Genomic DNA, 121,896 nt, shown 5'->3' on the forward strand with positions numbered 1-121,896 from the left:
AGACCTGGGATTTTAGTCTGTGCACATACTCCTCTGTCAGGGTCATGTTACACCTCCTCTTTGCAAAGGTGTAGGAGGAGTACATGTGTGTGCGTGTGCATTCACACACGCTCTGCCTCTAAGGAGAACATAAAGGGCCAGGAAACAACAGCAACAAACAGCTTGGATATTAAAAAAAAAAAAATCTCTTTCAGGTAGCACTGAAAGCCAAGACCCAGTTTCCTGCCTCAGAGAAAGCAAAACTACTTCTCTCTCCACCTACCATCATCATCCCACTGCTGGTGTGGGAGGAGACAGCCTGACCATTTCAACATACATTTCAGGTCAGGAAACCAGGACTGTTACCCTGTGAGATAAGTTCTGCAGCCTCACGCTGCTACTGGAAAGCTACTGAGGTGTCCTCAAAGCAGTGGATGGGGAAGTTCTCCTGGCACAGGATAGGAAGTAAGCCCAGGAAAGCCAGTTCCTGGTAACTCCTATTTGGAAGGGGCAGTCGTCTTTCCATGCACATCTCTACTCAGTGGCCAGTCTCAGGACATGGGTCCTGAGTGTATCACCAGAAATATTCCTCACAACTTCACTGAGCTCGCCCAGTAGTAATCTTCACCTCATGCCATGCATTTATGCAACATCACATGAGCTGTCTCATTGCCTCAAGTCATTCACAGCTATGCCAAAAGGAAGGACCACAGGGGAAGGCAAGAGGTTGCATTGCCCATCAGGCTGGTTAGCTTGGTGCTGGAGGGTATTCTGAGGACATAGGAGCCACCAGCAACACACTTCTGGTCTTCCAGAGAATCCCCTTCTCTCCCCCACACCTGTATTCAGCAAGCCTGGTGCTGCTGGCTCTGGTCTGCTTCAGTGCCCAAGCACTGACTCTATTTCACCTCTGTTCAAACCCAACACTTGCCTGCAGGATTGCCCTGTACCTGCTCTGCACACCTCATTATTCACGGGTGCTGCTGGCAACCAACCTCATATCTCACATTGGAGCCTCTGCTCCCCGTTTTACCCATGCCTTCAGTAGATAGATAGATAGATGGATAGATAGATAGATAGATAGATAGATTGATTGATTGATTGATTGAACTTTTTGTAGTATATATATTTTTTAACTGTCTACCTGGATTTTGCTCCAAATGGTTAATCCTTCTCTGGTTGTCTGAAGTATAGTCCTCTCATGAGATAGATCATTTCTTGTGCCATGATGGTCACCTCTTGCAAGGTCTGCTACTTTCTGTTGCAACCTCTCTGTTCATAGGATTTTCAGATGTCTCTGCTCAGTGGTCCTAAACTGGCCACAGCTCCAGCTCAGAGATGACACTGTAATGCTCTCAAGATGCACAATCTACCACATATCTTAAGCATCCTCCTTGGCTTTCCAGTAGATACACAGAGATTTTCCTTGAGAGTGAAGTCCCGCATAATACTGTATGTGCTTAAAATAGTGTTAGTTCTAGATGATATTACCTAGCACCCTGTGACTGGTGGGGATGGCACGACTGAAGCTTCAGACTGCCAGAATTGTCTCTAACTACAGACCCAGTGGCAGGTCAGGCTGCAATTCTCTTTGGCAGTGCTCTGGAGCACCTGAAAAAGCATCAGTATCCAGGGCTGAGTGCGGTAGGTGTGATCTCCTGTGAAGAGAGGACTGAAAAAAATAAGACTTCGGTCAGAGATCAGTGTACATGTGGGAGCCAAGACATAGGCATGGTACCAATGACATTTATTTCTGCTGCCACAGTGTAGGCGATAGGAACATCCATAGAAGGAGAGTGGAATATTATAGTACAGTTACCAAGAAAACAGCTATAACCACGTTTAGGATGATTTATGTACTAGTTCTGGACAGGAAACAGATGCCTGTATGACAGAATCCCAGGAATCTCAGTGCAGAAATCTGTGAAGCACATACAGTTGCAGACAATGGCTCTATTACTGTATAGCTCTAGTCATGATTTCATGGCTTTTACATGTCTAGGAAGGGACTGTCTACTAGCTGCAGTATCTTGGAAATATCACTTAATGAAAGATGTGTCGTCCACTTCTTGATCTTCCATTCTGGGGAGAATCTAATGAATTGTTCTCATGCAGGGCACCTGTGAACACCCTTGGGTGCAGGGAAGCTGTTAGATGCCCATCGGTGCTGTGGCCATGCACTGAGAAGTCTGTAGACAGGGTGCTCACAGTGGTGCTTACAAACACTTTCAGCGAGATAGGACCATTCATTACCTCCAAAACAGAGGAGATTGCAGGGGTGTCCATGTTTAGCCTGAACCTATCAAAGTAGGTCCTGACCATGAGATTTAAGCAGCTGGAGTCTATGGTAGAAGGTGTTATCAGAATGATCATTAACTCAGCAGCTCCTGTAAGTGACAATTTCTGAAAGCGAACACCAGTACAAACGTCTGCTTGCTTGGAGGCGTATCTCATCCCTCTCACTCTTCCTTTCCTCCCCACACTCAGGCCCTATTAGACCCTTTCCTACTTAACTTTTCAGACTTTCTTGTCTTGTCCTTATCCCAGCACAAAATACTCAAGATCTACTGCTATCTCCCACTACTGCCTATCTAATCTACACTACCCAGGTACTACACACTAATCTAATCTGAAAAGTCCTGTAAGAAACCTGCTCTCAACTTAACGTGTCTTTCTCTCCACTTGTGCTCTCTAATGAAGAGCCGGGATGTTTGGGACTACGGCTCAGCGTCCTCCACTGCTCGTGCACCTCCAATCTGACACATCATGCTGGGCTGCAGGTGGTGAGAAAAGCGAGGGCCTTCAAGATGGCAAGGACAATGGAACTGCTGGGAAGCGAGTTGCTTCACAGTGTGCTGGGTGCAGGTTAGATGCCTAAACACAAGTTGTACATGCGTTAAAAAGGCATGCCCCTGGGCCCTGCTAGTACTTATTAAGGACCATGTAGGAAGAAGGTGGGTACCTAAAACATATTTAGTGTAATGAATTTCAGTCCTCCACTCTACCTGGCCAAGTGAATTTTGATGTCCACCATTTAGCCTCTAGAATGTCTATATTCTCAATATATCAACACATTCATTCAGCAAATTATAGTTTAAGATAGAGGCCCATAGTTGTGCCACCACTGACCCAGAATGGGCAGAACAGAACAAGTGAGTGCACCTCAGCCCCTGGACTGCAGCGCAGGCTAAACTCTGCCAACCTCAGCCATTTAAATTCAGCTGCAGACTTTGCACTGAAGTGGCTGAGATGCGCTCGGAGATGTCTGCACTAGCTCTCCTGTGGGGATGATACTCTTTAGCAAGGAGTGATAATAAACAGTAGGATGGTGCTAACACTTTAAGCTGCTGCAGCTGTCTGCTAAGTGAGTGTGTGTCAACACCTTCAGACTGGAAGGTGAGAAAGTGGAATTATAGCTTTCAGTTACCCTAATTCTGCTTTTGCAACCTCTTTTATTAAATCACTTTCAAGGGTGGTTAAGGGACTCTGAGGTTTTGCTTGTGTGTTATGAATATGAGATAACAAGGTTGTTTCTGAAAGCTTCCCTCCTTTTTCTGTTGTAACTATGACACCATATTCAGAATGAAAAATTACAGCAGCATACCCTTATACATGAAAGTCCTAAAAACACCCCAGTGTCCCAAACACGTGCCACAAAAAAACAGAACACTGTGATTAAGATGAGGAAGTACACAGTTTAATAAAGATTCACCAGCACAAACATTCTTTTGATAACTGCACAAATATAACCTCCCCAGACTTAATAATAAGGTCTATTTCATCAGCCTAGCTATGAAGAAGTAATTTGTGATTTTAGGATCACGTTTTCCTCTGTGGTATTTTCATCCCCCTATTATAGTTTGAAATCTAAAGCTAGAGAAATTGATTGACAATCAAAGAAAAGTAAAAATGTAAGATTTGTCACTCTACCGATGTAGCTGTGCTGATATAAATACAGATTTGATAGATATTAAATAATCGCTCTCAGTCTACTTGTGGTTTAATCTCTCTGAGACATTCTGTAAATCTGACAACTTTCTACATGCGTATTAGTTATGATACTAATTTAGATTTGGAGTCAGTGCTGTGGCTCCTACAGAAAAAGTGATTATTATGAATACTCAGAACTGATTTTATATACATCACATGTTTTTGATGATGTTCTGCAGATTGACATGATGACTACAGTAGAGAGAGCAGTATGCAGCCTTGGTTCTGTTTGCTAACAGCTTCTGAACAGGAAAAGTGCTCCAACTGTTCCCCTTCTCCACCCTTCAAAGATCTCAAGTGATTTTAATTCTGGTCTTTTCGACTTCTTGACAACCACTGACTGGATGATATTAAAACACTTTGCTCAGGGTCTGGATGGCAAATCTTTAAAACTCGTGTGACAGTGAGAAATGATTAGGGAGCTGGACAGAACCATCCTGTGGATTGCCAGCTGGACAGCAGTATGCCTATTTAAAATATGTATATATAATCTCTGGTCCCGGTCAGGTTCAGCCACAAAGTAGTCTTTAACATCAGAAATTTATGAAGAACTCGACTTCTTCAGAAACTACTACAGGTTTTTAACTGTATATCCACCTATTGAAATCCATGGCAGCACACAGAATTGTAGGTAAGCACCTGAATCAGTGCATCAGGCCTCAGTACTTGGACCTTGAGACTTTTCCTCCAGCTACTGGGTGTAAGCTGTTTCCTCAGTTCTCTGGATACCAATATTCATACCTGCAACTGATGCGAGTTGCCAATGGACAACCAGGCCAGTCACCTCTTTTTGGAGATCACTTTAGAGCAGCACAGTAAAAACCTCACCACAACCCACAACGTTATTATTGGTTTGAGACCACAAACAAGACATGACCTTTCACTTCACACAAGACCTTTACTATTTCTTACAAATGTTTTCCTTCATTCGCTCTCACAGAGAAATTACTTGTCCAGCATCTACGCTGGAAATCGCCATCCTAGAAAAGGAAAAAAAAATAAAAATCACACACTCCAATAACAATAGAAGAAGTATAGAAAATATTTGCGTCTAGCAGCTTCACGGAGATAATAAAACCAAGCTCCCCCCACCTCTCAGGCCGAGGGGCGGCCGCAGGACTCCAGCCTGGCCTCGTCCCAGAGCCCCCTGAGCGGCCGCTGTCCCGCCGGGGGAGCGCTCATGAAGCCAGGTGCAGGTCGGAGGTGACGACAGAAGCCCTAAATCTGAGTTACGGAGGAAAAACTGAGATTATACCTGCGTGAACCCCCGTGCGAAAACGCTCTTCGAGGGGAAAAGGAAACGCCGCCGCCTCCGGGCGCGCTGGCGGGCGGAGGCGCGGGCCCGGCGAGGCTCTGCGCTCCCCGGCCGCAGGGCGGGTGCCCTGGAAGGCGGCCGGGAGCGAGTTCCTGCCCTCGCGGTGTCGTCTGAGGAGGTGGGTGGATTTTTGGAGGGAACAGAAACCGCCAGCCTGGAGGCGGGGGAAGGGGACACGGTCAGGCTCCTCGCCGGCTCCAACGGCGGAGGCAGCGGGAGCCGCCAGTGCTGGGAACGCCTTTTCGCCGCCGGAGGGCCGGAGTCCCGCGGGCTGCAGAGTAAGAGGGGCCCGCGGGGCAGTGTCCCCTTTGGCGGGGTCGCGCTGCCGGCCCGGACTCCAAGGGCTGAGGGGATTGCCGCCCCTGCTCCTGTCAGGGCGGTGGCCGCCGTGAGGCGTTCGGACGACCGCAGGGCCTTCCCGGGACGGGGGAAAAGGGGGTCGTGTTCGGAGGCCGCAGACAACGAGGAGGTGTCACGCTGGCCCGGGCAGAAATCGCAGTGCCCGGCGCGGGGGAGGCGGTTGAGCCGCGCGAAAGCCGACGCCTTCGGCGGGGCACTAGCTGAAGCTCCCCGGCGAGCCCGCGGCTCCCCCTCCCGCCGAGCCCGGGCCGGAGCGCAGCGAGCGGCCCCCGCCCACAGCGCTGGGCGCGGCCGGTGCCCAGGTGGCCGCGGGAGCCCGGCGGGCGCAGCTGGCGCGGCTCGATGGCCCCCAGCGCCGAGACGCCCTAATTGGCGGCGGCGGAGCTGGCAGCGGGGGGCAGGGCTGGCCCGGAGCGGCCGCCTGCTGCCGGGGCGAAGCGGCGCGTCTGTGCGGAGAGAGGCGGGAGGCCCGAGGGAGGGGCGGCGGGCGGGGCGCGGTGGTCTGATCGCGGACGGCTCCAGCTACGTAGACGGGGGGGAGGGGGTCGCCTGCAAGAGGGGTAGGCTCGCGTTGGGAGACAAAAGCTCGGCTCTCTGAGCGAGGGGCTTGGCCTTACTGCTGCCGGGAGGGCTCTTTTTGTTGCCGTTTTCTAACCGGAGTTCGTGCGTTTCCCGCCGCCCCCCACCCGGTTACAGCGCTGGTTACGGCTGGGGCGAGGACCGCGAACAGGCGGCGGCTACCGCCCGGCCCGGTGAACGAGCGGCCTTTGGGCTCCCGCTCCGGCCTCCACCAGTTGATGAAAGTTCAGCTGGGCCTTAAGAGGTGACCGGTCCGCGGCCCCGCCAGCCGGGGCTCCCTCCCGCCTTGCCTCCCTCCTTCCCTCCGGGGCAGTGCGCCCCCGTCGCCGCTGCCTCCCGCGGCACGAACGCCTGTGTGTAGCGAAGTAGGAGGGAGTGGGCGCCTCCCTCCGCCTGCCTTCTCCTCCCCGCGGCTGGAGCTCTGGATAGGAGGAGCCGGAGGAAGAGGAAGATGACGAGTGGGTGCAATTAGCCTAACAGCGGACGGGTGGCGGAGGAGGCGGCAGCGGCCCCGCTCCGAGGACTGACACATCTGCTCTCTCTTCTTCTCCAGCCATGAAGGCAGAAGCCGGGCAGCGCTGCTGAAGCCCAGGGCCGACCCGGCGCTCTTACCTATGGCAGCTGCCTGAAGGGGCCGCCCCCGCTTCCCCGGCGGCGGGGCGGGGCTGGGCTGGCCTCGTCGCGCCGGGTGTGCGCGAGTGGCTCTGGCGCTGGTTCCCCCTTTCCCTGCCTCCCCTTCCCCGATGTGGGCTCCAGAGGATTTGCTCCTCCTTTGTAACCGGGAATGAAATAATGGCGACCCGGTGGGCAGCGGGGCCACCCGACGGAGATGGAGACAACGAGCCCCCTCCGGGCGGCGGCAACGGCGCCGGCGGCCAGGTAGGAGCGGCGGGGACGGGCGAGGCGCGGGCTGCGCGTACACGACGGCGGGCAGGGCTGGGCCGGGCCGGGCCGGGCGGCAGCCGCCTCCCGCCGCGGGGAACGGCTTGGCTGGAGCGGGCTTAATGGCCGCCCCCTCTATCCCTCCCTTCCTTCCTTCCTCCCTCCCTCTCTCTCTTCCTACTCGCCCGCCCCGGAGTTGTTGGGAGTTGGACGCTGGGACCGGTGCGGGCGTAGCTCCCCGGCGGCGGGAGGGGAGGCCGCCCCCGGCCGAGGGCTCGTTTCGCAGTCGGGGCGTCGCTCCTGGGCCGGGAGGCGGGGGTGCGTCCGCTCCCCCACGGGCCGGGTGGCGGCTCCGCTTCCCGCCCCGCGGAGCGGCCGCCGTCCTCGCCCTCGGGGCGGTGGTTTCCGTGGGGTACCCTTGTACTCCCTAGCCCCGCGGTCAGGCCTCGGCGGGTTCCTCTCTCGCTTGGCCCCTCCGCGTCGTCCCGAGGCCGGCCTGCCCCGTCCCCGAGGGACGGGAGCGGTTCGCTGGGCAGCACTGGTGTACGGCTTTGTCCTCCCCCGTCACACTTAGACTTTGGTGCTTTTCAGTAGAAGTACGACCCTGGCCACTGCCTTTTTGTAGGTAGTGCTTGCCACCCTCCTGCCTGTATGCAGCGATTTACGTTAAACGTATTTCTAACCATACCATTTGTTGCTGGACGGTCCTCTGCGTGTTTAGTTTAAAAACTTCATAGCATGCCCTATGGTGGCACCATTGCATGTTTGGACTCGCAACACAGTGTTGTTAATGCAGAACCGTGTCTGATGCTTCCTTCTGTGCTTCCACTGAACAGTAATAAATGTCTGCGAAACAACCGTAACTTCAGATCTGACAAAATATGTATAGCATCTTCAGTAGCATTATTCTAAGATGTGTCTTAAGCTTCACTTAGAAAGACAAACTTGCTTTTGTGTTTCTCAAAGTTAGGGCATGGTGTGCCAAAGACAGAAAACTGACAAGCCTGTGTAGGGCTGTGAAATGGAAGCTCTTCATGTAGATGTTCCCCTTCTGTTTGCTGAAATTGAAATAGAGTGGTTTAAAACCTACGAAGCTACCAGCAGAAGGGGCAGGTAGGGAATTTTTTTTAAGACACCAGGTTTTAGTTACTGGTGTCCTCAGTTCACCCTTTTGCCTTGGTTTAAAAGTGGCACATATGGTATTGTAAGATTTTCCTTACTGCCGTCACCTCAGTTAAGAGATTCACAGAGTCTCTTAAAGCAGGTGGGTTAGGTGAGGACAAAATGTGAGCCTTAAGTAAGAAAACAGAAGATGTTAGGATTTAAGACGTTGTGATAAATTAGGTTTCTGTGATTCTATATGTCTTCAATAATGAGTTATTCTTGCTGCTGACCTTTTTAAAAATGTAACTGAAAAGGCATTTTTTGGAGAATGTATGCCTTAATTATGTTCAGGTAGTGTGGGAAGGGGGGAAACCACAGGTCTAAGTGCAAAAATAAAATTCTGCTTTTTAGTTCTATTGTGTTGAGACTGCTGGTCTTCTGGCACTGGCACTTGTCATAATCCACCCATGCCTACTGTGGGAAGCCCTAACAAGGCCTGCGGCACTTTTGGGGCTCATCATGTTAAAGCTGTCTAATTGGAGACTACTAATAGAAATGGAATTGCAAGATAGACTGCTCTGCCTGTTGTTTTGTCTGATAGTTATATGTTGTAGTTACATTTTAAGTGCTAGAAAACATGCACTTACACTGATGATTGTCTTAATCACAGCAGACCTGATTTAATCTCTGCTTGAACATAGGCAGCCCTCATGAATGCCTGATCATAGTTGCAGTGCCTTCTCAGTTACTTTAGTATACGTACTGCTGCATGGCTTGAAGTTCTACTTGTTTTCTTGTAACTTCTTTGTAGACTGGTGTAAAATGCCAAGTGAGAGTGAGGATTTGTGGCTTGGGATCTGCTGTCTCAGTTCAGTTGGTGGAACAGTTACTGTGTACAAATCCTTTAACTGAAGTCTTACTTCTATTGAACAGTAGGATCTGCTTTTCTGCTGGAAAAAAACCCAACACCTTTAATGAAACACAGTTACTACAAAAAAGGAATTCTAAGTTTGCAAAGAAGTTGCTGCAGTTGCAAAGTTTTATGGTGTTCTAATACTAACATGCAAGGTATCAGTGTTTTTGGGAAGTGATTTATGGTTTGGGGACACTGTGTACCATATGGTGTTTGCATTGTAATGCAGTATTAATTCATTTACATTTAGTGTTTAGCTGTAGACCTATATGCACAGCACATTGTCATGAGGAAGACTCCAAGCATAGCCTGTGTTCATCATAGGCAAGAGAATTGCAACAGAACTTGGGATTTTCAACCAGTTTTGGAAATATACGGCTATAATCATCAAGGTTTAATCAAGAACTGAAAAGTATGTCTTCTGGCTTCAAGGTCAGTGGTCACACAAAGAAAAAAATCCTGAGAAGCCAGTGTTTCTGTGTCTCTTTGCATACAAAGGTGGGAGAATTGAGGACATGCAATTTGACTCCTTTAGGTAATGCTTGTGTTTGTCAATAACTGTTCTTTGTTTTGGATGCGTGTCTAGTCTGGTATTATGTTCCATTTGGTCATGCCTTGCCATGATTATCTATTTTGATTTTTGGTTCTGTTTTTTTTTCCCCTTTGACTCTGTACCCGGTGGTCTTCCTCACTTCAGAGCCCCTTTACCGAAATGACTGTTGAGAACAAAGATTGTGCGTTCAGGCTCCTGTCTGAACACCCAGTGCCTGTTCAAAGGGACAGATCACGTATTCTGGGCTCTCGGGGGAGCTGGCAGAGAGGGCCAGGGGCTCTCAGGGATGTTTGCCATTCTGTTTGAAATCTGACACATGTTTGCAAATGGGTGCAAGGATTGCTGAGTTTATGTTCATAAGGACAGATAAGTGAGAGCATGTTCTCTCTGGCTTTTACATTAATAGGCATATGCTATCTCCGTTTGGTCAGGTTGTTGCAGTGTTTTGCTGGAGGTACAGGCAGTACTACTTCAGTCACAACATCCCATCTACAGACCTGTCCAGATTTGAGGCTGGAACTGGCATCTTCATTAGTGTAAATTTTATCTCTCTCTGCCTAGAAAGGCACAACAAAAAGTGCTTTTTTGCCTTTCTACTGCCACCCTTCTGTGTTTACTTTAAAATAATTGCCCAATCTATTAGTGGTATCATTTTCTGTTAATCTATATTAAAATTCAATTAAAAATGTTAAATATAGTATAAAAAAAACTAAAGTGTGTGGCTTTAAAAGCCAAATTTTTATTGTAAACAATACTATTTTCTCAGTTTATGAATACTAAAAATACTTTATCAAATAATTTTATTAAATGTTTGATATTTTTCTGTTGGAATACACTACATACAGCACACATTTAGATATTTCTTGCAAATTTCTAATATTTTACCGTACATTTGCATTAAGACTGAGGGGTTTTGGATGATTTTGTTGTTTTTTTTTTTTTTGTGCTTAGCAGCTGAGCTGTTAGAAATAGTTGACTGTCTTTAGAGATTCCTGATTATTTGGCAGTAATTAGGAAATGTATTTCCAAAGACTTCTGTAAAAGAGAAGTCGGAGTTTATTTAGTTCCTGCTTTGTAACCACAGATATTCAATTTCAGAAGGGGAGAGAAAACCCCACAATATTGTCACTTGTACACTTCATCAGAGAGAGCACAACTGGGTAAACTGAAGCCTGTGCTGGAAGGGACAGGAACCAGAGAAGGGCAATGATGGCACTAAAAATAGAAAATGATTGGCATTCTCACTAACAATAATTAATAGATCGTTTACTATTTTAGTAATCCCATTGGGATGACGTTGGTAAACTTTGAGTGGTGACTTCCAAGTGTTGTGTTTCTCTACTATAGGGACGCAAACACCAAAGGGCTGTATTTTGCACCTGCATTTCAATCTCTATGTAGTTATGCCTGTGTTTAACACGTGAACTGTTGTGGGAGATCAGTGTTTTATCTATGCCTGATGCTTAGAGGCCGGAAGGTTTAACCATAATGTAAAAAATCAGAATTAGAGAAATGCATTTGTAGTATTTTTATATGTTGAATAATACGCAATACTAAAACTAGTAATTACATGTGTATGTTATGTATGGTGATAGAGAATTCTGTACAAACCTTGAACCCAGGGAGAATAAATTTAATATAAATACTAGCATGACTAGGAGTTGTGGTTGGAACTATTCAAAAAGCTTGAATCAAATCTTGTTTAATCATGCAAGTGCAAGACTGACTTCTGCTCTTGTTGTCGGAGTAAGCCTAAGATAATTTGACGAACTTGGACCTCTTGTATGGGCAAATGTTACATGTTTGATAAGCAACAATATAGAGCAGCAAATAGTTCCTTCAAGAAAAAGAAGGGGTCTGCTTTCAATTATAACTACATCTGATAGTTTTTAAGTGACTTTTTGCTTCCCAAAAATACACCTTTGTTGATTTTACCACTTCAATAATTGCAAGAGAAACCTGATGGACTGAAGAGTATCTTGAACTATCTCAGTGCAAGAATCGCATTTATTGCATGCACTATATGCATTATTAGAATGAACTTTTTTCTTTAACAGGTTTAACAGACATAAAAGCACTGAGTCGATGTTTTTCCTTGTGTAAGATACTTTTAATGAATTCTATTAAAATGTGAAAGTAACGTATCTGCTACTTCAGTCATATTATTTCTTGTCTGTTGTATTTACTTGCATACACAAAAAGCAATCGAGAGAACAGTTGGGGAAGAGAAGTTATCTCATCGTGCACAGCGTATGCATTCGTGATCTTGTCCTTCTTCAATGTAGGAAAGTGTTTTCCTGTAGGCGGATGATCCAATGGTAGCTCAGCAGAACAGTATGGACTCTGAAAGGAGTAAAAGCTGGTATTTTTTATTTTGTGAATATATACATATGTTGCTGTGTAGATGATGCTTAGAACATGAACATGTGCAACTTGTTGGCCATAGAGAAAGAAAAACTTTATCATTTCCCGAAGAAGTCTATGCAGCAGTGTTAGACTAACTTGTTAGGAATATAGTGGTGCTTTGTCGCTGATATTTTTTTTTTTCCTTGCAGTTGTTTATATATTAAACTGCATAAGATAGGAAGCAGATGTAAAAAATTAGGAAATGATGTTAAATGAAAACAGATTTATTTCCTGTTGTTAGCAGGGGTCATTGTTTTTTAAAAGCATGAGTTATCCCTAGGATAAATGGTAAGGCTTCTAAATTGGTGTTGAAACAGAGTGAATTGAGAGCACTCCAGAAAGTCAGTCTGATGAGCTGTTAGGTGTAACTCTACGGTTTTAGAAGGCGTCAGAGCCCATGATATCATCAGATCTTTGTATTTAAGGCCTTGCTACAGAAGAAGTGTTTGTCTGCCTACCATAACAGATAATGTATGCTAAATATACTAAATAATATGTTGTGTTAAGCATAGTAAGATAAACAATGGATGAGAGACGCTGTCTGGTCAGATTGGTGGATGTGGGATAATCGTTGTGCATTTCTCCTGTCCAAATGCTTCTCATGTCTTGCAATTTTTAATATTTTTGCACAGACGCTTCTGTGGTATTCCTTCCCCATCACCTAGTAGTAGGTACATACAGCAGAAGTGCAGCTGATAGTTGGGAACAGCGGCATCAAACAGGGCTTGACTGTGTTCATACCAGAGGCTTGGCTCGTCTTGGAAACCTGAAAGTGTCTAATCTTAGAGTTGCAAGTTGGGATGAGTTGTTTTATGTATACAGCTCTTAAATATGTAAAGATTACTAATGGGAGGGCTTCCTCTGTGTTTTCTTTTTGTAAACCGGGGTGAAATGCATTTTTCCTTCAGTTACATGGGAATTCTAGCCACTCCCTGAGTTGTTTACTGTCTTCTGTTAGTAATGGTGAAACAATTTTCTGAATTAACTCTTCTATGATTGCTGCTAGATTTGAAGATAACTCTCCTGGGGAGATGATACTAGAGTTTGGAGGTTGGATCACTTGGTAATAAGAAAGTAAAAACTAGGCACACTGACATGCTTTGTTCTCTATTTCTATTAGGAAGCTAGAGCTACTGCATCTTTCTGAATTGATTCACCCTATTGTCTTGTATGTTATCAGTGAATTGCATTCAGCAAGAAATGTTGCTGTTTTCAGTTCTTGATTTTTTTGCATTGAAAACTTGTAGTTCAGGAAGTATTTATGAGTGAAGCATTGGGAGCTGTTGCTGCAGCTCTCTGAACAGCATGGTGTTTGAGAGAGCCTGACACAAATCATGTTAGTAAATATTTGGTATTGGACATGAGAGGTTCTGTGTGGACATTCTGGAAAAACACAGACAGCTGTTCAGATTTTTAACTCTGGCTTGCAACCATGAGCATACACCTTTGGGACTGTAGGTAGTAGGCTTGTTTTTATTCTAAATTTCTTTTTTTCCACTTGCCAGCAGCTGCGGCTTTGAGAGTGAATGAGGTGCCTCCTCAGAGGACATGGCTAATTACAGATGGGCTGTTGGTGGAGGGGTGTACTTTGAGACAGACGTGTTCTTTTATGTGTGTGTCACTTGCATAATGTGTTAGGACACACAGTATGGTCTGCATTAAGCTCTAGCAAATAGGCTGTGCGGAATGATCTTGCACAGGCATCACTGGGCTGGCTGGGTGACACAGTATTGAGGAGAGAGATTTTTAAACGCTTCTGGGTAACAGTTGCTGTTGGTACAAATCAGTTGAAAAGAGAAACCTGAGCCTGTTTCTGAAGTGTTTTTTAAGCTAAGAGAAATAGGAGTGTGCCCTCCTACTTACATCTATGTATACTTCTTTATGCTTTAATGGAATACTATTTATTATTGAAACTTAATTTCAAATCACCCATCCTTTAACAGACAGTGTTTTATTCTATTTTAATTTTTCATCAAAGTATATGGGGCTTTTTATGTTACAGAGTTGATGAGAACATAAGAGAATGAACACTCCTGTAGTAAAAAAAAAAAAATCAAAGCTTCTTAAAGTGCCTTAATGTTAGTGTTGAATAAGAGCAGAAAAGGTTAAAATAGACATATTTTCTTGTGAACTAGCGCTGAGGTGAATAGGTGTCTTGGATTACTGCCTGTTCTGACCATGGGATGAGAGAAAAGAGAATCTTTAAATTCTCAGAAATACCTTCCCAATCATTTCTCTTGTGACGAATGGGCACAGTCTACCCGGTGATATGTTAATGACATTGAAGTGGATTCTCAATTTTGAGAACTGAAACTGAACTAAATCTATAACATATGTATTGGAAGACTATGTGGATGGACACTGCTGAAAAGCTAGTTTACAGAGCTAAAGTCAGGTGGATTTCAAAACCATTAGACAGTTCCATTTATTTTTGAGGAAAGCATATTTTAACTTGTTCAAGAACTGCCCTGTTGTCACAGAATATGGAAGTGGTTGATTTCCTAAGAAACTTGACTAATGCTTAAATACAATTCTTTAATTAAACTTGAAGTCTATTATAGTTTAGACTTGTTTGAACTCACGTACATCTTCAGTTTTATAATGTTTAGAACAGCCACAGTTCAGTTGGTGCTTGCAGGGGTATGCAAAATGTCCTTGTGATGCAAGAATGGAGGGCCAATATGTTTTGTTGTTTTTGTTTTGGCCGGCAAAAGCAGCAGCAGATCTAGTATGTGCATCTCAAGCAGGTGGCTCTTACTACCTGTAGGTTCTGACCTGTTTTCGTAAGATAAAGATCTGTTTAGGGTGATCTCCGGAAGGAATGCTGCTGTTTTTGTGTAACAAGCTGTCCCATTGCAGTTCATGCTTTGTTATTGTTGCTGTGCTTTTCTTCAGTTTTGATGCAACTTTAATAAGGAGCCTGTGACTCTGGTGAAAAGTATTCCCATGTGTAGCCACAAACATTTCTTATTCATCAATGGCTGTAAAATCTTACTTGTTCCTTCTTGCATACGTTTTAAAATTTTATTATCCGCAATCACCATGGTAAAAGGTGAGTAAGTAAACTTTGCCCGGAGTAATCAATTTTCATGGCAATTTTACAGGCCTTCTGCTTCATTTTGTGTACTTGTGCTGGTTTTGTATGGGTCTGTCTGAATACAGTCTAGCATTTTCTGTTCACTTTACTTATTTTTTGAAAGTTTGTTGAAGTGGTTTTGGAGCTGCCTATGAGGTGGGATTTGAGCATGATCTCCTTTCTCGTCTTAATTAAGGAAGGAAGAATGAATGGCTTGCTTACCGCTCTTGGGGTATTAGAGTATGACATCTTGTCAAGTTAACATTAATATAAAAGTTTGAAGAGTGAAACAAGTTTACATAGATAGTTTTCAATGTTTTTTGCAATCAAAGCATAAAAATCAGATGCTTCAGTAATTCAGTAGCTGTAAATAGTTTGGCAGGCTGTTGTTCTGATCTTGCTGTCATGGTGGTGATCTTACAAGCTCATTAATTGCGTCTCTCTCGTTAGTATTTTATTTTTTTTAAATAATGAGAAGTAGTATTACTGCTTTTTAAATATGCTGCACACCTGACCAAAATGGTCTTGGGAGCTGAGTTTCTGGAACAAAGGATTTTTCTGTATGCATGTGTTACAAAACATGACGTTGTGTGATGGATGCTGTCCAATTCTGGTAGCATTTCATTGCCTATGCCCTTTAGGTGTTGTTTTTCATGATTTCTTTATAGACAGTTTTGAGTAATTTTATCTCCGTTTACTGTGAATGAGAATATGGTTCAGCTCTTAGGTCTAAATAAGTCTGATAGCTTTCTGCTGTTTTCATGAGTTAAATGGCAGTGGAGAGGTAAAGTGCTTGTTTTTCTGTCTTCCTTTGTACAGAATTTTTGCTTGCTGATGCTGTTATTTGGGTTAGTAAAGATGAATTGTCTGTGGAAAAAATGCAGAAGGACCTTTTGGTGTTTAGCACTTGTTGATTAAAAAGAGAAAATGAAAACTCGGTGTGCATAAATGGCAAGCAATATGTCACATATAAATACTGAGAGATTTGAAATGATTAACTAGGAGTTCGTGGGTGAGGTCTTAGAGTTGTGATAGGTAACTTTAAAGATTAAACAGCAGCTAAATGCTCAGTGGTAGCCAAAAAAAGCAAATTGTCATTAATTTCCTAACAGTTTTGAACAATTAATGTTCTCCATCGTGCCTCGAGGTATAAATCCTTAGTGCACTTGGAGCTGGTGTATCTAGGTCTAGTTCTGTCCCTCCCCTCTTCGTTTTTCCCCATCTCAGTAACAATATAGTAGGGCCAGAAATGTCTTGGAGAAAGGGCAGCTATGATAATTGAATATATGGAGCTTCTTCCTTACCGGAAACAACTAAGGAAGCTAGGACTTGGCAGTTTGGGAAGGAGGAGACCGTGAAGATGGAAAGATGATTTTGAGATGTGGTAGCTTTCTCCCTATCTCTTGAATTTCTGTGGATCAGCTTTTTACTATCTCCTTCAAGAAATTGGGAGTGTTATATGAGCATGATGGAGTAAGAACAAGCAAAAGGAGGAGGCCCTTTGCATAAAAGTTAATTCAGCTGGTTACTCTGTACCATCATATTTTGGAATCTAAAAGTGTGTATGTAAGCTGAAAGATGACTCCGGATGTATTTTAGGAAAAGCAATACTTTTATAGTTGATAAATACCCTTGTAGTGAAATGAATTATGGACTTGTGAATAATTGAAGTTGGGAGGATATTCTAGCGATGCTTGTTCTTGTGTTCTTTCCTAATTATATGCAACAAACTGCCTTTGGTCACTGCTAGAGATGGGTTAGGTGGGCCTTTGATCTGTCTACAGGTGTTCTTATACGTTATGGTGCTGATTCCGTGATAGCTCTTCAGGATTCCTCCTGCTCTCAGTTGGTTCTGTACTGAGGCTGCTGGAACAAGGCAGCTGTTGGTGATCAGCAACAGGAAATGCCGGTTTTCAGATGTTCAGGACTAGGAGCTATTTTTGTTTCTTGAAGGCTCATGCTAGATATCAAACTTAGTCTTTGGTTTTGCTTGCTTTTGTAAAAGTTGGTTTTAATTCTAGTTATATCATATGGGTCTAAGGTTCTCCAGTTTTGATAAGTGAAAATGAAATACACAGTTACCTGCTTTTGTGTTCACCCCATCTCTTCTTCTGTTCCAGTTGAAGGCAAGGTGGTGTCGTATGCAGAACTTAAATATGCTGTTGTAGTTCTCATTTCTTCTTTGGTATCAGGCAAGTACTTTTTTGTTTGGATTGTTTTCTGTGCTGCTTTGTTAGTGGGCTGCATTACATTGCAAGACCTTATTCTTGATTTTGAGTCTTGCAAGTATTGCAGCTGCAAAACCAGTAAATCTCTAACAGCCATTGGAAAACTCTCTTTTGCTGTGATGAATCATGCTGCTGAGTCTTTTGTTTGCTGTAGGATACTTGGTTGGTTTCTCTTGTTCCTCTTGCACTCCAGCTCTGTGTTACCAGCTTGGGGAAAGGAAATGGCATTTTGAGGGGCTCACAGCAAGCTACATAGTCCCATGTAGCAGCCTTTGATGGTAAGTGGTGCACAAGTGGGTACAGTACTGGAGGGAGCAGCTCTCTCTGGGAAAAAGGAACTTTTCTTCCTCACCAGTCCTGAAAATCAGTTATCAAGAAGCTTTAAAAACCAAAAACAAAAAAACTCTAACCTAAAGTACTATGAAATTAAATGGCCATAGAATAGTTTTGCTGAGGTTTTTGTTTTTTTTTTTTTTTTTTTTTTTTTTTTGTGGGTGGGCAAACCAACAATCCCCTCCTCCCCCGCCCATGCTGCTTTGCACTATTTTTAAAGCTGGGTCTAAAATGTTAAAAGGCATCTGTGGTTAAGATGGTTTCTGCTCTTGTAATCACTGATTCATGACTCTGAGAAACTAAATTCCTTAAGGTGAGTGAGTAGAGACAGTGGTAATACTAGACAGTTACTCAGCAAGGCGTGTACAAGGTAAACAGTTCTCATGGGTAGGTTTGTATGTAGAGGATCATTTTTTCCTCATTTCATTTAAACTGGGGACTTGTATAAACTTATGGAAAAAATCTTGCATTCAGTTTAAGACTACTTTGGATTCCGTAGTGCCTGTTTTTTCACAGTTATCTGGTGGGCGTTTATTTAGGAAAATGGTTCTCCTCACCCAGCTCCCTCAACACGTTAACCTTTATCCATTTCATGGCCAGTTGTCAGTGGCTTAAATTGCGAATGATGCAATATCGGTCAGTGATGTAATGGTTGTCTGTAGGCTTCCTTGCAGCTCACAATGGGAACCTGAAGTTTGGAAACAGAATTTTATCTGTGTGTTATGTTCTGTGTCTGCTGTGAGGGAGGTGAAACACAGACACCACAATCATCTCTGTCTCCTTTTGGATAGTGCCAGAGGGATGAATCATAATGTTCTGGTGTTGGGGTTTTTCTTGTTTTTGGTTGTTGTGTTTTTATTTATTTTATTTTATTTATTTTTTTTTTTTAAATTCAAGCCAGTAATGCCACCAGATGACTTGAGGGGAAGGTATTATGTGTGAGATTAAGAACAGGATTTGTGGGAGTGATTTGACCTTAAGTTCAGTTAATACAGTGGTCACTTCCTCCATTTAGATAATCTGGCGTGGCAGATTTCTTTGCTTCTTAGGACCAAAGGTACCATGAGCTTTCATACATTGGAAGGGTCTTGTAGTCTTCCCTACTTTTGTAAGCGAGAAAGCAGGGATTACAAGAATATGTCCTCAACTGAGTATTCCTGGCCTTTTCAACCCATGAGGAGCAGTGGTGGTTGTTCCCCTGTGTTCTATATCCCATGGTACAGTTATTTTTTGAGGAACATATTTTCTTCCTTCTAGAGACTCTTGCTGTTTGGGAAAAGAATCTGACTAGTTGCATTTTAGAATGACTTGTTAGAAAAGGATCTTCCAGTTAATTCTTGCCCCTTAATAAATCCTTTCTGGGATAGTTGCACTTTATTTCACAAGCCTGTTTTTTCACTGTTACCTTCTTTTACATACTGTTATTACAAAGAGGTAGTAGAGGCTTTAGTGTTCCATTATACTGTTTTGTACTTTGTGTTCCCTTCAGTTTCATTGCTTAAAATTATTCTAGTCCAGACTACTTTTTTTTTTTTTAATTATTCTTAAATGCAGATTTAGGGTCGGCAATTTCAGAAATTGGTAAATAATATGTGTAGGAAAACATTTTGTGATGCTTTATGTTAATAAAAGGGTTTTTTTTATAATTGCAAAAAAAAAGTATTTGCAGTCAAATTTAAATAGAGCAAAATTGACATTTTTCCTATGTCATACAATAACCTTTTAAAGTCCTTTCAGCTGAAGATTCTCATGGACTTCAGCAGGCTCTGGATCAGCAGTTCTAATAAATGAGCTTTTGGAAAAAGCCTTTAAAGTCATGAAAAACAGTTGTGCCTATTTCATTGCTGTTCTTTAGTTAGAGCTGACTGCTTTTTCTATTATGTGCTAGGGTATAAGTAAGTAACTTGGCATCGCGTACTTCAAACCTTCTTTTGGAGGAATCAGTCCCAGGTTTAAGCACAGATACCTCAAGGAACTAACATTTTCTTCAAGTATTACAGTAAAAAGGCTGCAAATAAAAGTTCTGTTTCTTTTTTATAATGCAAAACTATGTATAATATCTAAAACCTGACATGCTCTTATATATGAAGTCACAAAATGAAAATGTGAAAAGGGTTGTAAAAATAACGGTATTTTGAAGTTAGTTAAACACACAGTGGAAGTAGATGTGTTTATTTCAGGAACAAAATGTTGATGCTTTTCTATAACTCCTATTCTTACCCAAATTTAGGGAGGGGAAAAAAGCTTGTTTCTTTAAATGAAGTCTGTGAAGAATACAGAGTGCTTTTCTGAATGCCTGCAATTTCAAAGAGTTGTAGATCTCCAAAACCAGGCAAATGAAGACTGCTTACTGTAAACATAGTACAAACTGTGACTTTATAAACTGTAAGTTCAATCTATCATGGACTGAAGTATAATTGTACTTCCCCTAGTGTCGCCTTCCAGCATTAACAAAGTCTGCCCGTTCGAAGAGAATTATCTCTTGTGGGTTATTTTTTTGCAACTTGATGAAATCAGGATTCTAATCTTGGCAAAGTAAAGCTTATAGAAGCTTTGTGTGTGAAGGGCAGAGGTATCTCATCTAGAAATAACAGAGCTAGATGTACTGCCTAAGCATGGAGCTGGAAGAGTAACAAGAACATGATAATGCTCTGTTAAGAAACGTTGCTCATTGCTCCTAGGTTTTTTTATTGCAATTGAATTTTATCTGTCCTCCTGTTACGTGATCTTTTTTCAGCCCTTTGTAGTTAGCTGTGAATATTTGAAGCTTTTTTTTTTTTCCTTGCCTCCTGTTGGGCTTTGGGTAATGAGGTGGATTCCTGTGAAAATACACCTTACTAAAGAATATGGTTATAAATTTGGTAAGTAGAGTTTTTTTATAGCCCAAACTTGAAGGTAGTCAGAAGACAGTGTCCACAGTAGCAAAGTACAGAGATCAGCTGATACGTGAGAACTAGCTGTGGTTCAGAGAAAAGGCTTTTCTGTAGTATTTACAAGATTTCACGTGGAGCCTGGAAACCACTGCTGTACCTGCTGCAAGTGGTATTTGGTGTTAGATCTTTTTATGACTCAAGAGTTTCTGGCTCTCTGAGATCAGTATCAAGGTGAATTTGTTCTTCTGTTTCCTCTTCTATTCCCCATACACTTTATTGTACATTGTGATTGTAGATCCCGTAAGTGATTGCTGAAGCCAGAAGTTTGAGAAAAGGATGACAGTTGTGTGGATAACATGGTTTCAGTAGTATTAGTTGGGGATGGCAGAGAAGGAATGGATACACCTTTACACTTACTTTCAAAGGCTTCGGAGCATGTTATCGGAGAGTACTGCCAGGCTATATTGGACACGAACAGTTAGGGAATGTTAAGAATTGGAGCTAGAGTGTAATACTGTGCCAAAAAACATTCTGACCCTGATTTGTCTGCAGCTACTATTTGTGTAGCTGTTGCATAATGCATTCTCACCATTGAAAATATGACATGAGGTCAAACCCAGTTTTCAGAGAATCTGAATTGTTGAGTTTGGAACGTGGTTCTGGAGATCATTAGTTCAGCCCTCCTGCTCAAAGCAAAGTCAGCTGGAGGAAGCTACCCAAGACTGTATCAAGGCTGGCTTTTGCTCCAAGGATGGAGACTCCACATCTTCTCTGGGCAATCTGTTCCAGTGTTTGATCATGCTTATAGTAAAAGGATTGCTTTTATATGTTTAAATGGGATTTCTTTGATTTCAGTTTGTGCCCACTGCCTCTTGCCGTTTCATTTTTGGTACCACTGAGTGAGTCTGGCAGCTTATTCTTCACCTCTACCCCTGCTTCTACCATCAGATATTAATACCTATGGATAAATTTCTGCCTCACCTCCCCAAGCCTCTCCAACATGAACAGTCCCAGCTCCCTCAGATTTCCCTCTAGACACATGTTCCAGTCCTTTAATCATCTTTGTGACCCCTCATTTGACTTGGTTCAGTATGTCCATTCCTGTCCTATACTGGGAACCAAAGAACTGGACACATCACTGCAGATGGGATCTCGCCAGTGCTGAGCAGAAGGGAAGGGTCCCCTCCCTAGCCTGCTGGCTGTACTCTGTTTAGTGGAGTCCGGCAGGCTGTTGGCTTTCCTTGCCCTAGGCCTTTTATGCGAAACTGCTTTCCTAATGGTTGGCCCAAATTCTGGTGCTTGGGGTTATTCCTCCTTGGGTGCAGGACTTGACATTTCCTGTTGAATTTCATGAGGTTCTCGTTTGTCTGTTTCTTTAGCCTGTCAACATCTGCCTGAATGGTAGCATGCCCATCTGGTGTATCAGCCATGCCTTCCAGTTTTGTATTGTTGTCAAACTTGCCATGGGTGTACTCAGTTGTATAGATTGTCAGAGAATATGTTATTCTTGGCTCCAGTATTGTCTTCTGGGGCAGACCACCAGTGACTGGCCTCCAACTGCACCTCTTTTTGTTGGTCACAATGTGTTCAGCCTGACAATTCAGCCAGACAATCCTTACAAATGACTATCAGGTTGGTTAAGCATATTTTCCTCTTTTTAAATCACCTTCTTGTACTTTATGTGTCTGGAAGCCTTTCTCGTTGCCCTTCGTTTTTGCCCAGATTGAAATCTAGGTGGGCTTTGGTTTTCCTAACCCCATTGCTGCATGCTCAGTGTCTTTGTATTCCTGGAGCCCCTGTGTCATGCTTGCAGTCCTTGTACACTTCCTTTTTACATTTGAATTCAGTCAGAAGCTTCTTGTTCATCCATGCAGGGCTCCTGCCACCTTTGCTTGATTTTCTGCACATTGGTATGGACCATTCTTGAGCTTGGAGGAGGAGATACATGAAAATCAACCAGTTCTTCTGGTTCCCTCTTCTCTCCAGGACAGTCTTGTGTGGGATTCTTCCAAGCTGATCCGTGAATAGCCCTGTTCTTCTCAAGTCCATTTGGCTTTTGTTCCCTGCTCTCAGGATCTTGAACTCTGCTGTTCATGGTCACTGCAGCCAAGGTTGCCCCTGACCTTCACACCCCCAACAGTTCTTCCTTGGCTGTAAGTATGAGAACCAGCAGATTGATTGCCTCTTCCTTTTTGGATCCTCAGTCACGTGTGCTAGGAAGTAACTGTCAGCACATTCCAGAAACCTACTGGAGTGCCTGTGTCCTGCTGTGATGTTAATAAAATTATTAAAAGCAATAATATTTTTATTGCATTTTTTGTGCATACTTTATGAATTGTTTTTGTGCAAGGTAAAATAAGAACTGCTCTCATAGGCTGTTGTCCAGGAACTTATACAGAGGGATTTAATCCTTTGAAACTTCCTCTTCTCTGTATTTATTTGTTTCATCATGCAACAAAGTTTAAATGCCATGATATAAAATTGGTAAGAAAACCAGTGAAGAGTTTTGATAGAGGACTATTAAATAAAGCTGAAACAAAAATTTACACTCCTATTATGAAGTAACTTCTAGTTATTGTTTTATGTCTGTTGCATATTCAAAATCTGGTTGAAAATAATTCAGTAAATTTTGCTGTCTTCATGTCTTGCTGCATGTTAGTGGTGTGCATGTCTCATATCATTGACGTACAATATTTTTTGCAAACACCTCATGTTGTTTTAGGTCTTGCAATATCTACCTTTTGAAGTTGCAGTGTGGTGATTTTATAAAACAATTTCTCACTTGAAAGACAAGGTTAGAAAATACATTGTCCTTTTACAGATGTAGTAAAAACTGAGAACAAAACCTTCCAGAAGAGAGCCACTTCTCTAGTACCAGGTATTTTTGGACAGTCCTATTACTGTCACTTATGTAACGAAGAGCTTGGCATGTGCGTAGCAGAGTTCCGTGACTGATAGGTCACAGTGTGCATATTCACACTTGGGACAAGTCTGGTAAAAGACGTTCCTAAGATATACCGTGAACTTAATGTGACACAGTGTCCTTTTGTTAAGGATCAATACCTGCCATTGACTGAAAGAAGGTTGTGGTAACACAAGGCAGACTTTCTGCTGAAATATAAGCAACTCTGAATTTAATTCACATGGCTTGTTGTTAGTTGTATAGTCAACGCTTAGCCTTCCACTAGTAAACCTCCTGCTTGTTTCTTGGTTTCTGCTGGTGTGATTTCCCCAACCCCGACGTGTTCCGCACATTCAGCTGTGCTTGGTTTTCTTTAATTTCATTTTGGATGTTGGAGTTTTCAATAACTTGTTTTGTAGGATATTTTGGCTGTAATATTAGTACTCCTCCGAGCACTGATGAAGTCTGATATCTGATTCATCATGATTGATTTAGAACTTGCTTGTTAAAATGGTACGTTTTTATTGAAAGTGTAATTTCATTCGGTTTCATTGACACTGCCTAGAACTGTTTGATAGCATTTTGCATGGTGTGTTCCTTCACATGCACAAAATTTGTTGGTGAGTGATCAGCTTTTTAGTTTGATGTATATTGGTTCAAGTGGTTTTATGTGCTGTTTCGTGAATTTGTGCACCTGGATTTCTGGATTAGAATGTTTGATTCAGTCTTTAATTACTAGGAATTCCTTTGAGATTTTAAGTGCTAGTGTATTTATTTCATATTTGCCAGGAATGTTTAAAGGTGAGTGGTTTTTTTTGTTTTTTTTTTTTTTTTTTTTTTTTTGTTGTTGTTGTTGTTGTTGCTGTTGTTTTTTTTTTAAATTTTGCATTGTAGCCCTGAACTTCTCAGTTAAAAAATAAAATAATAATAAGATCTTTGACCCGTGACTCTACCTAGCTTTTGCAGAAAAGGAGTCTGCTATTTGTGACATACTTTGTCTTTTGTATTCAGTACAGAGGGAAAGGTTTTAGCCTGTGACAAATATTATAGATCTGATCATTCATGTTCTGTTAAGTTTTTTATTGCCTTTGTACATTGTTGATCACTTCTACTGCACAGCCTAAAAGCGAGCACCACTTAATGTCCGCTCTTGCCCTGCTCATCCTGTCCTCTTCCTACTGAGCCACTCATTGCTTTCTCCATTGTTGGGGTCTCTTTCCATTATTTACTGTGTGGCAAAGACTTTAAGTCAAAGAACTGAGAAAGGCCATGTAATTATGTGTTGGTTTTGCAGCTCTGGAGGGGATAGTTCAAACAATTCAATGAAGAAAAAAATACTTATTACTATAATGAGTAATGCTGGTGGTGTAATTGTTGTTGCCATACCTGTATAGCATAGTTAAGTAGTTGGTCATATTTGCTGTCCACAACTTTTGCACTCTGCCATCTTCAAAACACGTTGATGGCATTCCCCATCCATTTGGTGCTATTGAGGTTCCTCCCAGAAGACTGAGCCCAGTTTTTGGCCCTCCCTGCAGGACAAGATGAGCTGGAGAGAGTGAAGATGTTTGGGGGCTGGAGTGCTTGGCTGAAAGGGAGACCAGTGACATGAGCTTTGCCCAGCCTGGAGCAGGGAAGGCTGAGGATGTGGCTGGCTGGGGTCTTCGGCTGCTTAAAGGTGAAAGGACAAGAGGGAACAATTGCAGTAAGGAAAACTCCAGCTGAATACAAGGAAAAAAAAAAAATCATTGAGGTTAAGCACTGGAACAGGTCGTGTGTGGGAGGTCTTGGAACCTTCCTCTTTGGAGACTTTCACGACCTGACTGGGCAAATACCTCAGCAGCCTTTTCATCAGTAGTATCCAGTGACAGTGATTAGAGATGTCTTGGTCTTTCTCTAAATAACCTTCTGTTTTGTTGCATTGTAAAATCCATATTGGCATCTACTTTCTAATAAAAACAATAGGTATTTCCTAACATATTTATGCCAGGAAAGGATGCCTATCTGAGCCTGTAGAGTCCTTTTAAAAAAATTTGACTACTCTTTTTTTTTCTCTCTCCTCCTGAGGTCTATCTGTATAGTACTTCATGAAGAAAAAGTTTTCACTATCATCTAAAGCTCAGCAGACTTGTACTGTTTTGGACCACTGGGGGCAGCATCTATTTTAGAGATGAACGTGTTTCAGGGATAAGAAAAAAATAACAGATGATTCATCTTGATCTTAAGTCTGTCTGGAGAACTTCTGTGTGATGACTGAAGAGGAGATGGCTTTTCATCATCCAGCATGAGTTTTGACTAGGGTGATCATTACGACAAATTCACAGTTCCTCTTCATCACCTGACTTTAGAGGATGAAGGTTTGGAAGGAAAATCAGAATCGGGTTGAGTTTGTCAGGAGCTGTCTTGCCTATATGGCTCCTCTGTTAACTACCTTTTTGCAGGATCAGCACTCAAGTAAACTAAAGGTACAAGTATGCTTTCTAGGGGTTTCTTTCTTAGTTTATTATTTTGTTGGGGAATTCCAGAAATTGTATTTTAAAATAAGTTATTGGAAGCCCTTTGTGTTTCTCTTGTTGTGCTTTAACTTTTTAGTTTAAGTCATTCTCTTCTCTCAAGATGTCAGGAATAAGGAGTAGGAAAGATGGATCTGAAATCAGCGTGCTTCTGAGAATAAATCTTGATGATGTTAATGGTGGAGTTATGATGTAGGCCATTGTACTACAGATTCCATGTTCGTCCTCCCTTTATTAATGAGAACTTCAATGAATGCTATTCCTAGTTTCAAAATAACATTAAAGCTACATGCATGTTTATGTGCAGGTTTGGAGATGGGCTTGTGAGTAGCTCTCGACTTGATGGGGTAGGAACACTCTTGCCCAGACTTTTGGTATGGCTCTTCTTGTACCATCTCATAATAGTGAGCACCCCAAAATATTTTTAAGCTAAAAAAGTGAGATTTTGCACAATGTTATCTTCTATAGGAAGCTCATAAGAAAACAAAATTACTAGATCGAGTTAGGAGTTCAGGAAATAGATCTCTCTTCCCTTTTGACTAGAACAGAGTAAATCCTTGCTTCTAGAATTAGTTTCAGATGAATCTTTTTGTTTATTCATTTTTATGAATTGAATGAAGATCACTGCCACCCAGAAATGACTTTCTTCTAGTCTCCAGGAGGTTTTTCTTCCATCTCTCGTAAGGCCAGGCTGCGCTTCTGGTGATGTTCTTAGCAGTCTCTAACTGCAGCGTGCTTTCTCTGCCAGCATGTGCTTGGATGTTTCTTCCCAGAGAGCCCTGTCTTTTGAAGAGCTCACTGAGGGGACAGGCAGCAAGCGGTCATGTTGCCCAAGGCCGTCACTTCTGGGATAAGTCATGTGGGCTTTTCATTTAGACTTGAGAATAATTTGGAAAGTGAAACAAGCAAACTTCTGGTTTTTAAGATGCTGCCTATTTTGGTATTTCCCACATTGAGGAAAGCTACAGCATTCTGTTTGTGTTACCCTTCAGAGGTTGTGCTGACTTTTAGAGTTTTGGAAGGATAAATTGTGCCACCAACGAAGTAAGGTTTAAAAGTATAATTCTAAGTGACACGTTATTAAGTTCTACTTAGATACTATCCCTGTGGAGCGAAGTGTGTTGAGTCTGTGGTTTTTTGCAATCAGTGCATTTCCTTTTAGTGGTAACCACTAAAAATTACCCTAGGTTCACAGTGTAATTGAAATTTTGAGGCCAGAGGGTGAAGCTACTGATTTCCTCTCTGAATGTAATGGGGCAGTGGTTCTAGTTGAGGAAAAACAGGTCTTTCCCAGTGCTACAGCAGTATTTTGCATACTGTTTGTTGTAAAACATTTCTTTTATCCTGTTGTTAATAAACAAAAGGGTTTTAAATTCCAGTATATGAAAGAATTAAGTATCACATCAAGTCTTTCATGCCACAGCTAGTTGCCTGTTATGGACAAATTCAGACACCTGGCTTCTCCGCTTTTGATCGTTTAGACACACATTACAGTAATGCTTAATTTTACATAGTGCTTTTCACATTCTGCCGAAAAATATGTTCAGTTGTCTGAATTCTAGAAATAAGTGAGTTTTGGGATGTACTCCTTCCTTCAACATAATATATTGCTGCTTTTATTATCTGTCTCGTCAGTACTTTGCCATTTTGAATTTCCTTACTAGATGTTTACATCTGTCCATTGCTGAGACAGGAACCTGAGCTCCTCAAGTTGTAGATGTTGCTTCAGGAGCTACACCCAGTGAAGTGATGTGCAGCACCACCTGTGCTGTGTTTTGTGAATTTGAGTGTTTGCTCTCTGTAAGAGCACGCTGCTTTCTTCCTTCAGCTCTTCTGTTGTTCTTCATTAGGGACATAGAGAAAATGGGAAAAGTAGAATATAAGCTATTGGAAAATGAATGTTGGTCAGAAAAGTATTTATTCTTCCACCTCTACACATATAATTTTTTAATGAGTATATGGCTGTAGACCCTTTGTCACTTAATCTTTTTTGTTTTTGTGTTGTTTGTTTGTTTGTTTTTTTTTCTTTCTTTCCTAAAGAGTTCACATGAGCATTATAGGATTAAAATGTACTAAAAGCACTAGCCTGTGGTTCTGCAAGTTTCTTTTCACTTTTGATGAGATCGTGATCTCTGCATGTTTTGTAGGACAATTTAAGAATGATAATACTATAAGATTGTGGAAAAAGTATGAATGGAGTGGAGAGTGGTTTATTGTCCAAAAAACCAAAAACCTATGGAATGTAGCTTGTGCAATAGTAACTGGAGGTTGAAGGAGTGGAAGGCAAAAGGTGCAGTAAGAAGCAAGTGATGCAAAGAGTGAAGAAGTAAAAATTCTTGAATCTGGTTTCTTTGGTGTATGCCATCAGTTTGCCCGTCTGTTAGTTCCTCTACAGTTGCTCTGGAGCTCATTGGCTGATTTTGACCAAATTTCAAGGCAGGAGAAAGGTCTCGGAGATAGTGAAGTGCCTGGAAGTCTGGAGGAGCTCAGAGGCTAAATGGTAAAGAAGCCTGGGTTAGTGCTTCACATTGGGGGTGAGGTGGGGGAGATCTGGTGGCCATTCAGCACGTATGACCGCTGCCTTGCCAAAAAACTCATTCTTCCCTTTATAGGGAATCTGGTGGGAGGAAAGACAATGAGGGGGTGATAGAAGGTGTATGAGGTCGAAGTCAGTTGTTCTACTCTTGTAGCAACTTGATGTGTTTAATTTGTTTCTAAAATAAACCTTAAGCCTTCTTAGAATTCTGAAGCTCACTGGAAAATATGTTAACTTCTTTTAAAGCATATTTTCTTTCAAGTCAATCCACCTTGGAATGAATGAAAGCTTTAGTAAAAGGGTGGAAACTTGCATAATGGCAGGGAAGAGCTTAGATCAATTGCACTTATTTCATACAACAAATAATACCGGAGGTGATGAAAATTAATTTCAGAATTATTCAATTATCTCAGACGACTGATCTGATAACAGCGTGCAAAACTGGGCTTGGTCTACATGGAAAAACTGATGGAGAAACTGAAGGAAAATTTGGATTTTTAAAAATTTCTTCCACTTGCCTAAATTGCCTGGAGAGATTACTAGATAGAGTTTATAGAGCTTAATCTTGAGTTCTTTTTAAAAAGTAAACACTAGTGTTTGAACCTTTGGAAACACAGCGTATGGAAGCAAGGTTATAGGTTCTAACTAAAATTTTAGTTGCAAGCTTTATTAAAATTTGGGGGCAATCAGAAGAAGCTAGACAGATGTAACAGTCACCAAGCTGTATTAGTTATTAAACTGTTTTTATTTAACTCTGCTGGGTTCTGTAGCTGGAGCGTGATAGTTCTCTGTGCTGCATTAGATTAACTGTAATCAATACAACAAATTGGCAGGTTTGAAAATCTAACTTGTAGTGCTTTACTTGGTAGCACATGTTAGCTGCTATATTTACACTTTATCCCCCTGCCCCTGAGGCTGTTGCTCATTAGGAATCTAATGTCTTACAGTCTATGTCCCATTTTCCTACATCTACAGCAGGAAAATGTGCTAACGAATGACTCTTTGTTTCCTTCTCAGCAAGCACCAAGTTTCAGTCAGTGGTGTTCTCTTAGGGATCTTCTTTTTATGTATTCCCCATTTATAAAGCGTGATAATTTTTAAATGTCATGTTTTTAAAATTTACTTGAAAGTAGGGGTGCTGCTGTAATATTTAACAGGAAATAGTATTTAAACCTGCAGTGCTAATAATGCTTCTAAGTGGCACCTTTCTGTGTATCGTTTGTATAAGACTAAAATGAGTGAGTTCTACTCAAGCCTTAAATTTATGAGCCCACAGGTGGGAAGAGGAGAAAGGCATTTGGAGGCGTTCCTGTAAGAGAACTTGGAGATCTCTTTTGGTGGGGTGTGGAGGTGGCCAAGGGGGGCCTGGCTCACCGTGCCCGGGCGCTGCTGGCTGGAGTGCGGCTGCCCCAGGGATTGGTGTGAGAGCTCTCGCTGCTGTGGGAAACCTCCAGTGAGGTACTGAGGAATGTACCTGCCCACTGCTTGTCACCTTCACTTACGGCTTTTTTCCCCTAGGGTTTTTAGGATGTGCACCATGACTCTGATCATTACTTGAATTTCAAGAGAGCTATTTTAAACCAGACATAAGGTTTCGTTCTGAAATCTTCACACTGAGAACTCGTTCTTCAAGGTGTTAAGTGGTGCACTCGTGTTTGAGTCTTTCTGACCCACGTGTTCTTGTTGGAAAGGAAGACGTGTAATGTCTCTTGTTTTCTGCCTTCTTTATTTTTGTTTCTACATGGCTACATTTGGAGCAACGAAGAACACTGTAAAGATACAGGGAAAGGTAAGCCTGTAGATAAATAATGCAAAAGTACATTGTAAACTAAGATAACATCGTTAAAAATAGTACTCTGATAGTATAGATCTGCAAGAGTAAGTTATCATTTCACATAAACCTGGTTTTGTTACTCCAGTACACTGCTGGAAAAATAAACCTGTATGTTTAGAATAAAGATGTTCCATGAAAAATAAGATTCATCATACTATGTAGTACATTTTCCAGCATGCCAAAACTCATTTTGGGGGTTTGTTTTCTTCACTTCAGTCAGTGATATTAGTTAAGTGAAAGAAATGTTGAGAAGTTCTTAATGGTGGTTAAGATTAGACTTGAGCTTTCTGTTGGCATTTACCTTTCTGACTGACAGCTCCATACCGTGCTTTTCTTGCTCCACCAGTTGATGGCCTTCCAGCTGAGGAAAGAGGAGGGCATGGGAAGCAAAGCAGGTGGTTCTCTCCCTAGCTGGGAAACTTGAGTTGCTTCATGCGTGCTTTGGTAATTTTATTTTCATGAAGATTTTATTTCCTCATTTTAGCTGCCTTCAGGAGGAGCTCAGATAGTCTGATAGCCTGTTAAGTGAGGTTTTCTTAACTTCAAGATCTGTACTTTGTGTTGAAGGACAGTTTGCTATTATTATTATGTAGCTGAAGTTAGTAAAAACTAAATTGTTATTTGGATACCTGAACGCTCTCTGAAAGAAAGGAAGAAATCTGTAACTGAATATGTCAGATAAAGGGGAAGAGAACATGCATTTTGTATCACATCCTAAACAGAAGCTGGTTTGAGTAAGGAAAGACCAAACTAGTCCACTGAAAATGACTGAGGCAAATACCCAGGGAAGTGAGTAGTACTTCAGCTTAACTGGTGAACTGGTAGCTCAAGAGAAAAGGAGATTTCGGTCTCTTATGACTCAAGCTCACTCTTCACAGATCAATATTGCTGTCCCATGTCCTTCTTGGAAGCAAAGAGGGAGACAGTGAAGTCATCTGAGAGTGGGTGCAAGAGGATTTTTGAAGAGTTAGGGAGCCAAACTGCAGAGTACCTCACTCTGCATGAATCTTTAAAACGTTACTTGAACAACTATTTTAGGTATTGTGAATTTGTGGGGAGTGGGGTGTTTACAAAATTAATCACAAAAATACATTATTTGGTTCATATCATGAGCTTATACATTGATTAAAAATACAGATTGCATTCATGCAGAAGAAAAATGGCAGTTATGCTAATTTCAATTGTTTTCTTTTGCCCTTAGTTTCTGGTGGAAGAGTGATATATCTTGTGTACTTCCTTGGTTTTTTGGTGCTTGGACTACTTGGAGAGTTGCCACAGACTGGCACGAATGTGTTAAATAGCCTGAAATGGTACTGTGCCAGCTGTCCTAAAGCTGCATGTTTTCCCCATAAGGATATCTGTTGTGTTTTTAGTTCTGTCAACTGTTTGTATCTTACGAAGAAATATGGTGGAAGGAAACACTCCAGATTGTGGGTTTTTTTTCATATTGAGAGAGATATTTGTTGTATTTACTGTTTTTTCCCTTTTTTGATGTTCATAGCTTTTTGTAACAATTTCAGTTATAGGAAAGAATTCATATTTCAGTGTCTTCCTGCTCTTGACTCGGTTTGTAGGAGCTTTTCTCATTCTCAGTCTTGTGAGCTGAGCAATGGAAATACTGTTTTTTTTCTCACACACGCTTTTTCTTTTTGTTCTTGCGCGCTTCTCAATTCATTTTAGCAAAGGGAGCCAGGTTTCATCTGGAGCTTCACCTTCATCGTTATCAGTCTACACCTTGCTGGTAACCTCTGAAATGTATTTCACTTGCTTTTGAAATTATTTTTAAATAATCACTGTGTACAGCTGTGGTTAATGGTAGCAAAGGGGATTGAAAGGTACTGTAAAAGGCTTCTACCTCTTCTGTATTTGGGACAACAAAGGTGAATAAAATCTTGTCTTTCCTAGGACCTTCTAACTTCTGGTGGAAAATAATTGCTTTCCAAATTTGAAAAACATCTAATCTGATATGGAAGAAGGGAGGAAGCAATGAAGATGCTATTTGTTGCTTGTGTGTGTGCATGCTTTGTTTTATTTTTAAGTCATTAAAATGTCAGTACAAGGAAGAAGATAATAGTTTGCTCATTGTAGAGTGCAGCAAAGCCTTTGTTCTTATATTGGACCGTGGTGCCACTGAAATTCCTGTTACTGGCTCCAAGTGTGCCTCTTGACTGGATAGATGAAGTAATAACAAAGTTTGCTTGTAATGGGGCTTTCTCAGTTCAAGTCTGTTCTCAGTCCAGTCGTTGTTTACTGAAGTACATTTTCCATGCCTTACTCTTAAAATAGGATGTTAGAGAGTCACTTTTATGCATTGGCATATATGAAGATTCACAGTGATCTCTTACATAGGTATATTCTCTAATTATAGCTTGACTAGAATTAGCTTAATGGGGGGGGGGGGAAGGTTTTCTTTAGTAAAGGATTTACCCTTTCAAAGAACTTGGTGCTCTGATTTCTGAGCAGCATCTTTTTGAGACACACTTGAACATGTGCTGGCGATGTGATTGACCTTTGTGTATGGCTTGCATATTTGGTCATGTACAAAAGGTATCTGGAGTTGTCAGGAAATAGAAGCCCTTTCTGTGAGCATGAGCAGTGTTTTCTGTTTCAGAAAGCTCACTGCAGTTTCTAGAGAGAAGTATAGATACTTTAGGGGCATATTTTTTAGGAGAATCTCACCTCTATTGTTCCTTTTCAGCATTCCAGAGGTTGCGTACAGGACTGACAGATTCTGAGAAATAATGAGTTGAGGAAGTTATGTTTCTGACCTGTTTTTAGCTTAGTTATCTCAAAATACTGAGATTTCAGACCTGCAGTTTTTAACACCAGGAGAAAACCTTAGACTTTGTGAGAGGCAGTCTTTGAGAGGATGTGATGCTTTGGACAGGCTCATATTTCTTTTAGTTAAAAAGTTGCATAGTTGAGCTTCAGCTTCATTGTGTTCTTGGAATTCTGAGTGGTCTTTTCATTATTTTAGGGGAAGGAAAGCTGACTAGCAGTAGGACTTCAAAACCTGGATGTTGTCATCTTTTTTCAACCAAAGCTCAGTGTATGATGAGGAACTCTTAGAGCAATTGGACTTGGAGATCTTTGGAGCCTGCTAATGTTGATGTGTGACCTTTGTTCTCTAGTTATGCAGTGAGTGCAGCTTTACATGCTCTGTTGGCCTTTTTATACTTCAAATTGGAAATACGGTGTGGAAGCCTTGCTTTTAAATTTTGGGCAAAACTTGATAAAATCTCAAAGTTTAAGGTGTTTACAACATAAATTATTTTGGTTTTGGTTTTGCATTGAACTTTTAAGAAAGGCATTAGTAAATTGAGTGTTCAAGGCAAAAGGGGAGGCTTCTGTTTGTTTTATGCCCACTTTAAGGAGGTTCCATCAATTCTTGTGCACTTGCACAAGAATCTTCTAAGTGGAATCTCTTAAGCATAGTTAACCATTATTAGGATAAATGAAAAAGGTCTTCCAAACAACATGTTAACCATAAAGAAATGAAGGTTAGAACAGAGGAGTGCTAAACAAGTGAAATTTTATTTAACCTTGTACCAGGAAAAAGGTTGTCTCTTCGTAAATGAGTGAGCAATTGTCAGGCTTAGCTGCATGTTATCAGGAACAGTTTTCAGTAGTGACAGGTCAAATTTAGAAGTACACAGAGTGTTTTGGAGGAAAATTTTGAAAAAGAGTCAGTTTTAAGCAGTAATGGCAACTTCCTGCTGAAGGTGCTGCTCTTGCAGCGGTTTCTGACCTCCTCCTTCAATAAAGACTCAAGCTTGCAAAAACTTTGGTCCACAGCTCGTTCTGTGCCTGTTTGTCCTCACCCCGTTCTGTGCCTATTCTATGCCTGCGAGCATTTCGATACTGATTTTTGGTGGCAGCTGTCAGGCCAATACTGACTGTTTCTGAAAATGTTTTCCTGCTACTCTGGGTTATTTATATTTTTATCTGCAGTATTTATACTCTTTTGAATGAGTTGCAGTGGCACATAAGCATTGGGAAAAAAATCGTTTTAGAGTTTCCTTAAAACAGATTTGAAAATTAATGCCAGAAAGTAACGGGTTAATAGTGACTGCTGATTCTATGGGAGGTGTTGCACAAATCTGATTCTGAGGTTTAACTGACTTTTTTTTTAATATACCATACTGTACAGTACAAGACTTGTATATACTATGTTGAATAATTTGTTTGGAGTTTGAGTATTTAATAAGGAATAAATACTGGATCTTAAAGCAGATAATTGAAACTGATCACTGCAGAAATGTACTAAAATACTGTTCAAGAACCACCTCAATGTTGGTTTTGGTACAGAATGGCCATCTTAATTTTCCAGATCTCCTTTCCTTTCTTCTCCCCACCTTATTCAGTTGCTGACAGTGTTTTTCCACAGCCCAGCTCAGTGCAGAGGCTGCTTTCCCAGCCTGTGTAGCTGCCCCACGTGCTCTGCCAGCATCCCGGCTCCTTCCAGTGTTGCTGGAGACTTCTCTGCCTTGCTCTCCTCCAGCAGCTCTGCAGTAACCCCCTGCTCCGTAAGACCTTCCCAAACATCCTCCCTCTCCAAGATTTCTCAAGCTTGGATAGTTATGATGTCTGTGTGAGGAAGTTTATCTGTTCCACCTAGTAATAGTTGCTAAGCAGGACATTTCTTCTAGCCCCTTGTCAGCACATCCTGCTTCAGTGCAGGCCATTCAACTTGGATGAGGAGATTTTATTGCTTTAATATCTTGAGGTATTTAATCCCTTTAAGTGCATTTCGTGAGGCCACATTAGTTTTGTGGCATGTTACATTGTTACTACTGTTCTCCTTTCTTTGTAATTAGGTGTTGTAAGGGTAATAAGAATCTCTATGTATGCCTTAAAATGAACCAGAGTAGATTTGTTGTACACAACTTTGCAGGCTGCTTGTGTTGGTGAGAAGGGAAGAGGTTGTCTTGGACTCTGACATTAATTCCCAGGACCCTTGGCATGAGAAATTAGGAATAGGTTTTTTTTTTTTTGTTGGTCTGGCTAAAACAAACGAGACCTTATTTCTATAACTATTTCAAAGTTTAAAGCTGCTATTTGGCCACGCCATTTGTTTGACCCCATGTGCAAGTTTGTTTTATTTCCTGGCTGTTTTTATAGCACAGATTTTCTTTCACGTTTGAAATACTTTGCTGTGACTGAACCAAAGGGTGAATTGGCCACCTGTTCCTATAGCTGTTCCTCTCTACTTTCTTGAGATAGAAAAGTCTTTGCGTCTCACAGATGTTCTTCCTTGAGGCAGAGCATGAGTGCTGATGCAAACAGAAGGCTGCCCTTCTCACGCATGTCCCATCTCCTGTGTTGTCCTTCTCTTACTGAAGGAGCAACTGACCCTGGGAATGGGGGGTCCCCGAGGCCTGTGTTATGCAGGGCTGTCTCTGCTTGTTACTTAGCTTCTGGTCAGGAGGTTTGGCTTCCTTCTTGTGTCGGTAGAGAGATGCTTGGGATCTCAAGTACGTTTCTAAGTAATAACACGTTCTAGTTTTAAATTATTTTGAGCCACAACTGGTAGATAAAACATTCTGTTTCTGAAGCATTTGTTAGTTAATTGTGGTGTTTAAACTAAGTTTTTCTGTGACTAGTCTAATAGTTGATGTAATCATCAAATAAAATGTATATGTTTCTGTAGAAACGCATTTCCTGTATTTTCTGAATCTCACCTTTGAATGGGGGAGAAATACAAGGCAGGCAGCCCAGACACAGGTGAGGTGCGTGCTGAAATAGGGTGGTTGTTTGCAGATTGCAAAAAAAGGGATACATACAGGAAGGAAAACTTCCGGTATTTCTGCAGTTTCTCTGGATCCCTCTGTTGTGTTTTCCATTTCCCTATAGATAGGGCTGTTGTCCTTCATTACAAAAGGCAGACTGCGGTTCTGTGCAGTGCTAGCAGTACTCTGTCGGTTCAAAGGGGCATCTCATTTAAGAACCTGAAGTAGGTGAACCCATGTAATTTTTATGAAAGCTATGAAGTTCTCCTGACTTTGAACATTTGCTCAGATTGTGTTATGCTTAAAATAGGAACCCAAGCTTTTGGATCGTACGAAAACATGGAAGTCATCATCACAACTGTGCCTAAGCAAGTTTAACATTCATATGATATGAATTATTACACTAAATTGCCGATATTCAGACTGGTTTCAGCAGCAGCAGAAATTAAGGGGGGGGAGGGAAAAACAAGCGCAGTTTGAGAGCACCTTTCTGTATTTGCTTTAGTGAGATTTCCTAGCATGTTGTTCTTTTTTTTTTTTTTTTTTTTGTTCCTCGAGAATGCATAATTTGGCAGCTTCGGAAGTATTATTCTAAAGAATGTCACGCAGTTTATCATGTCGAGTTGACACATAGTTGGGATGGTAAGGGAGGCTGGGGAGGAAGGAAGGTCCTTGTTCCTGGATGTCATTGCTGCAGAGCTCCTGTCTGTGGGCTGAGTCAGAGCGCAGCAGCAGCAGCCTGCGCCAGAGCATGGCCCAGCTCAGGATCCTGGACTGCGTGATCAACCACAAATGGAGTTTCATATGTAACTTGTATTGTGCCTGGAGCGATCAGGTTTGTTGTTTGCTTATCCTTACATATTTTAAAGTGATTGTATAATTTAGTATAAGGGGGGAGGGGGGGAAGGCTCTGTTTGATCTCTTCTCCACACCCCCGATCTTATCAAGGATGCAGTATTAGAAATGCTGCCATTTACTAAGGAGTTTTCTAGAGTTATTAAGCATACAAAGTATGCTTTGACTATATAATTGCTTTTTTTTAACACTTTGAGTACTTCCGAATGTTCTTTTGGAGTCTTCAGCTTTTGAGGGATTTTACTTCATGAATTGCACAAAAAGATAAATATCACCTACAGGAAGGGGGAGATATGCCAGGATAAACTGCATTGTTAGTAAATATAAAGCTGATTTGCTTTTCTGCTTTAAAAGGATTCAAACATAGTGGATATTTCAAAATACTTGTTTATTAATATGAAAAAATAGTGTGAGGGGAGATTGTTACATATTTTGTTTAACATACAGGATAAAATAAATTACCACAGGATGTTATTCAGTTCTTAATATAGACAGATTTAAATCTAGTTGACTGACTTACTGCAGAACTGGAGGAGGTGGGTGGGGGAGGGGAACCTAAACCTGCCTGGATTTTGAATGGAAGTGTTTTAAAATAGAATTCACTTACTAAAGTATTGAAAATAGTGCTATGCAATTGCAATACCACTTTCAAGGTACTCTAGATATTATCTATATTTCTCATATACTGTTCAGTCAGTCACTGAAGAAAATTTGTTTTTCTATGGTGTAAGGGGAAGGTAAAGCCCTCAGGAAGTTGCAGTTTAAGTACAGTAACTAAAGGCAGGCAATTAAAAATATTACAGCCATACATAGAAGTCCTTTGAAACAATATGTCATTTAAAATACAAATAACCGCTGTATGTCATGTCTGTACTAAAAGTTTTTAATCAGTAAAATACATGCCATGTGTTGGTGTTTTGCTTGTGTTTGGTGGGTGTGGGGTTTTGTTGTTGTTGTTGTTTTAATCATGCAAAAGCTGATTCACGATGTCTGGGGTTTTTGAGTCATCTTCTTAATGTCATAGGTCAAAGAAGTCTCTTTTGTTGAATTTGAAAAATTAGAGGAGATGTGAGGCATTTTCTTAGAGTCTTAGTTTTCAGTGTTTGCTTACGTATATGTAATAATTCACCTGTATAGGCAAATTCAATATGACGGGTGCTTCCTATACTTCAGCAATCAAGAAGTAATAAAAGGCTTGGCTCATGATGTGGGCAATCCCATGAAGTTTCAAAATTAGTTTGATGTACCTAGGGAGAAGGAAAAGAGGAATTGTTTTTTGAGGGAGGAAAAAAAAGCCAAAAACCCCCAAACAACAAGGACACCCCCCCCCCCCACCAAACCACAACAACCCACAACAACAACAAAAAAAACCCACCAAAACCAACAAAAAACACCCAAAAAACCCCACAAAAAATGGCCAAACTGGAAAGAAAAAACAAGCCTTAGACCAGTATACTTCAAATTACTTGCATGCTTGAGGTAGAAATCTCACTGAACTGTTTGATCTTGCTAATTTTTATTGTTCAAGTAGAACATGCAGTTGTTGTGTTTGTGTTTGGTGGGGTTGTGGTGTTGTTGTTTTTGTTGGGTTTTGTTCTTGTTTGGGGGCTTTTTGTGTGTTTTTTTTTTTTTTACTGAAGTAACGCCTCTGTAGGCTATGCACTTTAAGGAGCTGCTGCTGCTGTTTTTCTTTGAAGTGAAGCTGGAAGTTCATTTATGGGACATTGCAGTGCAGCTCCCCTCATCCTACTGCACTGGAATGCTGTGGCAGCAGCGGGCGCTGTCAGGCCTGGAGGGTGGTGCCGGCTGATCTGTGTTGCTTCCACATTCTCCACCTGGCAGTGTCCAAGGAGGCTGCTGGTGAGAAAGCAGAGGGGTGACCTGTGAAGTCTGAGACCAACAGCTCTTTCTCAAGTGTAACCTCAAAGCGCAGCTCTGGTTTGGCTCATGGTATCCTTGAATTAATAGAAGTCACGCAGCTTTTTTGGCAGTTACAATCTATCCTGACCCCAGTAAAACATCGAGGGATGAATTACTGCTTGTGATCTGAGAGCTGAGTTGAAGGTGTGCCTTATAGGAAAACAGCTTATCTTCTGAAGATCCATCAGAAATATATATTCAAGAAGAAAATACAAACTTAGTTGTCTGTATGTGTTACTAATAATGTCTTAAGTCAGGTTACAGAGTCATTCTAAGGATTTCTTTTGTTTTTTACTCACCTGGAGCACATTTCCCAAAATTTGTTTTTTTAAAACAGAAAGTGAAGAGATAGGAAAGAGACAGGAATACTTTCACCTGTCCACCATGATAATTTAGGTTTTACAAAAAGTACTTCAGGGTAGTGTGAAAGTTACAGTGACTGGAGATAGTTACCCTTCTGCACTCTGATACAGCAAACTGCGGTGTGTATTAGAATTTCAAAGGATATGCAGTGTTTTGTACTAAAACAGAAAACTCTAAAATCAAGTCATGAGATGATGTAAATCGTTGTAGCTCTGTTGTTGGTGGTGAATTACAGTTTTTAGTCCACACCTTGTGTGGGATTGATGGCTATCATGTGGTGATCACATAGTCACTCTGAAGCCTTCTGCTCCCACAGTAATCTAAGAGTACAAAATAAACCCAATTTATTGCAATTTTTCTTCTTTCACTCTTTGTTCATGGTACAGCTTCATTATCTACTAATATTAAAATAGATTATTGTAAAGTACAGAAGTGTCTTGCTTCTTTTCTTGTGTTGTCTGTGACTGTTGTCCCATGGGACATGGCGTCATGGCGTAGATTCAAGTGTGGGAGTTGTATGGGCAATTTAGAACTTCAGCATGGTTGTAACTGTAGGATTAATGGAAAGTAGCAGGTTAAAAGTTTGTATACTGTGGGAGACCACTGTAAACAGATTTATGTGCAGATTTGTGTCTTTAATTACATAGAAGGCATGAACAGTATAAAATATGATTAATGCTATTATTAATACAGTCTGGCCGTGGTAGACAAGGAATTTTTAGTGCTTTTACTTAAAAAAAACAAAAACAAAAACAAAACACAACAAAACAGGGAGAGAGAATACGCTTTTGATAGTCTGGCATTTATGGAGTTGTGGCCTGAAAATTATAACTTAGCATGCTAGCTCTCATCCAAGTAAGAGTTCTTCTTCAACAAATGTGTGGAAGTGCTAAGTAATATTTTTACTCAGTAACATAACAACTATGATCATCTTCAGTATGATGCAGAAGGAGCTACCCCTCTGTCCTTGTAAGGACATCATTTATCAGCCTTCAACGCCCAGATAAACTCTTGAGATGTTTGGGACATCTATTTATCTTGCAGCCAAGGTGGAATATATTAGGGGAAGTACATCTAAAACAGTAAATACCACTTCTCCAGATGGTTGGAAGAATTACTGGTAGATAATATAAAGTAGATGATGTGTTTTGTTTTGTATTTATTTATTTATTTCTCCTTGCATCACAGATACCTTGCTTTCAAGTATTAGGTAGGGAGCAGCAGACAAGAAGTTGAGTGCGGGTTGTCCTCGTACCAGCAGAGCGTAGGTCAGCACTGTGCTCTAACCAGGCTTCGGTCAGTTTGAAGAGAACAGATCTTTTCGTGGGCTGTTCTCATGGGTTCTTTGCTGAACAACAAATCCCTTCTATTTTTATTATATTGCTGCATCCTAACCTCTAAAAGTAACAATAATGTTATTTCAGCTGTTTAATTACTTGAATCTTGGGTTTCTCAGCCAGAGACAGGTCTTCTGCAAAGTTCTGTAAACTTTCAGTTGGTTAAATTTCATTGCATGGGAATGGCTTGACCATTGAAGTTGTTGGGCTGGGAGGAACCTTCTCATCAAAGACTACAATGATGTACGTGAAAGTAAGTTACTATGTTGTGATATTACAGCACTCAATATGTCTTATTTCTGTTTGTTTTTGAGTCCATTATTGCAGGCTGTATTTCCTGTGAGGCCGTGTGTGGAATGAGCTGTTGCAGGGCAGGCCTCAGAGGGCAGCAGTACTGCAGCAGCTGCTGCACTGCAGCTATTCCTCTTCCTTCGGCCAATCTCCGATAACACTAAAAAAGCTTTTCAGTTGTTCAAATGTGTCACTTGGAGGATGAAAGAACAAAGGTGGCTGCATTCTTTCTGAGATATTTGCAGCTGATAACAGTTTTGAAATGTGATATTTATGTTATCTTATCGTGCTGTCATTTCTGTTTATCTGCTGCCTTGTGGAGGGAGAGAATATGATAAAAATCTTGTCTCATAGCACTGCAGGGTGCGATGTTTTCAGTTTTATTGAGTAAAAGGTGTAAAATCATTGCAGGAAATAGCTGGTGGCTTTACTCACTGTGGGAATTCACATTTCTGGAGAAACATCTTGTAATGTTCAGAAGTGCAGTGAAGTAACTCAACAACAGTGAGCAATTCCAGCCACAGTAATAGGCATGCAAAGGCAAGTAGTTCTTAAATACGTGAATAGATTTGTGTTAAAATAGATTTCCTCTCTTCCCCCACCCCAATCTCCAGACAGAGATACAAATGCAGTCTTAGTCATCTGAATCAGTCATTCTTGCTGACATATTCAATGCAAACTGTGAGGAAATATGCAGATCATGTATGATTGCTTCATAAGTCAGTGTTCAGAAGCTTCTGGATTTGCAGCTAAACTGAAGATCCTGTAGACAACTTTCTCCTCTTTATCCTCTTAGAGATATCTCATCTCTGGGCATAAAGATTTAAGTTTTTTTCAGGTTAATGACTTCACAGTCCTTTTAAAGCATCTTCCTGTGCATGCTATCTTGGTAAATGGGGTTCTTAACTGAAAAAGCTGCTTTTCTTTCTCCATACATGCAAAATGGATTATAAATTTAGGCTTTTGAAATAATTTAACTTACAATGCATTAATTTGCACATTATATAGTATGTTCAAATTAATTATCTTGAAACATGGGTTATATTTAAGTGGTGAGTTTTTCTGCAGGATTTTATTATAGTCTCTGTATTAGAAAGCTTTAACACTGAGTAGCTCAAGCTGTATAGAGGGTTTTTTTGAGGAGGGAAGCTATATGTGTGGGTATGTAAAGAATCCTGATGCATTTTGTAGTGGTCCAAGCCATGTTCTCTCCATTACACTTCTTAAGAACTTAAGTCTTGAAATGCATAGTTCTTAAGTCAGTTGTTTTTAAAACTCTCTCCATATGTCCAGGTAAATCCTTGGCAGAGTCGAGACTCTGGAATAACGGCTCACTTGCAATAACCTTGTTTTTAGGGTGATAGTTTGGATTTGGATGTTGAGGGTCAATTCCGTGATCTTCAAAAGTGTTCCTTTTGGCTTTGGGCAGGTCAGCGACATTTCTGTTGTTCATGAAATAAAATCTTAAGTATAGCTGCAGTATTGCAGAACTGAATGATCTTAACAGCTTGAATTATCAGCAGGTACGATGATGCGTTTATGCAGATGAAGTGCTGTGGCTAGTCCTCAAATGGTTTTCTTGTTTGTAGAACAGGAATGAGCATATTCTGTTTACATTGAACAGTTCAGTAACTTCAATAAGATCAGATCAGCCTCATACACAGTGCACTTGCTCTATCAAATGTAGGTATTTGTGTCCCACTGCTGAGCCCACAAAGTAAAGCCCCTACTCAGCATTGTAGCTACATCGTGGAGTAGCCCAGTCCAAGCACAGAGTTTTGCTGCAGGGACAAAGGCTGTGGAAAAGCAGGTGCTCTCTTGGATGGTTTGGCCAGCTTAAACTATGTCACTTGCAGAGTTGATAATATTTTTGAACCAAGACATAGCCTCTGGCTACAGAGGCAAGGAACAATATGAACTGGAGAAAATGAGTAGGTCGTTTCAGAGCTGACATTAGTTTAAAACTGTGGTACCTCTGGTTATTGAAATGGGGTCTGTGCAGGTCAGGCTTTACACTGTGTGGTGATCTTGTTTTTCTTAATGGCTTCTGCAAAGCTATCTTGTGTGTGTAAATAGGTATGTTAAAGTGTAGTAGAAGTTATCTGGTCTGTTGTGTGCTTGGTAAAGTCCACATTATTCTTGAAAGCAAAAGAGCAGTTTCATTGAAACTAGCTCCTATTTTTGCAGCAGTGTACTTATCTGGGGACATTGGCCATGTTTCTTATTGTTCTCTCCCCATTTGTAGGAAGCAGAGTGGGTCATGGGGTGGCTTCTATTCCTGGGTCTATCAAAAAGTTCCCATAGGCTGGAAGAAGCAATGTAAGGCAGTGCTTGACAGATGGTGACTCTGTGCAAACCACTATTTATCACTTTGGTTAGACTGCTGAGAAGGTTCTTCTGTCAAGCATGGGGTAACTTCAAACAGTGCTTCAATGCTGAGGGGCAGAGGCGTGCTTTCTTGTCTCCTGTCTCTGATATTTCCAGATCAGACTGTAAGGTGAGGACAAAGCATTTCCTATTCTTAACAAGCAGCGACAGAACAAGCAGAGAAGTAAAAGCTTCAATTTAGCTAAATTAAGATCACATGACATTTTGCTGTTATGCTACCAGCCCTGCAGATGTTTCCTTTCTTTCCAGTTTAAGGATGTAGCTGTTAAGAGGGGAGGCTCTTGCTAATGAGCCTATAAGAAAACAAGGAAGCTCTTGATTTCTTTTTGTTGTTTTTCTGACTAAATTTAATACTATGAACTGTGTGGTCTTTATTGTAAATAGTAAATGCAAGATAAAAACAAAAATATATGGTGTAAATAGTTTGCATCTCTGTCCTATGAAGTCCTTATACTTTTTTACTCTTTCTTGGTGGTGTTGCTTGAAATTGGCTGTTACTTTGTGGAAGTATATGGCATGATCTAAACTGAAGTACACTTAATTAGCTTTGAAAAGAATCTTGGTAAAGTAGTGCAATATTTGGATGTAGACAAGCTGCTACAAATATATGTCTATCTATGCACACATGCACAAAATAGTATACTTTTTGTATTTATGCATATAAAAATACAGATATTCATATGGTAGATTAGGATTGTTGTAATGATTTGAAGTATGCTAAACTTGCTATTAGCTGGTATTTAAAGGAGATCTGATAAGCCGTTTTATGTATACATCTGGATAATTTGGGGATTAGGTGCTCAGGCTGGAGAAGTCTGTTTGAGCTGTAGAGCGCAGGCCGGATCATGCTAGACCTCATCTTGTTCTTGGTGAAGTTAAGAGCATAGTGCAAAAAGTCCCAGGTATCAGAACTACTATGTAAGAAAACCAGAGCTTGCTCTGTGTAAAAGAAGCTGTTTCAAGTCCAACCAGATTTAGTAGATCAGGATTCTCCCTGCTTTGAAGAACAACTCTTTCTGATCTCTCCTGGCCTGAGAAGCTGCACGCTCCTTTCAGTCAAGCAAGTATGTCCAGCTAGGCTCTGTTTAGAGCCAGTTGGTGTCACTGTGTTTAATCCAAAGCCAGGGAAACTGAACAATAGTTGAACACACACATGAAGTGGCATTTTTGAGAGAATCCTTTTTCAGACTCTCATGTCACCAAATCCTTGAGTGGTTTGCCAGTGTAAAGCTAGTTATTTGTGTTGTAATGGAGGAACTTGATTTCAAATCAAGATGGAACTTTTCAAGTACAGGCTTCCTCTAACCCTTCTTGCTTTTCTGTATTTGTGTTTGGGGGAAAAATGCAATATAAATGTGTGAGTGTTTTAATGTGAGGAAGGAAAGTAAAGGTTGCTGTAGATATCCATCAGCTTTGCTTTTCAGGTCCTCTGGAGTAGTGATGAGACTGACATGAGCACTAACTGCTGTGCTTTACAAAGCAGCCTTTCATGAACAGAGCAGCACATTAAGGAAAGTTTAAGCTGTGCAATAAACTGCATGTGTGGAGGTTTTTGTTTACTTTCTTCGTGTGCCTTGACCTTTTTGAGAACTGAAATCCTTTATCTTGAAAATACCATTTCTCCTTTTGAATGATTGTGTTTGCTATAATAGTAGTTATAGAAGTACACAGAAACACATTTCTCCCTGTCCTCCTCCTTCCACCACCAAGCCAGCTCTGCAGCCTGCCTGGTGCATGGCAGTGATGCTCGTCTCCTTCCCTGGGCCTGCAGCCATCTGCTGTGCTGGCACAGACACTTGGCTTTGGAAAGGTTGCAGATTTCCCACTTTGTACCTTTGGAGTAGTCCTATATCACTCTGTTAAGCCTTTCTCCTTACCTGGGCTTGATTTGAGGGCATGTTTTATGTATTTTATTGAATGGGTTATTCAATTATGCGATGCATTTCGTAATCTGCATCGGTGTCCTCACTGATCTCTGCTGCAGGCAGGCAGCTGCTGCCTTCGTAATTGAATTAAAATCGTATTCTGGGCTTGTATTCTATCTGGGTGGGACTCACACTCCTAAAAGAAAGTGGTAGGTTTGCTGCCAGGACCATCTCCTAGCAAATACCTAAATTAAGTTTGGTTAGTGCCCTGCAAAGGACATGTTGCTGTGGCCATGTGGCCTTAGTGCTGTGACAGTGCATCGAAATGGTAAAAAGAGGTCTGCTGTGAGGGAAACACCAAGGCCTGTGGTCACTCCATGGAGTGACATTCACATATTTACTGCCCCGCCCTTGCTCCGAAATCTCTTGGCTGGTTATGGCCATCAGCAAGATCCATCAGGGAGCTGAGTGTGGGCGAGATGCGCAGAGATCTCTTGCACAGCCTAGCTGAGCAGCAAACATGAGAAATTACATTGCCCATCCTCACCTTCAGTCTTATGGCAATTGCTAATAATTTATTTCTGTTTCCCTGTTGTTTGATATTGAAACCATTCATTGTAGTAACTTTCTATCTGGATCTATTTGGATCTTGTTGTGGAGACCTAGTTGAGTTCTTCAGTTTGTTTATCTTTATTACCTTTTCCAGTTACTGAAAGCCCCTCTGCTGCAAATCAAGAGAAATGTTAGTTTTGAGGAGTCTCAGCAAATGTCCTGCACTTCACATAGGCATACCCACCCCTTCAGAGGTGAACGGGAGCCCTGGCAACCCTGAGAGCTGACACTTTCCCTGAGTTTTGGAGTTAGAGAAGTGTTCTTCTGGAGACTGATCTTTCATTCACCCCTACCTTCATTAAGAGCTGCTGCATGGAAGAACTGTGCCTCCCCATTCGAAAAGCAAACTGTCTTCTGCTGTTAGCGCTTGCCCCGGAGAGGGGCCCTGACTGGGCCAGTTGTATCAGTCTGTGTTGAATGCCATCTACTGATCCTTGTATGTGTGAGGACTCATCCTTCACTTATCTCCACATCTTGTCTTTCTCTTGTGGTGAGAGTGGTTCTGCAGCGGTTTGATCTTCTGCGTTTTGAGGGAAAAGTCCAGTGGAGTTGATAGAGCATGTATATAGATGTAGTTAATTCATGTTTGTTATATATCTGCCCTGAGCTTAAATCTGTACATAAAGAGTGATTAGCAATTATATATATATTTTTTAACCTTGGTGCTTGTTTAGTGTGAAGGGCACTTTGTGGCAGCATGCAAAAATAAATGCTCCAGTTTGACAGTCAAAATACTGAAATGTTTGGGATTATTTGTTAATAAACCATATAGGCTAATTTTGGAGTTAGTAAAAAAGGGATAGCTTCTTTGAGTGACTGGTATTATGCATGCACTGCTGCAAATACCTGATACTTTTGGAATTTGGCTTAAAGTTTCTTAGCAACTCTTGTACACATTTAAATATGTAAAATATTTAAATATGTACAAGATTTAAATAGATTTAAATAGATATGTAAAAGATTTAAATTAAATATTTAATTGATGTTTTTCTCCCCCCTCCCCTTCCTTTTGGTAAATTCTAGGTGTGCCTTTTTAATTGTTTCTTATAATGTCAACTAGCATCCAAGGTGATACATCTAGAATTTTTATAGGTTTCTGTTTATCCCACCAATCTGGGAGACTGATTTCTGACCATCAGCATGGGTTTGGTGGTACTGATGGCTACACCTTGTAGGACAGAGAATGATCTAAGAGAGCTCTGTGGAAAAGACACTTCCAGTACGTTTACTGCCATGTTATACTGCCTGCCTGAATTTCTGTCTTCCACAACATCCTTCCTGCCTATTCATGGGAAGACCACAACATTTTGTTGTGTATGAAAATCAGAAGTTTGAACAAGCAGATATTTGACATGGAGGCCAAAAATTGTTATGTAGGTGTTGGGTTTTCTGCATTCCAGTATTCTTTCTTATCTCTTTGCTGGGATTTTTTCAGTAAGAGATGAACATGTTGCTGAGGCTGAAAGTCATGGAACTAATTTAAATGTTTGGTTTGAGGACAAAGCTGTGTCCCGGATACCTGGAGGATGGATTCGCTTAAGGTGTCACCTTTGTGTTAGTAATTACTTTCCTTTGACTAGGAATGGCTTACTTCTGTGGAAGATGGTATTTTTACGTTCCAGTCTGATTTAAAGACATTAGAAATGTCTTATCTGGCTTGAGAGTGTTTCAGTGTGTGATCATAGTATTTGTCTTTGTAAATGTGATCTATCTCACCTGAAATGTTTGATTTGTGAGCTTGAGGAGAACTGAAAGGAAAAGATGCAATTTGCACCTGGTGTGTCTGATGCTACTTGTGATGTGCTACTAAGATCAAACATTGTCTGGCTTCATCTGAGCGCTGGATATACCATCCTGTACTCCAAAAGAGGATGGAGATAATACATCTCAAAGGTTGTATAACCTTTTCTCTGGCTGCCTTAAAGTTCTGACTGTCTTAGGTGTTTCAGAGGAAGTATTACATGTTTTAAGAGCATGGAAGAGCAGTATGTTTTGGAGGATTTGTGTTTGTTTTTTGTCATGTTGGAGGACCGGGGAACTTTGCATTCTCCAGTACATTGTATTTTGCTCTCCCCATGTCAACTTGTATGCAGGCCTGTGACCACAGGAGGAAATTGCAAGGGTCAAGGAGATGTTCTCTTCTAGGCATGGTATGTTTCTTTGCTTTGTCGTTGCTGATCAGACAGGTGGACCAAAAAAAGTAGAAGTAGTTGTTAAGGGATATATTCTTTATTGCTTCATTTGACTTTTTGTCGGCTTCTAGCAAAGCGATTTGAAGTTGATTTGAAGTATGGTTGAGATTAAATGGGTCGGTGGCTTGTTATAACTTTATTTGAAAGTCATCTGATTGTTAGAGAAAGAAAGGCTGACTTGCAGTGAAACCTGCTGTTGTTCTGCAGATAACAGTGTTTTCTTGCCCATATTGGCAGTTTATTTTTCTTCTGTTCTGTAGCCTTAGCAAGAAAGGACCTTTTCTTTCACCGTTACCTTTTTAAAGGACCTTATACTTTGTCACACAAAATAATACTGTTAGCAAAGATTGATTTTTTTATTTCTTTCTTTTTTTTTTTTTTTTAATCTGAAATTGCAGATTTATCAGGGCATTTGGCTAAGTGATAGCTATTTGGGTACAAAAACTAGGGAAAAGAAATTATCTGATACAAGAAATATCAATTGTTTTCAAATGAGCGCCACATATATTATAGCGTTTGGAATATCCTGTTCCTGTCCTGGGGTGATTTTGGGGATTAATAACCACAGTCAAGATCCTTTTTGCCTCTGGCTTATGTCATTAGTGACCAAAACAAACAATATGATGGCTGTTGAATCAGTAAAATAAGGTGACATTAGTCCATTTTTCTCTTCAGCATATGTCCCTCTAGCAGAATTGCTATTTCAGGTGTCCTGTTTCTTGGAACATTAGTGCTAAATGGGGTTGAAGCAGGCCCTGATTAGCGCACGTTGTTTTCATGCTGGTGTTGACCTCATTGGTCTGGTGGGGTTTTGTCTTTGTGTGTTGTGGTGATGTAGTGGTTTGGTTTTTTTGTTTGGTTGTTTTTTTCCTTCCTCTCTTTAATACAGATTTAGGTTCCAGAAAATGTGGTTCGGGTAACACACAATGAGGCTTCCACTTAATTTATTCTGACGTTTCTAAATGTTAAAACATGAAAAAGGTTTAAAAATCAGTGTAGTGTAAGTCTGGATGCAGGTCCCAAGTGTCTTGAGAAGTAACTTTGAACTTGTGTACTGAACACGAAGATGAAATACAGATGAAAACGGACTACTTGCACCAACTTTAAAAGGTCTTCAATGATTTTTTTAGGGATTGATAGTGCGATATATCAGTTATGTCTTGTGTTCTCTATTATTCATCTATGAAAACAGTATTCAGAACTCAGAGTATACTTATTTATCTGATTAGATAGTCAAGATAACAATTGTTTATTGATAGCTGGTATTGCAGTTACCTAAGGGTCACTTAAGGATTTTTAGCATCCTCTATGTAATTCTCTCTGTAAATTGTTCAGAAGCTGAAAAATGAGAGGGGTGTTGCAGAGCATGCAAGCTGGGTGTGTTCACCTTTTTTTTAGGCTGATATAAGGGGAAAGTACTGATTTGAGATTTACTTTTATTTGTAAATAGTATCATTTACAAACATCAGTGTTACTTACTGATTTTACATAATTCTGTTACTGTGTGTTAATCTCCCAGTGATTCATGTAGTCCGATTTTTCATGAATGCTTTAATTGCTCAGAAAAAAGGGTTAAATACAATATTCAAAACAGTTTCCATTTTACAATCCACTTAAGCATCTGTTATATGTCTTTGTAATTGCATATAACAGGAAACGATGCTTTGAGATACTTTGTGCATAAACCTTGTATGAAGAAATCCTGAGGGAGATGATGCTTGAATCATTTTTAGTAGCCTGGGATTCTTCAGGCCTTGAACTTGACTGTATGCATTCTGACTCTGAGCATGGAATCTGTAGAGGAACAAACATACAGATGTTCAGGATGGAATATGGCATAATAATCTTCATTTTATTTGATTTTTAAATAAAATCTAGTATTCACTTTTCATCCTCTTGAAATGCAAATGAATCTACCCTGAAGACAAATCACCTGAAGGACATGAGATATTTATGTATTCATAACTTGATTGCTATCACTTTTGGCTTGCAAGGAAAACCATGGAGGAACTCTGCCTTCAGTAACATATTCTTGCCTATGCTAAACATCATCTGTTTCTTGCTTGCTGTCTTGCATCCTTGTTTGTGTTTTCAAAAACTTCACTTGTTCCTCTTTAAAGCCTTCTCTGGCAAGCGATATTCTGGTGGGTGTGCTGTGTTTGGAAATGTCACAGGGTGACTCAACAGATGTTGACTCTTTTCTTTATAATTCAGATTTTTTTCTTATTCATAGTGGTGGCTGAAAGTTTCCATTACTGAACGTGTTTTACATTTATTATTAATGTTGGCTTTTTCTGTTGCCCTTTTGGCAGACCTCACAGGGGTCCAAGGGTGGCATGAAGATAACCTTTCACTTCTGGCATGCTCCTTCCAGTAATGATGGTTTGACTGGGGAGTACTGTTGTTTACGAACAGCTGCTACTTCAGCCACTTCCATTAATGCTATAAGTTTATGTGAAATTACAAGGAAACTAGAGGTTTTTTCCTGGCTATAGTCAAGTGCTTCCACTTCTCAGACCTGGTGAAGTTCTGTATGGCTGGATTTTGAGCTGAGGTTACAGTGTATAACTATATGTGAACTTCAGTGATCAGTTGTTATAGATACTAAAATTATCTTTTGGCTAATTAAGGAGGTTTTTGTCAGAAAAAAGATTCAAGTGTAGTGTAGGCTTCTGTTCAAGCATAGTGTAGGCTTCTGTTTTTCAGTGCTACATTTAAGCTTGCTGTAACATGTCCATAACGATAGGTATTTGCTTATTAAAATTTTTTGACCTTGTGTGACACAGTTGTTTACGATTGTTCAAAACTTCTGTATCAAGTGTTGCCTATAAAAAATTGAGAGGAGAAACAAAAGGCTGCAAGGGAATGTTAACTAGATGGATTACTGCCTGTCACTTAATGGAGGAAATCACTGTCATTTTTCAGAGGCCAGTGATATTTTTTTTATTAGGAGTGATTTCTTTTGCCAGTTTACTAGATCAAAATGTTCTTACTGGCTCTGGTTTCTGCTCGTGTCATGAGATTGAAAGACTGAGATGGAACATTTATTTGTGCACAACTGAAAAAAATGCTGTCATGTTCAGAAGCTGAACAGATTGGTGGGGAGAACCTCAGTGACAAACCTCATCCTTAGTCTAAACCAGGGGTGTCAAACTCACTTTCACCGGGGGTCACATCAGCCTCACAGTTGCCTTCAAAGGAATGAATGTAATTTTAGGACTGTATAAACGTAGGAGTAGTTACGTTTGGCTCTTTGAAGGCAACCGTGAGGCTGATGTGGCCCCCGGTGAAAGTGAGTTTGACATTCCTGGGCTAAAGGATTATGTAACTTTTACCTTAATCTTTGCATTGCTTGAACTTCAGGTTAAAGCCATTAATCTTGGCAGTTCTACAGTTCTCACTAATTTTTCATTTGTTAGTCATCTAATTGCACAGTGTTTTTAGTTTCACACTAACAATTTAAAACATGAATGAAGATAATAGATGAGGACAGACTAGGCTGAGATCAAGTCCTTTGTATTTATTGTTCTTTCTGAAATCTGCTGATAATCCTTCCAGGCTTTTCAGAGGAGCAGGGTACTGTTGGGCTGTGCTGGGTTCTTTGCATTTTCTGGTTCCAGCAGTGGTTCCATTTCCTGGCTTGGTTGTGGCACCAAGACCTGTCTCCATTTGTATGTTTTTCCTTGATGAAGAAGAGGTTGTTGGAGGTAGGGCAGCTGGTCTTTGAAGCACTGGCTGGTATTTCCTTGTTCTCCCTGTTGCACATACCAGGATGTGGATTTCTGAGGACAAATGTGTGCAGGAATGTGTTGTGTTCTACATATCTGAATTCAGAATGTTGTTTGGTGGGTTAACTATCTTGCTACACAGATGCAACATTTTCCTTATGGTAATACGTGTTGCTGTCAGTGTGGTTAGAGTAGAAATCCTTCGTCTTCTCTATAGATATTGACTGGAGTTGGCTGGGTCCACCTTGGTGTTAAGCAGTGCAGCTTGACATCCCAGCTACAAGGCTTGAAGTAAAAGGGGTAAAACCAAGCAGTAAATTCTGACACGTATCAGCCAGTTGCTGAACCACAGCGGCAGAGCTACAGAAGGACAAGAAGACTATTATTTCTGTTTGAATACCCTTTGAATAGGCCATAGGCTCTGGTATCTAGATTTGTTTCACGCATCATTGAACTGGAATATTTAGAGGAAGGTCATGGGGTTTTGCGTGCTTTCTTTGTGTGTCTTCTGCCTTTGGTTTGAAAAATCTATGTGTGGTGTGGCACTCACTTTGAAAATTGAAATGGCAGATTTCATAGAAAGCTGAGAAGATATGTATTTTATAATAATATGATGCTTGAGTCCCAGGTATATAAAGTTACTCTTAAGAAAAAAACCAAGATGTTCTATTTCTGCATGAGATGAGGGATTGCAGTAGGACTGAAAAAGGAAATTAAATCTTTTTACTTGTATATTTAGGATTTGCATACTGAAACATCAGACAATGTAGCTAAGAGCATAAAAAACAAAGATGAGGTCAAAGATATGACTAGAGGAAAAGCATGTCTTGCTGAAGAAGCCAAACCAATTGCACATGTTCTTCACTTCTGTTGTGGTTGTTTTAAGTGAGGAGATGCTAGTTGAGAAAACCATGCCTGTATTATAAGGAAAAGAGGAGTTGGTTTTGTACGTATGTGTGTGAACTATGGGCACCCAGAAATGGGGTCTCAGAAGGCACAAAGCATCCTTGTGTTTGTATCAAAGTACAGTAGGAAGCAAATAAAACATGCAAACTGTGTATATTTCCTGTGGTTAATATGAGCCTTTTGCTGTTGTACATTGACCTCCTTAATATCTAACTTAATTTAAAATTTAAGAATAATTCTGTATGTGATGTGACCAGAAGCGTAATGCTGTATGGGATGCTAATTTACAATGCGTATTTATTTTTAAAATGTTAGTGATCATCAAGTTATTTTAGTTAGGGGAGGGAAAAATTACATTTTTAAGTGCACAGGAATGGTTTGGTGGTGGTTTTTTGTGTGTGGGGGGGTTGGTTTGTTTTTTGTGGTGCTTTTTTTCTTTAAATCTAAATTATAAATTCTATATGTGTCTCTTTTATTTTAGGCATCAAAAAATAAAGATGGAAAAGAGCAGAGTGAAGTTATATCACCATCCGAGGAAGAAGAAACTTTCTCTTGGCCTGGTCCCAAAACTGTCAAGCTAAGGAGGACATCTCAGGGTTTTGGCTTCACTTTAAGACACTTCATAGTTTACCCTCCAGAATCTGCAGTTCAGTTTTCTTTTAAAGTAAGTGAAATTGATGATGAATCACTTACATATAGCTTTATTATACCTTTTAGGGTCAAAAATCGAGTTTGCTTGAAAGTAAATGTATGTATGTCTTAGACAGATGAAAGATCGCATGTGTGTAAGGTGGGTGGGCTCACTTGATTGCATTGTTTGATAGCACTGGTCTAGTCCAATACAGAGGAATAGACTGAGTAGAAGCTCACCTGAGTTAAAAATACTTGTTGCTGTAGCTAAATGCAGTGGTTATTGCAGAATATGGAAATACAGTTGTTTTTTTTATGTTTTACCCAAAGCCAGTGCCAAAATCTGTACACCTTTTAAAAGTGTAGACTTTAAGGGTAAGAGGCTTGGGGTTTTCTTTTTTGTTGTGGTTGATTCGTTTGTTTGACACCCACTCCCCCAGTGAAATTTGTCATACCATTATACTAACACAGTAACCTGGAAAAACCACAGTTTGTAACTGAGTATTGTAAACTTAACTTGAGAAAGACAGGTTGTGTTTCTCTGTTATGTTCTTTCTGCTGAAAAGAAGAACAATCTGCAATTCCCTGTTAGTCAATAGAGAAGTATATATAGGCATATGTTAAAAGACAACTTTCTTAAATAAAGTGTCAAAGTATTGTACTTTTTTTTGTTTAAAACAAGTAGTTCTAAATGTCAGGTAGCCATTAATAATTGCTCAAGGAGTGTTAAGTATTCTTCTATGTGACTGAACCTTTTGAAAATTGCTATAGTACCTCGTGTTGCGAAAAAGTCCATTTAATATTGATTCAAATCTGAACATCAAGAAAGTGTTTTCCCTAGTATGTTCAACTAACATTTGCTCATTTTAAAGTAATCAAGTATGCAAATTCTCGCAATCCATGCCACCTCTCAGTTTCGCTTTTGCTTTTCCAGTTCAGCAAAATAATAGATTCTTACTGAGGTGAGGAATGGGTATTGAAGCTTCCCACTCTTTCCAGATAGCTGGTTGAGTCGTGTCTCTGCAGGAGTGTTTTGTTCAAGTTAGCTTTTTTGCTAACTTTTTTGTCCGTGGTGGCTCTAAGATTTATTTTGAAGTAGGAAAAGCTTTGCAGGAGGAAGTTGGCACATTTTCCCAGTTGACATCAGCTATTCAGCCTGCACTTAAGTGCCCAAATTTTTTCCCCTTGACATGGAGTCACTGAAGCTAACTGTGAGACTGTTAGCAGGATCAGGAGATCCCAACATTTCTGTCCTTTAACATGGGTTATAGACAGTCAGCCAAGAGCAGTGTCTGGTGGAATTCCAATGTGAAACAGAGGAAGGAGGGTGGGGAAGACTCCGCTGAGCAGAACAAATTATGTGTGCTTGTTAGCACCTCCCAACAACAATCCCTGTTCAAGTTGAGAGTGAAAATAAGCAGCCCGAGCAGGATGAATCTCCTTAACTAAGAAGTGACTGGATAGTTTTTGTTTCCTGTAGATATCACTAGATCTCTCTGAGGATGACGATACCTTTTTTGCATGCAGGAGACAAGCACGAGGAAGGACATAAATCTAAAAATGAAAAAAAAAAAAAAGGCATGTAACCCCTTCACCTCTCATTCATTTCAGATAGTTTCAGAGGGAGACCCAAGCAGTATGTAGTGAGCCTGATACCTGTAAATCTTGGAGTGTCTTGAAGTTCTACCTGCCTCTTTTTCTGCAAGAGAGGTCTTATCCTGTTTCATTCTCAGTTTCTTCCCTGATATGTCAGAATCTTGTTAACTTACTCCTATTCCTGCCTGGGTTTTGGAAAGGAAATAATGAGGTTATTGGATACTTGTAATACCTTTCATCAGGGATTCAATTGCCTCTAAGGATGGTAAGGTTCATTTGATCACTACTTCTGTAAACTAATCTGAGCTGTTATATTCTCACTTATTCCTTTTAATGTCCATGAGATAGTAGTAAAAAAAGGAGAGATCTTAAAAATTATTACTCCTGGGTGTTCACAAAGTGGCTTTTAAAGAAGTCTGTGAACCCACATTATGCAAAGAATGAAACTTACATGTTGTCACCCTGACTCTAATATGAGGCTAATGGGATTTCTGTGCTGTTCTTATCTGACCAAAGTTCATATTGGTTACCAGCTAGCTGCAACCTCTGTCATTGATTCTAAGCTCAAGTATCATTCTGCTGTCTTTCCTCATTGATCAAAATTTTAAGGGCCTTGGAAGGGGTGAGGCTTTTGCTTTTGTACGCCTTAGGGGTAATATAATAGTGATAATGAGGATTTGGTTTTCTGACTATATTGAATCTTGTAGTAGCCTTGTCCCTTCTTCACACTTGAGAACACAGAAAGTTATTTGCCTCTGGCATAAGGTGGAGGTTACAGCTAGAACTTAAAAGATGCCATTGACTTAACAGCCAGAGTCACTCAATCCAATGCTAGTTTCTTGTAGCCACTGTTACCACAGATGTCAACCTGATGCTGTCACAGAGGTCTTCTTTTAACCTAGGGAAGGCTTTGCATTCTGGCTCATTTGATTGTTTTCAAGATCTCCAGATCTCTAGATATTTCAAGATCTCAGAATCTTAATGCAAGTCAACATAAACTGGTAGAGGCAGTAAAGAGAAAGAAAAACATCTTCAGTTAATCTTTCCCCTTTCTTTGTGAATTTCTTCTTTTAATACCCATTCTTTGTTCTAATTCAGAAAAACTTAGTGAAAATTTCGCCATTCTAAGTTCTGCTCCTGGTTGCTTGCAGTTTGTAGGTGTTTGAAAATCTGTTGACAGGTCAGATAGAGTTCTTTGGGGAGGACAAGACTCCTCACATGGGCTGAACACTAGGCATTGCTGGGACAGAGAACATAATGCTTGTAGGCTACAGGGTAGGGTAAAGATCACAGCACAGCGGGATAGTTGGGAATACACAGATAGATGGGAATGCCAAGAAAAGCTTCCTATGGGCTGGAGAAGGCTGCAACTTGTGAAGGCATTGAGATGAACTTTCTTGGAAGCAAAGAATTCCACCCCAAAGGATTTTACAAGAATCTGTAACAATCTCTTCTCTGCCTAGATGTATCTGAGGTGTTGCGGTTCTATTTAAATTTAAGAAGTGTTATAGTTGTTAAGTAGATAAAACCTTTGTTCAGTTGAAAAGCCATTTTGTTTTTTCAGTTGTCCTGGGGAGCTCGCTACAAGGAAGAGGTGTAGGCAGATCTGCCTCAAAGCTCTGGCTGACTGGGAGTCCCAAAATACACTTGTCTTTAATATATTAACCCTAGTAGTACCTGCCTTAACATCAGTCATTATTGGGTTTTTGTTTGTTGTTTTGTTTTGGGGGGTGCACCTTCTCTCAGTATATCACAGACCGGAGGCACACCTTACCCTTGCTGTTCAATAAGGGAGGAGCTGTGAGGCTTCTCCTCCTGTTACTCAGCAAGTGCAAAGTACCAGCCTAACAGAATGAGGGTCGGTTGTGCAGAAGCAAAGTCCAGTGTGCCGTCAAGCACATGAAGTTCTATCTATCTGGTGCATCTCATGGTTGTCTCTAAATGTTGCAGAACTTCATCAAAGGTTTCTTTTGTTTCAGTGCTAATTAGAAAAACTCAACAGTGCAAAACTTTTATTTTTAATGATACTACTGATTCTTTTTTTTCTTGAAAAGAACAAACTGTTCAAAACCTGAGGGTTTGGTGAGGGTGAACTCTAGATGCACATATTTCTACCCTTACCTGTACAAAGGTGACGGTCTGCCTTTTATAGACTTCCACTGTCATCAGTGTGAAATTACAATTCCTGGTCAGATAAGCCCAACCAGTGCTCCAGCTGGCACAGTGGTTCACCTGCCTTAGATGTGGATCGTGCTTGTGCAACATCTGAATGAGCAGGGTGAGTTGCAAGAGTAAAACTTGATACCCTCGTGACAAGGTGACAGTTACCTGCACAACTGCACATGAATGGCATCCATAAAGCTTTGTTTTCTCCATTTACATCTGACTGGAAAATAGGCCTTTCTTGCTGTCCTTTAAATGTTTGAACATGTTTGATTGTAATTAATTCAGGTAAGTGTCTGCATATTTTGCAGAGACAGTAGTACATGATATTTAATGTATTTATATATTATATATTTTTATATTTATATAACATTCAGCGTGTAAATAGTACTTCAGGTATAGGTCAAATTCATGATATTGTGCTAAGTTCTAGTATCTTTACATGGTTCCTGCACAAAACAGCTAATTAACTACAAATCGAGGGACTCTTTCTCATTGTAATTGTTATGAATTAACTAATTTATAAACATTATGATGGGGAAAGGTTATGGAAGAAAGTGTTATTTGGTAGGTCTGTTGGGAGGGACAGCCCTGTGTGAAGGACAGTGTGAAAGATGATCTTGTGAACCTGAGATTGCAGTTGAACACATCTCATTTTGGCAGAAGTACTTGGCTGCGCTTGTTTGGGGCCACACACCAAACTAGGAGTAGCTGCACATTCAGGAATAACCCATTGTGTATCCTCTTTGCTTCCCAAGCTTCTTTTCACTTAAAGTGAATAGCGAGTGTGTGGAAGATTCCTTAAGCTAGCATTGCAAAAACCCTATGCGAAATTATGCTTTTAACAAAAGATGTTTATTAGGACTTGTTAGTTAGCAACATGCTTCTGTTTGCATGTGAAGTTCATTCTCCAAGTTCTGTCAGTCCGCGAAGCAAGTAAGTGATAAAAGAAAATCTTACCTGTAGTTATGGCAGCAACAGACAATAACATCTTGCAGTGTGTAAGAGGTAAATGTAGGAGGGAAAGCTAATTCAAAAAAATTTGCGTTATAAAGCGTTCTGTTTTTCAAGGGGTGAGCTCTTTGGCTTGGTACCATGAAAAACTAATATTTTGCAGCTGTCTTTTTATAACAGAGCTCTGCATACTCAGTGACAAACTGACGAACTCACTGCAGTGTTTCATAAAAGATGGCAATTCTGTATTAGTTAACTTTTCACTTCCATAATTTCTTTGTTTTACAGCCTCAAACCAGGTACCCTGCCCTACATGGGACCCACATTTTCCAGTCTATGAGCTCTAATATTCAAAGTCCTAAAGATGGTTTTTCAATTGATAGATTGGATGGCGAATAGAGACATGCAGATGTTAGCCTTGTCTAATTCTTCACTGCTGTTCTTTTGGGTGATCATAGTTCAAAACCAACTGGCTGTTACAGGAATTCAGGACATATAATGACAAATTCTGACAGTACTTGTCTACTAGTGTGGTATTTTTGCTGAAGTACAGAGCAGACAGGGCCATCCAGGTTACGGATATACTGTTTGCTGCTCTCAGAGTTTGGGTGGTAATGGTAATTATCATGGCTTTATAAAAGTAGAATGAGTTCCAGATCTCTGTTAACTTGGTGTTTGGGGGGGCGGTTCTTCTGTGTGTGGGGGATGGTGGTTTTTTTGTTTGTTTGGGTTTTTGGTTTGTTTTGGGGTGTTTCTTTTGATGCATGTTTGTTTTTTTGGTCTTACTCCCTCTCTTTCTTCAAGACTTCTTGTCTTGAATAGTTTGCTCAGATAAGCGTGCAATTGCTTTGAAAATATTTAGTATGAAAAACATAGTGATTTGTCTTTAAATACAAAAGACCTAGAAATTTTGAATTAATCTGCTTAAAAGTAGGAGGGACTATACACGTGAAAGTTATTTCTGTTATGTCCTTGCTCCTCCTTTCCATCTGGATGAAGTTGTTTTGATTAGCTGAGGTGAATTGTTAGAAATACTTCCCAAATAGGACATACAGACTCAGAAATTGTAATTAGGTTGGGAGCTTATTACTCTGTAAAGTTGCAGTTCAGAAAGAAAGCACGCATTTCCATATTCAAACAATTGTGCTTTTCAAATGGTAGAATTTTGCAGAAGAGATTAGCTGTGATCTTTCAAAAGCCTTTCATTCATATTAAAATATTGACAAGGAAGTACCTTAAGTAATAATTTCTTTTTTTTTTTTTTTAAAGACTGTCAGTGCTACCTGGTAGTTTCATGTGTATATATAGCACAATGAGCACAAGGAGCATCTTTGAGATTGTTACAGAATGCTGTTTGGGGTAGATATTCTTCTCTAGGCAGTAGTACTGAAGGCAAAACAAACTTGACATTTCAGATTTTAGGAAGCATATTCATAGCTTGCTTACAAAATATTTTCTATCTCTCGCATATTATTCAGCTTTGAGTCCTTAGGTGACTGAAGTACAACCTCTCCTGCCTGACTTTCAGCGTGCAAACATGTTTGCAACAACACCCAGTGCAGTATTAAGCTCTGTGGCAGTGTTTTGGCAGTTTTGGCTCATTTATTTTCAGAAAATGCTGTTCATGTTGTTTCTGTGGGGATGTTTCACAGAACTGTGCTTAGTTGTGTTTGGTTTTTTTTTAAAACAGGTATTACACTACATTATCAGAATGAAAGCCTGAATTCTGTAAAGTTGAATATTTGTGAAAGTATGAGATATTAGAATGCAGACTCTAAATCTTGCAAGTTCACTTCAAGTCCTTGTAGCTTGTAGATGCCTATGCATTTTTTTAAAAATGTATTGAATTTTTAATATGCATTCTTTCTTTTTCCTTAGGATGAAGAGAATGGGAATAGACAAGGTATGTCTTTATTCTTTCAGAGATCCAATATGTTGAATATTTCTCTTCAGCTGTGTAACACGCTTTAATAGCTACGCAGGAGTTTGAAATGTAAAATCACTTCAGTGTGACCATCAAGCTCACTGAATTTCATGGCATTGGAGCAAAATAAAGAAAATATGTGTCTTTTAATTTCACTTACTTAGTGCAGGTGTTTGCATGGCTACTAAGTTAGTTAAAACACATGCTGGATCACTTCTGTGCTGTATATATCATCGTGTTAGGTACATGACAAGACAACAAGAAACCAGCTGTGTTACCTTCGAAGTGACAGAGTATCACACTCTCTTGATTTGATCTGCATATAAGACCCACAGTTATCTGTGCAAAGTACTACCATAAATGGTTTGAGTCTCATGGATATATTTATGTACATGCATTTAAAAAAAAGTGCTGTACAATGTCTCTAAGAGCAGCCAGTATTAACTTCAAATTTTGTTGCAGCCTACTCTAGTAAAAGTAACATATAAATATATAAACCTAGTGTTGGTAGTGGTGACAAAGATTATCCACAAAAGTGGTATACAGCCACTTTAAAAAGATCAGAAAGGTTATTCCTATTAGTTTATTTATACTCTTTTTAGTAATTAATAGTACTGATCTAACTTTTGACTACTTTTCATACTTTCGTTTACATTTTAAGAGATCCATGAAACATGTTTCAGCGATGTCAGATAAGGTGTTTGAATAAAATTCCCACACTTGAGAATCACTTGAATAAATCACTTATTTCTAGGTTATGCCTGTCAGTTCCTCTCTGTTATCATAGCTTTCTCCCTCTCACATTGCCCGTGTCTGCTCTCTTTCTTAATGTACCCGTTAACTTATTTTTATTAATTGGTGCTACATCTTATTCCCACTTAATTTAAGATTCTCTTTGGTACTCTGTGCTGCATCTGGCAGTGCAGTGCAGCAGGACAGGCCTGTCAGGAGGCAGGTGCCTTTGCAATGTAGGGTGAATGCTGCTTTTACTGGTGGGTTACAATTCGCTGTACATCGTAGCAGAAAGTTGTACCTGGTTTCAATGTACTTATTAAAGCCTTATTTAGTAGTAAGACAGAGAACATGTCTGAACTTTTGTTTCCTTTTTTTTTTTTTTTTTTGTGTAACTGTGATATTGGAAACATTCTGGGAAATACGAATTTACTTGAACTTTCTTTTTCTCTTGGAAGCAGATGAATTCATCCATTTCATCCTCCTAGTCTTACTCACCTGTTGTCACCTGCTTGTTAAACAGTGAAAAATCAACATCTTCCTATTCCTTGTCACCTCCCATCCACCTCCCCCCTAACTTGCAACCTCCTTTATCTGTTCTGGCATACAAAGAGAACAGGCAAATTCCTTTAGGAAGGGAAAGGAGTCAATCTACCGTGCCAAACCTGTATGGAAGGTACCACTTGAGGTCTAGAGAAAGCAGTTCTGCAGTGTTCTTCTCAAAGGGAGAACTGGATCAGCTAGAGATACAGGCACGGGGCTGTTTATCTAAAATGGTATCTGAGGTCTGTTTTTCAGTAGAGGAACAGCAATAAATGAACATGTATGTGGTTCACTGAGACCTGTGCAGGTGGGAACAAGATTACTTTCTGGAATTCTTTGTGTAGCTACTTGAACTATGAATCATAGCTCAACTATTGCTTATTTATAGCAACGTAGTAGATTGTATGCCTTGAAGTACAGATCAAAGGGCACAAAGTGCTCTGGAAAGATAACGATATTCTCATTAGCAGGAGGGAAGGTTGGACTTGTGTTCCTTCTGGAAAGAGAAGTACTGATGGCTGTGAGGTGGAGGATGTAGGTGTCAGCCAGGTTCTTGTATTATATCTTCAACAATAACAAAATGGGACAAAGTGTGCATGACATTTTTCACCAGTATTGAGTGTGATCCTGGGAGGTGAGGGGGGAGATGAAAAGGTTTCTTATTTCATTGCTACAAGTTGTTTCTGTTTCCAAATGAGGTGAATAGGTGACTTGTGAGGGGAAAAATTATATTTCACTTTTCATGTTCACAAACATCATGTTAATTTAGCAAAAGCAGATATGCTGGAAGTTCTGTCAAGGGTTATCACAAGGATTCTTAAAGTAATTAACTTTGGAAAGTTAAGCTGAGGCCAGCAGCTGCGTGTGGCTGCGGGCTGGGGGGTGCCTCTGTCCCTCAGGAGCCCGAGGATGTTGCGGACAGGGCGAGGTGCTGGTGGGTCGGGCAGAGGAGCCATCTAGTGGCAAGTGTCCTGTCTGTCCCTTCAGACTTGCTTGGAAAACTTGCCTCTCTGAAGCTCTGTCTTAATTAACATTGAAAATATCTTAATGATCAACATTTTTCTTTTGAAGTCTGTAGATGATGATTCACTTAATTCACTTGAGCTTTCCTCTCTCAAAGACTAAGCAGAGGGGATTCAAGCTTTTCATTTTTGTGAAGCAGTGTGTGCCAGTGCAAAATTGTCTTTCTTTTTAATTGATTTTGAGTGAAGATTTCTAATTCCCTGCACTTTCTGCTTTGCCCTTTTCACAGGTTAAACTTACCGTTAAAATTGAGGTTTTTGTCAGGTTGAGCATTTACAGATTTGAGTAGATGATGGTAGAGAAAAGCATCTCTATTACTACTGCCTTTTATTGAAAGTGCTTGAATATTTTTTTCAAAGGAGCTAAGTACCTAATTAAGTCTAGAGGGCAGAAGATAAAAGCATGTACTAGTTTTGATGTATTCTAACAGTGAAAGAAATATTTTTATATGGTTTTATGTTCTGTTATAGAATTGTAGTGCAACTTCTTTTAGTATATATTTCTATCATGCTCCTGGCTTGCATTAAACTTGCTTTGGTAAGCAGTAAAATTTCAAAGCATTTAGAATAAAAGGTAATGCAAATTTGTCCAGGAGAGCTCTAAGCTAAGAATGGTAGAGGAGAGAGATGATGGCCAAGAAGCAAGTGAGGAAAAGGTAGATTGGGTTGTGAAGCAAAGGGGTTAGGAGATACCTGGGGCAAAAGGGAACCACCTCAAGTGCATATAGTGAGGGAATGCCTACATGACAGTATGATGAGAGCTCTCATGCCTTTTTTGAGGGCCTCTTGGAAGCCCCTGTGCACTCACACATGCAGCATGGCGAGCAAGCAGCAGGCACTGGAGGTGTGCGTGTGGTTGCAAGGGTGCAGTCTGGTTGTGGGTCACAGAGATGTGGTGGGGCCAGAGTGCTGCAGGGGGTGGGTGCAGGCACTTTGGGGAGGACAGGCTGGGAGAGCGCAGCGGTCGAGTTGCTGTAAGAGAGCAGCAGGGATGTATGAAGCTCTGGCTTGGGATGGATTGGGAGCCAGTTTGGAGCCGATGGTCAGGATTTGTGGGTTTTGGTGGGTGTCTGCTGCAGACTGCCTGGTTAGAAAGAAGTAGGTGAGGCTTTCTTCAGGCCACTAGTGCAAGCCTCACATGTGCAGGTCCTGGCCCTGGAGGGACATCTCAGCAGATTTACCCTACATATTTTGTAGTTATTATTTGAAAGATTTCTGTTCTTTCCTACTTTTACTGCTCAAGATAAAGATACCTTAGGCTAAGCTATTAAAATGCTCTTCTAACAGCTGCACTTTATCAGAAGATGCACATCTTCCTTGTTGGATTCCTTGGTCAATGACTGGAAACTTGTCAGCTTCTGCTGTTTTCTTGAGTATATCCGTTACACTGACCAACCTATATTAACTTGGAGTATTTAATGTGTTTAAAGAATGGTATACATTAGTATTCTTCCTGTTTCTGGAGTTGCCCTATTTCAAAATTTTATTTAAGAGGTAGCTCACAGGCAGAAGTGTCCCAGAAGAGTATTGTGGACAAGCTGAAAAATACCTATACCTATTAAAAATAGGAATACTTTATGCTAAAAACTTGGACTATCAAGACGTGTTAAGTGGTGCTGGAAAAACGATCTCTGTTACCATGCTGTATCCATGTCCTTTCATTGTGCTTTTAATATGGTGAATATGTTGTTGTCCTACCAAGACTCCTTGAAGCTCTAGTTGGCAAAAAATTTTAGTATGTGTTAAATGGGTTGGTAATTTCTTGTATCTTGTTGTAAAACATGTTTTCCTTCAGAAATACTGAGCTTGTGGATCGATATTAAAATGAAAAATGATAAGCACATAGAAGTAGTCTGAAAGGAATCTCTTTCGTATGAGAACTAAGCAATTTTATGTTCAATACAGTGCCTGGAAATCTAGTATCATTATAATTCTGTCTCATAGTTTTCTAGTATGATGTTCTTGCTTTTCCTGCTTTGTCTCCTATTTCTATATAGAAGTATCTATAGAAACTAGCAGCTTATCTTCTCATAAAAATGAAAGGTAAGTTAGCTACATTGCCGTTTGTCCTTTTCTGTAGAGACTGAGTGTGCACTTTCTAATGAGACTTCAGATATCTGTTGCACTGAGATTTCTAGATAGTTAAATTGTGATCACCAGCCTATTTTTTTAATGTACCTAACAATGGATTAAAGTTTCTACCCTTCAGTTGTCAAATCTAAATAGTTTCAATTACCTGAGCTCCTCCAACTGCTCAAGTCTGATTTGATGTGTAGAACCTTTGGGGGAAGGGTAGAAAAAATGCAGGAAAAGCTATTTATTCCTTGTTGCTGCTTATATAATGCCTCGATTTTTTTTTTTTTTTATTTTTTTTCTTTAAACAGACTGTTGATTTCTGTGATGTGGTTTTGTGTTCTCCCAGGATTTAATTTAATGCCCCACCATCATCATCTATCAGCTAGGTCTGTTATGAAATAAACTAATTGTACCTGTGATGATGGGAACAAGGCAGATAAGGAACAAGAGAATGAATGTGAAAGCAAATGTTTGTAAAGGTCATAGATTGCTGGCATGATAAGGTGTAATAGAGGAATGAAGTATATAACACTAATGCTTTAGCATAGCAAGTGTGATTTAGGGAAGAGTCTGTAGGTTTGCTACAATCAATACAAATTGTATGGCTTTATGCTTATCTAAGAATTAAAGTAAATCCGCTGGACTGTTTAATCATAGGTTAAATTTTAGTCTTGAAAAGGTTTCATTTTAGATTTGAGGGAAATGAATAAAACAGTCATAATATTGGCAAATAATGAAACTGGAAAACACAGAAGTTTTGGGGAGTTCATATTTAAGTCAAAACTGTGTTATATGTTTTCCACAACAATGCCAGATTATTTTTCTCTCCTCCTCCCCCTCCCCGGCCCCCGACAGAGTTGAGGCTGTATTAGTCAAATGGTTTAAGAAAAGAGTAAGTGAAGAAGAAATACCATCTTGGAGTTGCCTAATCAAAATGCCAGAGGTGATTTGAGTAATAACAGAATGTATTTTTCTGTATCACAATGCCAGGTGTTTCTCTGCTACGTGACTCAACAATGCTATTTTACTTGTTATCATCCTCTTTTTAGAGGTTCGTCCTTGGCACTGTATATTGCTTAGTGTCTTTTAGTTAACTTGTGCTTAACAGTGGGTGAAATAAGCTCTGCTGGGGCTGGGCTGGGACCTTTGGGCTCCTTTTCTGCAATGGATTGCCAGTGGACAAATGCTTACTATGTATGAAATTCAGTTTGCAGATTATAAAATCCAGAATGGTCTTTAGTTGGACTCTCTCAGTTAAATGTAATCCTGACAGTTTTGTGATTTATATTAAATTAAATCTCTGTTAGTCAATGTAAGTTCTGCTGTACTTTCAGCAATCTGTTTTTGAGTAGCTTGGGAGATGGTTAGCAGGTTTTTGATTCAGCAGTCGTTTAGAAGCATTTGTCCCACTGAAGCTGTCGAGATTTCTTCTCCCTTTGCCTGAAAGGCATCCCAGGAATCACTGCCACTTGGCATTGTTAAACCAACAGAGTGCAAATGCCTTGAATATCCAAAAGCACACTCGTAGATCTTCGTGTTCAAGAATAACGTTCCTCCCTCTTGAATCAGAGAAAGATGTACAGAAGAGCCTGTCTTAATTTGAGAAGTTTAATTTCACAAGGCTGGTGATTCTTTAGTACAAAAATGACCCTTGCTGCCTGCTGAGCATTGAGCCAAGAGTGAAAATATTTTGTGTGAGGTTAATGGAACTCTGTAGCCTTTGTTCGGTTTGTATGTTATGAGGATTTCTAAGCATGGTTCAGCTGCCCTGAACAGAGGATTTTATTTTTTTTTTCCCCTCTAGGAAGTGGAGAAATTACATGTTTTTAAGCAGCAGACTCTTAGGAGAGACTTTGTCAGAAAGTATGCATTGTAATTTGTGTCCCGAAACACTTGCAGGCTTGTGCTCTGCAGGTCAAAAAGAAAGGAAAAGTGTGTGTCGTCAGGAGTGCTTTGGTATGTTAGGCTGGTTTGTGTTGGGGTTTTTGTTGTTTTGTTTTGTGTGTGTGTGTATGTATGTTTGTTTTGGATTTGTGTGTGTGTGTGTTTTTCCCCCTCCTTCTTCAAAATGTAAAGGTTCTTTATCAGAAAGGTTTCCTTTGTGTAGTCAGATGTTTGTATCTGACGGTGTTTTATATAAAAAGGTTAATGACTATAGAGAAGTGATGTGCTTGTTGCTATCTGGTAGTGTATTGTAGGTGTCAAAGTATAACTTCTGCTGTGTCATTTTGTTTTCCAGATAAATCAGAGCAGTATAGCAATACTGTCCTGTCTGTAAAGAGTAGCTTAGAAACTAACTCACGGTTACTGCATTTCATATAATACTAGTTATGTTCCTTGTAGCAGCTCTATCCCAAACTAGAATTTTAGGGGATCAAGCTATAATTGGCACCCGGCTAAAATTAATTTCTGTGTCAAGTTTACAGGAGTTAGAAGTTTTGCTGTATGTGACCCACCCAAGTGTAAGTCAATTATAAATTGTAACAACTCTTAATTCTACTGGTGTGTTTAAAAGTACCATTTTTTATTCCCTCTTATCAAGGAGAAAGAGCAACATCAGAATTTTATTACTTTGCAAATCAGATGCTGGTGCAACGTATTCCCCTCCGCAACTTCTGGCATCTCAAATGTCTGTCAGGAAAAGCTTCCTTGTAACTTCACCATGGGAAGCTTGCTTGCTCTGCCAGGCTCTGATGGTGGTGTTGGACTTGTAGCTGCAGGTAGTATAAAGATTATAATAAATGATGATAAATACATGTATTATGAAGAATTTACGAATTATGAATTTTATTTGACATTAATTTGAACAACAGTTGAAAGAAGATAGTACTCTCTTAATTCTGTAGATTCTACTTTGACCTAATTGGTTATTGAAGATAGCTATTAGTATTTTTTGGTTGGAAATTGCTGGCTAATTAGAAGATTTGCATACAATTCTTAAAAATATATCTGTTGACTAGGAAAAATCTTGTTGCAATAAACTGCTTTTCTGGTTTTGTCTTGCATCTAATTTCAGTTGTTTATGCTTCTTCAGACTACTTAATTTTGGTGGTTTAAATGAAGGACCTAATTATAAAGGCTCTCATTATTCCTCAGTATCCTTGTTTAAGCCAATGAATTTTTGCCTTCAGCCTTGTATATACTTGGTGATTCATTTTTATTTCCTTATATCTGCTGATGCTGAATCTCTGAAGTAAAAGTTCAGACATTAGTTTGGCATCTCTAAAGTTACGTTCTCATTTGAATAGCATCACTTCAGGGAGTGGTTGCACTGCAAGGCATATTTTAGTAGCTCTGTCAGTAAAACTACATTACTGCCTGGGCAATAACTTGAGTTTAATTCATCCTGACTGGTGAATATTTACTCATGATGGAGATTTTTGTGTGCTTACAAGTCTGGTAAAGGAAAGAACAACTTTATGGACTGTTTTGCAGTTTCTGGTCAGCTAACTTGTGTACTTAGCAACTTTATATGCTTCTGTGTCTTTTATTACCCTTACATATGACTTTGCCTCTGTTTATAGCTACGCTTGTGGAGTAATGAAGTATATATGTGCTTTTCATCTGCGCTTCTTCTTGCACATGCAGGTGTGTTCCTGGCAGCTCACACTTTCACTTATTTTTTTCTGTGTGTGCGATGTCTTGTTCTTTACTTGCAGTTGAAGATCTGGGAGAAATTGTCTCGTTTGCTGGTAGGCTGCAACATCTAATGCTCAATTAAAAGTTGTGTACAGAAGTGTGGAGAAGGAGGGAGGAGGCAACATAGTATGCAGTAATGAGCACTGGAAAAGCACCGGCAAATGGAATAGATTATTTCAGCTGGTAGGGACCTACAAAGATTGTCTTGTCCAACTGTCTAACCGATTCAGGGCTGACCAAAAGTTAGACCCTGTTGTTGAGGGCTTTGTCCAAATGCCTCTTACACACTGACAAGCATGGGGCATGGGCCGCCTCTCTAGGGAGCCCGTTCTAGTGTTTGAACACTCTCTCGGTAAATAAATGCTTCCTGATGTCCAATCTGAACCTCCCCTGGCGCACCTTTGAACCATTCCTACGTGTCCTGTCACTGGATCCCAGGGAGAAGAGCTCGGCATCTCCCTCCCCTCTTCCTCTCCTCAGGAAGCTGTAGAGAGCAAAGTTCACCCCTCAGCCTCCATCTCTCCAAACTGGACAGACCTAGAGACCTCAGCCACTCCGCACAGGACATTCCTTCCAGCCCTGTCACCAGCTTTGTTGCCCTCCTCTGGATGCCTCCTTTTTAAATTGTGGAGCCCTGAACTGCACACAATGCTCGAGGTGAGGCTGTACCAATGCTAAATGCAGTGGGATAATCACCTCATTTGACCGGGGGCTGATGCTGTGTCTGGTGTACCGCGGGATGTGGTTTGCTCCCTGGCTGCACACGCTGCTGACTTGTGTTGAGCTGCTGTTAACCAGCGCCCCTCAGATCCTTTCTTGTAGGGCTGCTCTCCAGCCACTCCTCTTCCAATTTGTATTAATACTTGTGTCTGGCAAGGGTACAATAAGGCTACATGTCTGACAGGATAGTAATGTGAGCTGCTTTACTGTTCTTTGCTGTTCTTTGGCCTTGTAAGGGATTGATGGCATGCTCCGAAAAATGAGGCTTTTCAATATTAGAAAGGAAAATTGTTAATCCAGTCTGACACTATGTAGTGCAGAGCTGGAGAATTCAGTGTAAAATTCCACTGTGATAACCTACTCTAGATGGTGGACCTTGAAAGGAGGAAAGTTGAGGCTCACATTTTAGACAACATCTTACTTTGCCTGATGATTGGGTGTAGACAGGACCCAAGGGAGATTTAGGCTCAGTTAAATTGAAGTGTAGTGGTGGTTAAATTTTGAGACATGAGGTAAGTTACTAGATTATCAGTTTTACTTGAAATTTAATTCTGTAATGATCAAGTGCACATCTACGAGATTTATTCCCCCTCAGTTGGTCTTAAGAAAGTATCATTAGCTCCTGCTGTCAGAAGATATTGTTTAGCTTTGCTTGAGTTTCAAACTCAAAATATAAACATACACTTTGAGGCTATGTTTTCAAGGAAGTTCGTTCATATGTTACTGATGGAAAGTAGTTTTGGATTGTATCCAAGTATGTAAAAGACTGAGTAGAAATGAAAAGCATGTATTCATCTGCCAAAACTTGGGAGCCCTAGCTTTTCTTCTCACCTTTACTTGTATTTGGATATTGTTGAGATGTAAAATGAACCTGCAAATGTAAACAATATTTTAAACCATTCATCCTAAATTGATCTTTATCTTTAGGGTGGTGGTTCACCTTTTTAGGAAGAATGCCTGTTCAGTGCCACCATCTTCCTCATGTAGGACAAAGAACCAAGTTTAGTGTGTAATTGGTCCACAAAATAGCTGTGAACACCTGAACTGAGTGCCCATGGCTTTGAAGAACCTCAGTGTAGCGACAGGTTGGTCAGAAATCAGATGTTCAGGGAAACCTTCAGTCTGTGGTCTCCATACATTGGTACCGTTTTCCTCTCTAATTCCAATGTGGTGAGTGTATTAAAGATACTCTGTGCTGGATGCTGAATGGGAGAAACCGTACCTGCTTGACCATTTGCTTTGTTTGTTCAGGTGTGGACAAGGCATAAAGTGGCATTTGAGCATTAAGCAAACTAGCAGTAGGCCATTGTTGTTTTTTGGTGAGCACTTTGTGAAAGAAGCAGAGGTAGCTGCTTGGTGTTGGGTTGTAAATGTTAGATAGTGTTACAAATTAAATGTGCCCATGGGAGCTCCATTATTTTTTATTTTCTTGTCACTTTTTGGATTGTATATTTTCAGTAAAAGATAAGTGGCAACACTGGGAAGCATGTTTGATGGTCCCATAAAAGGTCGTAGTTTAACTTTACTCTTGTAAGTGGTTGAAACAACCTTTTGTTCATGGCATCTGGGTGGATTATTCTTGGAATTTGTCTAAACTTGATGAAACGTTACTGCCTCTTAAAGGACAAGCCCCATCATGTGTTCAATGTCTATTTAAATCAGCAGATTAAAAATGACAGATATGAGCTTTGGTTCACAAAGAGCATTTTGTGTGTCTTGTAGCTGTGTCCTGCTAATCAAATTTTAAAGTATTTGGGGACTGAGCTGCCAGCTGGCGTTTCTTGATCTATAATTCAGTTGCTTTGTATATAGTAGTTATCTGATTCTGTCACATCAACTTTTTGACTTTCCTCTACCAATCTGGAGTTTTGAGAAGGCCATTTAGAGCCGTATGAGTAAGCCATTTTGTGCAACTGTTTGTGGTAAAATGGCAGGACACTGAGGATCTGCAGAACGAAGGCATTAGGCTAAAACTCGTGTTTGAAAAAAGTGAATTAAAGGGAGGTTTGGTTTTGTACAATTTATTAAAATATTTCAGATAATGAACTTTCCTCATATGGAAACAGAACCAAAGAAGGGGTAAGGGAGGCACCTTATTTGTATTCAATAAATAATGCTGTGGCTTAGTAAATGCAGCCAGGTGGGATATCTAAAGCTGTAGCACAAGTACTTCCAAAAGCAGTGCCATTTGAGCCCAAGGCAAAGGTTAGTCACTGGGGAAGTGATTGAAACTAATACTCCCTTTTCAAGGAGGGTTTCTTTTATCAGCAGTGCCAGTTTTAAGCAATTCCTTTATGTTGTTGTGCTGTCCTCGCTTCTTCATCAGTTCATACCACCAGGTCTGCTGTGTCAGCGGTTCCTGGTAAACCGGAACCCAAACTGAGCTTATTTTCAGTCTGTGTCAGTGCTGGGGGCTGGCTCACCCTGCGGGGTGGTATTTCCCCAGCTGAGAGTGTGGTGCGGGAGTGGTAATGGTGATAGATCTGGGAGGCACTGGGGCTGTTAAAGCCAGCACCGGCACCCTGGAAGCTTCTCTGGCTGCCACCTTGGAGGTTCTGCCGCCAGTTCTGTGAGCACTCGTGTTTTGCACTATGTAGGACAGCGGTGTCTGGAGAGACCAATAACACTGTGGAACAATTTAAGTTTAATAGAGTCTTCTGGTAGACTGGTAATAAAATTTCAAATTTTACTTTTGGGTGCTGTTTTTGTTTCAGGTCACTGGTGTAGAAATCATACTAGTGAAGCTGTGTAAGAGCTGTAAAATGGCTTATTCCGGCTACATCTAGAAGTGGCTCAGGACAGCACCACTGCATTTTAGCCTGGAGTGCAACTGTGGAGTTTTTTCGTCTTGTGGTTTTGTTTGCGTGTGGGTGTTTGGGTTTTTTGTGGTGATTTTTTGTAGGTTTTTTTTTTTTTTAACTGCACACTCTTCACACCCAACATGTGTGAACAGCGGCTACTTTGACTAAGCATTACTTAAATTTGGTGGCATGCATGTAAAAGTACAAGTTACCTGTGCTTCTGGAAGCATAGAAATTAAGTGTATACTGAGAAGGCAAGAAGATACAGGTGTTGCGGTTTCTAAGTACTGTTAACTACTATATTGTGTAAATAAGGATATGTACTGCACGTGCAGAAATAATTTACTTCCAATTATACGTTGCTTTTTGGGTGTTGATGTATCTTCAAGAAAACAACAGACTTCACCTTGGAGCATCTGGAAAACACTGTTAGAAAATCAGTGTTACGGTTCCATGGGGACTATAAATCAATGTCATCTTTCTTTTTTTCTTCTAAATTCTTTTGCAGTTTGCACTCTAGTTCTTCCTTGATTTGTATGGCTTTATATCTTAGGCCAGATAGCAATCTAGAAGAGGAAGGGATAATTACTGAATAGCATAGGCATCAGAATGAGAGTGGTGTTAGCAATGGGATGATGAAATGAACCTGAAAAATACCACTTGCTGGGCATATTTGCCAGTTTATGTTTGAGATACATCTCTCTCCCTGCCATCCTTCCCTTTCTTTTTTTCCCTGGACACCTAAAAGATCTCTAGTGTAGCCAAATGAAATGGTGTTGTTGGGGCTCCTAGTGTCTCTTCCTTCTCTCACCGCAAATTGAACTTGAGTAATGTCATGATGAACATGGCAGGATTATGGGTCAAAATAATTCTTAAAGTGAAAACATAGTAAAGTAGTATAATTAAATGCTTTTAAGAAATATTCTTTCTTCCTCAGGAAAACAAAGAAATAGACTGGAGCCGATGGATACCATATTCGTTAAACAAGTTAAAGAGGGCGGACCTGCTTTTGAAGCTGGACTGTGCACAGGTACTGTTCTTCTATCAATAGCATGTTTGTGTACATGGCGTATAATATATATGATTTCAGCTTTGTCATGTAGTTCTGTCGTCCATTTAAAGCTTGTTCTTCCCTTCAGAAGTTTGAAACCTCTCTTTTAAATTGTCCTCCAGTGTTTTTCCACCTCCAAAGTACCGTCATGTTCTCTCAGGAAGTGCTATATAAAATACATGAAGGCATTAAAGTTTTAGGCTGGTAAAATGTGTGGTGAGAGAGAAAAGGCAGGAAAATTACACCTATAAGCTCCTATTTCTTTTGCATTGTGACAAACTGATAACTTCAAAACATTCAGGTTTTTGTCCTTTAAATTAAATTATTCCATCTCCTTTACATTAGATGGGAACAATCCAAGTCTATCTCTTCTTACCCATTTGTGTTAAGTTATTTGATTTAATCAAACTGGAGAGCAGAAAACGTGTCTTGGGAAGTGCCAGGTACTTTGCCACGCCTTTACTTAAGTATCGAAGGAAAAAAAGCTATGTTAGAATGAGAAGTCTTACAAGTGATAAAACAATGTGATGGTTACTACTACAAACACAGGTTTCTGTTCTTGAAAATATGTCAAAACATCAGTGAAAGGATGTTTGTGTTGATAATGGGATATTGATATTTTCTTTTGAAAACAGTTACCTGTATGCATTTTGGTGGAATAGAATATTTTTGTATGTTTTTTCCTGAAGAAATACCAAGATTCTAGGTTGATCAGCAATTTAAAAACAGCAATAGATCCTACTTATACAGCATAAGGCATTCTTCTTTATTGACTCCTCCCTGGGTAGTTATTCAGGGAAGGGCTACTTTGGCGTTATTTTAATGCTATTATATAAAGAAATGTTTTGGCTTGATAAAGTGTAACATATGTTGAAGTTGTACAGAGGAGCCATGTTAATTTCTACACTGCTCACGATTTGCCAAATTGAAAGATGAAATCTGTAGAGAATAGTTTATTTTTAGGCAGAGGAGAGATTTATTAGGAGCCCAGAATAAAGAGCAGAAAATAAATGAGAAAATACATTTTAAAATTGCCAGAATATTCCTCTTAAACACACTGCTGATAGCAGTTCTATCTAATTAGGTCATGCTGCTGTTTCTTGTTTAAAACTTTAGGGTGAAATATATTACTCTATCTTTATCTTGAAATTATATTATAGAACACTCAGTGAATGATCAGTTAGGTAGATTTCTGAACCTCTGGTACAGACACTGCATACATTTCTTATTTTCTAGACTCCATCTGTGTGGTTTTTTTTAAATTGACTTTGTTTCATGTTCACACTAATGGAGAGAAAGTACTTGAAAATCTAATATGGGTTTAGGTAGTTATGTTTGTCAGTTGTTATTTCACTGCTGCAGGGTCCTTTGTGATACTGGCAGTCCCAACACAAGCTTCATTGCCCAGAATCAGTGAGCTCTGTTGCAGGAGCTTACCTGGCTGCCACTCACCAGAAGGCTTGGAATACTCTTGCAAATTTGAGGAGTAGGTTACAATATCTTAAATGTTAGACTATTTATTCTGAGTATTTTTGAACTCTCCTGTAAAATTATCTTTGTTAGAGTTAGAAAGATCATATTTCCCATTTTTAACCTCTGAGGCATCTCATTAAAAAAAAAAACACCTATATCTGTGAGTTCCAAACGTAAGTATTTTAGAAATACTGATGCAGAGATAGCCAAACCAGATCTGCATTTCCTACATCTTGATCTTCATGTTTCCATTTATGTATGTGAAAGAATATAATGAACTAAAATGTGGAAAGGGAGATGGTTTAAGTACATTCAGATTAGTTTCTAGTTTGATCAAAGGTATCTAATGAACTATCAGATTGATAGAGAGCTATTGGATAAAACTTCAATGCTGCTATATCCTTTTTTGTGCTACAGGCACTGGCCTTCCCCTTTGTATGTACCTGAAACAGAGCAATGTTGTATTTTGCAGATTTGCTTGTGCCCCTTTCCTTCATGTCACCAGTTCTGTAGTGTGTCCCGCCAGAGGTTTTTTGTGGGGTCATTAGTTGGATGCTTCAAGTAGAACTTTGTCACACTGCTGTGTGTAACCTGGTCTGTTTCTTTGAAAAACTAAAACTGCACAAGAATAGATAAGATGATATGACCTACTTTGCTTAGTATTCCCACTAAAATCTGTAATGAGAATATCTTTAAAGATCTACATCTGTGGGCAAGTTTTGAAACAGCCTAGAAAAAAGCCAGTTATAAGTTCCAGAGAAGGATCTGGTGTGTTCTGAGGAAGTCTCGCCATGCGACATAGTGGGACAAGGTTCAGAGCTTGTGATTAAGAGTATTTTGGCACAAATTACACATTAATTCTTTCAAAAATTTCAGGAAAAAATAATTTTGATGTAATACCGAGCATTTTGAAGTAACTTTGTTTTCATGAAAGTCTAGTTTCTCAGCCTAATTACTTAAGGCATCTGTGTGTATGCAACAATGGGGTAGGGTTTGCCATCTGTCACAGATGCCTGTCAGTCATGTGGATTGCTGGCAGCCCTTAAGTGTTGCCACCAACCTTTCTTTCATTGCTTAGGGAACATGAGACAAAACTTGGAGTTCTTTCAGGTGAGCAAAAGGGCAGTAACCAACTGATAAAAGGACATATATAAAATTTATAAAGTTGAACATGTCACACCAATTTATTTGCGTGATGTCTGTGTACAAACCAACTTAAAAACAAGTCAGCAAATCCGTGTGGTTTGGTAAATCTGGAAATCTCTGGGGCCTGTATAGGGGACCCTCACAGAGCAGGAGTGTTTAGAGCGTTACTGTCACTGAGTCAGGCTGAGTTTTCAGAGTGAACAGATTTTTCCTTGCTTTGATTTGATCACACCAGGAACACAAAAAGGGCTTTCGGTTTCTAAAGCAGTGTTGAAAAAGACATTCCCTTTGGCTCACTGTGCATGGGTCCTTTCTTTCAGTTCTTTTCTCCAGCAGCTTTCTTGTAATCCTTAGGCCATTTTCTCCTCATTAGTAGATTCAAGATATCTCTGATCAGAAGAACAGAAAGGTTACTTAAATATCATTTTTAGTAAGTAACAGGATGAGTTTTTTATCAAAAGTTGAAAATTGCTCTCCATGATATATTTGCCACTTAATGTATGAGAGTACATGAAGCTCTTAATGAGGACGTGCAACAAACTATTTGGAGAAATCTAGTAAAAGTGATGTTAGTTCTAAAGATATGTGCATAACAAATAACTTGTTATCCTGTCCAAGATGTACTGAAGAGACAGTAGTGCCTTGAAAACAACCCAGATTGTTCTGAGGAAGGAGGAAACTGGAGCCTTTCAAAATATTTGTTCTTTGTTTTTCAGAAAGAAAAGGCACAAAATTTTGGTATTAAAGGAGACGTGTACAGCTGCACTCGGCAGTGTTCTGAGTTAAGGTTTTGTTTTGAGGTTAACTGCTGGGATGACATGTCTGCTTGTAATTCACTTAAGAATTAGGCAGAGTTGTCAGTACATGTGACCACACATCACAAGCTACATTTTGAAGACGGGGTGCTTAAGTGAGCCTCTGGTATAGCTTACAGCAGCTCGTGGTTTTCTTTGGATGAGTTTCTAGGTGATTCATTTGGAAATTTAGAATAAGATACCACATCTGAAAATGTTCTGAGAAAAGAGTAGAAACTTGGCACCCTGGTTATAATTACATGTAGTTGTATTTATCTTTTATTTTCTTCTTTTTTTCATTTTTTAAAGAAGACTAACCTTGAATTTAACATATTGGTCTTCTTGATTATCGTGAGGTATAGAGGTACAAAATAAAAACTGTCAAAAAAATGTCTAGACAAACTAATTTAAGGTATAACTTTCCCTTTTACAGGTGACAGAATTATAAAAGTCAATGGAGAAAGTGTTATTGGGAAGACGTATTCTCAAGTCATTGCTTTAATACAGAACAGGTAAGATGCTAGTATTTAATTATGTGCCACGCCTATTTTTTTATGCTAAGCAGGAAATGACCACTTATGGCGATTCTTGAAAATGTCATAGTATTCTAAAATTTTCCTTAATACACATTCAGTTTTATTGTTTCTGTTTTCATTTAATTGGTGAATGCTAAGGAAGATTTGAGAATAAGTGTGCTGAATTGTGCCATAATCCTTTAATGTCAGTCCTTGTCCCTTGGTAGCAAATCACAGTGATTGTTATAGAGGAAGGTTGTCGGAACTAAAAATAGCCAGATTAGTTATAGAAACATCAAACATATATGTGCCAATTTAAAAAGAAAATGAGAAAAATCTATCTTGCTTATGAGATCTGATAGCTAGAAATCAGCATATGGTAAAGGAAGATCTTTATGTGAGTGCACACCTGCAAAACATCTGCAATACATCTTGGCTTTCCTCTGTTTTGCGGAAAGTTAAGAACCTTGCACAGAGTTGAGGAAATGGTGATACTTGCTGTTTCTGCAGCTCACAGGGGCTTGTTAAATCGTGTCCATACATGAATCTAGATACTTGTTTTCATGTCTCATATCTGCCCCCATTTTTACAGTTTTCTTGGTCTCAGTTTCTGTTTTACAGCAATGAGTTTCCAATATAAAAACGAGTTACGTGGAAAAAAGATGTATTATGATCAGCATGGAAGGACTTTTTCTAAATACATCTCACATGTCGCATTCTATTTTTAGTGAATGTTCATGCATTAAGACTTAGTTACAATTACAGTTAAAAATAGGAGAAATAAGATCCTGACCTTTCCATTTCAGTGGGGTCTTTATTCAAAATTTTGTTCAAAATACATACATCCAAGGTACTTTTTGTGTGAACAACAAAGCTCTGTTTCAGAGGTATGACAGGCATGGTGGACTGAAATGTGGTTTGTGGCATTAGTACTTTCTATACAAGAGCTGGAAAGATGGAATCTGTCTCTTTTTTTATAACCTTTACTGGAGGTAATACTAGCCATGTATTGTGTTTTCATTTTGTATTTGTGTGGACAAATAGTGTACAATAGTGTATACCCAAGACACAGGACATTACTTAACATGCTCAACAGGCACATTGGTCAATTAAATCTCTTAATCTAAAAGGGAGAGACACCAATCACATCTTCCAGTGGCCTGTACACTCAGAGATTCCTAGCTGTAGGTCTGCTTGTAAATAAAGTTTTATTTTCAGCTCTGTGAGTGTAGGTAGCAAACCATCCCAGCAGAACGTAACCCCTGCCCATTGTGGATAAACCAGGGACACCCGAGCAAGCCCATGTTGGTGGTTATCTAGTGCAGCCAGGCACGATATAGCGCCCAGCTGCACCTGTACCCGCGTTTCTGTGAGCGCAGAGAAGATGAGGGGGTGCTGCTGTTCGTTAGGAGAGGAGAACGAGTTGTTGTCTGGAGCCAGATGTGCACATCACAGGAGATTGCAGCAAAAGGTCATGTGTATCCGTGAGTGTTCTATACAGAAAATATAACCATCAGGAAGTATTCCCCTGAACCTTTTAAGATAAACAGATAAATATTAGTTCTGATCCATAAAGAGATCAGGTGTATCTTCCTTGTAGCTCACAGGCAATGCTTTTCATACGACTAAAGGATGAACTCTAATTCTTTCCTTGAAAAGAGTATTTTTGAGCTCAGAGCGGTTTGTTTGTGCTGCCATTTTATGGCAAATAAAATAGCATTATGGTGTATGCTTCTTGTTCAGCATGCTGTTCTTGCATCAGCGTAGCCATCCTGGGTCAGACTGGTCTGTTTATGTCAGTATCCTCTCCAATAATATCCAGTAATGGAGTCTTAATAGAAGACTATGAAAACAATGAAACTATAGAGTGATATTTGGTCAGAAAATACTGGGCTACTTTTCAGAAATCTCAAGTTTAAGAACGTGCTGAACCAGGTTGTTCTTACATAATTCCACTTTTGAATGTACTGAAACTCTTGATGTTAAAAATGCCCAGTGGTGTATACAGTTCTCGCTCTGTTTTGTGTCTTAGGTAATCTTTCGCCCAGCACACCTTTATTTCTTTAGTAGGCTTTGTGCAAGCAACATGCTAAAAGGCCTTTTGAAAGGCTAAGTTGTCAGCTTCTTTATTTATGACATAAAGACAGTTTCATTTATTAGTCTCAGTATGCTGTGTGATGGTTTTCTAGACATTTTAATTCCTCTATTTTATTGTTTAATTGCCTTGTAAATGCTTATTCTTTTGTAAATTTTCTGAGCAGTTTTTATGGATGCGACACATTATATTCTCTTATCTGTAAAGAGGGAGATCCCCTACAACACTATTCAGCTGTTTTTGCAAGGAAGAAACCCAGTTTAAACTTACTGATATTTTAATTTTTTAATTTTTTTTTTTAATTAGATTACTTCTGGTGCTCGATTTCCATAACTGCTTCTTATTTTTCTAGAAAGTTGTTCTCATTTGTCCTCATTACATAATGCTGCAGTCATCAGGACTTAGCTGCTGTAAGTGATGTGATGCCCATGTATTCCAGTGGGACCTATGTTACCTATTTTGCTCCAGCTGGAGATAGCAAAACTAAGCTTAAACGGATTATTTTCCTTAGGAGGTGAAAAGCACATCTCAAAAGAACTGCGAGAAATAACTGTGTCCTGTAAAATTAGTCATGAGATCACTTTCAGATCTAGGTTTCCTACTCTTTACCAATGGATGTCACTTTGGTCCATTAAGAATTTTCATCCATTTACATAATCAGTTTGGAGATATGTTGATTACTAATATAAACTCCATAAATTATTTATGGTCCTAAATCCAACAAGAAATAAATTCTGATTCACAACTATTTTTTCCTTAACTGTGGGGAGTTTGAACGATTCAGTCTGGTTTTTTTTTCTTGCTCTTTGCAAGTTGTTCCTGAAAGTGTTTGGATTGCTCAGAAATGTACAGTTTAGCTACTGAATCCGTATCATTAATACAAAATAATGCATCAAAGCACAGTCTTTATAATTAATGCTTTAGTTTGATGATTGGGTCAATAAATTGAAACTTAAATCTCAAAATGTGTAGTGGAATTCATTTGTATGATAGAAATCTGAGAATTCACAATACTGTGTCTAATATTTCAGTGTAAACTGACACTTTGTGATCTTTCTTATTAACACTTTCTGGTTCATAATTTGCATGTCCATTATATAGTGCAGTACACCAAAAGTATTCCTTAACATTTTTTGTTTCTGATTAATTGAAAAACATTCTGCAAGCACTGCATGAATTATGAAGTAGAAAGAACCAGATTGTCTCCAGAAGGTTCTGCAGGCAAACTGAAGTAGAATAGTTGAGAAGTTATCAGAATGATACATGAAACATTGTTCTTGAATGGAACCCATTCATCATTTGGATGGCTTCTAAAAAAGGTGTTTGACTGTGTAAATGGATATAATCCCCCTTTTATTTAAGGCACAAAATACTTGCATAAGAGAATGGTTTGTTCTATGTCAAATTCTATTACCTTATATAAAAAGCACTTCAAGAGGAGCAATGCTAATTATCCTATTTTTGACTTCCAAAGTCTTCATCCTGCAAATAAGCATTGATTATTATCAAACTGTAAGTTGCCTTACAGAATTTACACATAGATGCTACCAAAACATAGAAATGAAATCTGAACGCGTCATTGGAAATGCCTCAAGATCTGTTATCTTTTTTGTGTTCTCTTTTTGTTTTACAAATTATAAAGTTTAATATCCGTACAAAGGAGTTTAGGCAAAAATCAGCTCCCCATGACACTGCTTTTGAAGAATCATTGAAAATAGTGTTGCTGTTTATTCACTCAGTCAAAATGGGAAATGCTATTGTAAATGCACATTAAGAAGTCAACACTTTTGTGTTTCTTAGAATTCAGTATTCTAAAAAATCTTTAAAAGGCTTTGAAGACTTATTTGTTCCTAGGTATGCATAGACTTAAAAAGAAAAACAAATCTATCGCTGCTGATCTTTGGGTTTAGAACTGAAGTAATTTATGCTGTTTAGAGAACACTTGTTTCCAAAATGAATAATGGTTTAAGAAGATTGTGAAACGAAATACCCTTACTCTGCTATTTTGGAATGCAGCCTTATGTCTGTGGTTACTAACAAATGGAAAAGGAACCACAAAAAAAAATAAGCATAACAAATCACACGTTACATGTTTGAGAAGAATGCTTTGTGCAGAAATAAACAACTGAGGTCCTTCTCAGTGCTTTCATGGACTGTTCTCTGTGCCCTGAAGTTGGTGACCTTTCTCTGTGCTGGTTTTGTCTTTTCTCAGTAAATATCTTGTACTGACCAGTACAGATAAGCTAGTTGCTAGGCTGATATAGCCAATTAGGTGGTTTTTTGGTTTGTTTGGTTTTGGTTTTTTTTTTTTCTTGTGCTGGTATTGGTCTGTTTGTTTAAATATCCTTTCTTCTTGTTACACGTAATGTGAGATTCTAAATAACAGTCATAATACCTTCATTTTCTGTTTTTTAAGCCTAGTTAAAATAATCTGTACAAGCTATTTCAGTTTGTAGCCCTTCTCTCTCTACCTGTTCCAGTTTCAATTTAATGGATGTGAACACAATATTACTCTGTGTCAGATGAGATGAATTCAGCTGTTCTGTATCCAGTGTTATAAGCATATACTCTCTTCCTTGTGAAAGTACTTTTTTTTTTTTTTCCCTCTGGTCGATATTAACTCTGGTTTTCACTGCATTACAATATTTGACTCGGGGTAACCAATACATTGTACATTTGCTGTCCTGATTTTGCCTGTATTTAAATGATATTGATTGAACTCTCTGAATTCCTGGATCTTTATGCTGCTGCTGCTTTTGGTTTCAGCGCTTCAGACTGATAAACTCAGCACTTAGGGCTTTTCATCTGTGTTTCACACGTCATCGGACTGGCTGTGTTTAAGTGGATTCTGTGAGGAGGTGGTTGGAGCAGAGGGTGTCCATACTTACCTTGTTCTTGCCCCACTTTTCATGTGATGTGGTCGTGATGACATTTTCCCAGCAATTTGAAAGAGTGCTAACAGACCACAGTTTTAAATTTAAGAAAGAGAGAAATTTTAACTGTGTTCACAGATTTGCCACCTTGTTTTGTCTGAGAAGCTTCGAACAACAAAGCTGACAGAGGCAGTTGGCTTAATACCCGGTTTTGCTGAGCACATAGATGGACTCTTCAGTCAGATTTCAGTTCTACTCTTATTTGCTAAGACTCTAATGGAAATCAGTGTTTATTTCTGTTGTATGAAGTAAATTTACAGAATAGCTGAGTCTGAGAGTTCTTGAATGTTTTTGGTCTGTGGAAGTTAATAAACCGTCTTTGTAACAAGATTTTAAAATATTTTCCAAAAGTTCATGTGTGGTGTTTTCTTTTTCTATCTGTTTCAGCGACAGCATACTGGAACTTAGTGTTATGCCAAAAGATGAGGACATCCTTCAGTTGGTATGTTTACGAAGTTTATATCCAGACAGTATGTTGACTAAAGAAAGTGTCTTGCTGTTGGTTACAAAGTCTTTGAACTGTGCTACCAGCAAGTAATCAGGGTTAACATTTCTCTATCGCACCTTGGATACTTGCTTGTCATCTCTGCAATTTTAGAGGAATCAAAGTATAGGGGAAGATACCTTCTTCACATGGTATTTCTAGGATCTTGTTTAAAAAAATCTTAGAATAGTGTTTGTATTTGTATTATATTTTCGCTTAGTTTCCTTATGTTAGAATTTCTGAATTGGATTGCTTTCCTTAACCAGGTTGTCTAATTCTAAAGAAGCTGGAATTATTACTAAATTTGAATTAAAAGCCTAGCATATGGTGCTTAAAATTAGCCTCTGTTTAATAACTCACTAGTTATCAGTCAATTTCCATGAAAAAAGTAAAAAGATGAATATGTGTAAGGTTATTACAAAAATTTTTAACTATGACTGCTGTAAATATCTTGTTACACTAGTGCCTGTATGTTCTCAGTTTGAATGGCGAGCCAGCATATATAGTGAGATAGTTCATCTCTCACTTACTAAGTAAAACAAAGCTGTGAATAAAATCTGATGTGTAAATGTGTGTTGTGAAGAATTAGGAAAACACCTAATGTATTGATATACTGTAGTTTATTCTTAATTAGAGGAAATAGAAGATGGCAAGCATGGTAGACTTTCTGGTTAGTAGTTGGAAAATTGTATTTTCTAATCTATACAGAAATAGTGAGAAATAAGTTAAGTAAAACCTGTGGGTTTCAATAACTGTTTTCCAGTATTAAAGGACAAATTATTGGGTAAAAAAAAAAAATCCAAGAAACTCTGTTTTGAGCTGGAGGTGAGGATAAGAGGCATAGGAACTCAGCCAGTTAGGCCAACAAGCCAAGATTATTAGAATAGATGTGATATTTTGAGAACATTTGATAAAGAAATATTTCAGTAATCTAGTACAGCTAATGTTGGCAGCAGGGGGTGAGTTTTGCTTGCATGAATAAGTGGGAGGGAAAAGCTGGGAGTTCTGTCTGTCTGGTGTTTTTTTGGTTTGCTTTTTGGTGGTGGTGGTGGTTGTTGGTTTTGTTTCTCCAAACTAAAACTCTGGATATGTAGAAATGCATTATTAGTTTTAACTTTCAAATGATCTGAATGGCCACATGCATCTAATGCAGTCATTTAGCCATAGCAGTCTAAGGATGTGGGCAATGTAAAATTTGTAGGTTTAAAGTTAAACCTTTGTATTTGGCTGGGTGTGGAGCTCTTGGGCACATCTTCCCTATGCAGATGAAGCACGAAGTACAAGCTTCAGGTAAAGTATGGATGAAAAATGATTGGAATTTAACTTGTATTGATTAGTGAGATAATGGGGGCACAGAAAGGAAGAAAGAAAAGATTGTTGCTTTTGGGCTAGAGAAGGATACTAGTAAAAAGAAAATAAGGTGATTCTCCTGAAGGAGATTGAGGGCTAAAGGAAAGAAAAAATACCTGCCTGTGGGAGTTCTAGAAGAAAACTGGAGATATATGTGGGAATAATTTCTAGGTGTCATTTTAAAAGTTTGTTTCGAGTTGTAAGATGTGATAGAGTTGTGAATTTTGTATACCAGGCTCCTCTTTTGAAGACAGAAAGAGGATTAGGTTTGAGAAGTAGAGTCATCAGTATGAAAAAAATGCTTTGCATTATCCCTATAGCTTGTATGAGGTCCTTCTGACAGTTGTTTACTGTTGCAATGGATTAGTATGTGATTATGATACAGTATAGAGGAGTTTCTGCTCCTGTTTGCTATGATGTGCTTGTTTGGGTGGAAGGGGGCTTGTCTTAAGGACTGTCAGTCCTACACAACATCTGCCAGGGGAAAGCCATGAAGAGATGGGTATTTTCTGAGGTCTGTGGGGCCACTGGAAGAGATTGTGATGGCTGCAGCTTGTTAGTGCTGTGCTGCCATGGCCTGTATTTCACTATATGTGTCTTCAGGTGTTGATATTTGGCAGAGATGCAACATGTGAGGATACAGATCATAAAAATGACTTGCATCCTACAACAGAAGTTGTTAGTTATGCCCAGTGGTTTTCTCCCTTTTAGACCACTACAGAGGAGGAAAAATCTTCTAAAATAACAGTTAGCAATTTTAGGACATTTGGCCCTTTGAAGGCAACCGTGAGACTGATGTGGCCCTCGGTGAAAATGAGTTTGACACCCCTGATGGTGCAATCAGGATGAAATAGTTCTGTTATATTCACGAATGATGCTGGTTGGCAGTTTGGTCCGTGTGCTGGTGACTGATAGCTAGTTAACAACGTGAGGAACACAGTTGCTTTATTTCTGTCCTTAGTTCACTATTTATAAACCTTGAGTTTAATCTTCAGAAATACTCCTGTATGTCTGTGAACTTCTTGATATACTGGATTTCCTGAAAACAGGGCTTTAGACACATTCATCAGTAGTAACAATGAAGTGGTCCAGTCCACAGGTGGTTGCCTTTTGTGGCACGTGCACACTCCTGGCTTAGGAGGGAATTAGGGGTGAAATCTTGCCATTAGAGAAGTCGGGGTCAGTCGTGTCTGTTCACTGGTGTGGTTTTGGAAATGTCACTTTTTGGGTGGGGGAAGGATATGTAAAACATCTCTCTCTGTGACAGAAACTTGAACTCTTGACAACTATGAAAGTGTTGGATTTTTTCATGCCCCTCCTCAAATTTGAGATTGGTTTACTTAAAACAATCCCTTGTGATGATTTTGAAAGTTTTGTAGGTATGTAAACATCTTGAGACCACAAGGAGGAAGATGATTATATTATACTCTCCTCGGTGTTTCAAATTTCTTATATTTATATACGATTTCTGGAGCATTCTCAACCTTTTCTGACAGAATTTTGGCATCTTGTAGGTTTTAGTACCACTGACTTCATACAAATGGGAAGACACATTTAGGTCGACTACAAATAGTTCCTTTTGTCAAATGTATTTAATGGAATTGTTACTGGTTTGTAACCTTCGGATAACAAATTTAATACTATAAAGTTGTTCAAATTGTGACACTGTTCAGTCATTCAAAAGCTTTTCGTGCTATACAGAAAATAGTGGATGTAAAGGTGCTTCCTAGAGATAGAAAATTAAAATTTCTAGGCCCACATACAGGTCAGCCATATGACTCTTGCCAATGGAGTTGGTAGTGTCTAACCTGGATGTGTCAGGGTGTCCTCAGCGTGCAGGATTTTTGGACCATTTTTTCGAGGTATGTTCGTGTTGGAATTTGCTTGTTTGCTGATCATGCCTTGCACATGCAAAGGGGAATATAGCTTTTAAGTCACTGATTTTTTAAAGTATCAGGCACTTGAAAATATCGCTCTTTTAAAAATTACATTTTTAATATGATCTACATTGAAGCTATTTATTTGGAACATTAGTTGTAATCTAGCATATTAATGATTACATACAGGGTTTATTATATGTAAACATATGCAGATATTAATTAGTAAATATGTGTATCTACTTTATTTATATGTATAGACACATACATGCTATAGATAAGTTATCCTGATTTTTTTTTCATCTTTCATTTTCTGGCACTTCCCTCACTACCTACTCAAAAGTTCATCTTTCTCAACTTTTATCCTACCTACAACAGTTTCAGTTCAAATAAGTTTCCTCATAGGAATGGCCCCAAAATGCAGCAGATTATTTCTAGTCCTAGGTGTCATCGCCATTAAATTTTAGTAGTGTCCAAATCTGTTGAAACATACCCTAGTGTTCCAGAAAGATCTCTGTAGTTTCATTTACAAAAAGATTTGATTGGGCATTCTGTGAATAAACATGGAAATGATAGGGGGCTGTATATGGTGTCAATGAGTTTGTTTCCCTCTTGCTTATATTTTAATTTACATCTTAATCTTTCCTGAAAATTACAAACTATCGAAAGTGTGTATTGATAAATGAAAGTTGACCACGTTTGAACAGAAATGTTTCTCTTGTCATAGATAGTAGGGGAACAAAAAAGTCCTGGATGAAGATGACCAAGAAAGTGAGTGAAAGTCAGGTGTAGCATATATTTTCATTTTGTTCCTCTTTCTAGTGAGGCAATATGGAAGTTTTCAGTATATTGGGAGGTCTGGGCAGCAGAGTCATCTGCTTTGTCACTTCTGATACTCAGCATTTTGGTGGAAATTGGCTGCTCTCAAGGCCTTTGTAGTGTTCTGAAATTGCCAGCGATGCACCTGCATTAAAAAATAAGAAAAAAGAAAAATAACTTACATAAGGAAACTTATTTTAGAGTTTTGCGTGCCCCGGTAACCTTCATGCCTCTGACTACAGATTTGCCCACTGTCAACTTTAACAATATTGTCTTCTTGCTATTTTTCGTTTTTCTTTCTGTTTCTTCCTGAGTCCATCCGGTTGCATCAGACCTGCTGGAGCAACATGGCTGTTTCTTTGGCAAACTGTGACATATTTTCACTTGCTTTGCTTTTAATAAATAGAGATGTTTCCGTAAGTAGCTGTATTTAGTCCAGAGTCTCGAAGCATTTGTTTACTTTCAGATTTTGTACTGACGCAGTTACTAATATGTGCAGAGGTTAATACTGAAGTTCTGGCAGCAAGTACAATGGAAGGAGGGGTGTGGTTTGAAGATGTAGTGACCTAGAAGAAGAGACTTTTGCAATGTTAGGTAACAAAGCTTATGTTAGAAAATACTGTTAACATCAACCCCCCAACGATGATTTAGACTAATATTTACAAGAAAGTCTCTTACGCACCTTGTATACGGAAATTAAAGTTCTTGGGCTTAAGGTGTTAAATTTTATATACTGAAACTTCACGTCCATTGGGAAGAAAGGGTGTGTGTTTTTTCTCAGATATTCTTATCTGACTGTAGTGTTTGCTGGGTGTCTCCAGTAAAATGAAACCACTTGAGCTGTGTTACTAACATTCTTGCCAGAGCAAACTGGAAGTGGAAAATGTTTCCTTCTAAGACAGCTGAAAACCTTTTGTGGTGTGCAGTTCTCATGCTAAATGTGAGAATAAGCTAGGACTGGGGAAGAGAAGAATTTAGTGGGAAAGAAACACAATCTGAAGCCAAACTGGTTGGAGAAGGAAGGAAGAATTGCCTCAAGCTTAGTCTTGCAGGGTGCAGGGTACATCAGCTTCTGATTCATCAAAATGCTTATCTCCAGTTTTGCAGGTAGTTTGGTTGAAATCAGTGTTGTTGTTCATCCTTTAGTGAAGCAAACTCAGCCTCACTGAAGCATGTGCGTGTGTGCTTTTATGGCCTTGGACTAAGGGATGTAGGACGTGGTTGGCTCAAGCTCTTGAAAGTAGAGTTTCAGTGATTCTTATGAAGAAGAGTCCTTGTACGTTGGCTATCACTTTTCTAACATCAAATTGCATAAAATTGAGTGGGGAAAAAAGGTGAGCAAAACCCTTCAGCTGAGTTTGAGGGTTAATAAAGTACCATGTAGAATGCTTTATTTGTTCAAAATTTATTTTGCCTATCATGCAGCATGAGTGTGTTCTCTTACCGGCTAAACCCTTCATGTGCTAATGGTTATATAGATTCACAGTACGAAATTAATTCTTTGCCATAGGAGTTTGCAAACTTGGTACAAACAAAACGAGATTGCAAGGTGGGGAAGAAATTGTACCCAGTAACTGGAAACATGCTGAGTTCTTACTGTAAGCGCAGCGGTTCTCTTCTAGTAATTGTTGCAGAGCTGTTATCCATCAAAGCTGTTAATGTCACTCTAAATTGTTGTATTTGTATGGTAAGCTTTCCATAACTGCCGTTGTTTTGAGAAGGTGGGAAAGAGCTCATAAAACATTGAGATTGAATTCCCCCCTCCCAGTCATGTTGGAACTTCTGAATAACTGTTGAGTACCCAGCTCCTGTAGGAATTCGAGTGGCTTGGCTGATATCCCTGAATCAGGAACATCACTGATCTGGACTTTATTTTAATTTTTTTTAAATGGAAGGCTTTTTTAATTTTTAAGGCTTTTTAAAGACTGAAGTCATTCCCTAATGGCACCTGTTGTAACCACTTGGAGACTAAGACAGTACTTCTACATAACTGTATTGTCTGAGGAACTAAGGGGACAGAGAGCAATATTCAAACTGTGTTTTATATATAGTTATGAAATAAGCATCAAAATGGTGTACGAATGCTAATAAGTATATTGGTGTACTTCACATTTTTTAATCTCTAAACCCCTTCTAAAAAATTCACCATCACCTTGTAGTTAAAGCAATGAAAATATTCAATAGTAAAAAGGCTGATAATGCATCATTCAGCATGACATTATTCAGAATGGATCCGTGCTTTTTTTTTTTTTTTGTAAGTTGCAGTATTTTTCTGTAGGCCTTTAATCAGAATTATAAAACAAAGATATTTAATATTCCTTGTGGAAATGTCGCAGCCCCCATTTATAAACTTACTTCTTTGGAGAAAGTCTAGATTTGTTTCAGTGATTTCTTGGGAGGTGGGTGGAATGAGGTTGAAAGAAGAACTACACACCGTCATTTTGCCAGTTACTGTCTGTGACGGAGGACTGGCAGTCTGTCTGTCTGGATACACCTGCAATCATGTAATCATACTCTTCATTGGGGAAGGAGGGAGGAAGCCTTGCTGATCTCATTTTGGACCCTGTGAGAATGCTGTCTTTTGAAGAAGGTGTTTTAATATCTGTGATAAATTTTGTCAAGAACTGATTTTTATACTCATTTGTAGTCTTCAGCTGTGATCAGATCACACCTGTTTTGGAATTCAGCCTTTCTGCTGTCAAAGTCAATGAAGCATTGTTTGTTATGGGCGTGGTTTACTAAAACATGAACATGGTGTATTTTATATTAGTATAACATGTGCATGTCCTGGGTTTTGAACAGGTTTATCAACTGTATAAAGTAATAATTATTTTCTGATTGGGGGGCGATTATGGATTTTGTTTGTGTTGCATGCCAGTAGTCTCTTGCTCTGTTTTCTGGCTCTTCAGCATATTTTCCAATTTTTTGTTTGTTTGTTTTTAAATTCTTACAGACTATCAAGATCTTAAATAGCCATTTATTTAAATATTTTTAAATATTTCTCTTTGTATATTCCTTCTTTCCATTAAATATACCAGTGGAAACCTGGCTTGATTTTTACTATGAGTGAAGAAAAAAAAAATACAAATCACATGAGTAGAGTGTTTCTGCAGCATCATTCCTCTGATTTCAGATGTAGAGCATGAAAGCAGCTGCAGTCAGCTGACAGCTTGTGGTCATGTTCAGATAGATGTGGGGAAGGGGCGTGCTGTTTGAAATGCATAATAAGGCCGTTGTTTCGTCACCAGGAAGCAGGGATGGGAGCAGCCCAGGGGAAATGAGAGACAGGAACGTTGCTGTAGTGCAAGGCAAGTCGTGTTGCATAGAGCCAGAGCTCTCTGCAGGCAGCTAGAGCGATGCACCAAGGCAAAATGGCACAAATGTATTTTGCTTTCTGTAAGGGGAGAGGATAAATGTGAGGAACAGAAAAAAGCCTGAGATGGACATGCTCACAAGGAGGGTGAAGTTGTTTTTTCTGCTCTGCTGCTCTGTACCTCTGTTGGTACCTTCCAGTGAAATCAGTGTAGCTGGTTTTTTAGCTTTCTGTATCCAACATCGATATGACAACGTAATTCTGTCTTTACATCTGTAAGCAGCTTTTACTATGTTTTCCTGTTTTCTGCCAGCTGCAGTTTACAAAGGATGTCACAGCACTGGTAAGAAATGTACAGTAGCCATTTCTCTGATGGTTTTGTAAGGCATGCTTTTCTTAATAATTTATGCGAAGCAAAAATATGAAACAGCAAGTTTGTTGGAAATGAGCTAGATAGTCTGAGCTGAATTTTCTTCATAATGCTAATCTCTTAATTTATGATTTGTGCCTGTATTATTTGGTCGATTTTCTCTCAGTATGCTTTAATATTTTGCACTTCACTAATGCTCGGTGTAACATTTATTGCAGTGGTATTGTAAATGCCTCGCCCTCCTCTGTACTTTGCTCTGTATTAATTTTATGGCTGCACTTGGGCTTTTATAACCTGTCTAGTTTTAAGACGGGACACATTGATATTCTGGAATTGAGCATGTTATGATTTGGACAGGAAATGCTGTGATATGATACCTCGCCTAAGTGTGTAAAAGCCCTGAGAAATCATTTGGATCTTCTGTTGCATTGGCAGGCTCTGTGTTGGCTCTTTATTTCATTATGTTTAAACGGAATGAAGTCACGCTAAAGTTTGTCAATAATAGGATATTGTTTAAGTATGCTGTATGCTTCTCATTTATTTATTATTTTGAATGTTCTGTTCAAAGTGATAAATGCTGCTTTTCTAAAAAGGCTACAGAAAAATGCTAGTATAACCATATTTTCTCAGGAGTCAGGATCTTAAACATAAAGGTGCAAATAAATGCACTAAGGAAATCAATTTTAGATTTCAGTTTGTGTTTTAATAGTGTGTGGACAGTAGTGGATAAGTATGAATTTTCATACTGTTTGTACCTTGAAGTTAAAAATAGTATTAATATTTTTACTAAAAATATTTACTGTTTTACTTTAAAATATTATTATTATTTTTACAGTAAGATTTGTGTGCCATGTACTGACTGTCTCCTGCAAAATGTAAGATGACTTATAGGGTGTTGGCTCACAACAAAGATGTTACTGCTTCAATTTATTAATTTTATGTTTAGGAACAGTAGCTTTTATATAGAAGACATCTTAGAGGAGTAGGTATATGTGTATTTGTGTGTACGTTTCACATGTACTACGTTAAGCAAACAGTTCTTTTATACATTAAGTGACTAGAGAATTTTCTAGTGCTAGTTGAATTTATTATGCAGCGTTTTAACCTGTCAATTGCTGTGAAACTGTGGTTTCCAGCAAGATGAAGCTTAAATGGGAAGGATGTGTGAAAGCATCATGACAGAAAGCAAAATGAAAGGGGAGAAAAATACTATGTTTTGTGCTAATGGATTTTGGAAATACCTGCCTCAGTGCCCTATCTGCAATATTTCCCAGAACTGGTCAGCAGTTCGGTTTTTCAGTTGTTGAGGGAATGTATGTAATGATTCTGCTTGCTCTGGTTTTGCTCACTAAGGGGATGGAATGCTATTTTTATCTTTTAAACTAACATTTTATCTAAAATTATAGTGTGAATTTTTACTTGTGTTCCCTCTTTTGGAGCTTGATCATACAAATGCTATAGATGGTGAACTTTTCCAGCTCCCTCACTGCTGAATACTCACTTAATCTTGTCTCCACAGGCGTATTCCCAAGATGCCTACCTGAAAGGCAACGAAGCCTATAGTGGTAATGCCCACAACATACCTGAACCACCGCCAATATGTTATCCGCGCCTGACATCCACAGCTTCTGTGAAGGCACAAGCTGGTGACAAGCTATCTTCTGACTTCTCACTGGGGAAACAGCAAGTCAGCAGACCAGTACGGGCATTGGCACAGCCAGAGAGGGCCTACAGAATGGAAATACAAGTGCCTCCATCCCCAACAGACATTGCAAAATCAAATACTGCTGTGTGCGTTTGCAATGAAACTGTACGGACTGTTATTGTGCCTTCTGAGAAGGCTGTAGATTTGCCATCTTGTAGAAATAACCATGCTGGTCCGTCACACAGGACAGAGGAAGTAAGATATGGCTTAAAAGATCAAGCCAGTCTAAAAGCACGGACCACATCACCACCTTCTTCAGTGTCCACTGCCATTGTACTTCCCCAGACTCCAATAACAAGACCGGTTGATCCCACTGGAACACTAAGTAAAGCTTCGAATTATGTAGTATGTCCAGAAGGAATCCCAAGCACTAGACCTCCTGCTCAAGCCACAGACTCGCCCTCAATCTCTACTAATCATTACAGTTCTCCGACGTCCCACCAGCATATAGACTGGAAGACCTACAAAACTTACAAAGAGTACATTGATAATAGGCGCATGCACATGTATGGCTCCCGGACAATACAGGAAAGGTTGGATAGTTTAAGAGCAGCTTCTCAGAATACAACTGATTATAATCAAGTGGTGCCAAATCGCACTGCTTCCCAGGTACGGCGCAGGAGCACCTCTCACGACAGGGTTCCGCAGTCTGTTCAGATCCGGCAGAGAAGCGTGTCCCAGGAAAGACTCGAAGACCCCGTGTTGATGAAGGAGTGGCCACGAAGTGCTTCGCAGGATACTCTGACTTCGCCTTCTGTTAATGCTAGAAATCACAGGGCTCGGTCATGGGATTATCTCAGCAAACAGGGTGAAGTGCTAGAAAAATTTCATTCTGAGAATCTGATTGCGGATACTAATGGCGATAGGAGAAAGACTTACAAGTGGACAGGGTTTACTGAACAAGATGATCGGCGAGGTATTTATGAGAGATCCAGACAGCATGCATTTCATATGTCCCTTCGAGGTCAGAATTTTTCTATGACTCCGAGTGCTTGTATTTCAGACAACAGGAGAACAGGTAGTAGAGCTTCTCTGCCTGGTTCTCATTTTCAGAAAGGTTCACCAGATATAAAAATGTTGCAGTCTTCTCGAGATCTGCAAACTCCTGGGGGAGTTTCAAAACCTACAGCTGTTTCACAAGAGAGATTGTCTCTCACGCCAGCCAGAAGTTCTAAAAGTAGCTCTTTGAAGAGCTCCGCTCCCTATGCGGCAAAACCAGCATTTCCCCATAACCAGGGCCTGGATGCTATTGCCAGCAAAGACCAAAGAACAGTAAATCACTTGCATCAGAGTGGTCTGTTAAACCAACAGTCAAGGGTCCGAGCAGAGGGTGCCCCAGATCACAAAACAGAAACAGGCAAAACCATCCAACCCTCCTCTCTGTCTCCAGCTTCTGCCAGACTTGTTCAGCCAACAAGTGAGAGTTTAACTACCTCTGACAACATAGATGGTTCCATCAGACAAAAGATTCATGATTTCAAAAGGGAAGATGTCCACGAGCCTGGAAGTCCGCAAACAGGTGTTCAGGAAAATGACAAAGATACAGTGGTCATGCGGGACAAGTCACCTTCTGGCCACCAAACTCCACAGCCTTTGAGACATCAGTCCTACATTCTTGCTGTAAATGACCAGGAGGCAGCCTCGGACACTACCTGTTGGTTACCTAACGATGCTCGAAGAGAAGTCCACATAAAAAGAATAGAAGAAAGGAAAGCATCAGGTTCCAGCCCACCTGGTGACTCCCTGGCTTCTATTCCATTTATTGGTGAGTTAAACTACTACAGTGCACATCAAAAGTGTTTTTCAGCTAGAGGCGATGGAACGCCCCACACCAGGTAGCTGACGGCTGTTCCTGCAAACCCTGAGGCCGAGGGGCATGAGGGCTCTTTTCTCATCTGGAGTAATATTAAGTTGGTAAAACAAAAAATAGTGTTCAGTGGAGGAAAAAAATGTTTAGTTTTATTTGATTTGATATTTTTCTAGATTGTTCCTTAACCCCATGGAGACATCCACATTATATAATTGCATCTGGCTATCATTCCACGTAATACTCTGATGTTATGTATGTTGACAGCTAGCATTTGCTGCGCCTTTCGAAGTATTTTTATTTCTCTAGTATAAAATATTTGCAATCCAGTAATCTGAGAATATGGATGCAAACCTGTATAAGGTGATTTGTGAAAAAAAAGTTGGTCTGCTGAATAGGTAAGTTAAAAGCTTTCTGAGATAGACATGGGATAGAGGAAGGCTATTCCAGGTGAAAGGATATCAATAAAATGAAATTCATTTTGAAGATGCTAATGTGGATGTGAAGTAAAGGGTTTGTGGAAGCAACGTGCAAAGACTCCTCTGTGGGTTGTGACACAAACAGGATTGGAATTATACAGGAAGGGGGCTGAGCAGTTTTGTGATCACTTGGAAGAAAAGAGGAACCCATAGAAGGATTGTAAGTAGTAGAAGAAAAAAATCCAGTGTTGGATATGTAAGGAATTGGAGTCATCTGATGAGGAGTGTCAGTATGAGCGTGTTTTACTCAGGTAATCAATGCCTGTGTCATCTTTTCCCCCACTCTGGCTGTTGAGTTGGGTTTTCTTTTTTGTTGTGGCTGGTTTAATTCTTTGGTGTCTAGATGTCTATGGACCGTTTTCCACATGGGTTGATATATACTTGTGTGTTCTTGAATTTCATACAAGACCTATTTAGAAAATACTGAATTTTGATTCTCAAATTCACATATGTGAAAAACAACTCTTAATACTTTCAGGTTTTTTACAGATTAGATTAAGGGAGTCACACAGATACATTGTCTTAGCACAATTGTCTTCTATTGCAGACCTACAGCAGCGATTTTTTTTTTTTTTTCCCCTAGAATTATCTATAATATCTACTACTAAAGTAAATAACAAAAAAATAGTGAAGAAGCCTTTTGTGCATTGAAGAATTGAAATAATACAAAAGATATAATAATGTTCTTCTGGCAGAATGTTGTAAGATATAACAAAAATGCTTTCTTAGCTAGCAGTTATTTTTTTATATTGTGTTTTCTTTTTTGAATGGGAGTCGCATAGATTTTGATTACTGGATGCATCAGTATCTAGTGTAGTTTTGGTTTCTTCTTTAGACTGTCAACCTTTCTTTAAGGATTAATACAAGTGTGTACGGCTTGTAACTGGTCTCTGTGTAGGGTTTTTTAATACCTAAAATCAATGTTGGGTACTCGATTTAAGTTGTGTGTTAATTGTACTTGCTTAGGAGTGCTTGCTGGGAGTTTTCTGATCTTATGTGAAAATCAGATCAAGACTGTCAAAATCAAGCCCAGCCTTTTCTACACAATCTGCTGTCTTGGTTATGACAAAGATTTGCCATGAGCTCTTACTCATGTGACTTGCTTCCAGATTTTAGAGAAATCTGGTTACTAAAATTCAAAGAAGCCTTAATTAAACATGTCAATTGTATTGCATTCTGGTAGGAGCTGAGCAGTTCAGAAGAACTCTCCATTGCAGCCTCTTGGCACGACACCACAGGGGATTATGTGAATTCCTAGGAGCAACTTAGCCTCTTGGTCTGGAACCTCCTGAATACTCCAGAAATATTAAAAAGTGGTGCTGCTCGAGCGTGGGCACGGTCTGAGCCAGCCCAGCATTGTGGCTGCCTTCCTAGCAAGACATTCATGTGCCTGCACAGGTGCTGTGGAAAATTTCCACCACAACCCTGGTACATTGAAGAGGAAATAACCCTCTCTGAATAGGAAGAGCATCAAATACCAGTAAGAGCGGGCATCTTCTTTAAGTTAGAATTAGTACGCATGATTCTAACTTTGCTTGTTCCACTATCATTATGCCTAATTACAGCTTCACTTGTTAAAAGCCATACTTAATCAGGCAGATAAAACCTTAGATCTACTTTGAAATGCAGTTAAAGGCTATTTAACTCTTCTGAAGGAAAGTCACTTGGATTTTGGTGTTTTATGTGCCTTTTTTTTTCCTTCTGTCTGATCAAGAAGGATGTGACTTGAATAAGGATGTCTGTTGGTCTTGGCAACCTGTCTGCTTCCCTTACATCACATCAATATAGTTGTTTGTTGCAGTATTAGGTCTTCTTAAATACAGTTCATTTCATAAATGCACTTACTGGATTTATTTTTGCAGTAGATCTTTGGAAGAGTAAGGATGTAAATTTGAGGGGGATAAGTATCTTCCAAGGTTACATATTACTTCCGTTTCAAATATTCTGTGGTTTGTTTACTTTTGTTATCACTTTCTGCTTGTTAGAAGTAGTAGATATGGCCATATCTTAATTTGTGAATAACTGAGTAAAAATTACGCATATTTTGGTAGAAATTCAGCCAGGAACATTTGCCTTCCGCGGCAGTATTTTGTGACTAACCTGCTCTTGAGCACAGCACAACATCAGGATGATTGCAGAGTATCTCTTTGTAAGTAGCACATTGCCTTGCACCAGAAACGGGGATCCAAGCAGAGTTTCCATCGAGCTTGCTCAGGGCAGATCCTTGCGGGGGTTGTGGTGGGTTGCTGAAGAGCTGCCTTTTGACACTAGTCCTTTCACAAACTATAGTTCTAAGCAGGGAGATTACATTTTGGGTTGCATTTGTGAATAGAAATGAGAGATCTTTTCAGACCAAAGCTAGTACAGGTAGATGTACCATCTTTTGTAGGAGAAATATATTTATTGGAAAAAAGCAGGCGAGGTATTGTGTGCTCAAACTCTTCTTCAGGTAAGGAGATGTTCCTGGAGGATGAGAGCTGCCAGTTTTACAGAAAAAACATACCCTGGTGCTGCGGGCTTCAGTACTTTCCATGCACTGCTAAATGTAGGGTATCATGGTTACTTGAAAAGCTGCTGCTTCTATTTCAGGTCCAAAGAAAGGCTCTGTTCTTGAAACGCTCTCCATTGTTTCAAACCACAGCAGTTAGTCTAATGAAAGGTTATTCTTTTTACCCTGAAATGGTCTCACCTGTTCTAGACTAGTAAAAATACAATTATCTCTGTCAGTGACTATATTAGTAATTGTGGTGTTTAATGTGTGTTTTTTCAAACTTGTAATTCTTACACCATTTTTCTGTTAGAGAACAACAAGTAATAAATTTCTGACCTACTGTGTAATTTTGAATGTGTTAACCAGCACTGGGATGAAAATTAGAATGCTACTTAACATTTTTCTAACTATTTTTTTCTTTTTTACACCATTTATTTTAGAGTAAAAAGTAATTTTAAGTAAAAGATAATCTAATTCCCTGAGTGAGTTGAATGAACTACCCATGTGAGTGGAATGGAGAAACTGCTTAGTACTGAAGCTGGTTGCAGCATGTCTGGCTGCCAGTGCAGCCCAGTGCTTGGGCAATGACTACTGAGTGAATGTTCTTTTTGACTTCACAGGGCATTGTCACTTGAAAATTAATTTTAAATGGATATTTTTAAAAAATATTCAGGTTGAATAAACATAGTCTTGAAGTTTATTTTATTTTTTTTTCCAAATCAAACACATTGATAGTCATCCTGTTACAGCGCTTTTCTTTTAGGCATGCGGTAGCATCAGATAAGTACGAAGACTTTTCCGCAGAGGTGTGATCCAGTTTTTGAAAATGGCTAGTACATCCTTATTCTAGAAAAATATTAGGTCACTTCATTCCCCTCTTAGTTTGTGAATAACTGAGAGAAAATGAGCAGAAATATTTGAACAGACTTTGGAGTTATCAAAGTGGTGTAAAAATTACATGAGCATCCTTTTTCTGGCTGAAATTGATACCTAAAGAAAGGTGTAAGAATAGGACAATGATATATGATATTTAATGGTGGTACTTTCTATTCTCTAACCATTTGCACTTTACAACATTCCTGAGCCAAATGTGACTTTAAGTGCTCTATAAATTTCTCCATTCTCTTTGGCACTACAGTAAAATTTTGCTATCCAATACCCTGTATTGATTTAAATAAAGATTTGCCAGGAGTTTCACAGCTTTAACTACATGGTATTTATTCCTTTTTTTAATGTGTGTGGTTTTTTAAAACCTGTCTCCTGGTGGCTGAATTTCTGATACAGATACAAGAGTGACCAGCAGACTGCTAATCTTGATTCACCCTTTCCATGCCACTTAGAGTTTTATCTCTCAATTCCTTCTACCCTTATGCAAACAAACCACCATAGTGATTTCTGTACTAATAATCAGGCAGACTCTGCTTGGCACCTTGCCTTAAGAGCTGATCTTCATGCTAGTTTTCAAAACAAGAGTATTTTTTGTTGTCTTCCAATATCTATTTTTCTACAAAATTCTGGCATAATAAGAATATGTGAGTACATCTTGATTAACAGATAAGGTAAATTTAAATGGCTTCTACTGAATTCTGTTCAAACTTATTTTTAATTTTTGTTGTTGTTACCAAATGTGGTTTTTTTTAGAGTAAATTAGCTAAGGAGTTAGGAGATTAAACATTCTAACACACCCAGCATTAGTTAAAATTTTCAGACATCTTTATGATGACATTCCTCTGTAATGCTGGCAGTAGAGATGTATAGGGTTTACTTTTCTCTATACCTACATTTAATGGTAAGTTGTGTATATGGCTCCAAATATGTTTTTTGAAAGTGTAATGAGTTTATTGGCTCTTTTTAGTGAGATATGTGCCATACCTTTCCTGTCTTCCACCTACATCTTTATGCTGCTCTCTGTGGGCTGCTTAGTCTCTGCTACATAAGGTAACAACGTAAATACACACATACTGAATGCAGTTACAGTCTCGAAACTGGAAAATACAAACCAATACACTTGCACAACACACTATGGAAAGGGTAATGATGATAGGAGTAGAGAAGGGTTGAGGGAAATGACTAGTAATATTCTTACGTGCAATAAAGAAATGGTTGAAAGACTGTACTTATTCTCTTTTTTCCATGTGAGAGATAAGCATCAGGCAGAGAGAAATTCAAAACCTCAGACTTCTGTGGCAGAGATTGTGGCTTGTCAACCCAAAATATGTGGATGCCTTAAGGGCAGGCGGTGGCTGAAATACATGGCATGTTTTAAGGAAGCTTTAATTTTAGCAAAAACTGTTAACAGTCAAGATGAATATGAAAATCCTCACCCATTGTGATATTTTTCTTCCTGAAAGTTGCTGCCTAGCTATTCCAAACTATGAAAACATAAATGTAACTGGAATAGAAATTAGAGCTGACAGATGTTCATTTTTGAGAGACTGTTGCTTCCATTATTTCAGTGATAGCACTGGCAGAGCTTTTAACATGTCATCAGTGTTTCTAAGATAAGCATCAGTCTTCTGGGGTTTTTTTGAGGGTTTTCACAGTGTAGCCTGCCAAATCACTATTGCTCCAGGCTGAAAATTTTAGTGTTTTTCATCCAAAGAACAATTTTTAAATCATTGTGGTATTCCCAAGTATAGCAGCCAAAACACAATATTACAGATTAGCATTTTAAATACCATTCAAATGCTTCTGTAACTGATTTTTTTTAATTAAAACTTAAAATTTGAAGTCAATAATTCATAACATCTAGAAGAGTTCTAATTGATCTGAAGCATCAGATTTGTGTTGAAATGGGTAATGTTTTCAAAGTGTAAATCATCCTTAGCATATCTTTATAAAAATTACAGGTAAGAAAGGAATACTATCAGGGTCCTTTTACAGATAAAAGCGTGTTGAGTGTTGTACTTTTTTATGTGGCAGGGTAACACTGTGAACAGGAACCTTTAGAATTGCTTTGTATTATTTTGCAGAGAAAGGTGTACATTTGTTTGTTTAACACCAAAATAAGCAACAGGCTATCATAGATAACGTTTTCTGAGTAGTCTCAAAAGAAGAATGACTTTGGGAAGCCTTTATCTGTTTGTGTGAAACTCAGTCAATGTAATAATAAACATACTATTTATATGAGCTCACGAGCAGAGGGCTGGATTTGATGATTCAGGAGGCTCTTTCCAGTCCTGTGTTTCTGTGGCTTACAGAAATGGGTGTGCTCAGCATACAGACCTGTTCCTGTTGTCTTCTTTTGCCTACATGAGGATAACTATGTAAAGTAGACATATGAAGAGGTTCTTTTGTAAAAAAGATCAGTGCTGGAAGTACTTAAAAATGGACAAAACCCAGAACTTTTTAAAGGTTCTGTTTTGAAAAACGCAGTAGCCAAGTCGTCATGTATCTTCTTTCCAAATCATGGCTTTTAGGCTTGGAAGTCTGTTTTGGAGCTTTACCCTTGCAGGTTGAAGTATAAGATGCAGCAGCCTGTACTGCAAGATCTGTTGTAACAAAAAGCCACTGTTGTTGGGGTATTTATTAGTCTTTGTGCTATCTTGTGTGATAGCTTCCTTGGTTCCGTATAGTTTATTTTTGATTGAACAATTTATTTTTGTTTTATTGGTTATTTCTGGCCTTCTCACTACGCAGGTGAAATCGCATACATGGCCACCTTATTTGATTGTCTTCCTGACGGGCTTTTAAGAAAAATGGTCTATATTAGTATGTCTGCGTTTACCTTAAATTCAGTTTCTTTTGGGGTTTGTTGGAGATGTCTGAGGTAGACTCGTTTTAACATCCCTGCCTGTGTGTGCACATCTTCTTCCTATCTCTGCTGTCCCATCTGTCCTCTCGCCTTTCTGCCTGCATTCCTTTCACTGGTGCCTCTTCCTTGCAGCCTCCATCCCCCTCCTGTTCTCGCCCAAGCTCCGCTCCTGCCTGTGCCTCAGCAGCCTCTGCTGGGCCCCCGGTGTCCTGCTGCCACCAAGGTGAAGGGAGGGAGATCTGGTCCATGTGGCTCTACCATAAGAGAAGTGCTACCTGTAGCAAGCTGGAAAAAAACTAAACTGAGGCACAGAGGAGGGATTAGACATAGGACAAGATTTTAAAGTTTTCATCTACTGCATTTACAGCAAATACTTTGGAGCAAGATAGTGTTGTACATTATGATAGTGCAGAGCCTGTTGTGGTGTTGTGGACTTTGGTATGGAGTGCCTGATAGGCCAAGGTTGCATCATGAAAAACAGGTGTTGACCAAGGCCTGGAATTAAGGGAGTCCCTCTAAAACCAGTCTTGCTGCAGGGTCTGGTCATAGCATGGGCATGTCCTATCTGTCCTTCAATAAAGAACAGATATATAGATATAGATACAGATATAGATATATGGTTTTTTTGTTTCTTGTTTTTTGTTTTTTTTTAAGTTCTTCTGATTTTCTGATTTGATAGTGTCGCGTTGTCTTTTCTGCCATAGGCAAATTAACTTGCCATCTAAGATTCATTCTTGTAATAAATTACACCCCAAAAGTCATAACCTGTTTTTCGAGAGAATTACTTAAGAAATAGACCATTTGAACTTTAAATCAGATAGTCTTTGATAAAGTACATACTTGTTGAATTAAGGTTTTTAGCCATATATTCACATTGCCTGTTTAAATTGAAATGCCTAATTAGTGTTTTAAATGGCAATGCAGTGTGCAGTACAGTTGCTAAATGATTCCTTCTTACAGTCTTTTGAAGTGTTGAGATACTGCTTGCAAGACTGCCCTGTCCATGAGGAGAACAAATGTGAAAAAGTACTTTAGCCTTGGGAAGCTAGTTTGTTTTTTCCAGTCACTTTCTGTTACAGCGAAGAAAGATTGAGCAGTCTGATTCCCCAGGAGATGGTGGGAGAAATCACCTTTCACTGTTAATGATAGCCCAGGCATCCCTGATGCTTCGTCTCTCTGGACTAAAGTTAATACGTGAATTTGCTCTCCGTGTTTGTATGTTATGATTCATTTAGCAAAACCGTTACTTTGGAAAACAAACACCACCACGACCATCTCCCTCCAAGAAACAAACAAAACCCACAGTCATAACCAACTTGGGTGAACATGGAACTCTTAAGGCAGCTCCAGTGCAGCTCAAGCCATACAGGTCCATCTCAGCCCATAAAATGCATCTGAAGATGCTGAGGGAGTTGGTTATTGCAGAGATACTGCCTTTCATCTCCGAAGGTTCATGAGGACTGGGGGAGGCCCCCATTAACTGGAAAAGAGCAAATTGTGCACCCATCTTGAAAAACCACAAGAAGGACAATCCAGAGGTGACAAGCAGCATCTTTGCCAGAGGTGTCACCGAGCTGGCTCCTTTTCCGATGGCCAGTCTCTTGGGTTGCTTCGTAGATAATAGCACAGAACAAACTGTATTTGTATCCTTTTCTTAAATGATAAGTAAAACTTTGAGTAGTCCTGGAGTTTTTGAGCTTTTTGTTACAAATATTTAAAGGGACATCAGTAATCCATGAGATGGCAAACTGAAAGAGAATTATTTTTTGTGACTTCTCCTCTGGCTTGTTTGTTCTGTACATGTACTTCACTGCATTTTGGACACAGTCATTCTCTTGGACTGGTGAGCTGAGCCCCTTCTTTCGCATGTTGCGTGAGGAGTTTTTGGTTGCAAATACATTGATTAATCAAGGAAACTGAAAAGGGAGACAAATACTGCAAGCACTAAAGAGAAAAGTCAAAATACAAGGGGTATGTACAGTTGTTTGGGTTTTGTTTTTCTGTTGGACAGCAGCAGTGGAGATGGCCAGTGCATTAAATTAGTAGGCAGTAACTCATGTACGTCGTGGTTTGCCCTGTAATCAATTTAGAGTATGTAAAAGCTTGCCATTAGCTGGCCTTCAGCCTCCTCAGGGATTGAAAAAGTTATTTCCCTCCCAGTGTCATTTGCAGTTTCTTTAAAGCTTGCCTATTTCTAAAGCCACTTTAATTTCAGTTCATCGGGGCATTAGATCCACTATGAAATAATAATAATTTGAATAATTATTGTTGCTTTCAAGGACTTAAACTCTTTTTTCCTTAGCTGAATTCTTGGATTGAGTTGTGGGAAATTGTGTAGTGGTGCCTAACACTTCTGTATTCACAAGTTGTGCAGGCAGATTTGTTTAAAGCACTAGCATTTTCCTTACTTCGGGGAGTAGTGACTGACATCTTGAGATAAGTGACTTAAAGCTGAGCACTTCCAGTTTGCATGCTGTAAACGAATTACTTGTTCAGTGAGTGGTTATATTCCTTGGGCAAGAGTAGTGTGCTTCTCTCAGGGGCTGCTGCAGGGAAGCTGAGCAAACGAAAACAGGCAACAGGACAGTGAGCTGTTGTAGCTTTGAAATGGAAGTGTAACTGAGTTTCTTCTTATCTCCTGCTTGCTGTAGAGGTCTGTAAATGCTTCTAATTTATCACTGTGGATGCAAGTAAAACTTAGAATTTTTAAAAACTGTAGTATCACAGGTTGTCTGTGAATTCTTTTGATTTCTCTTTTTATTAATGTTTCTAGTTTGCAGCTGTTTTTTTTTGGGGGGTATGCTTTTTTTAACATATAACTTCAAAAATGGTGTTTTCCAATCCAAACAAGTTAGAGGGCTGTTATTGCTAGACCTTCCTGTACTTTGTTTATTGCCTTGTTTTAAATTTACATTGCCAAATTTTGATGGTGCGAATGCTGCCTTAACAGAACTGTTAGTGACTGTTGGAAAAGCACAATGCAGCACATGCAGTTGTGTTTGCACAAAGAAAAGAATAAACCTCTGTCTGTGGGTGTTCATTGATTTCAATAGGCTTTTCAGTAGCTCTGCATATTACAATTCTTAGCACCTAGAATACATTCATATTCATTATGCAGTACAGTTCAGCCCCTGCTTGTGACTTGATTTTTTTTTTCCCAATCCTCTCTCCTACCAGAGCGTGAAGTAGAATTATTTTTCTAGTCTTAGTAATGTGTTCTAGAAGATGGTACGGCTCTTTTCTCAGAATGATTGGAAATGCGTCTTTCAGCTTCTTCAATCTTGTAAGAAACATGTTAAATACTAGAGATACTTAAAGCTTTCTGGCGTCTTTCATGGTGACCCTTGTGGCTATTGAGACTGTGAGGTGCTGGGCATGTATGGCATGCAATCGTTTGTATGAACAATTAGTGGAAGAGCTAATTGGTATGTAGTAGTGCTTTCTTTTAAAATATGAATACTTGCTTCTTTATTTCAGTGTGTGGAGGATGGGGGGGGTATTGATTCTTTGGATGCTGGAAATTTGTTTAAAGTGCTTTTTTCTTTGCTTGTAACTTGGCTTTATTATTTGAATGTTTGTTTAAGCGAAATGGTTTTCAGTAGTCTGAATGCCCAAATTGTATTGTAGGAAATTGTTCTCAAGCTGTCTCTTGAGTTTAGACTTACTGATGTAATGTGTGTTTTTCACTTATGCACATTTAAAAAAAAAAAAAGTCTACTTGAAAATAATATTACAAGCAAATAATTCCCATTCCATTCACTCACAGCAATATCCATCATCAGGTATGATGTTCCTTGCTCTTATCTCTAATGTACAATTAACATTCTTAGGAAATGAAACAGGCTCTTCTTTCTTCAAAACAGAACAAAAAAGTACACTTGACAGTGTGAATTAGACCCATATGTTTGTTTGAAAGACTTCATGTCTAAGATACTTAATCTGATATCCCAGTAACGAGAAGTTCAGACAGCTATTTAGTTGGACCATTTGCTTGATGCGTTTAATATGTTAATATATGACATATCACCTTTGTAGATGAACCGACTAGTCCTAGTATTGACCATGATATTGCACACATTCCTGCTTCTGCTGTTATTTCTGCATCTGCTTCTCAAGCACCAGCTGTAACAACTGTTCCTCCCAGTCCCACATCTCCAATCCCTTTAATTCGGCGACAGCTTTCACATGATCATGGTGAGTGGTGATTTCTTTTTTCCTTTTTCTTTTTTTCCTTCTCTTTTTCTTTTTTTCTTTTTTTTTTCTCATGCAACTTTTTCCTTTTACATTCTGGAGAACAGGACTGAAAATGGTAAACTCTTTGTTGCTTGAAATGAATTGGAAAAATATGATTCATTTTCTTACATACTCAAAAATTTCTATTTGTTTGTAGAATCTATCCGGCCTAGTGTCCTGGATAGCCAGCCTGCTGCAAAAACAGAGAGATCAAAGTCATATGATGAAGGACTGGATGACTACAGAGAAGAGGGAAAATCGTAAGTTCATGAAAAATATCAGTTAATTTGGAGATCTGGTTTTTAAAGTGTATAAGATCTCATTTTAACACTTGTTTTTTTCCCAACAGATCCATTAAGCATGTATCTAGTTTAAAGGGGATTAAGGTAGGTATATATGTATACAGATACTACTGTGACAAGTTGTATGAATTACACAAATCAATTATACAAAGTGATGCATTAAACACAGACATGATGTTTATTGGAATTGCTACTCACCCCATTGTTCTTAATTTTGATTTCTGATATTTAAATTGATTGTAATGTTTTTCCCCAATTGGTGCTGTACACATCACCTAAGTAAACGTGGTCTCTTCTTTTTTTTCCAGGCTCACCAAATGGTCCTTGATTTATTTATTTATTTATTTTCATTTTCCTCAGCCTCTGTAAACAAAGCATATCTATGACCTCCTTTGTAGAAACTTAATAATGAGAGTCTAAGACTCCTGCGGTTTCTCAAAGTAATCTTGAGGTGTATAAGGTTACTATTGTTGTATGGAAACTATAGAGATTATATTTTCCCAGGAGATGTTCATAGGGGCTTTTTGTGCTGCATGAGGTCTCAGCTTTTAAAGAGAGAAACATCTTGAATGTAGGGATTGTAGAGAAATGTATTTAGAAGTACACTGCGGAGTTCTTTCTGTGATGTTTTCTTTAGGTCCCAGACAGCCAGAAATCTTCAGAAGACTCTGGTTCCCGAAAAGATTCTTCTTCAGAGGTCTTTGGCGATGCATCCAAGGAGGGATGGCTCCATTTTCGTCAGCTTGTTACAGACAAGGGGAAGGTACCTGTCTTTTCTTTTCTCGTCACCCTGCCCTCCCAGCACAAATATTCAGCTGCTGGAAACCTCAGAAAAGAAATGCTTCCTGGTTTGCTTTTTTAATTATAATATTTGGATGTGAGCATCAGTAAGGATGACAAAATTGTAGACCTGTTAGAATTGACATTAGTGAATTCCTCAGCTGCTTCTACAGACTACTCTCTGAACTGGTAGGATTAGAGGAAATAGCTTCAAGTTGTGCCAGGGGAGGTTTACATTGGATGTTAGGAAAGAATTCTTTATGGAAAGGGTTGTGAGGAACTGGAATGGGATGCCGAGGGAAGTGGTGGAGTCACCATCCCCAGAGGTGTTTAAAAGATGTGTAGATGAGGCTCTTAGGGACATGGATTAGGGGTGGAGTTGGCAGTTAGGTTAACTGTTGGAATTGGTGATCTTAAAGGTATTTTCCAACCTAAACGGTTCTCTGATTCTAATTTTACATTTCAAAGCATCAAAGTAAACTAATTTCTAATGGCTGATTTAAAGTAGTAAGAATCAGGCCCTTGATAATTTTAATGAATGTTGTGGCACTGAGTTCAGATTAACCTTCGGCACAGGCTAACACTTAAGGAAAACTGGGAGTCTGGAGTTGTAGTGGTGTGTAAATGTGAGTCTGACTTGAATGAATTTTAAAAGGCACGGGCAAGAGTCCACTGGGTATTTTTTTGTGGTATTTGTATTAATGCCACTGTGAAATTTTAGTCACATTCTGTTTCTTGCTGCTGTCACATGTGAACTCAATGAATTATGAGGGAGAGGACAGGAGCAATTCACTCCTGATGCCCTCCATTAGTGTACTTATGTGTGGTCTTTCCACAGGTCATTCTTAAGAATGGTTATGGGTAGGTGGTTGGTCTTTCTGGAGATAGTTATTGTTTGTTGTTGTTGTTGTTTTAATCCAGAAACAGTCATTGTAACAAATAAGCAAATTAACATACCAGTTGATGTTTTTCAGCGAGTTGGTGGGAGCATTCGGCCATGGAAGCAATTATATGTTGTTCTTCGAGGTCATTCACTTTATTTGTACAAGGATAAAAAGGAACAAGTGACCCCATCTGAAGAAGAACAGCCTATAAGCATCAATGCTTGTTTGATAGACATCTCATACTGTGAAACCAAGAGGAAGAACGTATTTAGACTCACCACATCAGACTGCGAGTATCTGTTTCAAGCTGAGGACAGAGATAATATGTTAGCATGGATTAAAGCAATACAAGACAACAGCAATTTAAATGATGAGGTAATCGTATAATATATGCAGGAGCCATAGTTCTTTTAATTAAAAATTTATTGTATTTTCCCATAATTAATACTTGAACAAAATAAATCATTTGCTGTTGAACAGGAGATGAAAATGTGTACAGGAACATACAAGAAAATGAGGTGAAAGGCAAGGTAACTGAGTAAATAAACTGAGTTTAAAAAGAATCACATACTCATAATGACAGAGTAGACTTTTGAAATAAATTAATTAATGTAGTTGATTTAACTAAAGATACACTTAATATTAAGTTTACCTGTCAAAAATCCCTAATCTTTCTTAAAAGATAATTGTGGTATTAGAACCAGTGTGTTCTGTCTTCAGACTTGTATTGCCAAGTGTTGTGTGCAGTAGTTAAAAAGTGAAACGTTGAAGTATGCCTGTTTCTCTGATTAAATGTTGATATTTCTGTGAACCAAATCAGGGGTGTTGAACTCCACCGGGGGCCACATCAGCCTGCTGTATGGATGTAGGAGTAGTTACATTTATATGGCCCTAAAATTACATTTGGCCCTTTGAAGGCAACTGTGAGGCTGATGTGGCCCCTGATGAAGATGAGTTTGACACCCCTGAACTAAATGTTAGTGCTGATCATAAAAGGCAAACATATCCTATTGTGCATAAAATATCAATATCTGTCCCAATATCGTCCTGTGTGCATTTTCATTTCAGTGTTGAGCAGAAGAGGGATATTTTCCTGTCTGTGGTCATGCACATCTGCTCAGATTTGAAATAGTTATCCAAAGGAGGATGGATTAATAAACATCATTAGATGGATAAATCATATTTGAATGCATGGCTTGTTTCAACTGTTTGTGTAGTAGTAATTAGTTATATAAGTACTATGTGCGCATAGGATTGGATTTTTCAGAGCAGTAGAGTGTGTTGAGTTGCATGTTTTCTATTTAAACTTGCTTTCAGTTTAACAGGATTTAACCAGACTGTATTGCTTTGGAAAAAGTCTAAATAGCAGCATTTAATTTGCAATTACTTAAGTTTTCTTCGTGGTTTTTAAATATCCTGTCCTTGTTCTCAAGGACTGCCTATTAGTGTTTAAAAAAAACCAAACAACTATTGAAATGTTATTTTTTTTGTATGTGGACTATTGATGGGAGTAGTTATATTCTGAAAGTAAAAAAGTTTGTTATATAAGATTGTAAAGTAGATCTCAATTCATTTTATAGGACACTGGTGTCACTAGTAGAGATTTAATTAGTCGAAGGATTAAAGAATACAGTACAATGATGAGGTAGGTGAATTATATGCTGTCAGTAGTTTTTGTAGTCTGCTTACCTAGCTTCGTTTTACTGAAGTGATATATCTTGTTTCAGTTCTTCAAGCAGCAAAACAGAACCATCTCCCAAAACACCTCGCCAGAGTCTGAGTATCAGACAGACTCTGCTTGGAACTAAAGCAGAACAGAGGACCCAGAGTCCCCATTCTCCTAAGGATGAGTCTGACAGGAAGCTTCTCACTAAAGGTCTGGATGTTGTGTGTGTGTTTCTTTAGTTCCTTACAGCTCCAGTGTGAGGCCATCAAAGTGCCTTTCTCAGGTTTTTCGAGCTCATGAATATACAGATGTAAACTAAGTATTAATCGGGTTTCTTTTTGTAAGTTGCAGCTGTATTCACTCATTGCTTGTAGCTACTTCATTTAATGTTGTCTTAGATATACTTCAGGTCCTCTCAGATCCCCCAAGCTTTTTATTCAAGTCCTCTCTCAGAAGGTTTTTGTTGTTTTGGTTTTTTCTTTGCTACAGCTCCATGTAGTATTACGAGTAGTAAAATACAGGTGTGCTTCTTGTGATCAACATTTTGCCAAGCTTTGGAAATATTAAGTGTAATTCATACTTTTGTCTCCAGATGACTTGGAAATAACAGTGTAAATTCATATTTTAAATATGCTGTTGAGAAACCAGAGCTTTTCACTGAAGTAGAGAACATTTTTTTGTCTTAATCTTTATAATGCAGGACTGAAACTCTATTATTTTTCCAGAACACAGTTACTACCTGCTGAGTTCCAGAAGAGTCCGATATGCTGGCACTGTAAACTTTAAGCACTAACTGAACTCCATCAAATAATGTCACAAGCTGTTTGTTTGGATTTTTGGGGTTTTTTTTTGGGTTTTTGTTTTTTTCGAAAGAATGTGTAGGTGTGTGGTATTTCTGATCAGACTGTGTTTGTAGGGATGTTGCATACAAATTCAGGCAACTGCCTTAATAGTCGCTTTTGATCAAACGCTTCTGAACAATTCAGTCTTGAATTTAAGCTGTGAGAGAATTCTGGTTTATGTTACCAACAAATGTCCCTTTGCTCCCTCTGTGCTACAGATTACATAACTAAATTGCAAATGTTAGATAAATGTCAAATCCACTGAAAGAATATTTCCAGAAATATTTGAATGAGAAGCAAGTACTGTTGTATTAGGCAACTTGCAGTACAGGATAAATGGGAATTGTAATAGAATTATTCAATATTCTACATGAAATGCTATGGGAGGGGGAAAACGACCAACTGAATTTTTAATCTGATTTTTGGATAGATAATAGTTTTAAGTGTTTGAATCCTGTTTGGAATGATTAAGGAGTGACTAAAACCTGGTAATTTTTGAAAGAGAGAGTAGGTCTACACAAGTGTGAACATGGTTGTCTAATTTCATAGGTATTTTGTGCAGCACTGTGATTTAGTAGACTAAATCTTGCTTTACTAAATGTAGATTTTAATTTTTTAAAACATAATTTATGTACCTTTGGTCTTAGAATGGTAAAATTCCACAGTACTATCCAGCTACTTACTTTTCTAAATCTGAGGTGTGTGTTCGAATGTATCTTTTTAATCAGTGCAAGAAGGTATGTTTAAGTCAGACTACTGGTTAGTGAGTGATTGTTGGAAGCCGAGCCAGTAAAACAGGTAAAAATGCTGTGGCTGTTACTTGATCTTTGCAAATCTGTTACCTGTATTCACAGTAGCTTTGTGACTTTAAATGCTCTATTTTTCTTCTTTGTTTCATTGTTTGCATTATACTTAACAACAAAAAAGATGAGACAAGCCCACCAAAAGACAAGGGGACGTGGAGAAAAGGCATTCCAAGCATTATGAGGAAGACATTTGAAAAGAAGCCATCTGCTGTAGGAACATTTGGTGTTAGACTAGATGACTGCCCCCCAGCTCATTCCAACAAGGTATGGAAGGACATTTTTTCTTTCCATTTTGTTTTTAAAATGCTTTTTGTATTCATTACTTTAAAATGCATATGTAACTTTTTTTTTTTCAGTATATTCCACTGATTGTTGATATATGCTGCAAACTGGTTGAAGAAAGAGGTCTTGAGTATACAGGTATTTACAGAGTTCCTGGAAATAATGCTGCCATCTCAAGTATGCAAGAAGAGCTCAACAAAGGAATGACTGACATTGATGTTCACGATGATGTAAGTCTTTGATCGTGCTGTTTCCAGGTTGAACTCCCAAAAACTTCGGTTGTGTTGTGATTATAGAAATATAAAGCATGTCTGTCCTTTTCTTCTAAATGTGTAGAAATGGCGAGACTTGAATGTGATAAGCAGTTTGCTGAAATCCTTCTTCAGAAAGCTCCCAGAACCGCTTTTTACCAATGGTAAGTTGTTTATGTTACGATTTTGTCTTCAGGAATTACTGTTGAGCAGTTGTCTTGCATCTTTCAGATGATTTGAGAGAAAATCTAGTGGTATCATCCAATCCCTGTAATAAATGCTCTTTTCCTTCCTTAAAGAGCAGGGAGTCTTGGTGATCATAGAGCTTAAGAATGAAAGCTGTAAATAGAATTTCTCTGATCATGAAGGGATTATGAATTTGCAAAAGAACTGAGTAAAATCTGAAATGTCACTGTTCAGGGTTCTATTAAAACTGTTTCTTTCCCACTGCCATCTTATTGCATTCAATGCAATGGGCTAATTTATGATTTCCCAAGGTCATTTTTTTTTATATATATATATATATATACATAAATATAGATAGATATACATACTTGTATTCACAAGGGAGTGGGACTGGAGATATATGTATATATATGTATATATAAATTCATGTATATGATTAATTTCTGCCTTTTTTAACAGATAAATATGCAGATTTTATAGATGCTAATAGAAAAGAAGATCCTGTTGAACGTCTGAAAACACTGAAGAGACTGGTAAGCTGAAATCAGGTGTGTTGTAGGTGCACTACAAAATTAGCACTAAATGTTTAATGTTCTGAATAGTGATTGTTTGTTTCAGATTCATGATTTACCTGAACATCATTATGAGACTCTCAAGTTTCTTTCTGCACACTTGAAGACAGTAGCAGAGAACTCAGAAAAGAACAAGGTATCGGAAACAAAAATATAATGTTTTTTTTTGTTTCATTCATTAAGTACAAGATTATTTCAATTAAGGCGGTAATGTATTATCATACATAAAATTAAGACCTTTGCTATGTTCAAAAGATTTTTGGATTAGACTAAGGACTCCTGCAAAATATGTGCTTGTTTAGTGTGAATCAAGTTTATTCAAACTAGTGTTAATTCTTGTGGGAATAACACCTTGCATCTTAACTTTATCCCAAGTCTGTAATTGAGGGTCTCAGGGACTACAAGGTCTCAGTCCACTAAGAATAGCTTTTGTCATTTCCATGGGGTGGGGAAGAGTTGGTTTGCATTAAGTGCTTTTGTGCATGCAGTAATCCTACAGTAAATGCAAATAATAGTATCCCCTTTTTTATCTCTCAGGGAGGGGTAGCTGAATGCAAAGCTGTGCACAATGTGGGTGTGCTTATGGATGCTTACCTCAGGGCAGGTAACATGGTGGCTTGTCCCTTGGCTACCAGTTTGCAGGGTACAGGAAAAAAATGATGTGATCGATGCTGCATATGAGAACCTGTGGGCAATCTTAAATCACTTAAAAAATCAGAAAATGCCTCAGTTCAAATGAATATGGTAGGTTCAAACATCAGTTCTGCAAATAATACCTTCTAGTTGAATAGGAAAGAAAACGATGGGTGTGTATATATATATATCTAAAAAATATTTAACAAATTACAACCGTTAGTGGAATTATAGCTGACATAAGGAAATGATAATAAATGCCATTTTTAAGTGCAGTGCCTCAAGCAAACCTTTATTTATCATTTTATGGGTTTGTGTGCTATATAAATGTTATATTCTATAATATTAATATTATTTAAACAAGGTTAGATGAGTGAGGTGATATTATAATTGTACGACTTGTCGAAGGCCACACAGTTCAAGTCAGAGTGAGCATTAGGGACTTGGGTCACTGTTTGCAACTTGCTTCTGGTGAGCACAAGGACCTTGCCTCCTGTGGCTTCTTGGTTTGTCCTATATAACAACAGTAAAATATAAGTCAGAGAAGTAAGCAAAAATAGAAGGTAAGTATTCTGCTGCTTTCTTGGAATTCTTTGTCAGAAATGTAACATTAGAAGTAAATGATGTGAATGATTAATGTTGTGACATGATCAGATAACTCTGAGTGTGTCTCATGAATAGATGTGTTGGGTCTATGATGTTGGCTGCTGCCGCCTCCTCCAGAGTAGTTGCAAAGATGAATGAGCTCTTTGTCAGTAGGCATAATACAGTATTTGATTACCAGCTTAATTTTTTGTGCGTCATGTAAACATTTTCAGAAGAAAAAGCAGCGAACTACCAATGCTTTTATATTAAAAAGAAGTTCTTAGAACATCAGTGTTTCTAAACAAAACAAATAAGTTTTATGGGAAGAAGAAGAAAAATCCCCCTGACAGTGTAAAGAATATATCGGAGTTATTGAGTTTTCTGTGCTTGTGGTGCTGTTTACTTGCGATGGGTTAAGGAAGGTTGAATTCTGAATTGCAGAAATGTTAATGTACTTATTGCAGCTGCGTGTAAGGAGAGTTTTAGTGTAGTGTAACATCCTACCTGAGTCAATACTGTTTTTTTAAAAGGCTTTTCTTTGTCCTTATTTAAAGTGGTTCTTGGATATTAATAGTGTTGTATTAATGTACTTAGCCCATATTATTGTATTTCTCATTATAAATTTATGATGTGGAAATATTTCATTTCTTAGATGGAACCAAGAAACCTGGCAATAGTATTTGGTCCAACACTTGTGAGGACATCTGATGATAACATGACACACATGGTTACGCACATGCCAGACCAATATAAAATTGTAGAAACACTCATCCAAAAAGTAAGTGGATGCATTTCATTATTAAAAAAAAAAAAAAAAAAAGATCATACACAGATCATCCGGCTTTTCTTTTATTGGGCCAGTTTGGGTCTGGTATTTATCCTTCAAACTCCAGGATGTCATTTTTAATAATGTCCATGTTTGATTGTTCCACATTTGGGTTTTGTGTTTCCTGTGGGGTTTTCACCTTTTTTATTTTAAATTGTAGCATGACTGGTTTTTCACAGAAGATGATGCTGAAGAACCTCTTGTAAGTATTGTGTCATAAATATTTGGGTTCTAATTATCTTAGTTTAGAATCTGTTTCTGCTGCCTCTAGAATGTCTATATATTTCTTATTGCATCACTGTATGGTTTGCTTCTTCTGAAGCACCTTTTTAGCTTTCATGTCCTTGCAGTAATGAAACTTAACAAAAAAAAAAAAAGTAAGCCATGCCTTTGTTTTAAAAGTATAAAGCAAAGTGGGAAATAAGCACACGTGAGTAAAGCGTGTCCTCAGGTGAATAATGCCATTTTCTAAATGCTGTTGAATCATAATGAACTATTTGTGAAACGATGATGAAGAGATCTTTGTTTATTAACTATAGACAGCAGTTCAGGAGGAAAACACTGTAGAATCTCAGCCAGTGCCAAACATAGATCATTTACTCACCAACATTGGAAGAACGGGAGTATCTCCTGGAGACGTATCAGGTAACTTGCCCGGACAGTGTCAGTCCATAGGCTAGAATAACCTACTCTGTTAACTCACTGTAACTCTCTCTTCCTATTTTCTTTTACTAATAAACTGTTTTTCTCTTTTCCAAGATATCATTAACACTTCTTAAAGACTTGAATTGTTGATAATCATTCATGATATAATTTGGAAAACTTTGTCTACAGGAATATAATCATTAAAAGATGAGGCTTGCACATACTATTTTATTTATTCACAGTAACCCATGCAATCATCATCGTGAGGTGAAACAGATATGCTACTATAAAGTGGTTTGTTGTGATGGCAGAAAGAGTGATCTTCAGTGTGTTGTAGTATTGCTCCAAAACGTTAGGAATGCAAAAAAAACCTGAGTTATGTTTTCTTGTCAATGATGGACACCTTAATAAGTATGTTGCAGTATGTCTATACTAAAGCTGATTTTCTTCTGTTTATAAATGCCATCCCCTTGTGTCGCTAAGGACAAGCATTGCAGGCTCTTTTTTGGTGACTTTTTCCCCCCCTCCCTTCACTATACTATTGCACTAACCCAGCATGTTGTATCCCACAAATGTTATCCCTTCGTCTCTAGCTTTTGTTTCAGTTTTCAAAGGGTTGTTCAGCACTTACTGAAACAGTCACTTTATACTGATGTTGTAACAGGCGAAGTGGGAGGAGTCTATCACACGGTGATGTCACTAGTGGATTCTGTGATGTCACTGATGGACAGCTGGAACTGTAGGAAGAAGGAGGACTGTTGCCCACACTGTAGCTGCCTTGTCTGCAGAAACCCCCGTTTCTTGTAAATGGAAAAGAAAAAGTTGATCTGTGCTGTAAATTTTCTTTTAAGAGTATTTTAAACAGATCAATGCTACTTTTTAAAAGTTTTTCTGCTGTTTCTTGTTATCTCTGAAGCAGACCCTGAGGAGAAATAGCATGGTATGGTCTACCAGTCTTTCTAGTCATAAAGCATTAGCCATGTGTCCAAAGGGGTGTGGCAGGGGGCTCAGCTCTTTCTTCCTAGGGAGAAAGTCCCTAAAGCTGGAACACATCCAAGTTCATGGGTTTTAGTCACTGTGCTAGCCCCTTCCTGCCCCCTTTATAAATGTATAATCTTGGGTTTTGCGAGACAGTAAAACTATGGTGTCCATTTTTCATTTCATAATTGCGCTTGTTGTAAAGAAGTACGAAACCAATAGCTGCTGAAATCTAGCTGATTTTAAAATTATACCTATATGTAGTCAGAGGTGGAGAGATGTGTAATTGGGGTTTTACACACAAAATATTACTTAATTCTTGTCAAAACTCACAAAAATAATACGACTACATGATCCATGATTTGTACATAGGGCAGCCAACAGTACTAAGACATTGAATTTTGCTTTGTGTATATTGAATCTCAGGAGAGTACATGGTACGATCCTGAAAAGGTCTCAGCTGCTGTTTTGCAGGGGCTATATATTTAAAACATCGAATAAACATTAGTATTTCTGTTTTCTATTTAGAGGAACAGGGCTCCTTTGCCATTCCTATCATTGAGCTGGTTCTGCCTACAATTCACAGCATCCTTTCATGGCGGTGGCTTTCTGTGGTGCAGCTTGCATCTTTGTGAGCTCTGACTATTCACTCTGTTCTGGTTTTTATTTGCTTCACATTTTGTTCTGTGCTTGTCTTTTTCCATAAGTCCAGCATTGTCTGTGGCAACAGAGAAAAAATTGCACAGAACTGAACAGAATTGTTTTTTATTTTTCCCACAGATTCAGCTACTAGTGACTCAGCAAAATCTAAGGTAAATAATTTTGTGAAATGATAAGCTGCCGAAATGTTAGATGTTTGCTTGCTTTATTCAATTGCTTATGTGCAGATGTGCTATAGAGCTTATGTAAAAGTTTTTGAATAAGTGGTAATACTGTTTTCTCATCAAATAGTTTTCAAGTGCCACATTGGAAGAGTATCACTTGTTTGCAGTTAGCTGCCTCTGCCAAAGCAGTCATCTGTACACATAAAGGGCTTTGTTTGAACTCTTGCAATTTTGAGTGCTTACCTCCTTTTTGCATCTCATTTAGTAGCAGTAAATGTGTATAGTGCATTCCCTGTCATTATGGTGTACTAACTCACAGACAGTATTGGTGTTTCCCTGTTTCACTGAGAAAAGCATTGCAGAATTTAACCTTTTCTTCCTCAGAGGGTGATAGCTCCTCCTCTTATAGGAAGCCAAAGGTTGTGGTTTGAGGTTCTTATGCAAAGTCTCCTTAGGAAGTACAGCTGTGCTTGGGAGGGGACAGCCTGGTAGAGGGGAGGAATAAGACTAGATAGAACATGGGCAATAGTTCAGTCCTCAGTTTAACGACTGAGTTCTCATCTGACCTATGGACACAGCTCTCAGTCTCTTAGGCTGTTCAGTAGCTGCTGATGCTGGATGTCTGTGGCACTGGGTGATGTGTCAGCACGTAGCTGACCTCAGTCAGCTGTGAGCGTGTGGTGCAGCGTTCTGCTGGCAGCCACTCCAGGTGTGTCACTAATGCCCCCTTTGAGCTGAGAACAAGACTCTTAGGCATGAGGAAGACATTTTTTACAATGAGGGTGGTGAAACACTGGCCCAGGTTGCCCAGAGAGGTGGTAGATGCCCCATCCCTGGAAATGTTCAAGGCTGGGCAGGCTGGGGCTCTGAGCAACCTGATCTAGTTGAAGATGTCCCTGCTCATTGCAGAGGGGTTGGACCAGATGACCTTGGAAGGTCCCTTCCAACCCAAACTATTCTATAATGAATGCATCCTTCTGGTTCATTGTCAACATATTAGCTCTGTGAGGATGCCTGGTGGCTCAGTCACCAAAAAAGCCCAACTGCAGGACACCACATCCCCCTGCCTGAGCCCCAGGGCACTGCGCTGTTTGCAGGTTGTCTCTCACTGACCACCATCTGTGAGCGGTGCAGAGCAGCAGCATCGGTCAGGCTGTGGTCATGGGCCCACGGGCAGCAGTGAGGATGTGCAGATCACCTGGGCCAGGAGCTGCTTCTGCTCAGCCAGCCCTGCTTACAGCCAGGCCTGGTCCAGGCAGAGCTCCAGCTGACTGCGTTGCTTGATATCCTTCCTGATGAGAAGAACATGTACTTGTTCTCAATCCATGGAAAAAGTGCAGAGCTCACCCATCCGTTATGGGCACAGTGACTAATGCAGGAGTAGGCTCTGCATCAAGAGCATGGGATGGTCCCTGTCATGTAGCAGGACGTTCTGGATACCCATTAATGCTTTTGTTACTGTTGGTTGAATAAAAGTTCCTCTCAACTCCTCCCTGTCTGTGGTCATGTAAACAAAGAAGTGCACCTTCACCGAGACTGTCATGGTCAATGACCTTGGCTTGTCAAGTCACATAGCGGCAGTTTTCAACATTGCCAGCACCTCTTTAATTTCTAAGGAGATAGTGAATAGGAATGTAATTCACACTAAGAAAATGTTGTTTGAGCAAAAATATTAAATGCACTATATCCGTTCAGAAGTCTGCTTTCTATGGTCAGTGCATTTATGCTACAGGAGTGGCCACCCTGTGGCAGAGTTCCCTGTCACGTCAGGCCTGTGATCCTGTGCCTACGGAGCAGAGAAGTACCTTGTTGGACAAGAGCTGAGCAGTTAGTTGATGACTAGTGTGCATTAGTTTTCCCTTTGTCTGTAAGCTTACCATCTTAACTAGAATCTGGAATCACTGGGTGTGCTTTTCAGTAATGATGTCCCAGTGTTTTTCTTAAAATTGTTGCCATGATCTTTCCCCCACTTTTCCTCTCCTTCTCTGTAGTGCTGCATAGTAACAAATGGTTGGGATTTCAAAGACTTTTTGAGCATAGCTCATCACTGCTGGTCTGTCTTCCTTCCCTCGGGTCAGAGAGAGGCTAGATACCTGAACATGGACTTAGCCTCAGGTAGCTGGCACCTGAGCTGCTGTTGTTGAGCCCTAGACAGGTGTCAAATCTCAGTCCCGCTATGGCAAAGGCCTCCAGGCAGCTGCTGTTTTCAGTAGATGCCATTGCTGTGTTCATTTTTTCGAACGTCTGTGGTGTGCAAACTGCACTGGTCAGCAGTCAAAGACAAGGTGGTACCTGCCCCGAACCTCCTACTTGTTTTAAAGGTAGCAGTGGGGCAGTAAGTAGGAATGGTACCTGGCTTTGAAGTGGCTGGGTGGCAATGTGAAAATAGCTGTTAATTAATTTTATAAAATTGAATAATTGAGCTTGTCCTTTTATTGTTTCTATGCAGTTCCAAAGGCAGATTCCCCAGAAGTCAGGAAGAAATTTATTTCTGTCCATTTTCTATACTTGTGCCTACAATAGGGTTTTGTGTAGCTTGTATTTTATTTGAACTAATGAATTGATACAATTTTAAAAGTCAGCCTGAAAGGTGAAAGATCAACTCAAAAGTAGTTTGAGAAATGAGCCTTTTCACACAGGTAAGACCTTGACAGGAGGGCTTGAAACCACACTCACTCTTCAGACGTCATCCGTGAAGCAGGTTCTGTTGCAAACCGGTCTTGAAAACAGCATCTTGCTGTAATGGGGCTTGCTTCATTAATCAATCAAAAACTAAATAGATAGGTATACAAACTAGTGTTCGGTGAAGGGATTCAGACAACAAGTGGACTTCTCAGGATGAAAATTGCCTTGCTGGGCAATGTCATGTAGACTACAGAAAAAGCATGGAAATATTTCCTGGATAAAGACAGATTGTTTGCTGTGAAGCTCAAGATGTGTTTGTCTCAGGCTAACTAATGTTTCCTTGTGATTTCTAATCATGCTCTCTACCCCCCCTTTTTTTTTAACAGGGTTCTTGGGGTTCTGGAAAGGACCAGTATAGCAAGGAACTGCTTGTGTCCTCCATTTTTGCAGCAGCTAGTCGCAAGCGGAAAAAAACAAAAGAGAAACCACAACCGAGCAGCTCAGAGGATGAGTTGGATAATGTGTTTTTCAAGAAGGAGCTTGCAGAACAATCTCGTGGTGACACAACAAAAGAGGACATAGCCAAAGGGGAATATGAAAGGGAGAGGGACATAGGGAGAAAACAGAGGATGTTTGTCCTGAAGGAAAAAGAGAACAGCAGTAAAAAAGATGGGAATGTTGTAAAGGATGAGAAGAAGTCATTAAAGAAAGAAAGTGTCCCGTCAGAGGAACCTTCACTGCCTTACCATGAAAAATGTACAAAATCACCGAATCTCAGCTGTCTGCAAACCACGCAGAAGAATAACCCAAAAACGCCTATTTCACAATCTTCCCAGGTTGAGGAGACAGTGTCTGACTCGGGCACTATTCTCAGCACTTCCTCCCAGGCTTCTCAGCACAGATACTCAGGCAAAAATGTAACCAGCCCTGAAGTTAAACACAATGAGTTTTTAGCAGCTGATGTTAGTTCTATCACCTCAGATTATTCAACTACTTCATCTACTATATATCTAACTGGCTTAGACGCCAGCATGATGAGCCCTGAGGTGCAGTCGGTGACAGAAAGCAAAGGAGAAGATGCTGATGACGAAAGAAGCGAGTTGATCAGCGAAGGGCGTCCTATGGAGACGGACAGTGAAAGTGACTTCCCTGTGTTTGCCACCAGCGCTGCTGCGGAGAGGCTGGCCAAGGGGAAAGCTGCAGAAGCGGCGAAGACCAGTCGGAGGAACTCTGAAGAAAGCGAAGTAAGTTGTACTGAGGGAAGTTCAACACCAAAGTTAGAGAGTCGCAGACTTTTTAGCTCACACAAACTTATTGAATGTGATACACTGTCGAGGAGAAAGTCTGCACGGCACAAAACAGACAGTGAGGGTTCAGGGGATGCAAAGAGCGAGAAGGACTTGCCTACTGTGACCAAAATGTTTGACATCATGAAAAAAGGAAGATCAACAAGCAGTTTAGCTACATCGGCCAGAAGTGAGGCTGATAAGCAAGAGCCTACCTGGAGACTTAAAATTACAGATAGGTTAAAGCTGCGACTCAAATCATCTGCAGATGACATGTTTGGAGTTGGGAATCAAAAAGCTAACTCTGCAGAGACTACAAAGAGAAAAAATATCAGGCGAAGGCATACGCTTGGAGGGCAGAGGGATTTTGCTGAAGTAAGTGTCCTGAATGCTTGGAAAGCTCAAGAGCCAAGTCAAAGTAGAGAGAAAGAATCTGAGCTCTCAGCTGTGAACCGGTTGAAGCCAAAGTGTCCGGCGCAGGACCTCTCCATCTCAGACTGGCTTGCACGAGAACGTTTACGCACTAGCACAACTGACCTTAATACGGGTGAAACTGGAAAGCCCAGACTTGAGAACACTAGCTTAGCAGATGCATCAAAGGTGGATCTGCCTCCCTCTGCAGAGATGCAGGCAGATGAAGGCAGTTCTTCCAGCAGTTTGACTTTAATTAATCGAGCACCACCTTCGGGACCATTTCAGCCACCAGACCAGGTAAATGGTGAAAATTATCAGAATATGAACAAAAACAACTTCAGCCCAGCAGTTGATGCCCATCCTCATAAACTGTCTGGGACCCAAGTGGTTAGATCTCGATTCTATCAGTATCTTTGAAATGGGGAGGTATGTCCACTACAACAATTCATTAACTTACTGTTACACTTCCCAGTAATGTGTGTATGTGTGTGTGTACATATATATATATTTTTTTTCCTGTACTGTTGTTGTTATGCAGCCTTCATTTGGGCTGGTTTCATCAATATGCTCTGTGGAACGTCTTCACAGTGCATTACCACAGCCAGAAGAACACTAAAGTATATATATATATATATATTTTAAGAAAAAGTATATTTGATGGCTGCATACAAATGTTGAACAAAGCATCTGATGCAATGTGCTGTGTAGGGTATACATGGTTTTCTGACTGAGAGTTGGCCTGGCATTAGTATGCAGAAAAATTGTTCTTTTGGTTTAGTCACTAACAAGTGCCTCATCATAAATTCATTTGGTTTGTTAGGGTGCCATATTGTTAAATTAGAGAAACTTAATACAAACAAATGAATACGTTTTACTGTTAACAAGTTTCATTACATTTTACAAATGTTAACACAGGTGGCTACAGAGCTTCCATTCCTTAGGCATTCCAGTAAATATTGGAGTTTTATATTTCCAATTTTAATACAGATTTTGAGTTTTATGTGACTTGAATTTTTAACCTTTCTGTAAAATAAGTAACTTAAATGTACATATTACATGTGTATCTTTTCTTCAGATACCAGATTTGATATAAATGTTGTAACATAGGCTTGTAGATAGTGGATACTGGATGGAACTGGTTTCTTTAATTGAGAATATAATTCTGCATGAAGACCTAATGAATCCAAACCTGTATCATGCCTGTGTGCATACCCACTTAAACACTGGAAATAAAATTGTTTTGGTGACTCTTTGTGTGATAGGAATTCATTGTAAGGAGCAGTTCTAAAATGTCACGTTTAGGAGCTGCAGGCGGCAGCTGCCCCCGGGGCCGCAGAACGGGCGCTTGCTGCTGGGTGAGGCCGCTTCTCTTTGGAGTCTTATTTGGGGAGAAGACCGTGGCAGTTCACAGATGAGAGGGGGTTTGGTTGGTTAAACATCTTCATCTTGATATATAATCTGATTCCAAGGTATGTAGCAAGTTGGTTTGTTTAATAGGCTGGTTTTGTCGCAGTGCAGAAAACACATCCGCAATCATCTGCAAGTCGTAAAGAGTGAACACCAATATCTGCCAGTCAAAACAATACTGTAGTGTGAGCCTTGGACTTTTTATAGTTTTAGCTATGAAGATGAGTTTGTACCCTAAAAACCCCCCTGGGTGTGAACTCTACCAGTCACATTTTCTTCTTCTGTTTTCCTCCACACCTACTCAAAAACAAAGCAACTGTTCATCACTCTGGGTATTGCCATGTCCTATGTTGTCACTTGCGTGGCAGAGGGTTACACCTGTATTGGCAATAAATAAGGAGTGAACATCGTAAGCACGGAACAGAGTGCTCTTAGGTGTGTGTCCTGTTCTGAGGAGGAGGCGGGACGACAGTAACCGGGGTGTGCAGGCTGGTGTGGTTGCAAGCACTTTCCTCTCTTTCCGAAGTGACTGTAACAGTCCCGTGCTTTGATATACAATTGTTTTGATCCTTGTGAGAAATCGTTGTGAAAGTTGGCTGTGAAGAAAAGCAGTGGATGTGATAGCTGAGATCTGTGAAAGTACCAGTTCACATAAAAATGAACCATGTTCTTATGGTCTCCTTGCAAATTAAAATGTCATTTCCCCCCAGAGCAACCGGGGAGCCGGCGCAGCAGCAGCGTTCCTGTGCGCAGTGCGAGGAAGAACGGGTGCGTTCTGGGAAACAGTGATTTATGATGATTTTTCTTTCAGTCCTAATAGTAAAGTGTGTTTGAACAATGGATTTCAAAATACAGTGTTGTGATGCGTCTGTAATGCTATCAAGCAGCAAATACCCATCATCTTTTACTGGAGGCATATTTAACCCCATCATTGGCCCCAGAAGCTTGTTAGAGCGCATTTGAGCATCCACAGTACATCGCAGGGGTCTCCTCAGTGAAGCACCACACGTACGGAGGTATGTAAGGGCTCGTGGGGGTCGGCATCTTATTC

The 121,896-nt window shown here is 39.4% G+C and overlaps 2 protein-coding genes across 7 annotated transcripts; one reads left to right on the plus strand and one right to left on the minus strand.

Annotated features, from left to right (window-relative positions):
• Positions 1 to 4,847: 4,847 nt before the first annotated feature.
• On the minus strand, positions 4,848 to 6,755 carry LOC110357607 (mucin-1-like). Its single transcript, XM_065055269.1, has 3 exons — positions 6,621 to 6,755; positions 5,225 to 6,166; positions 4,848 to 4,949 (listed from the first exon to the last, which is right to left on the minus strand). Exons 1-3 carry the CDS (start codon positions 6,753 to 6,755, stop codon positions 4,878 to 4,880), a joined length of 1,149 nt encoding a protein of 382 aa, XP_064911341.1. The 3' UTR covers positions 4,848 to 4,877.
• Positions 5,263 to 120,685, plus strand: ARHGAP21 (Rho GTPase activating protein 21). 6 transcript variants are annotated; one of them, XM_065050759.1, is made up of 26 exons: positions 5,263 to 5,402; positions 6,777 to 7,102; positions 53,044 to 53,226; positions 59,784 to 59,808; positions 72,300 to 72,392; positions 76,260 to 76,338; positions 81,757 to 81,811; positions 89,526 to 89,555; positions 91,102 to 93,052; positions 103,854 to 104,012; positions 104,209 to 104,311; positions 104,401 to 104,437; positions 104,991 to 105,116; positions 106,108 to 106,392; positions 107,598 to 107,662; positions 107,745 to 107,893; positions 109,453 to 109,595; positions 109,688 to 109,843; positions 109,950 to 110,028; positions 110,510 to 110,583; positions 110,669 to 110,758; positions 112,493 to 112,618; positions 112,827 to 112,868; positions 113,206 to 113,311; positions 115,070 to 115,101; positions 118,125 to 120,685. In XM_065050759.1, the coding sequence occupies exons 2-26, from the start codon at positions 7,016 to 7,018 to the stop codon at positions 119,853 to 119,855; spliced, it is 6,006 nt and encodes a 2,001-aa protein (XP_064906831.1). In that variant the 5' UTR covers positions 5,263 to 5,402; positions 6,777 to 7,015; the 3' UTR covers positions 119,856 to 120,685. The 6 variants fall into 6 exon arrangements, with proteins under 6 accessions (XP_064906831.1, XP_064906833.1, XP_064906829.1 ...); XM_065050757.1 differs by lacking the exon at positions 5,263 to 5,402 and adding an exon at positions 5,424 to 5,562; XM_065050760.1 differs by lacking the exon at positions 5,263 to 5,402 and adding an exon at positions 6,165 to 6,681.
• The last annotated feature ends 1,211 nt before the right edge of the window (positions 120,686 to 121,896 follow it).

The sequence above is a fragment of the Columba livia genome, chromosome 2 (assembly GCF_036013475.1).
Source record: "Columba livia isolate bColLiv1 breed racing homer chromosome 2, bColLiv1.pat.W.v2, whole genome shotgun sequence".
In the NCBI taxonomy this organism is placed as follows: domain Eukaryota; kingdom Metazoa; phylum Chordata; class Aves; order Columbiformes; family Columbidae; genus Columba; species Columba livia.

Excerpts from the sequence above, each read along its gene's own strand:
- LOC110357607 (XM_065055269.1), bottom strand. The coding sequence starts at position 6,755 with ATGTGTCAGTCCTCGGAGCGGGGCCGCTGCCGCCTCCTCCGCCACCCG. Across the intron at positions 6,167-6,620 it reads CCAGCCGCGGGGAGGAGAAG|CTGGAGCCGTCCGCGATCAG; the intron begins GCAGGCGGAGGG and ends CCGTCTACGTAG. Across the intron at positions 4,950-5,224 it reads TCGCACGGGGGTTCACGCAG|GATGGCGATTTCCAGCGTAG; the intron begins GTATAATCTCAG and ends TTCCTTTTCTAG.
- ARHGAP21 (XM_065050759.1), top strand. The coding sequence starts at position 7,016 with ATGGCGACCCGGTGGGCAGCGGGGCCACCCGACGGAGATGGAGACAAC. Across the intron at positions 59,809-72,299 it reads AGAGAATGGGAATAGACAAG|GAAAACAAAGAAATAGACTG; the intron begins GTATGTCTTTAT and ends TTTCTTCCTCAG. Across the intron at positions 89,556-91,101 it reads CAAAGGATGTCACAGCACTG|GCGTATTCCCAAGATGCCTA; the intron begins GTAAGAAATGTA and ends TTGTCTCCACAG.